The sequence below is a fragment of the Borostomias antarcticus genome, assembly GCF_949987555.1.
Source record: "Borostomias antarcticus genome assembly, chromosome: 7".
Taxonomy (NCBI): Eukaryota; Metazoa; Chordata; class Actinopteri; order Stomiiformes; family Stomiidae; genus Borostomias; species Borostomias antarcticus.
In genome coordinates, this window is record NC_140240.1 from 7,081,102 (window position 1) to 7,224,647 (window position 143,546).

At 43.8% G+C, this 143,546-nt stretch overlaps 11 protein-coding genes across 14 annotated transcripts; 5 read left to right on the forward strand and 6 right to left on the reverse strand.

Annotated features, from left to right (window-relative positions):
* Nucleotides 1-31,205: 31,205 nt before the first annotated feature.
* bpifcl (BPI fold containing family C, like) lies at nt 31,206-34,759 on the forward strand (the record flags this gene model as incomplete). Its single annotated transcript, XM_084440775.1, has 15 exons — nt 31,206-31,308; nt 31,397-31,511; nt 31,628-31,759; nt 31,886-32,041; nt 32,239-32,302; nt 32,392-32,452; nt 32,816-32,907; nt 33,126-33,302; nt 33,410-33,469; nt 33,581-33,748; nt 33,843-33,910; nt 34,004-34,046; nt 34,141-34,204; nt 34,302-34,378; nt 34,511-34,759. 15 exons carry the CDS (start codon nt 31,206-31,208, stop codon nt 34,550-34,552), a joined length of 1,422 nt encoding a protein of 473 aa, XP_084296901.1. The 3' UTR covers nt 34,553-34,759.
* Nucleotides 34,760-34,936: 177 nt separating this feature from the next.
* On the reverse strand, nt 34,937-38,777 carry cdk5rap1 (CDK5 regulatory subunit associated protein 1). Its single transcript, XM_084441276.1, has 13 exons — nt 38,458-38,777; nt 38,243-38,346; nt 38,097-38,131; nt 37,890-37,990; nt 37,560-37,770; nt 37,338-37,458; nt 37,031-37,261; nt 36,798-36,895; nt 36,628-36,683; nt 36,306-36,436; nt 36,062-36,211; nt 35,364-35,504; nt 34,937-35,210 (listed from the first exon to the last, which is right to left on the reverse strand). Exons 1-13 carry the CDS (start codon nt 38,753-38,755, stop codon nt 35,094-35,096), a joined length of 1,794 nt encoding a protein of 597 aa, XP_084297402.1. The 5' UTR covers nt 38,756-38,777; the 3' UTR covers nt 34,937-35,093.
* A 3,026-nt stretch (nt 38,778-41,803) lies between these two features.
* Nucleotides 41,804-44,643, forward strand: ghrh (growth hormone releasing hormone; the record flags this gene model as incomplete). Its single annotated transcript, XM_084441005.1, has 5 exons — nt 41,804-41,883; nt 43,023-43,118; nt 43,273-43,377; nt 44,375-44,498; nt 44,608-44,643. 5 exons carry the CDS (start codon nt 41,804-41,806, stop codon nt 44,641-44,643), a joined length of 441 nt encoding a protein of 146 aa, XP_084297131.1.
* Nucleotides 44,644-44,932: 289 nt separating this feature from the next.
* On the reverse strand, nt 44,933-52,928 carry rpn2 (ribophorin II). Its single transcript, XM_084441212.1, has 17 exons — nt 52,887-52,928; nt 52,101-52,288; nt 51,216-51,311; nt 50,919-51,094; nt 50,686-50,761; nt 50,319-50,453; nt 49,988-50,164; nt 49,754-49,872; nt 49,455-49,560; nt 48,347-48,438; nt 48,133-48,247; nt 47,806-48,000; nt 47,614-47,700; nt 47,405-47,500; nt 47,051-47,126; nt 46,817-46,946; nt 44,933-45,543 (listed from the first exon to the last, which is right to left on the reverse strand). The coding sequence occupies exons 1-17, from the start codon at nt 52,897-52,899 to the stop codon at nt 45,528-45,530; spliced, it is 1,893 nt and encodes a 630-aa protein (XP_084297338.1). The 5' UTR covers nt 52,900-52,928; the 3' UTR covers nt 44,933-45,527.
* Nucleotides 52,929-53,584: 656 nt separating this feature from the next.
* On the forward strand, nt 53,585-54,588 carry LOC311311326 (transcriptional regulator Kaiso-like; the record flags this gene model as incomplete). Its single annotated transcript, XM_084441006.1, has 1 exon — nt 53,585-54,588. The coding sequence occupies one exon, from the start codon at nt 53,585-53,587 to the stop codon at nt 54,329-54,331; it is 747 nt and encodes a 248-aa protein (XP_084297132.1). The 3' UTR covers nt 54,332-54,588.
* A 1,396-nt stretch (nt 54,589-55,984) lies between these two features.
* On the reverse strand, nt 55,985-62,516 carry mybl2b (v-myb avian myeloblastosis viral oncogene homolog-like 2b; the record flags this gene model as incomplete). Its single annotated transcript, XM_084440777.1, has 15 exons — nt 55,985-56,663; nt 56,751-56,876; nt 56,992-57,108; nt 58,686-58,796; nt 58,901-59,000; nt 59,086-59,228; nt 59,371-59,640; nt 59,786-59,995; nt 60,357-60,416; nt 60,508-60,640; nt 60,803-61,023; nt 61,127-61,219; nt 61,356-61,427; nt 61,535-61,631; nt 62,497-62,516. 15 exons carry the CDS (start codon nt 62,514-62,516, stop codon nt 56,535-56,537), a joined length of 1,902 nt encoding a protein of 633 aa, XP_084296903.1. The 3' UTR covers nt 55,985-56,534.
* A 1,733-nt stretch (nt 62,517-64,249) lies between these two features.
* Nucleotides 64,250-67,527, reverse strand: ift52 (intraflagellar transport 52 homolog (Chlamydomonas)). Its single transcript, XM_084440689.1, has 14 exons — nt 67,465-67,527; nt 66,985-67,138; nt 66,794-66,881; nt 66,583-66,712; nt 66,369-66,444; nt 66,189-66,260; nt 65,949-66,075; nt 65,670-65,753; nt 65,414-65,482; nt 65,180-65,334; nt 64,993-65,080; nt 64,794-64,902; nt 64,489-64,634; nt 64,250-64,387 (listed from the first exon to the last, which is right to left on the reverse strand). The coding sequence occupies exons 2-14, from the start codon at nt 67,101-67,103 to the stop codon at nt 64,343-64,345; spliced, it is 1,308 nt and encodes a 435-aa protein (XP_084296815.1). The 5' UTR covers nt 67,104-67,138; nt 67,465-67,527; the 3' UTR covers nt 64,250-64,342.
* A 249-nt stretch (nt 67,528-67,776) lies between these two features.
* On the reverse strand, nt 67,777-73,222 carry acot8 (acyl-CoA thioesterase 8). Its single transcript, XM_084440596.1, has 6 exons — nt 72,976-73,222; nt 70,185-70,321; nt 69,859-70,084; nt 69,575-69,732; nt 69,222-69,413; nt 67,777-68,851 (listed from the first exon to the last, which is right to left on the reverse strand). Exons 1-6 carry the CDS (start codon nt 73,143-73,145, stop codon nt 68,736-68,738), a joined length of 999 nt encoding a protein of 332 aa, XP_084296722.1. The 5' UTR covers nt 73,146-73,222; the 3' UTR covers nt 67,777-68,735.
* Nucleotides 73,223-73,775: 553 nt separating this feature from the next.
* On the forward strand, nt 73,776-106,292 carry phactr3b (phosphatase and actin regulator 3b). Of its 4 annotated transcripts, XM_084440555.1 has the most exons (14): nt 81,778-82,808; nt 85,601-85,704; nt 87,394-87,555; nt 87,764-87,838; nt 88,553-88,693; nt 88,907-89,137; nt 89,232-89,439; nt 89,530-89,720; nt 90,283-90,436; nt 102,650-102,705; nt 104,288-104,349; nt 104,579-104,719; nt 105,191-105,267; nt 105,718-106,292. In XM_084440555.1, exons 3-14 carry the CDS (start codon nt 87,399-87,401, stop codon nt 105,731-105,733), a joined length of 1,509 nt encoding a protein of 502 aa, XP_084296681.1. In that variant the 5' UTR covers nt 81,778-82,808; nt 85,601-85,704; nt 87,394-87,398; the 3' UTR covers nt 105,734-106,292. The 4 variants fall into 4 exon arrangements, with proteins under 4 accessions (XP_084296678.1, XP_084296679.1, XP_084296681.1 ...); XM_084440552.1 differs by lacking the exons at nt 81,778-82,808; nt 85,601-85,704 and adding an exon at nt 73,776-73,907; XM_084440553.1 differs by lacking the exons at nt 81,778-82,808; nt 85,601-85,704 and adding an exon at nt 81,339-81,748.
* Nucleotides 106,293-109,194: 2,902 nt separating this feature from the next.
* ppp1r3db (protein phosphatase 1, regulatory subunit 3Db) lies at nt 109,195-110,007 on the reverse strand (the record flags this gene model as incomplete). Its single annotated transcript, XM_084441007.1, has 1 exon — nt 109,195-110,007. The coding sequence occupies one exon, from the start codon at nt 110,005-110,007 to the stop codon at nt 109,195-109,197; it is 813 nt and encodes a 270-aa protein (XP_084297133.1).
* A 6,741-nt stretch (nt 110,008-116,748) lies between these two features.
* On the forward strand, nt 116,749-118,269 carry pdrg1 (p53 and DNA-damage regulated 1). Its single transcript, XM_084441151.1, has 6 exons — nt 116,749-116,860; nt 117,093-117,168; nt 117,273-117,347; nt 117,465-117,545; nt 117,692-117,804; nt 117,948-118,269. Exons 1-5 carry the CDS (start codon nt 116,771-116,773, stop codon nt 117,772-117,774), a joined length of 405 nt encoding a protein of 134 aa, XP_084297277.1. The 5' UTR covers nt 116,749-116,770; the 3' UTR covers nt 117,775-117,804; nt 117,948-118,269.
* The last annotated feature ends 25,277 nt before the right edge of the window (nt 118,270-143,546 follow it).

Below are 143,546 nucleotides of genomic sequence, written 5' to 3' on the forward strand. Positions count from 1 at the left end.
CCACTACTCAACCCACCAAGACTGCTGCTAGCATTAGCCAAGCAACCAGGATGTTAGCAAGGACAAGGAGGACGCGACAGCTAGCAACGTAGAGGTAGGTTGCTTAAATGAGAATTCAAGTCTATGATATTTTTGCCTCTAAACACACATGTAATATGTGTCTTGTTTACAATGAACTTAAACCAAACCAGAAAATTATTTATTTTTATTTTTATTAATAAGTTCAATAAACTGAATGCGGTGGTTACAGACTTATTTTGAAACTCAATTGACCAGCATGCATTGCGCGAAACTGAGCTATAGGGAGGAGGCAAATGGTGTCGGAATTCAACAGAATAACAGCGGTAGCCATCATTATCTCTCGAGTGAACATTTGTCACTCAGAACATTTGTCAGACCCTGTATCTAGCTATATTTGCTATTGAAGAAAAACACAGACAATGCCAAAATACTGTGCAATTTGTGGAAGGATTTACCTGCACCAGCCGGAGTGAGTTTCCATCGGTTGCCGGAACACCGCAAAAAGTCCAAAGAACTCGGGTAGGCTAAATAAAACATCTATGCATCGGTTGTCATCTTTTGTGTGAGTGTGTGTGATCGCATATTTTTCATTTTGTTGAACTTTATAGGGTAGGCTAGAGATAGAGGGTTAGCATGGTGCACCTCATCATTGAGTCCACCTCATCCTAGACATTCTTTTGTTGTTGTAGTCTTTGTTATTTTGCTTCCAGGGATTTGTCGACGTGTTTCGACGTGGCAAATCCCCAGAAGTGCAGATTTCGTGAACATGCTTTGTTTACATGGAGCAACTATAGTCAAGGAAAGCACCTTTTTCTTTATTGTTTTGTGGGTGTCTAGTTGATGAGCGTAATGTTGTTATAGGGTGGAATTCTCCTTTAAATATCAGCAGACCACCATTTATTGATAAATCCATGACACTGTCCATGGTGCTGAAATAGAACATCTAATTGTAATCTGCATTTCTTTCCGTTCCATCTACGTAAGTTTCTAATTGGATCAGTCTTGCATCTCCATACAGCCTATAGGGGCCCACTATGAGATCCCCGCCTCCTTTGCAACGAAGCAATAGCTCCGCCCCTGCCTGTGATCCTGGACATGTCCCCAGATCTGAGATGGAGACCCTTACCGTCTGACACACTGGTAGGGAGATCGCACCTCTGCGTTTTGTAGAGACAGCATGTCTTCAGTGTAGTTCGTGGGTGTGATTGACCCTGACTGCAGATGAAGACTCCTGCCCTCCAGGAGGGGTGGTCCTGGTGGTTAAGCTCTCTCACTCTCTCTCTTTCTCTCTCTCTCTCTCTCTCTTCCTCCCTTCATTGTAGAGGGAGGGAGATAGATAAACCTGATCAATGTGGAATAAGGAGCAGTCAGCTATCTGTTAGACCTGTCACAACCAGCACATATAGACAGCAGGCAAATTTGAGAAGCTGCAGTACACCACAATAGGTGTATTTGAAAGAGATTTGAAAGTTGGAAAGATGGAGCGGACCGCGGCAGCCATGGCGTTGGAGTATGCCGTGTTATGTGTTGTTTTGTCACAGTTTGTGTCCTGCAAAATCTCTTACACGAGAGGGGAACTTGTTAGTATTAGGGGAGCAACCCCTACAGACTTTATCCCCGGACTTACTCACCAACTCTGCGGATTTACTGGATATCCTGGTCAGAGGGACTGCTGTCTTCACCCAAGCTGTGAGATGGTGCCGGCGCAAGCGAGAGAGGAGAGCTGGGGCCCTCGTTAGGCTGCGTATACGCGGGTCAAGAACACCTCTATCTGGAATTTTCCTACTGTAGGTAACATTTGCTCGCTAGCCAACAAGATGGATGAACTCCAGCTTCTAGTAGCTGAAACAGAGACTTCTGCTCATCCGCGGTCCAATCGTTCACTGAGACATGGCTGTCCGACGCTATCGCTTCGCTAACGAAGACGTGACAGTGATTCAACAGCATTGTTCTCAGACACTAGAATTCCTCTTCATAAACTGGTGCCCATTCTATTCGCCTTGGGAGTTCACCTCCTTTATCCTAGCGTGTGTGTATATTCCACCTGACGCCCCCGCGCAGGAGGTGCAAAGCATTGAACGTAAACATCCGGACTGTTTTGTTGTCGTGCTGGGTGACTTCAACAGAGCTAATCTGAGCCAAATCCTCCCCAAATACCAGTAGCAGATTCAAAGTTGCTACATGGCAATCAACAACGCTTATCACGCTGTCTCTCGCACGGGGCTGGGTCATTCGGACCACAACATTGTTCACTTGATTCCCACCTACAGGCAGAAACTGAAATTCTCCAAGCCTGTTGTAAGGACATTTAAGACATGGTCCAGCGAGGCAAAGGAGAAAACCAGCGGGTGGCTGGAACAGGCTGGTTGTGATGGGGGCTACGTTGACTGGGCGGGCGCAGAGGCTGGAAACAGCCTAGACGCATACACAGACACTGTGACGTCATTTGTCAGCTACTGCAAGGGCGCTCCAGGATAATCTACAACAATGACAAGCCCTGGTTTACATCCAAACTCAGCAAACTAAGGCAGGAGAAAGAGGAAGTAAGGAAGAGTGGGGAAAAGGACCGGTTTAAAGTGGCCAAGTACAGATTCAGTAAGGCGGTATAGGAAGCCAAACAACGCTACTCTGAGAAACTCCAACATCAGTTCTCAGAGGGGAATATGTCCGCTGTCTGGAAAGGCCTCAGACAGATAACTAGCTATAAACCAAAATCCCCCCAGTCGACTGATGACTCACGCCTTGCCAATGACCTGAACGAGTTCTATTGTCATTTTGAAAAGCAATGGAATCCTTCCACCCCCCTTCTCAGCAAAGACCCTGTTCCCCCCCTGCCACCACCCCTCCCCCCTCCCCGCCCCCCCACACCTCTCTATCCTAGAGGGGAACGTGAACTGCCTGTTCAAGAGACAGAACCCCCGGAAGGCAGCCAGACCTGACTCTGTCTCACCCTCCATCTTGAAGTACTGCACTGACCAGTTGTCCCCGGTGTTCACTGACACGGACATCACAGACTTCCTGTCCAACAGGTCACAGCGCGTGAAGCTGGGGAAGAACATCTCTGACCCAAAGTCCACCAGTACCGACTCCCCACAAGGCTGTGTTCTTTCCCCCCTACTATTCTCACTGTACACGAACAGCTGCACCTCGCCACATCAGTCCGTGAATCTCTTTAAGTTTGCGGATGACACCACCCTCATAGAACTCATCTCTAAGGGGCACGAGTCCGCCTACAAGTGGAAGATTGAACAGCTGCTGTCCTGGTGCAGCCGGAACAACCTGGAGCTCAACGCTCTAAAGACAGTGGAAATGGTGGTTGACTTCAGAAAGAACTCAGCCCACACCCCCCCATCACCCTGCATGACTCCCTGGTTGCCACCATGGACTCCTTCCGCTTCCTGGATACTGTAATTTGCCAGGACCTCAAATGGGAATTCAACATCAACACCCTGGTGAAGAAGGCTCAGCAGAGGATGTACTTTCTGCTACAGTTGAATGGTCCTGCCATGGACCATGATGGTACAATTCTACACCTCCATCATCGAGTCCATCCTCACCTTCTCCATCACCACCTGGTTCCCCGCCGCTTCAATCAAGGACAAGACTAATTTGCGGCGGGTGATACGCTCTGCAGAGAGGGTGATCGGCTGCGCCCTGCCCTCCCTTCAGGCCCTGCAAGATTCCAGGGCGCTGAAGCGGGCCAAAAAGATCATGGCAGACCCGTCCCACCCGGGCTATGGCCTCTTCACACCGCTCTCCTCTGGCAGGAGGCTGTGGTCGTTAAGGACTCAAACTTACGACACAGGAACAGTTTTATCCCCACGGCCATCAGCCTTATAAACATGGCTCCCCTCTGACTCTCTCCCCCACCCCCTGCAACTTTTGCACTAAACTGACTCTGCACTGACTCTTTGCAGTCCAATTGCACTGCTACAGTACTTTTCGCACTATATTTGTATCACTGCACTTTACGAGCCCTGTTATGCATTGTCCTGTCCTGTCCTTGCACTCGTCCATTTTTGTTTTGTTGCAAGCACCAGTGTGATTCTGAATAACAGTGAAACTTGTTGGGGTGACAGTGTAATTATCAAATGTTGTTGTGCATGCTGCTGCAGAAGCCCAGGCGATAAACAAAGTTGCAGGAGCTAAAAAAAAAAAAAAAAAGCCTCCTCATGCTTAGCATTTAGATTACCTTTCTGTTTGAAATGTTTGCACAACTTTAGTTTGGTATGATATGGGAATATACTTTTAAACATTACGGCAATGAATCAGCATGCTGTGCTGCACCTGAGGCACACAGGGAATGGAAGAGATACGCCCAGGAGATGAGTTGGATCTAATCACACGCGTAAATAATAATAATAATAATAATAATAATAATAATAACATAAATAACAATTGAGAAATAGTAAAAGTAAAGTGCATTATACATAATACAAATATAAAACCATAAAATAAGTAAGATAAAATACAATGGTATAATAAAATAAAATAAAATGAGTAAAGAGGTAGATAAAATAAATCAATTAAAAGCAAGGTCATGAAAGTACATGTTGAGCTGCCTCTTAAAACTGTCGGCAGAGGTTGCTTGCATAATTTAAGGTGGGAGCATGTTCCAAATCCTCGGTGCATATCTACTGAAGGCAGCATCACCATGCCTCCTGCTGTTTGACGGAGGCCCCCTCAGCAGACCAGTACCAAGCAATCTGAGGGATCCATTTGGAACATACTCAGACAGGCAGTCTGACAGGTAGGAAGGTGCTAGATCATTCAAAGCTTTAAACACAAGTAAAATCATTTTAAAATCTATCCTCAGCGTTACTGGGAGCCAGTGCAAAGACACTAGTATAGGTGCAATATGATGTCTTTTCCTGGTTTTAGTAAGAATTTGTGCTGCTGAGTTTTGAATAAGTTGTAGCCGAGCAATTTTTTTTTTGGCAGACCTGTGTAAAGCGCATTACAATAATCTAATTGTGAGAGTACAAAGGCTTGAGTCAGTTTCTTGGCATCCTCTTGGTAGAGGAAGGGTCTGACTCTTGCGATGTGTCTCAGATGATAAAAGGCTATCTTAGTAACGTCGCAGATAGGACTTTCAAAATGAAGGTCAGGGTCAAGGATAACACCCAGGTTTTTCACTTTTGGTTTTACCTGTGTGGCCAGATTTCCAAGTCTACTCATTATGTCATTTCTTTGGCCATCTGTTCCAGCAATCTGGACTTCAGTTCTTTCTTGGTTTACTGTAGTTTAAGAAAATTGTCATTCATCCACTACACAATACTGGAAACACAGTTTAGCAGAGGATGTAAGGCATCTTTGTTGTCTGGTGCTACAGAAAGATACAACTAGGTGTCATCAGCATAACAGTGAAAATTAATACCATGGTCACAAATTATTTCTCCAAATGGTAGCATACTGTATATAGGGAGAACAACAGAAGACCAAGGATCGAGCCCTGAGGAACGCCAAAGAGGAAGCGTCGTTTCTCCGAAACATAGTCACCAAGACTCACTGTAATTTCTGTCTTTCTGGTATGGAACCAGCTCAGTGTAGTCCCTGAGAGACCAATCCAGGTTTCAAGTCTGTTCAGACGTCTCCCATGATCGATGTACGCAGGACACAGGTCGAGGAGAACAAGGACAGAAACTTTCTCTGCGCTCATTCTAAAATTGTTTATGACTTTAGTGAGTGCTGTCTCGGTGCTATGTCCACCTCTGTGAAGGTCCACCAGGAACAGGGAATGTATTAGGTTTGGTCCTGCTGTGGCCGGAACAACCTGGATCTTAACGCTCTAAAAACAGTGGAAATGGTGGTCGACTTCAGGAGGAACTCAGCACCCCCCATCACCCTGCATGACTCCTCGGTTGCCACCATGGATTCCTTCCGCGTGCTGGGTGCTGTCATTTCCCGGGACCTCAAGTGGGAATTGAACATCAGCACCCTGATTAAGAAGGCTCAGCAGAGGATGTACTTTTTGCAGCAGCTGAAGAAATTCAACCTGCCACGGACCATGATGGTCATGATGGTACAATTCTACACCTCCATCATCGAGTCCATCCTCACCTTCTCCATCACCACCTGGTTCCCCGCCGCAACAGTCAAGGACTAACTTACAGCGGGTAATACGCTCGGCGGAGAGGGTGATTGGCTGCGCCCTGCCCTCCCTCAAGGCCCTGCACGGCTCCAGGGCGCTGAAGCATGCCAGGAAGATCATGGCAGACCCGTCCCATCCGGGCTATGGCCTGTTCACACCGCCCCCTTCTGGCAGGAGGCTGCGGTCGTCAAAGACCAAAACTGTTCGACACAGGAACAGTTTTTTCCCCACGGCCATCAGCCTCATCAACATGGCTCCCCTCTGACTCTCTCCCCGCCCTTGTAATCTCTGCACTAAACTGACTGACTACTGCACTGACTCTTTTGTATTCCAACTGCACTGCTATTTTTTGCAGTTTATATCACTGCACTTAACGAGTCCTGTCATGCACTGTCCTTGCACCTGTCAATTGTTGTATTGCTGTAAGTACCACAGGTCTGAAAAAATTCATATGTATGTACGTACAATGGCAATAAATGAATTCTGATTCTGATTCTGGTCCTGGACCGGGATCCTTGATTGGAACACATCCAGAATCCAACTAAATGATTGTGGTTATAAAAAAAAAAGAAGAATGTTTTTGTTGTTGCTTTACTCCTCCTAGATGAAACTTGCCACTCCCCATCAATATTCCTTGACCAAGGACTCCACTCCACTCCACTCTTCTTCCTCCTCCTCACTTCACAGCAACATGGTTAGCAAATCTCTGCAGCCCGCAGCACTATGCAACATCTGTGGTGCAATCTGTTAGTGCAATTCGAGCATTAATGACACAAGGTCACTCTGCCAAGGAGAGGAGTCAGGGGGAAGGAGCCAGACACCTCATCCTTGACTGCTCACAGTTCTGTCATCCTTGACTGCTCACAGTTCTGTGGATTATTGGATGTTGCTGCAGGTAAAGAACAGGCTGAGGAATTGTCGGCAGCTAATAGGAGTTAGGAGAGGGAAAAACAGCGTCAGAATATCACAACTTGCATAGGCTACTATCAGTGAGGTAATACAATGACTACAGTATGTGTTGCTGGGGGTATATGATACTGTAGTAACTAACAGAACGAATACCATAATATTGCATGTCTTCATGTTATATCCACTGACAGACTGATGACAAAGGCACACTCTGTCAATGGACATCCAGTATCTCAAACTCTAATGATCCAGAAAAATACCCCTTACAGATGTGTCCTTCAGAATGACACGAGGGTATGAAAATGGTTTCATATCTTTCATAAGTTTCAGCCTCCTGCCACCAACCTACTGTGAGTTATATTTATAATTTATCGTATCATGACTCATGAGTTATGGTGATAAGGCATGGCATTTTCAGGGGAATTATATTGGATTATCTCATGTGTGTTTCACAGCTGACAACATTTCTACTGGGAGACGTTCCATCCTGGGACATATGCTCAACTAGGCAAGGCTGTACCACTGAGACAACATTTGCATATGAGAGGAAGCCTGAGTCAAGATAGAGAGGTTCCAAATCTTATAATCGCACTTCCTACTCGGACTGGTTGCTGTTCATCACAGGAAAACATTCTGTCCCGCATTCAGGCTGTGCTTACGTCCAGACAGTACTTCTGAGGTAAAAGCATGGTCTCACACAGCAGACTGGCCCGCTCTGCTGGTTCCAGGGATATAGAGTATCAAAGCAAAGGAGGGCTTCCCCTGCTAAGTGCGAGTGTGAGAGTGAGGTGTAGTTTTGAAGTTCAAGCACACTGACTATCCATTGCCAGGCCTCGGCTGTCCACACTACTGTACCATCACCCCGTTTGAGTGCAGGGTTAAGAAGGTTTCATACTGGGCAATACTGAGCTGGCACCCAGGGGTGGTATTCACTAGGGCAGTGTGAAATGTGTACTGGAGAGAAAAAGTGTGGCTTATTGCAGCTAATTGCATCTCAGGGACCAAATGGTCCCATGACGATGTTAATATGACACTGTGGATGTCTGCAGGATAACAAGCAGCTTCTATCCTTTGTGTCAAACTGCAGACTGTAAAAGCCAGAGATGCTATAACAATCTTCACAAGCTAGCTGTGGATGAACACCGTTACCTCAGCTAGCTCTCCTGAGTACAGTCACGAGCCACTCATAACAGAACCACTCAAAGACGTTACAGGAACCAGCTGCTGAAAACAAGGTCAACAGCACTTGACAATGTTTGACTGTCTGAGAGCTATGTTCATGTTCAGAATGAGCAAACTCGCTAATACTGTTCCTAGCAGGAACACAGGCAGAAAGTAGTGTCCCTCTTTATCCGCTATCTGATACTGCTTGGGTACTTTGAGGGGAATATCTACAGCACAGGGTCGATAAGCCTTCATCTCCATTCGTCATAATCTGCCTAGAGGTTTAAAGTTGCCGGGATCGAACTCCAATCTTGGATCAAAGATTTCCATGGGAATCAGCACAGTAGTTTTCTGAAAGGTCTTAAACATTCACTCATCGAAGCTCCAATGACCTCCCCATAAACCCAGTACATTAAACCCAGCATGGTGAAACTAAAATTATAGTATTGGTGGTGCATGGTGCTTTTAAACTACAAGGCCACACAAATAGGCACTATGTACACAACTGCTTCAGCCTAGAACCTCCAACACATAAATCCACCATTAAATTGCAGCATTCTACCAGAAGACAGGTTGTCCTTGGGCTAGCTGTGGGATGGGTACTATTAAGAAAAGTGAGCGCTTTTATAAACTGTCTTCTTCTCCACTATGACACCTAGTTCCCCCATAGGGTTTTTGGAGGCTGGGCTGTGTGTTAAGGTGGAACAAGTACAGTTCACTTAACTCAGACCCCCATGCAACCACAGGGAATCGCAGGTGCGCCTTAAGTCCCCTGCCTGCACTCACAGCTGTGACTGGCCATACTGTACACACAAACACATATTTCAGTGCCAGCCAGCTCTCACCTGCTTATCACGTGCAGCTTTTAGCAGCAGATTAGGAGTCGCCCTGTCGCACCACATTTGAACAACACAGTATGGCACTGTGTATTTCAGCCTTGGAGGTATAAGATTTCAGCAAAATGCGTCATCAGCTTATTCTGCACATTATCACATTGGCTGTATAGTGCTGAAGTGATCTAAACATAGAATCTTACATAACACAAGATCACGTTGGGTTTGACTCATAGTTCACACTGGGACACTCGACAAATTCCTCATAGCCTCTCAAGGAAGACACATACACACCTACTGTACAATACAATGGCTTCTCACGTGGGACAGAGGATGACGACACTCTCATAAACACACAAAGCTCCAGAGCAGAACATTTAATTTTATACCCACACTACGACTCAAGCTCCTACTGTACTGTACATACACTCACGCCACTGCGGTGTGCTTATATGAGAGAAAGCAGGGACTCATTTGATCTCATCGTCTGCACCTCACCTCCCGCTGAGGGCATGCGTCACTCACTGCGGCACAGGGAACATAACTGTGTGTGTGTGTGTGTGTGTGTGAGAGAGAGAGAGAGAGAGAGAGAGAGAGAGAGAGAGAGATTAAGAGAGAGACAGAATACTGAGTGCAACAGTAGAGAGAAGACAAGCGCTCCAAAGCCAACAAGCTGCTCCACTGAGAGCTACAGTACTTGAACGGTACTTGAATGGTATCTCAACCCCAAGGGCCTCAGTGACAACCTCACTAACCTTGTGACCAGACCACCAGACAGCGCACAGTCATCCTCAGTGAGCCAAAGCAATAAGACTGATACAACTTACGTAAGCCTACAGTACACAAAGACACACACTGCCGCTCTGTAGAAAACATCAGAATCAAAACACTTCAGATTCAAACCCAGCTCTAACTGTAGGCTGTTTGTCACATCGAAGCAGGGAGGACCGACTGCAGAGAACCCCTCAAACGTAAAGTACCTGGCTCTTTAGTATGCAAGCCCCAGCTGTGGACACTGTAGGTAATTGGAACCCTTAGTAAAATGCTGCCAGTTATAAATCAAATGATGAATGAGGAATGAACTGAACCCGGGATGGAGGACAGAAGGGGAAGAGAGGTAGAGAGAGAGAGCAATAGAGAGAAGAGGGAGGGGAGTGGCGAAGCCACGGAAAACATGCTACCCAGAATGCCCCTCACCAAGGCTCTGAATAAATGATCGAAGACGAAGACGAAGACTTGGGGGCTCCTCAAGGAACGCGGCTGATTGCGCCGCTGATGCCTTTCATTTAGATGAGCTGCTTCTGCGGTGGGTGTGATTCTGCTGTCCATGTTGCTCTGCGTCGTCATGAATAATCCATCCCTCTGGCTTATGTCTTGAGTTGCTTTCCTCTTTTGATCATCACAGACCCGTGCGGCCTCACAGTGGTGTAGTGGAGGGTATACGGAGGTATACGGAGGTATACCCACTTCTTTATCCATGGACCCACCAGTATACCCACTTCTTTAAACACCGCTAATGTAAAAACTGTTACATTTCTGCTACAGTACCCATTTCTTTAGTCAGAGTATACCCACTTCTTTAGTCACCACTACACCCCTGTGGCCTTGGTGGCAATTGACAACAGAGCGAAGGCCCTTCCGGCCGTCCCTTCTCTCGCCATGGCCATGCGTGTGCTTGGGCGACGGGCCCATATGCAAAAAACCCGGAGGAGATCTAGTCATGTGATTCTGTCAGCAAGCGCGTCTCATAAGCCGCCACTCCTCTCTAATGATGTGACCAGTACACCGCGTGCTTCCCACCTACCTATCAAGTGCATGGCTGTGTGTGTGAGTGTGCGTGTGGGGGAAGGGGGGGGGCGGCGGTCTGCGGCGCATCATCGGGTAAGGGAGGCATGCCAGTCCTCGGCGCAGGTGTGTCGATGCTTGCAGGCCGGCTGAAAGGGGGATTAACTATCAGTGTCGGCTGACTGCGTGACCTCGCTACTAGAAACGCATGTCCTTCGTGAACACTTGAGGCAGCTCAGGGAACACCTGAGTCTGTTATCCCTCCCTGTGATCCTCTGGTACACAAGCCACGCGAGAGGGGGCACAATCAACCAAAACAAACACCTTTCATTTCTTTCTTTCTACTTTTCTTTCACTCCCAGGTCGCCCCTTAGGATGAATATGGTAAAAAGGACAAACACACACAAGGCTCGCAGGCGATCCGATCAGCGTCCATTCCGGGGGTAAAAATTCGGAGGGAGCGTGGCGGCTCCATGTAGCGAGACCCGCCCTGTCGTGGCGTAGCTCTCCCCGCGGTGGGAGAGCAGGGGGGCTGAGAGGGATGTAACTGCTGACACTAGGCTCCCCCACCCCGGCCTCGGCCTACAAGGAGGATGATGTGTGGGAGGGCGGGGCCGGGAGCTCCCCATCAGCAGAACGGGGGAATCCATAAAACGTGCACGCTGTCTCTAATGGAGGATCTCACGGCTGATAGGGTCAGCGCTCCAGTAAACAAATGTTGTGCATTGGCGGCAGTTCGGGGATTGATTCTCTAACGGGCTAATGTCATTGCTTAGGACAGCGAATGAGGAGTAGATGGCAAAGGTAGCACTCTCATTGTATATGATCTCGTCCGTACAGACCGCAGAGTGGCCCTCTTTGTCCTGAGGAAGGGGTGACTATCCCGGGGTAAACCCGGTGTCACGGAGAGGTCAGCAACTCGCACATGTCGCCAAAAAGGTCAATACATGGCCGCTGGAGAAGGGCTCCGTTGCCTGGCAACCCCAGACGGTGTAGTGCACTGAGAGCGGGTATCCTGGATAGAGGGGGATTGCGGGAGGGGTTGGGCGTTTCTCTCATCTCCTGCACCCTAGTTCATCAACCTCTCTCATGATTGGCTGTCAAGCCCGTGGAGAGGAAAGCTGGATAGCATCAACTCTGATGCCTAGAGCCCATAATAACAGGACTGCAGATGATAAATCAAATATTGTCTACATGTTTTTCTTCTACTCGTAATAACCTCTACCAGGGCAGAAAGGAATGATGCAACCATTCTGTATGAGACACGACTCGGTTAACGACAGACATCAGTGACTGGGCAATTTTCACTTGGTCCACTCAGCACCCTGAATCAGACACTGTCCTGGCCTACTTCTGTACACATCTCTTGAGGTGTGTACAAAAGGACAGCTAGCAGCCCATCACCAGCTCAATCAATGTTTTCCTCTTGTTTGGCCACAGCTATACCAGACACAGAGGGTCATCAGACTGTCACTGCCAGCACCGGGGACGGTGATGCTGCATAGGGAGGAAACATGATGCTGTAACAGGGAGAGGTAGAGAGGAGTACTACAGGGGGAGGGAGGGAGGGAGAGAGAGAGAGAGAGAGAGAGAGAGAGAGAGAAGGCGGGTGATCATCAAGAGTCCGGATCTCTATGGTCTCGTCTGGCAGTTTGATGGACACATGCCAGACAAAAGAGGAAGATGAACATGAGTCTGGCCTGCAGAGCCCATCACTATCGGAAATTAAAAGAAAGATCATGGCTGTGCGGAATCAGTTGTGCTATATTGATCGTTCCAGTAAAATGCCCAAATTGCTCAGCCCCTCTAAATAGTTTTGTTTGTTTCCTAGTTTGATCGATTTGAATGGCCGTCTACGCCAGTGTCTTTGGCTGAACTCAGGGGAGGGGAGAAGGGAAGGTAGAGATACATCTGTCCATAGGCTGTGAGAGTGTCAGCTGTTAGTGCCTGCCTCTGTCTTCAGTGCAAGGCTAGGATGTGAACTGCATACTGACCATGAGCTCAAATCATGTTGGTTGCTGTGGAAACAGGGACATCGTTATAAAAATACAGAATTCCTCTCAAAGGGATAAGGCTCATTCAATGAAAGGTTGATGGTGGGAATAGTACAGTACATCCCCCAAGCCAGTCAGACTCTAACAATTGAATTGTAGACAGTGAAATGACTGCAGTAATGACAAGCATCATCATTAAAATGTCAGTCATGGATGTCAGTCTTCCATGTCTGTATATTCCCCACAACCGTTTAATACAGAAACGCACTTGAAAGGTTTACTGTATATTACAGAATATTACAGAGACATCTTTGAAGAGCCCAGTAAACATGTTGTCCTCAAACAATGATGTATCACCCCTTCGTGTCATTTTAAGCAGTGGAAGCAAACATGTAGGAGTCACTTGCAGGTTTATTCTTCTGGCAATACATTGATGTAGCCTACACTTCAACGGGAAGTATAAATCCCACAATGGTCTGCGAATGTGAAGTGTCGTCAAAATGGTGGTAACAATTTTGAAAACAATGGCAGAAAACACATTTTTGATGCAAAACACGAACACTATGGGGCGAATTCACTAAAGCAAATTGCGCCCGCTAATTGCACCATTATATTGCGCGTCAGTTGCGCCCGCTATGTGCTCCGTTTTAAAAACCTATTCACTAAAGACATTGCGCTAATAATATCCCAGCGCAAACACGCCCATTCGGTGTTTGCGGCTGAGTGCAATTTGCTGCTGATATAGGAAATGACTATAAATACTGCGCATACAGCGCATACAACTCGTATGCATATCATTGGACGATGGCAGACAGAAAGAGAAAAATACGATTCTCAGACCGCGAACTTGAAGGCCTCACGGACGAGGTTCAAAAGCATGCCTCACAGCTTTCCACCAAAAATATGACGGCTACAGCCAAAAATCATATTTGGGGTTTAATTTCCCAATCAGTCAGTGCCATTTGTGTGTGTAAACGCGGAAGACTGCAAACGGAGGTGGAATTATTTGAAAAGACGAACAAAGGAAAAATTGTCATTTTATGTTATGCAAGTTGCAGCACGATGATCTGGCATACTTTTGGGGGAGTGTATAACATTGCCCCACCGGTACGATCTAAACGGCTTTTCAGGATTCCAAATGTGCACTCAATCACACCGCGCGTCCTGATGTGAGCCCGGTTGTATGCCGCCTCTCCAACGTTGGAAGGATTACGCACGGGAGTCATCATCCATGGCTGAAGATGATACCTGCCGTCAGCTATGATACAAAAGCAAAATATTTTCAAGACCATTCAAATAAACAAAATATTGTGTAGGCTATGTTTTTATTTATTTATACCTATATCGGCCCCCAGCCGTTCAATGAACAGCTATAGGGAATGCGCAGTTTCGCGTATAGACTATTATACGCACAGTTTCGTGCTATGTAGGCTATTATAAATGAGTATTATTCATTGGGGGAGCTTGGACTCGCTGGGGACGGGTGGAGAGACGCATAGTCAACTGAGCCTCCCCAGACGCGACTTCATCCTCCAGTTGGCTGAAGAGCTGCGCGCTCTGGTGTCCAAACAGGTACCGCTGTGGTTCTAGTGTTAAATCAAAAAGTGACCTTCTTCTAAATATTCTCTCACGAACAACATGCCTGGCATTGCGATGCCGAATTCGCCTCGCAACAATCACTGCTGCCATGATCAGCGGACAGGCTGGCCTCGACACACCCCTTGCGCTTAAATACCACCACGTTTCTGAAAACGGTATTAATTTCACTTTAACTGCGTGAGGCAATTAGCGCCGATCTTTGTGAATTGGGCGGGTTTTGCAATAATGTTCATTTGCATAGAAAGGGGAACATTCTCCGCCCATATTACCTAATTTAAATATGAGCTAATAACACCGGCGCAGAGAAACGCAATGACGAACGCAACGCAGTTAACACCGTATTTCACCCTTTGCGAGGGCTTTGTGAATAGCAAACATAATTTTTGACTTATTTGCACAGGCTTTGCGTCAGGAAAAGCTGCGCAATCCTTTAGTGAATTCGCCCCTATATCTTTGACATTTGTCGCCTCTAATTATTGGCACCCTAATGTCATTGACCCCAAATAATTTAGGAAGTTAAGTCAAGTACAATGACTATTCACGGTACATCATTGTTGGCCTAATTTTTGTCCCAGTCCAGCCCTGATGAGCGCTGATTTTAATAGCCCCACTTGGATTTAATCGGTGGGGGGACAAAAAAAGACAACTGCTTATTTCATAATACAAGCAGCATTGGTTGAAGCAGTCATTCCATTGTTGTCAGATCCCAGCATATGTGTGTTTGTTTAGGCTGCCTGAGGTAATTACCACAGGTGTTGATTCAACCATCTGTATACAGTACCTAAGAGTTGGGGCCTTGCCTAAATGAGTCTTACAAACAAGCATTATACAAACTGTGAGTTCCACTAGGGATAATGAAAAAAAAGCAATAAACATAAGAGCTTCTTGTTCGTGCCGCAAAAACCTTCAAATACAAACACACACACATACACAAACAAAAACACACAAGTGATCTATCACCAAAAGTGAATGTTCTTCAAAAAGCAAGCATGAAGTTTAACAAAAGAAAAGCCTGTCGCTGTGTGTGAGAGAAAGGCAGAGTTGCCATGGTAGCAGGGCTATATAAATTAGAGCATGCCTCTGGACTTCCCTGATTGGCACGCGCTCAGCTGCCGAGTGAAGATTCCGTCACAGTACCCCGTTTTTGCAAAAACACAAATACAATGACTTCTGACATGGAGGGCTGCCGCTGTCTGACAGCCGCTAAGGAGACGTTTCAGCGTGGAGTCTCAGTTTGCCCTGTCAGCTGTTGACCACGGAATGTGCCCTGGACTCACTGACTGGGAGGTAGCAAGTCAAAGGGAGGTTAGCTGTGGGCAGCAACATTGGTTCAACCGCTCTCCTCCTGGCTCCTTCCTGCCCTCCACTGTGCCACCGTTGGCCCCTCGAATGGCCATGGTGCCCGGGTCCTCCCATGGGAGACCTGCTCATTTCACCCAGGGAGCGGAGGGCACAGAGTTCCTGGGACAGACAGGGGCTTCAGAGAGAGAGGCAGTGGGCATGGGTCCAGTCCAGCTCCACTCACCCTCCTGTTTGTATAGAGCCATTCATCTCCTTATTAGGATCAACGCTGGGCTGAAAGGAAGCTAAAGGGACTCTGTGTTGTCGGTGTCAATGACAGAGAGCTGTAAAAAGGGCCCAAATTGAGAGCTCAGTGTTACTGGTGTAGTACCTAGACAAGGTCAGACACAGGGAGGCTAGCTTATTAGGATTCCCATATACTGTAAAGCGCCTTCACAGCAAAGTGTTCTTTCAGTTAACTTTTCAAGTCTGGCAGACTGTCGCACTCCAAAACGGTTGCCTATGACTGCTGGGTACTACAGACTGTGTGCACCATTGAGCGCCTGCTAGAAACCAACACCGGGCATCTTTATCAGAGCATTGTAGAGGACCTGACAGAGCTGTGAGGTCGAGTTAGTGTTGAACTGAGTTAGTGTTCAAAAGGAATGCACCAAAGGGGTTGGGCTTACACATCAAATCATGCCATGAATTACAGAAGGGCTTCTGAATCTTCGTGGCTTAAATGTGCCACAGAGATTTAAGAAGGGAACTGCTCTGTGCAGAACAAATGGCTAACTCTGACAGCTGGCTAAGCTCTATAAACTGCAGGAAAAAAGTATATAGGAGCCTAGTATTGAGAAAGCTGTGATGAAAATGGCTAATGCAGATAGGGAGTGGTGTAGAGCTATGTTACAGAGGAGAGATCGTAGAGCCTTGTGGGCAGGGGGAGCTGGAGAGAACTGAGAGCACTGTGAATGCATCAGTGAACAAAGACATAGATCAGATGACCTGAACGTCACTGCTGACCTGACCTTCTAACAGCATCAGGATGGCAATCTATTACAACCTTAATACAGAGAGACTGCAGCTTCATGGAGATAGGATCCAGCGGCGTGGTCATCAGTAATGTTGGCTATTATGACTGTGTTTTGTTTTTATACCCGTTTTTATTTGTATGTGTGACTGGATTGACTGCTACTGTTAAAATGAAGGTTAAATAACGAAAAAGGTATGCAATGTTTCTGTTCTGATATCCCTGTAGCTTGGCCTCCCTCACATGGAAACCTCACCTTGGTTCTATAATCACTGCAGTAAAATCTGCTTTATGAGGAGCAGTGTAATGTGACTATGAAACCCTGCCTGGATATGAGTGTCTGGTCTGGGAATAAACGAGAGCAGACGCCTGTGTTGTGATGGGATGAGAGAGGACAGCTACTGTATAGTAACTCAGATACATGGAGATGAGCAGAATGTGAGAGTAGGATGCTGATCCGGAAGACACGCGGCGGTTTGAGCATGCTCGTGGATGCGATCATGCCAGAGCATGGGGAACGGGTCAGCCTCACTATAAGTCAGGGTGAAACATTAGGCCGGTAGAGCGGGCAGTCTCACGTTCCGTATAGCCAACTGTACATCATAGAGAATATATGTGGAGAAAAAAACACAGACCGACAACAATTCCAACATGTTGTCAGCATCTACTGTATACTGTTACGAAAGGCTCATAAGACAACGTGGAAAGGAGCCTGGACCTCTGCTGAAAACGAGTCGGACCAGTTTGGAAGCCACAGGGTAGGCCTGAAGGGACAGGGAGTAGTCTCCTCTGCTCAGACACTAGCTCACTGACGCACAGCTTGCAACTGCTGCCGCCGCTCCCATCATCAACAACGCCCCAACTCGCAGGGAATTCAGAGGACAACAAATCTATATCGTGGCACCCTGCAATATCCGTTACGGCGGTTGGTGGTGACATGTTATGCACTGCCGCTGGATCTTTCACAGGGCCACGGCAGGACCGTCCACGCCCAGGCCTCACGGGAAATCTGTCATCTTAAATAAAGACAAATGTGGCTGTAATCAAATCCCCGTTTCCATGAGCACGATTACACTTGCCCATCTCTTTTTATCTTTCGACAGGGCAATTAAATCTTGGCTGTTTTGCACGGTGTGGCCCAATCAGTGCCCGAGGACTGAGGTCATGTTGTAGTAGAACAGCTCTCTAAACGCCTCTGGTGTGTTGAAGTGTACATCGGAGATGACAACAGATAATGCTGTGCAGTGAACATGTGGTGAACCCTATGCAGCGCAACAGCAGCAAAAAGCTGTGGACCAGTCAACATCTCTGAGAGACGCTGCATTTTGGTTCCATTCCATGCACTGGTGAGCACACAGGAATGTAATAGAACGCTGCTGCAAGAAGGGAAAACAAAGAGGTGTGAAACATGCACATATAATCGTAATACCAGATCAAACATGACAAGTTTCATCCCTAAGAGGTATGGGGTGATCAAAGGAGGAGAGCGAAGGGGGTGGGGTATAAAGGACAAAAAAAGCCAGCATGCCTCCCAACCTGCTGACTCACTATATAATCAGGTAGAGCAGAGCTGCAGCCGAATCTGGCCAAATCCCCCTGGGTCCTCTTCAGAAGGACAAAGTGACACTTCCCATCACACACAAGGACCTATGGCGAGAAGATGGGAATGAAACGGAGTATAAACCATCTTATGGGATGAAACGGCAGTGCTCTCTGACTTAGAACACCCTACCTCAGGGAGAATACAGCTAGTGCAGCTAATGTTTATATTAATTGATGCTAAAAATAAAACCCTGAGCACACAGACCACTGTAGGCGAGAAACTTGCGAAGGGAGACCACCCTGCTGGGGGGGGGGACATGAACCCAGAGCAGAGAGCACACACACAGGACCACAAAGGGAACATGGGGACCAAGGATTGTGGTCAAGAACAGACGCACCTGCAACTGCAAGATTTCAAAAAGTGGACTAATCTCACATTGATAGTGTTTGTAAACAGTCTGGATTTTGAGGGAACACAGTCCCCAGGCACAACAAACCAAGTGAGTCAGGCTGTAACTCTGTAACCAGATTTTGAGGAGACTGTGGTGGATCCAATACCTCTCTCTTGTGGGGACTGATTCAATCCCAGAGGGTAAGCTTTCAGAAACGGAGACATTCAACTCCTGTGGTCATAGCTGTGGTATTGTGCTGGGCGTAAAGGGTTTTTCTTTTAAAAAGTTCGCAAAGCAGAGACATGGCCTGTTGTTACATCACTACATGCATATCCCCATCTGCCTCTTGGTCTGTTGAGAGGTTGAGAGGCAGTGCATCTCTGGCTTTCCCGGCCTGGTCTTTGGGACTGGTCCCTGTAGAAGACTTGCAGATCCCCCCCCCCCCCCCCCCCCATGCACCCACCCACCCACCCAACTACAACAACACTGAAAGCCAGGGAACATTCCAATGACAGCCTGGCAGAGACACCAGCTAAAGCTAACACACACACACACACACTTCTTCTCGACACGGCCTGAACTAGCTTTTGTACCGTACAAGGCCCGGGCTCCATGTTTACTTCACTCCCAACTACATTATTAATGTATGATAAATTAACAATGGCGAACAGAAGAACGACGTACTAATGATTCCTAAAGGTACACAACACCTGCTGGAGAAACCTCTGGGCATGAGATTTTTAGTAATGAAGATTTTTAGATATGACGGTGATGTATGAGCAATGGATAGGTTAACCACGGTCTCTGGTAGGGGAGACAGCAGCAGAGGACGGCCGCTCGGCCTTGTCGAGCGCCTCACACTTGCTCATTTGCATTGCAAATCAGGGTAAGCGGCTTGCTCTGCTATGAAATCCCATCAGCATCCTCAGGCGTCCACACAAACACACACACATGTGAGCAACACGACGTAACCCATGTAGCCTATATCTTGAGAAATTACCCTTGAGTGAGACGCAGATGTGGCACGGAAGACCGGGGATGAGCGGGATGTTACTCAGGAGACAGGAAGACTCTTCACAAGAACTGATGCACTGACATCCCGGTACCTCCTCCCTGTCAGCCCCCTCAGCAGAAGAGAGCGAGGTGGGGGGGGGGGCAGCTGGCACGGCTCTACCAGCTGCGTCAGCTCTACCAGGTCCTATTGCCAGTCTGCGGTCTGAAGGAAAAGCTCTACAGTATGGGGTGAGCACTAATAGCCGACCAAACGCAAGTTTCCAATTCAAACTCAAACGTGGATATGACTAGGGGAGAGCTGTAGACATTTGCGTTTGTCAAGCTGCTTTAAGGCCTGATTCATACTCTATGCAAGCTACGCTGACGTGGCTGTGAACGCGGGCTATGGAGTTTCAAAGCTACGAACAATGAGCCCTATTTCCGGTAGAGCGTAGAAGAAGAAGCAGAAAACCCTGAAACGAAGGAACAGTGAGTGAAAAATAGGCTATAACAGTGGTTATTTCACCTATAAACGAACCGACAAGGCCCCGACATGACAAAAGACATCTACAGGAATGCATGGTGAGCATCAGATTTGAAATTTGCCGTTTGGAATAGTCCAGTCACCCCTTTCTTTATCCTTATATACGTGACCCCAGATTAGAGGAGCGACAGCGTATCTCTGGGGTCACATCGGGGCTAGCTCCTGACCAGCCCAGCTAGCCATGAACGGAATGTAGCCTACCTTTGCTGCGCAACTGCGACGATGGTGACGATAAACCAGAGTGGTAGGCTACAGGACGGATAGAACAACAAAAAATTGGCATTGATTGTTTAAATTTTTCTTGAGGAGAAACCATAATGTAATCAAGACAGACCGTTGTGCAATGGGACTAACGTTTTTACAGCAAGTAATTGGCGCAGTAATATTTCACATAGAACGATAAAGAGGCTTTGCCCGTGGTATATCGTGGCCTGATCGTGGCATACACAACGGCTCTTAACCAATCAGATTGCGAGGTCAGAACTACCCGTTGTATAATGCTTCATCATATTTGTAAGTAGATGGTCATTCATTTGATAAAAATGCACAAGCTGTATTCATTTTGACTGCTTGTTACTAAATCAGGATGGCAATTTCTGCTGAAGTGATCTAATTATACATGTCCCAATCAAAGGACGGCCCTGAAGATAATCGCCTCTTTGTGATCTGATTCATGCTGCACCATTAACCAGATGTCATAACTAGCCTACTAAAATGTCTTAACAGACAAGGACAGAAGATGTAAAGACTGCCAGCTATTGAATATTATCTTAGTCTGGCTAATCATCATTGATCAAGCTTATAGAGTTTTCAATGGAACTCAAGCACAATGCTAGCCAAAAAAGACACTTACAAAGTATGTATTGAAGTACTGTATACAAGCATGATTTTCACCGGTGTGTCAATGTGCTTGTGAATGTCTCTGTTATTCACCAGGATGTACGACAAACACTACCAACCGTAACCATGGAGAATGGAGCCCCATGAAAAGGTCACCACTCACTGTATGACAAAATCACAAAGAGACACGTGGCCTCATCAAAAATGCATATGAAATGACATGCAGTGTCACAATCACAAAATAATATTACACCAAAGAGATTATCACCTTAACTGTCATTAGTGACCATGGGCTCTCTGGAACAAGCCAGTAAGATTTGCTGTCAAACAACTACAGGGAAAACCAATGGCCATACATGGACCTGCTTGAGCATGCAGAAAGCAGAGCACACACACACGCACACACACACTACACTTCTGAATGTTTACTCTATTTCACTCCTGAGAGACGATGCTGACGATGCAGTAGCCTTTCTTCAGTGTGTAGCTTTTGGAAGAAGGCAACTCCTCCAAGGGATGTGTGTCAGTGAAATACTGTCACTCATTATAAGTATGTTCATACAAAGGCCAAAGCGCACAACAATGGCTGTTTCTTTTTCAGCAGAACAAACTATTTTGGAAATGCTTGACTGAGCATGCTGTGCGTGCAGTTCTGCATGAGAGTATTGTGGAGTGAGTCTCTCATAGCATATTTTGTGTGTGTGTGTGTGTGTGTGTGTGTGTGTGTGTGTGTGTGTGTGTGTGTGTGTGTGTGTGTGTGTGTGTGTGTGTGTGTGTGTGTGTGTGTGTGTGTGTGCACGTGTGCGTTTGTGTGTGTGTGCCTGTGTCTGTCAGTCTGAATGTATCCTGACAATCGGGTGTGTCTGAGAACAATCAAGCAAGTGGACTGTGCAAAGTCAAAGTTGGGTTCGATTTACCTTGACAGGTGGACTGAGACAAATTGCACCCATGGACAAAAATATATTGATCTATGGCTGACACGAGAGATAGTATAAAACAATGTTGTTTACCAACTGGATGAAGTGAGATTTCAGAGACTATCTGGAGGTATCTATGTAATCACTGCAAGCACACATAGTACCTTGCTTGTGTGAAGAGAATAATTGCACCATTCCCACAGGTTCAACACGGTGTGGGTGTCATAAGAATCTGTAAACATACAATGAAAGCAAGGCAAACATACAGTAGGTGACCCGGAACAGTATTGTAGGCTAGCCACATAATCCAAATAAATATGCCACTTCGGAGAGCACTCCCTTACTGCACCTCCCATTGGGATTGAAATGGAATATATTTCATGGCACTCAGTTAAGCACTTCATGGACCCCCGACTGGCCCTGCTTCTCTCTGCTCGGCTACAAAGCATATAGCCTAACTATAGCTTAGCTAGAATAGCAACTTTGTATTGTCTAGGCCTACTTGTTTTCCAAGACTTTTTCTTTTTGCTTTAGGCTTTCTATTTCGTGAACAACTGATCCAATATGTTAAATGTGTTGGGCCCACCATTGCTTTCGTCGCTTACACAGTGGGCCTGTCTGGCACTCGTTTGCACATAAGCTAGTAGGCAGTAGCCTGCTGTATATAATTGTGCGTAAGAGAATGTGTCATATGGACATCCGTGTCGTTGACGCTACAAGTTGCGCCTCGGTGTGCTTTGCGTGCCATGGCAGTTAGACCATCACATTTCTCATTAGTCGCACCGCCCCATCTAACGAACGCAAGCGGGGTCCTGGAAAATTGCTGACCATCCGCGCTGACGCGCTCAAATCGGGTTCGACACTATCATCTTGTCTGTCTTGTTGGAACGCATCTTCTGAGCAGGCAGTGCAGGCACGAGCATGTAGTCTACTTGGAACAAACAATCAGCCGAACAATCAGCACTGACATTCTTTCCCTCACAAAAATATGTGTTGAGGTCTCACTGTTTATTGGAAACGGTCCTATCGACAAATAGCATATGCGCAGGTCGCCTCGAAAACTCGGCATATAGAAAAGGATCCGCGTACGCACAACAATTTCTTAGGAATGATCATGCCATTCTCACAGCGCAGCGAACAATTAGAATCTAATACGCAACATTTTAACTGGTTGCAACGATTTGCCACCTACCTTTCTGTCAAACACTCATCCAGGTGAGGATGGCGTTGCGCGCCACGATCAAATCAATCCAACACCGCCACCGCCCCGTCGTTTTTTCCTTGTTCTGAGGGATCCCGTAGAAGTGTGTTGGCGAGAGCTTCAAATGAGTAGTCTGGAGTGGGGAGGGTGACGAGGAGGAGAGTGAAAGAGGGAGGAACAGCGGCGGAGAAGTCCAGGGATCCTGTGAATGTCTGACTAGCGCTTCTTCTCAAGCTGTGAGCCCGTCCATCCACTTGATGTTACCTAACCTTAGTGACTTTGGCGCAAATGTATTGGTCTAAGCTACTGCAAGCTATTGTAGGCTACGTGTATTTTAGAAGTTCCCTTCTCTAAATACAGAGGCCGGTGATAAGCTTACCTCACATACATAATAATGACTCATCAAGCATGCTAATCATCACCGAGATAAGAGGATCCTGCAGCTTATTAAAAGGTATATTCTGTTGAATGACAAGACTATGTAGGCCTACGCTACAGTCAACTCCCCAGTGTTTTGAGGGAAAATAACTTAAATCAACAATCAATCAATCAATCAAATCTTTATTTATATAGCGCATTTCATACCCAGAGGCAACACAATGCGCTTTACAGAGAACAAGGGAGGTGGGCAGACATCCCACCCCTACATATTCCAGAGGGAAGCAAAAAAAACAGTAATCACCCGGGGGCCAGATAAGTGAGCTGTAAAAATTGTTCCCTGACCCCTCTCAACAAGGCGATCGAGCAAGCTCCTGGAGTATGTTTGTCTACCGGCTAAGAACATTTATAGAGCAATACATAACATTAAATTACGTTTTCAGAGTAAGAGAGGCACAAATGTGCTTTGTGCCATATAGGCTACTGTACGACTATAATAAGTAGCCTAAACATAAGATATTTCAGCTCCTGACTAAGTCATTGATTTGATGAAGCGCAAATCCAAAGCATTGTTCCTACCCTGGGTAGTAGCTACTGTAAACCTTTTGGCTAAACACATCTCCTGTGTGTTGTGCTCCAGGGATAAAGTAATAATTTACCACTGGAGCTCTTAGGCCCAAAAGTCGATGCATTCTTCCATGCCTCACAAACATTAATATGCCTGCATCACCAAGTTTGCAGTCAATCAGCTGGTGTGGCAATGGAGAATCATGGGTAGGGTCTATAAAGTCACATTAGCGCTTTGCTGTGATATTGACCTACAGAGAGCATCGTGGGATTGAATATGGTTTGATGAAAGCTCTAGATTGTAGGCTCAAATGTTCGTTTAGTGCACTGTACCAGAGCTAGTATCCAGCAGTATCTAGTTATATTATTGCAATATTAGTACAATACTGCCGGTATAAAAACCTGTCCAATTTGTTGTTGGACTTAATAATATAATATATGTTTCAGGATGATTAACCACCTCCATGCTTCTCTCCCATTGTTTTTGCTTGTTTTACCAGCTGTCTCTGTATGCTGAAAACTTAAAAGCATATTTCATGCGTTTAATTCCTGGATTTCTCTGCTTTGAAGTGTCCCTCAATGCATTTTGATGTAGCCTAGTTACCTACAGGCAAATCAACCATAACCTCAAAGCAGTCCTAATAAATAGTGAACTATTACTGTTATGCCGCAAGAAAACAACAATCCTCTTCTTCCAATAAGAAGCTGTGATAGCAGGCCCACTGGAAGTAGGCTACACAACTGCAGCAATGCAGTACAGCATACTTTCTGTCACTTGTTGTAGGACAACTATTAGAGCTGACATTGGTGTTTTTCAGTGCTTTGTCCATTGTATTATCCAATACTCTAATGATGTCTATAAAGTGCAACACTGTGACATTATGCATATTAGTGGAAAAACAGAATGAACACAGCTTAATAACCTTAACTTGGATCAACCATCTAGGCAGCGAACTTTGTCCAATGTTTGAGTCGGCACTCTGTATGTCATAGACATAACTCTCTATCTCTCCTGCTACTCCCCAGTCGATCCATGGCCAGGGGCCCAGAGCCTCAGCCACGGCCAGGCCGGAGCACTGACACCTCCAGTCAGCCTGCAGTGAGATATGACCCCTCCTACCTGGGACTGGGGGCTGCAAGGCTGATCTGGCCTGAAGGCAAGGATAGCCCTGTTTGGCAGGCAGGTGGGTGCACTGCTGGCCACAGAAGTGCTGAAACCAGGTAAATTCTGATTGGACGCCATCCTCTGCATTATCACAACTTGAATGCATCTCCTCGCAACAGAGGCAATACACCATCAACTGATGGAGCAGATAATGAGATCTGATAGGTCAATCCATGGGAGATGGTGGCAGGTTACGCATCTAAAACAGGAGATGTTCTAAAAGTAGGCTAATTAAGGCCACTTATCATTGCTTGTCATGTAGGCCTTGCCAAACAAAGGTGTTTTCCAATGAGTTGAATTAGTGGTCAGCTTGTTTTTGTGGAGGAAAATATGAATTTGCTCACAGTTTCTAATTAAAATGTGCAAAATCAGCATTTTACTGCTCCAACTTCATCACCAACTTCAAAAGGCAGCTTTAAAAGTGCTGAGCCAAGTAAGCTAATCTCTAATGATTTTACTCTTGATTACCAAGCGTGTGATTAATAAAGGGTAGAGGCTAGTTCCCATCATCAATGCAGAGACTCTAAACTCTACCCTAAACGGCCTCTGCGTTGATGGGAACAAGCTTTTACCGTTAATAAAGGGCATATCTTATCAACATTTTACAGATGGAATTACACTGCGAGCTCTGACTAGTAGGCTAGTGTGCATTGTAGGACTACTGCACAATACACTGCCTGATACAGTAGTAGCCTACTGCAAGCGTTCCAGTAGGCTAATTCTCCAAACTGTTAGGCCACATTAGGCTACAAACCACTGTAGAATTCAACTCAACTGCTAAATGTAAAGCAGATCACGCCCAAAAGGCTGTTTCCTCCCTCTGTGACAGATTGTGGTGTAAAATCATAAGGATGGCTTTGCCAAATAATCTGCACTGTTTTGAAAAGATTCAAAGGGGACCTCCAGCATCCTGTCTCTTAGCTGTCGGATCCCTGCTCTCCGTTCTCCCAGCCCAGGACAGCCAGGACGTGGCTAGTTCCCTCTCTTTGTTCCTTCCACCTCCACATGGTAGCCCCCCTGTGACAGGGGAGATAGGAACTCTGAAGTCAAAACGAAGGAACTGGATTCTCCCCAACAATCATGCCTGTGACAGCTCGCTGTAATTAATCTGGGAGATGCTTATAGTGACAAGGTTTTTGAAGAGGGCATGACCCATAGTCCAGCCCCCCCAGGTGGCCGTTTCAGGAACTATAGGGTCAGAGGGGACACACCCGTCCACGCTCTACCGCGCATGTGTGTCCGGCCTTGCCGCTGTTTCACATGGCAGGGAGTGCAGCTTTCTCACAGCTGCACAGGAAGTGAGCCATGGCATCCTCCCGAACCCTAACGCCCCAGCATGCAGCATCTGGACCACGACCATTACAACACCCACTCTGGGTCATTAGGATTTGAACTAAACTGGCAGCTGCAGGCCGTGTTCACATCATTCTGAATGATTAACATTTGTAGGATGCTGCACATATCTTTCCCGGGGAAGATGACTGTATCGGTAGGCCTGATTAATTCGTCATGAGCTCGCTTGTTAAAGCATGCTGGCCATTTCACTGCACTATGTGAAATGGCCAGCATGTCAGGCTGCATTACCCATGTTATCACCAATTACAGGTACCACATGAGAACATATTCAACTTATCTTGTATACCTCATTAATATACAGGACTAGAATGTAACCTCTTTAATTAGATTACCCACAGCTTTCCTTCTCATCTTTTTTCTACCTGTATGTGAACGACTGCACTCCTCATTGAGAATCCCAGGGAGTGAAGACAGGATAGCACAGCCTTCAATATCAGCTCTGAGTGATAAGGTTGATAGCTGTGCAATCGAGTGTGTACCCTTTATTTTAAAACAGAATTTGAAGATCTTTCATGAGTGATACAGGATTGAGATACAGGAGTGATAGTGCAACAATATAAAAAAAAGTGTGAATGAAGGTTTTGACACGTTCCATCAAAGATCAAACGATCAGCTCAGGCTTTGTGGGATATAAGATCAAGGGCATCAAACAAGACTCTGTTCACCCGTGATATGCAGTACCTTTCACTCATAAATGTAAGTTAAACATATTGTATGACCATGCAAACACAAAATCAGTCATATATTCTTAACCTGTCCAACATTTTTCCTTTCATCTGAACAACAGTCAATTTACAGATTAGGGCAAACACACGCCCTACGCACACATATACACACCCCACTCAGAGGCACAAGAGAAACCCGTAGTCTGTATCTGCAGCGGTGCAGGAGAGTTCTGAATGAGCCTGGATGTACTGAGTAGCAGAGCTACTGTGGATGTAGCAGGGGGCGACAGTAGTAGATGCAGCAGGGACAAGACGCAGGGTGGTGGAGCCATGCCCAGGCCCCCCAGCTGCATGGAGCAGGGGCACAGACAGGCCTTCTCTCAGGGCACATTGCTCCTTTTATACCTTGACACACTGGAGCATTGATTTAGGGTGTCCGTCCTCACTGCTCTGACCCAGCTCAGGTCCGCGCAGACCTCCGTAGTGGCACTCTTGTCAGAGTGACAACATTTCCCCCCCGTACATATATCATTTAAATAACTTAAACAGGTGATATGAGCATCTAGCCTTGTTAGTAGGGTCTAGTATCTATTAGAAGCGGGTGTCTCAGCGCAAAGTGTCATGCATATTGGAGGGAAAATATAAACACAAAGTTCAAATTCCTCAACGTTTCCTTTGAGGTCCACAAACACTCGTCAGCTTGAGCGAGGCTGTTCCGTGCTTTGCTGTGGTCCTCGGACCCTGCGGAGTTTGGATCTAGTCCTGGTTTACCATCTCCATCAGTGGGCTACGTCCCCATGCAGTGAGACAATTACAATGGAGTCATTGTGCATCATGCAATGCTGTTGGCATACTGTATAATGACAGAGACGTTCAGAGATTGAGTGGAATGGAGCCACTTCCAGCTCTCTTGTCAGACATCACTCCACTATGGTGCCCCCTGCTTGTTATTCTCAGCAGATCTCCGATGCACTGCCCAGCTCGCCTCAGATGCAAGATGAAGTGCCTTCTTTTTCAGCGCAATGCAGAATACTTCAGTATTTTGTCAGTAACCTCTGCTCCATCTAGCTTGTCAATATTGTCTGCTCCGGATGGCACTGTACCAGTCATCTGGGGAAGGGCATCCATGATTGCTACTGTATAAATGAATTAATTCCCCCTGCCATTTGACCGGAGGGGGGGTTAGGCCATCTGTGCCACCCTATTACAGGACAGTCAAACCATTTACAAGTAGCGTGTTCCCTTGGTTCCCCTCAACAGTATTGGCCTTTGTGATGACTGATTTAGATATCCAGGTCAGACTATTCAAATCACTGTGAATATTATGCTCAAAGCCATGCATTATCAATATACTCAATATACAGTAGACATCACACTGTTTGCTTTGCCTTCTATGCTGTTTAAGCCATCCGAATTGTCTCATCCAAGTCTGATAATGTAAAATGCATTTTGTATGTCACATGGTCCACCAAAGCACATTTTTTAATTTGCTCTTTATGGGATCCAGTGTTAAAGGGGCTCAGTAAACAACAGCTGTTAATATGGAATTCAGTTTTCATCATCAAGCATATTGTATTCACAATGGCTGCTGCATAGATTATCTGTTGCCCTAGCAACCCACAAAAATCTTTCAATGTTCCCAAACTGAGAGCAACACAGATTGACACGTGCTCATGCTCCAACCTCACCCTTCTTGATGTTGTTTCCTGTTCAGTGGCAAGAATAAAGCCATTGTGCTTTCATCCTCTCACAAGAGAGCAGTTAAAAGTTTCCTCACAATAATTAATAAAAGTGCTTTAATGGCTATGTCAACCAGATGCACTCTGCAGGTTCAAGGAAGGTCAATAGTCACAAATAATAGTTTAACAAATAATACAATCTGTATCACATTATACAGTACATCATTAGAAGTTGTTATACTGGGAGTCATGATTGATAGGACATTATGTTTTTGGCTGATCTATAGTGGGACTACTGGATAGGGCTGACTTGGGGAGGTATAGGCTTTAGGGAGATATAGGCTACTGCAAGACTGCCATCTATTGGATATCTTTAGAACTTCAGTGTAACAAAAATACACCTTTGAAACATTAATACTTTCATTAATAGCAGAAAAATTGGAGTGTTCCATGTAGGGAATACATTTTCCACATTCCACATACGATCTTCATGGACAGACTCTTGGGAGAATTTGACTGCAAAATAAACAAGAAAAGAAAAAAGCATGATTCATCATTGCTGTAAAAACAACACCTCTGTTTTGCTGTAGTCAGGGGTTGAATTCTATCTATGCCTACATTTTTATTGACACTAGTTATCACTCTTTTTTGTGTACTTTACTCTCAGGTATGCTGAAGTAGAAGTATTGGACATAGATGTATAGAAGTACAATTTCAAGAAATGGTGTATGACTTGCCAATGGCTAATCATACACCATTTCTCAAACAGCTCTTCCTGGTTCAGCAGACTGAATTAAAGGCCATGTGTCTCACTTCCCCTTTCATTCGTCCTGAGGCTAGCAAGGAACAACACCAAGAGAGGAGAAGCCATTTGTCCCTGTTTCAAGTTTAAGGTAAGTACTTAAAAGACGCTTTATGTAGTACAAAGCATGTGTTACATGTGATATTGTTTGATACAAAATAGGCAGTTCCTAGTGGGCCCATGGACCTCCTTGTGTGACTGTGTAAACACAAGTGAGTGTTTATGTGGAATGTGCTTCATCATGTTGAGTGCGATATTTAGTAAGAGGCATTGTTATAATGATGATATAGGCTACAGAATCAAATCTGTGTAGCAGCAATCTAGATGGTGGGTTGATAAGCACATGCTATTGTGTGAGAACACAGAATAAGGGTGGTTGAAGCCATGGAATAGGCTAATATTTCGTCATTTAGTATTTTTCGGATTGTAAAACCACTAAAAAGAAATTAATATAGGCTTCAAGTAACAATAAACTTTCCAAAGGGAGTTCACATTCCTTCACAAACATTCTCAATCACATGTGTGTGATTTAGCTGGTGAACGAGCTCTGTCTACCATCTTGTTTGCTCTTTTATTTTCAGTCCAAACATAATTCAATAAAAATCCAGCAGCCACTAACTCATCACAAGTCATGTGGCTTTATATTCAGCTCTGACAGACACACAGCTCTTTCAGAGGCCTAAGTGAATTAAGGCTGAATGGGCATGGCTCCCATCCCCCTGGGCTTCAGCAGGAAGACGCTGCTGTCACTGTGGCTGGGGATGGTATTGTCTCAAGAGATGGAATAACCAGAAAACAGAAGAACATTATTATATAAATTATGTTGATCAGTGAGATGGAGAACAGTTATTCTAGTAAAAGTGTGTTTGTATAAACAAAGATGATTTTCAGCTTGTGGTGATTGTAATTCTTTCAATTCGTGACATTAGATATTATACTATTAGTATTGTTTATACTACAGAAGGGGATAGTCCTTGCAAAAAGGGAGGAAAAAAAGTATCTGTCGTGTCTCTGGGTAGAGGAATGAACAGCAGAAAGGGAAGTGTTCCATTCCAGAAACTTCTGCTTGTCCCTGATGCATAATTATTAACTGTACAAACTGACAAATGCAACCAAAAGGTAGTTGGTAGGTCAGATCTTTGTTCAGTGCAGTGGACTGTGACTACTTTGCTTTTCACAAGGAACTAGTAAACCTTTAATTACGTTTATTGACTGGGAAGGAAGCAGCTTGTCTGTGTGCATCAAAGCATCATACAATCTTCATAGGACATGTAACACACTTACATTCTCTGATGTACTACAATTGTCAAGTGAAACATTTTATACAGATCCCAATCTCTGCATGTAGAAAATATGCATTTATCCTAATGATTGTTTATGTGTACTGTATAAGCCTACTGCATACCTAAAGGTATAATATTGATTGTGTCCTTCCACAGGTGACTGCAGTCAAGATGTCCCCATGGTGTTGGCTGGCTATCTTGGCTCTTATTCCCCAGACCCTGGGTGCAAACCCTGGCGTCAAGGTCAAACTCACAGAGAAAGGCCTTGAATATGGTGGGTTGAATATGGGATGATAGGTGAGGAGTCGTTGAAAAGCTAACTTGACTCTGATCATTTTAATGCCCTTCCCTCGTCTTTGCAGGCAGACAGATTGGCATGGCATCTCTACAGCAGAAACTCAAAGCCATCAAGGTTCCAGACATCTCAGGCTCACAGAGAGTTGATCCCATTGGCAAGGTCAAGTACAGTTTGACAGGGTAAGGACACAAGAATGTTTGTTTCCCTATTGTGCATTTGCTTTCACTTAGCAGTGTGTGAACTACAACACATTTTATTCACTATGATCTGAAACTGTTGCTACTGTATCCTGCAGAATCCAGATAGTCAATCTGGAATTGCCCAAGTCTGCACTGGGACTGGTGCCAGGAACAGGGGTCAGCCTGTCCATAGGGAACGCCATCATCAACCTGCATGGCAACTGGAGGGTCCGATACCTACGATTCATGTTAGTGCAGAAGAGAGGGGCAGGGGGTTGTCAGTGTCCTGACCTATACAGTAAGATGCATGATAGCATGCAGTCCTTGTCCCAAGGGTCTGTGTTGACATCTTGTTTCTCCCTATAACAACACAGAAAAGACAGTGGCTCTTTCGACCTGGCGGTGAATGGACTGACCATCACTACAAGCATTGCCATTAAGAGCGACGAGACAGGTCGGCCTGTGGTCAGTAGTGTCAACTGTGTGGCCAACCTGGGCAGCGCCAGCGTCAAATTCCATGGAGGAGCCAGGTAAATCCAGTCTATGGGTAAATATTGTCTTGAACTAAAAAAAAAGCAAGCGATACAGTGGCACGCCAATGGATTTAGCAAGCATCAAAGCAGTTTTACATGACAGAAATGTGAATTTTGCAGGTTTGAGTTCCTTGTCGTTATCTACCACAGAGGTAGTCACAACCTCTTGAATTTATGCGTTTCCTGTTTTTTAGCTGGCTGTATAACCTCTTCAGTTCCTACATTGACAAGGCCCTGCAGAGTGCACTGCAGAAACAGGTGAGCAACAGCCTAGTGAACAATCTCAGTCTTTATAACTCAATGCGTCACTTTACCTGCTAACCATCATTGTAACGTGTCTGTTCCAGATCTGCCCCCTGGTGGCCGATGCTATATCCGACATGAACCCTCAGCTGAAAACACTCAATGGTACAAGATTATTGCTCACTAGATCAGGATGGTCTCACGAGGCTAACAACATTATTCTAGATTGGATTGGGGTCAATACCATTCCAATTTAGTCAATTCAAGATATGAGATTAAATAAAAATGCAACAATTGAAACACTTGATACAAAAACTTTCTCATCACTCTTGTCTAAAAGTTTTGAAATAATTTGCCTTAGGTGACACAATTGATTTATGTTTCAATTCTGAATTGTTAGAATTGAAACTGAACTGACCCCAGCCCTGATTCTAGCATGCATATACTTTTTCATTAATACAATTACTAGTATTACAATTTATGATTCTGATTGCATTACATGGGGCTTGTTATGGTTTTATCTTTCAGTTCTAGCCAAAGTGGACCAGTATGCTGAGATTGAATATTCAATGGTGTCGTCGCCAACCATTTCAAACTCCTCCATTGATTTCAGTTTGAAGGTGAGTCGCCTCCTGTCAGTCAGTGCATCATCGTTCTTAAATTGTGGATACAGCTTGGGGACAGTATAGAGAGACAGAGACCCAAGATCAATTCACAGTAACACAATCAGGCAAACAGCCACTCAGATGACTTGTCTGATGTTATCTGATCCCTGTCTCTTCCATCTTCCCCTCTGTCCGTTTCTCGCTCAATCCGTCTCTTTCACTTTCTTTTCAAGGGTGAGTTCTATAACATCGGAGCACATCAGGAGCCTCCGTTCGCAGCTGCGCCTTTCTCCCTGCCTCCTCAGGTCAACAACATGCTGTACATCGGGGTCTCCTCGTTCACCATCAACTCCGCCGGCTTTGTTTACAACAAAGTCGGCGCTCTCAGCCTGTACATCACTGATGACATGGTGAGCTTATAATTCTCATAAAGGAAATGTTAGGGAATATGGTACTTGTTCTAGAGCCACTCATCCAAATAGAGATCAAAGTTCCACTATCCCTTTGCCTCTGACAGATTCCTCCCAGTTCTCCCATCCGACTGAACACCAGAACATTCGGCACATTCATTCCGCAGGTGACGAGTACGACACTAACCCCTCTGCCTCGTTGGCCGTTTGTTTCTGAGCGAGAGCATCAGCTGTCTCCTCAGGATCTACATTGACGTTTGTTATGTATCTGTTTCAAGATAGCGAAGCGTTTCCCTGGTCTGATGATGAAACTGCTGGTGAAGACCACGAAGGAGCCCGCCGTCACCTTTGAACCCAACAACGTGACGCTGCAGGCCACCAGCACTGTGACCGCCTATGCCGTCCAGCCCAACACCACGCTGTCGCCCCTCTTTGTCCTTAATATGGTCAGCAACAGTCAAGGGAGAAAGGAGGTAGGATGCTGTCATTCAGGCATCGTCCGTTTTATTTACCTCTTCATGTTCTCTGTTGTCTCCATAGGAGGCCAGTGTAAGCGCTCGAGTGTACGTGGCATATGTGAAACTGGCTGGAGCTGTGACCCTGAACAAGTGAGTGTTACATACAGTCCCCACGAGTGCAAATGCAGATGAAAAGTCCTTCAGAGCTGATGGACTGAGATTGATAATGGCCGTTTTCCACAGGATGGCGATGACACTGGGTACTAGTTATGTTGGAGACTTTCAGGTAAAGATAGTCCCAGAAATCTTTTACTTGCAAAAACAAGTCTTGCATCCTTCTGGACATGTATCTAAAGAGTGATATGTAATATTGCAAACAGGTGAAATCTCTTGACAACATCTTACTGATGGTCCTCAAGGTGGCTGTGATACCCAAGGTTAATGGTAAGTGCTGCTTTCATATTCCGTTGGATATGTGATGCCACTGCTCTGCTGTTGTGGTTGACCACAGGATGACCAACCCAGCGTTTGTCCTCTATAGCTCGGCTGCAGAAGGGTTATCCACTTCCCTCGCTGGGGAAGATGAACCTTGTGAACACTCAGCTGCAGGTCCTCAAGGTACAGTGAGATTCTGTATGACTATGTCAGCCTCTCTGCTGGATTAGTGGTCAAGCAATCATTAAAAGTTAATGAGCGGCATACCTATCAATATATTATGTTTAACATGTACTTTTTTTTCCAACTTTCCAGGATTACATGCTGATTGGCACAGATGTTCAGTTCACAGGATGAACGGCACGTAAAGAGATTCTATTATTTTCAAATCAACACTCAAACGACAGATGTAATCAGGATTCGCATTGACATGGAGAACAGTTTTTGTTACAGTCCAAAAAAAGTGTTAACAAAGATGATTTTTTAGCTTGTGATGATTGTAATTCAGGTGGCATTAGATATTAATTGTTTATACTACAGAAGGGGATGGTCTTTGCAAAAAGGAATGTGTCTTTGGAAAGAGGAAAGAACTGCAGAAAATGAAGTGTTGGGCCATTCAAGTAATCAAAATTTGCTTCACTGTGATCTTTATAATGATGAACAAATTTGTATTAACACATTTTAAATAATACAGTTTTTTAAATATATATATCAATAGTTTATCTTTTATCTGTCTGTTGTCTGTGGTTTGAGGTGTTTTCAAATGATGGTGCTGTAGCAAGGGTCCATCATGGCATAACGTCTTGCGGTCTCACTTTCCATGAAACTCTCCATTATCCTCAGGTGCACACTCTCCAATAGTGCACTGGTTAAAGCTCTAACCGATGATGAGTCTGGTTCAGGCCGAACCCATCTGTCCGTCATGGCAGTGGTCAGACAGACGTCTCACTGAATCACTCATGGAAGTGTGGCTCAGCGCACGGCCTCGCAAACTCTGGGAGTTGGCTGATGTAATCTGCATGGGGGACAAACAAGCACAGCACTACATAAGCATCAAATCATTTTTTCTGTATTGTTTCAAACAGTGTTTCAGCCAAAAAGTGTAAGTCAAGACTCACCACCTACCCTCCCTACCGACATACTTACAAACCATGGAACTGTAGTTTACCTTGATGAGGACGTAGTCCCCGGGGTTGATGGGGGCGGTGGAAGTGTCTTCAGGCTGAATGGCTGCATCTTGTCTGGGGAAGATCACCTTCACGTTCCCATCATTCCTCCCACACAGGTCCTGAGCAGACCTCTTACTCTCCTGAGAAAAAAAGAAAGAAATCTAGGAGTCGAGAAACACTCTTCCACCAGTCTGTGACGGACTTCATTTCACTCTACGTTGTGTTTTATGTGTCGCTCGTTCCTCAGACCCTTGTTAAGGGCGGGACCTGCAACCTTGTGCTCCCAAGTTGGATGTGCTAACAGCTATGCATTACATTACAATCATTTAGCTGATGCTTTTATCCAAAGCGACTTACAATAATTGCATTTAACATAGGAAAAGTCATTGTACTACTACTTGCCAGAACTCACAAGTGTATCTCCTTTCTAAAACAAGTGACTAAGAACATAATCTAGTGATGAAGGCAAAGTGCAAAAATAGCAATTATGCCAAGACAGATATCCCGCTCAGCAGGGTCGTTAGCACATCCTTTATACTAGGGGAGTGAGTTTCACTACTTGACAACTACTCTACTTTAGCCTCCTCATTACAAGTGGACTGTGCTTCTAAGACATAAATACCCCATGATAAAATCAGATGAAAAATAGGTATCTCAAAAAATGAAGATGCAGTAGAAATCCAGTCGCAGTACTCACTCCTTCCACTAGGACGAGCTGTGTACTGCCGATGAGTGTGGCGTTGACTTTGGCACTCTTTTCTCTGAACACACTGATGAGCTCCTCCAACCTTCGTTGCTTCTCCTCGGCTGGGACATCGTCCTGGAGACGGTGGAACGCATGGGTTTTCTAGAGGAGAAGACAGGAAGTATGAGGGTACAGACAGGAAATCACATTACAAAGATTAAACATAACAGTGAGGGCTTTAGATGGTTGAGTTCACCTTCCTCATGCTGTAGGCGAACAGGAATCCCACATTGTAGCCCACCTCCCTGATCAGAGACAGGGTCTGTTGGTGGTCTTCCTCCGTCTCCCCACAGAAGCCTGCGATGAAGTCACTGCTGAGGCTCACCCCTGACACCCACCCACCCACACACCCACACACACACACACACACACACACACACAGACAGACTTAAGGTTGAAGGTTGAAAATATCTCTTCAACATACAGCACAAAAGATTCAGCCCTCTCGATGATAATTGGGTACAGCGTATAGTTCCACACAGCAGTTAGAGCTCATATCAAACACTCATATTGTCTACCCGGTATTATCCTCCGGATGTTCTCCACAAGCTCCAGGTACGCCTCTCTTGTGTAGCTGTAATTCAAAATTGACAAATACACAGTACATTAAAATGTATGACATTTTAAACCTCTTTCATACTAATAAACAGCTGAATCAATAGGCAGTTTCTAAAGGTCGGTCTTTTACCCCCGCCGCATGGCCTGTAGGACACTGCTGCTACCACTCTGAGCAGGGAGGTGGATCTGCTTACAGATGTTCCCCCTCTCTTCAATCAGCTGTAACACCTGCGCAGACAAACCAGGATAGAGCAGAGAGCCCACGTCAGGTAAACAATGCCAGATCACAAACTAGCCAAACTATGGACAAAACAGAATCAGAATAACGGCATGATCATCATAAACTCTTATCAGCCATCGTACCTCATCGGGGAAGTCCTTGGGGTGAGGAGAGGTGAACCTGATTCTCATGTCTGGTGCGATCAGGGACACCCTGTCCAGCAGGTCAGCGAAGCGCAGGCCTCCCTGTCGGGCTCGGTACACAGTCCGGAAACCCCGGCTCAGCTGGCTCGGATCTGGGCCACAGAACTGCTCCTCAGACGTGTCCCTGTAGCTGTTGACGTTCTGACCGAGCAGGGTCACCTCCTTCACTCCCTGGGAAGACACGGAGAGGGGAGATGCAGCACGTGCGGACGCCTACAGCTGCTGACTGAGGGAAGGCGGATCTCACCTGCTCAGCCAGGATACGGACCTCCTCAAGGATGGAGGCCACGGGGCGACTCCTCTCCCTGCCTCGGGTGAACGGGACGACGCAGTAACTGCACATGTTGTCACACCCTCGCATGATAGACCTACGACACAGATAAATAATACTGAATGCCTATGGGTGCACACAGCAGATCAGGAGTAAACTGCCTCGGTTGCAGCAGGCCTAACAGAGAAAGTCACTCACACAAAAGCACTGTACCCCTGAGGGGTGTGGTGAACAGGCATGACATCAGCGTAGGTCTCCTCTAGGGAGAGCAACACGTTGCTCGCCCGTTGGCCACCATGGGCCACAGACAGGAGCCACGGGAGGTCCCGGTACGCATCTGGACCAGCCAGGACATCCACCAGCTTCTCCCGCTCCAGCAGCTCGGTTTTCAGCCTCTCTGCCATGCAGCCTGGAGGTAGACACACACGCACACACACACACTGTGACATCCAGTGTAGCTCCTGTTAAATTAGCGTAATGTATCCACAGAATAATAATAAAAATAATAATTTTGGTCAAGTCATCTACCTAAAACACCAATTTTCATTGGTGTGCAAGTCTTTAGCCGTCTCTTCTTCAGGGCTGTGAGTTGCTTTAGTCTGTTCCAGATTGTTTGTTCAGCTTTCTCTCTGAAAGGTTAGTCCTCACATCAGATATGCTGAAACTTGCAGATCAAACATCAACAAATCATTGTTGAGATTCCCATACTGTATACACATGTGTACTTTAGCCTACCTTATAGAGCATGTAACAAGGAGGACAACATCAGCCTGGAAAACATAAGGATAGGATATTACCTATTATTATTATTAATATTATTATTATTATTATTAATATTATTATTATTATTATACCATTATTTGTTAAGTATTGTTTAGCACCTCTGTAAAATCACTTGTGCGTTGATAACCCTTCTTCTGCAATATGGACCAGGCAATTTCTGTGTCGTTAACGTTCATCTGACAGCCATATGTTTCAAAGCACACTATAAGACAAAGGCATGGGCAATGGTATTTTCAAAAACAATACATTTCAGTCATTTTTTCTACATTATCCGAATGACTGTAGCTAATGTAACACATTGTACATAGCCTACCTTTCCTTGAATTACCCCTTTCTGAATCCTCAGGAAGATACGCATGCTTGTCAGTGTATCCGTCAACCAAATAACCAACGGCAGGCTTTTGGCTGAGAAGGGAGGCGTCCTTGACGAACTCATGAAAACTCGGACCAGTGGATAACTGAGTCTTGAATTTATCTACCCTGTTCTCCTCTTTTGATGTGATGCTGATCAACTTCGAACAAAACCTGTGACTTACTATGTTCACTTTATGTGGCCATCGTTGTAGAAACGATACCAGAGGTCTTAAGCCCTTGGTGCGTTTCATATTCATAGAGACTAACCTCGACCTAACCTAGCACTCTAACAGTTACGAGCAACTTTCAAACAGCTATAGCCCTACAACTTCCACTTTTCATCATTAGCTGATATTGCGATGCTTATTTCTGCTAATGTAACGCTGCAATCGTTCCGCTGTCAAGCTAAACCGTTGTCATTCTTCACTTTTTTTAACAGAACACACAAAAAAAACGTCCGTCTGTCAAAAGTATCCTCCTCTAGTACGTTACGTTAATTGAGTCCGTCTTGAACTACCCCCAGCAAACACTTTTTGGTTCCTAGAGGTAATGGGAATGTTATATTTTGGTTACGGATACGTTAGCAAAACACACATTTTGATTCTCCTCGGGCTCTCGTGAGTCTCATGGGTCTCCCTAGCTGTCATGGGTTAATTTATACGAAAATGTTACATGATCAGCTACAAATAAATGATAATATGATTTTTTTTAAATGCTGCAAATTAACTATTCATTTAATTGTAAAATACAATTAAATAATCAGTGTGTCTCCCGGAACCTCAAGTGGGAGCTGTCCATCAGCTCCCTCACCAAAAAAGCACAGCAGAGGATGTACTTCCTGAGGCAGCTGAAGAAATTCAACATGCCAAAGGCAATGATGGTAGCCTACTCCTCTACACCTCCATCATCAAGTCCATCTTCACCTCCTCCATCACCATCTGGTTCTCAGCCACAACAGACAAAGACAAAGGCAGGCTGCTGTGCATCATCCACTCTGCTGAGAGGGTGATCGGCTGTAGACTGCCATTCCTACAGGACCTGCACGCCTCCAGGACCCTAAAACGGGCCAGAAAGATCGTGGCCAACCTCTCCCATCTCGGTCACAGTCTCTTTGACCCACTCCCCTCTGGCAGGAGACTGCGGTCCACCTGCTCCACATCCCACAAAAACAGCTTCTTTCCCACAGCCATCAGACTCATTAACAAGGCTCATGTCCCCCCCATGACGCTCCCCCCACTGACTCTATACCCCTTGCACCACTTGCACACAACCTCTGATTGTTTCACATACCTTAATGGCACTCACACACTGTATAAATATAACCGCTCATCTATCACACTGCACTCTGCACACACACTATAGCCTACATGCACTCACCACACTCCAGTCTGTATACAAGGCAAGGCAAGGCAAGGCAAGGCAAGGCAAGGCAAGGCAAGGCAAGGCAAGGCAAGGCAAGGCAAGGCAAGGCAAGGCAAGGCAAGGCAAGGCAAGGCAAGGCAAGGCAAGTTTATTTATATAGCACATTTCAGCCACAGGGCAATTCAAGGTGCTTTATATGAGACATTAAAAGCATTAAAACAAAAAGCAAGACATTATAGACATTTAAAACAAAAGGCAGGACAAATTAAAAGCATTAAAACAAAAAGCAAGTCATTATAGACATTTAAACAAAAAGCAGGACAAATAGAATATAGAAATAAAAGTTACAGTGCAGTATACTGGTAAACATAGCTCCTCTTAGAAAGCAGTGGCAAAAAGAAAAGTCTTCAGGCTTGTTTTTAAAAGAACCAAGAGTTGCAGCAGACCTGCAGTTTTCTGGAAGTTTGTTCCAGATATGTGGAGCATAAAAACTGAATGCTGCTTCTCCATGTTTTGTTTTAACTCTGGGGACAGAAAGCAGACCTGTGCCAGACGACCTGAGGGGTCTGGATGGTTCATAGCATATGAGCAGATCAGAGATATATTTTGGCCCTAGACCATTCAGTGCTTTATAAACCAACAGCAGTATTTTAAAGTCAATTCTTTGACAGACAGGAAGCCAGTGTAAAGACCTTAGTACTGGTGTGATATGCTCCACTTTCTTAGTCTTAGTGAGGACTCGAGCAGCAGCGTTCTGAATCAGCTGCAGCTGTCTGATCGATTTTTTAGAGAGACCTGTATACATGCCGTTACAGTAGTCGAGTCTACTGAAGATAAACGCATGGACAAGTTCAGTACATACATTTTATTTGCGCCTCTCTTTTTAAAACAGTATATCATATTTTATATTGCACTGTATTTTGTTTGCACTGTATTTTGTATTTGCACAGTTTTTTTCATTGTTTTTGCATTCTGCACTGCCCTGTCCTGCACCCTGTCCTATGTCTGCAACAGCATACTGTATGCCTTAACCCTAGTCAAATTCCTAGTACTGTATGTGTGAACACTTCCTAGTATGTGTGAACCATATACATGGCCAATAAAACTGATTTTGAATCGTGAATTATGTGCACACACAAACTGATACAAGGCTTAACTATGTACATAATGTTGGCAGCGAGAGAGAGATAAAGAGAGAGAGAGAGAAAGAGAGAGAGAGAGAGAGAGAGAGAGAGAGAGAAGTAGCCTACCACTACTGTAGGTGATGTCACTGGACCCTGTGATTGGCTTGGTTTAAAATATTTATTCAGAGGAGTGTGGTATGAATACACACAAAGAGGTGCCAGAATCTACTCGCTGTCCAGTGGCTATTATTGTACTTCACACACAGGAATAATGATTAGAGAAGCCTGCATAAGGAACTGATATTAAGGGCAGCAGGAGAATCCACACAGCACAGCAAAAGATAAATCAAGGTAACATACTTAGAATAATACATCAATTGATATACTATTGGCTCTTGAAAACTGCTAAATTATGTCATATTATTAGTTAGCTACAGTATGCTGTGTGTGTGTATTATATATGATGTAACATATTAATTGATTTCTTTGTACAGCCTCTGATAACATTTGATTATTAATCTTCAAATGCAACTAACACACACATTCTCATAATCATAATCACTTTCTCATCCTCATAAAACCTATGTAACAAAGGTTTCCCTTTTTAACCAAGATAAGCTATTTTGATTATTTGTTGTTTTCTGAAGTTCTGAGTGAAATATTGCGGGATACAAGTCTACTTTTACTAGAACTCCAGGGCTCTGGTATCAGATGAGGCCAAGTGAAGAAACTGTGGTTTCAGCGTTTTTTGTAATGCAATTTAAACACTGCTGTCATTTCTTCCAGCAATCCATTTTGCCCAGACCTACAGTAGCCGTGATGATGGAGAGAGCTGCACTGCTAGTGTTTTGCTGTTTGGTTATGTCTTTATCAGGCTCCCCAGTCTACCCCTCTATAAGGTAAGTTCAGAGACTTCTGACTGACTTTCAATCATAATTTCAATAGCATTACTGTACATATATCCCACAAAATGTATTTGAATCAATACATTAATTTGGTGAATGGCCATCAGTGATTGATGTTTTTTTAAGTAGCTTACAAGTTGTCTTGAAATATGACTAATATGTGATCTTGTGTTCTAAAATAATGATATATTTATACAGTAGACTTTAAATGATCCAACTTAAATGTGAAGCAATTCACATCAGTCTCACTGCCAGTTGAACCGTGAAAGGTCACTAATCATTTGTTCTGCTCCTGGAATCACTGTGAAATTGGTAGTAATTGCAGGAGTACCATGTGATTGACAATCTTGTATCTTTATTTGATATATCATAAGCCAGATATGACCAGCTGTGATATGTGATATGACCATCACATTTTAAAATGTCAGCACCATCATCTTTGCCTCTCTGCAAAACAGTCAACTCAATACAATAATCTGTTTTGCTTATAATTTTGATGCTGAATAGAGCGATACACTTGAACAGAGGTTATCAACCACATACTGTAATGTCTTATTTTCCTTGATCAGGGCACATGGTCTCTCTCAGCTGTTTGTATAATATATACAGTAAATATATATATACATATATTACATTAGTAAAATAGTTATATATATATTATTATTATTATTATTATTATTATTACAAATGTAATGTTCTACCTGTGCTGAGCATTGGCTGTGTGCATGCAAGATAAAAACTGGGTTCCCATAAATGACAAGAAAAGTCCCTACAGCCAGAAAACTGTCTATGAACATGATGTCCTGAATCCTACTCTGCCTGTCACAATGTGTCCTGTGCTCTTGTTATGCTAACAAGGGTCAACAGGTCTATATGTCACTAAAATGTGTAACAATTATGCAGACAAAAACAGTTATGCAGACAAAGAGAACAATGATGAATCAGAGCATTCATCTGACCTGAATAAATCTGAAAAGTGCATATGATTAGTTTGTTCAAAAGAGCATATTACCTCATATATACTTTAGATTTATTCTCATGATGGAACAAGCAGAATCTGAAAACCTCAACATTGTTGGTTTCTAATCCAACTTGACAATGTTAAAATATGACTGTTTTTTTTATGTTGCCAGGTTTGGGCAGGGGGACATGTCCATCCTGATGACCTCATATCCTGAACCAGTGCTAGAAGGGAGCAATACTCCTCTCACACAACAAGCTGAGCTACGGTTAGTGCCACAGCAAAGCCCCAGTGGCTTTCCTACAGTATGACTGTACTGGGTTTTTACTGGAAGCCGTGTACTCTTTGACCGTAAGGAGAAACCATATCCAGCGTTACAATGACATGATCCCTGATGTCCTCATATCCATCCCCCATCTTAGGTCGGTAAGACACGCTGATGCCATCTTCACCAACAGCTACAGGAAAGTCCTGGGTCAAATCTCTGCCCGAAGGTTCCTTCAGACCATCATGGGGAAACGGCTAGGGTGAGTAGTGCAGAAGTGATCCACACACACAACTCAATGTATTTGCACAATCAGTGACACGTTGGGAGCATTTTGTCACTCCTCCCCTTTTAGACTTGAAGTTATACTATTAGTATGGGCTTAAAGTACAGAATGTCTGTCTTTTTGAGGGTCTTTCTATCCATATCTGGTAAACTGTTTAGAAATCACATCCTCTACTGTACTGTGCATAGTCTACCCATTTCAGGGCATCTAAAGTATTTGGCTTTACAGCTGTTTTTACCACGTAGAGTGTGTTTCTTTCCATTGTTTGTGCATGCAGAGTACTGTTAATTTCCGGTTGATTTCAGACTTTGCATTTACCTTCTAAGGCTGGTGATGTCAACGTTAGAACCAAAGAAGTGTCATAAAATGCATGTACAGTTCTGGAACAAAGTGTGACATACAGTAGGCCTAGAAGATTAGTGGAAAGAAGAAGGTTAAGAGAAAATATGGAACTGCCATAACCCCTCATATATGAAACATGGCAGCGATTGTGTTATGGTTTGGTCATGTATGGCTTCCAACCAATTCCTACAAACTCTGGACAGAACTAGAGCAAGTCAGTGGCTTTAGTAAAGGCCTGGCGGAGCACCACCAGGAAAGACACCCAGCATTTGTTGATATTTATGTGTCACAGACCTCAGGCAGTCATTGAGTGGATGAGGGCCCAAGTACTAAACACAACTACTGTATTGTACGTAATGTTAATCTGTCCTCATAGTTTTTGTTGGGAGGACTATGTACAAAATGGTTTTGATTTCTAAGAGCTTCACCTGATATGGATGAAAACACCTTTAAATTATCATGTTCTATGGTCATTGCAAGTCGAGGTGTACAGAGGCAAAATAACTGTCACTGTCCAGTTATCTTTTGAGTTAACTGTATGAGTTATCACAATGATGTCAAACCATACGTTTCAGAAAGAATGTAAGACTGGACTTCAGAACTTGTTTTAATTTTATTCTATTTCACTCAGACAGAAAACGGAGAGCTATGTGAAACGTCAATCAGGTATCTACAAGGGGACCTACAAACAGGATCTAACATCCATACAGAGAGAACAGAGTTATATCCATCAACACAAGAATCGTAAAAGACAGGTAACATTGCTGTCAGGGCACATCTATAAATCTCACCTCCAGTTTTGATATACTGCCTGTGAGAGTGAACCCCTGTGACAAATTAAATAAATAAATTTGTTCTTTACAGGTTCCTATGTTGAGCGTCTCCCTGAAATTGGTTTAGACATGTTTCTCTGGTGATGAAAAATCCTGAACACCACTACCAGTCAACCGACACCGTTTTTTCCTTTCCAGAGAATACCTTTTTTTCCCATTAATGCCTAATGAAGATCTACACACACTTCTCCACATACTTATGAAAGACACTTATGCTAAAGTGCTGCATAACTTTGTTTTCACAATAAAGCAAGATTTGATACAATGTGTTTCAATTAATTTTATGTCCAGGAGAAAAAAATGCTTTGGCCATTATTTTCCAATTCTAAAAAATAAAAATACAACGCACAAAGTAATCCTTATCCTTATTTTCTTTATTTCCGTTCATTAGAAAACATGTGTTCCCGGAAATGCTCATCAACTCTTTTCTTTAGTTTGACACATTAATGCATTTAATTGAACAAGCACATCTTACAGGCATGGTTCCTGCCCTGATCATGTCGATGATACTTTCAATGCACTTTAAATATACTTTATGAAATTGTATGTCAACTTCTGGTACACTGACAGAAATGTTGATGCAACGTGACGAGATGAGCATTGACAAACGGGAATGTACAAAAAACAAAACAATCCATCCCAATTTCATAATGTAACCACAAAAAATAACAGCCCATTGTCTTAAACTGACATTCTTAAAACAAAAATCACAGGAAAATGAAGTGCAAGGATTGTTAGCTTCACAGCCCTCAGTAGGAGTATCTTGTGTCAGTGAGCATTAGCCACTTTAAGACACCATGATATCACATTTACTTTCAAGTGGAAAAAACTTTAATTGCATTGTCAATTGGATTCATGAAATATGATGCCATTTTGACTGTGATTTTTATGTGTCCTTAATCTTGGAGAACTAAAGATGGATCATCTTCAGTCTTCTCTTATGTTCTGTCTTCATTTGTTTGCAATTCTACAAGAGGAAAAACAAAAAGGTTTTTTTTTTTTTAGTCATCACCCAGCTGAGAAATGCAAGCAATCATCTAATGTGTCCAAACAAATCCCTGGATACATTTATCATCTCAGTGGAGAATCAAGTCATGTGAGAATTCATGTCTTTCAAGCATAAAGATGCTGTAAACAGACTTCCTCAGCAAACTCACATGGACTGCATGAAGAACAAGGATGATTATGATAAATGTCTGTGTGTGGGGTAATGTAAAAGCATAGCTAATGATGTCACCTCATGCACAATGGTACAGTGAAACAGTGTAACCAACAATATCAAGGACTCATCCATCTTAACAGGTTAGAGAGCTAACATGGAGGTACTGGGCTATGTGTCAGCATGGAAAAGACGGCCAGATAAGTTCATGGTGAGATGGTGAGTGAGTGAGAGGGGCTGGTGGGACATCATCATCACATGGGAAAGTACACAGAGTGAGCACCACCACACAGTCATGCACAAGGCAGGCCTATGGGGATGCACTGAGATGCAATCCATGGGGATGGCCTTACTTCAGCCAGGGAGACTGGTCATTTGTTACACAAGAAAAGAAGCCTTTACCGCAGGCTCCTATACTTTGCCAATCTACTACTTTGCTCTGCAGCAATCCTGAAAGAGGAGTAAAGAGAGAAATACAATAGGGAGAGGAAAGGAGGGTTAAGGAGACAGGCACTAGCTAGAGAAGACATTTGATAGTTAGCTAGAGAGAGAGAGAAATTTAGCCAAGCAGAAATAAGAGGATAATTACATCATTGCTGATAGTACATTCACAACAAAGTTCACATGAAAGTACAGAACAATGACTAAGTGGACTAAGCGAAAACGGACAGTGGGAGAAAGGTAACTGCACAGCAAAACTAAGCAATTACAGCGCGGCGTCTCCAGCCAGTGACACACTGAAAGCCACCTCTATGGCCTTTCGAGAGCTCTTCGTGTTGATGGCCTTGATGGAATGGCCCATTCAGTTCCTCCCCCACACTGGTGAGCCCCTCTAGAAGCCCCGGCTGGCCTGAGCCCTGGAGTCTCCGCTCCTCTGGCAGCCCAGGCCACAGGCCTCTGGGGACACACCAAGGGCCAGCCTGACAGAGTGGGCCCTTACACACCAGTCAAAAACAGGGATATGAAGTGGCAAGAGGCTCCCAAAGCACCACAGTGGTTCTCATCCTGAAAGGGCCAATCCTTCTCCCTGTGGTCAAGAGCTCTCTATAAACCACATGATGCTGCAAACCAGAGGGCATACCTCTTCACTGCTTTTTGGGCCAGCATGCGATTGCCAGCCAGGAAGGTGAAAGTGCCAATGATCGCCAGATACTTCAGAGTCTGGAACATGTTGAGGTGAGTCCAGTAGACGTACATCAGACCCAGCATGGCTGAAACACAATACATTGTGTTAACAAAGGGTAAAATATTAACTGAGAACAGGAACAAGTGTGATGGAAGTCCCTTCATGCAAGACTCCAACCTCAGTACCCACCTGCGTGACCAATGTGGAAGAGTACTGAGCTGGGAGATAGGCTGAAGTTGGAGATGTTGGCCCCCAGTTTGAGCCACTGGACAGACATGAGGGGAACAAGTGGATGTTATTCATAGATATGGCAATGATCGTGACAGTATAAAACAAAACAATAGGTCCGCAAATAAAATGGTTTTCCATGTAACACACAATGCAGTGATCAACACTTCAAACATAAATAGCAAAGAGTACCTAGCATTTGTTATTTCAAATCAAAACAGGCACAGTAATTAAAAATCCAGGGTCTCATTGTGAAAAGCCTTGCTAGAGAGATATTAACAGTAGCATATGAGAAGCAGCAAGACTGTCTCTCACCAAAATAAGCAGCAGGAGGAAGGGTGAAAGGATCAGGGCTGTGAAGGTGTTGGACACCACAGTGGGAGGCTTCTTCTCTGGTTCCCGGAACAAGTGCTGCAGCATGGGAGGACATTATTCAACTTATGTAGGGATGAGAGATTTAAGTATGGGATTCACTTTAAAAAAAAAAAAAAGTTAATCTATGTGCCTCTGCTTGACTTGTTTACCTGGATATCTGGTTTGGGCACATATAGAGTCTTAGCCTGGATTGTGGCTGGGGCCTCCTCATCAAGGAACTTCAGAACAACATCCGCCTAATAAAAACAAAATCCTCCATGAACATTGCAGTTCCCAGTACATATAAATATTAAGTCGCCAGTTAACTCAACTTTGCTTTTCTTTAAAATAATTTAACTTACCACGCTCCACAAGATTGGGTTGTCGAGGGTAGCATCCCCAACAATCAGGTGGAGTGCATAGGTTCCAGACATGGAGTCAAACTCAGATTTCCTCTCTGCTGTGTCCAGCTCAAACTTGTAGAGGTTCTTACTGTCTGGCTCAGCCACAAACACAACCTCTTGACCTGTTTTAGGATTGTGCAGCCTGACAAAGGTCTGGGAAGTGAGAAGAAAAAGTCAACAAAATACTATTGGGTAAATCTCTGGTAAAATATGTGAAGTTAAATGAGGTAAACAATTAGAATTATAGCATTCCTTATGGAAATATGAATTGGGATAACTAGAAACCTGGTGTGGTGTGAGCTCGACTCCAGTGTTCACATCAACCAACTGGAAGGACATGGCAAAGTTCTGGTGGCTGTCAGCTGTGAAAGAGGTCTTGGCTTTGAAGGGGTATTCAACCCTGGAAAAGAGAAGCAGTCTGAATACTATGCCATCTAATGCCGTGCGTGACCAACAAGGGTGGTCCTCAGGAGCTTCATACAAGAGTCTGGGCTCTGACCTGGTTGTTTTGGTGCCGATGCTCTGGTCTTTATCAACGACAGACAGATCCATGTTAGTGATGGCTACTTCTGTGGACACCTTCACTTTCAGCTGGAGAGATGACAGAGGAGTGAAAAAACATTAATGAAGTGGATTTCACATGCTAATTCCAACTAAGTGGCGTGATTACTGTCACAGCTGATTACTGTCACAGCTATGCAGAAAATAATAGCTGCTGTTAGTAGCTAAACAAATGATAAGGGCCACACAATGGTCCTCGCCAGGGACAATTACATTAGTCAGTCATTTAGCAGACACTTTTATCCAAAGGGACTACAATAATTGCATTTAACGTAGGTAGTCATTGTAGCACTACTCGCCAGAACTCACAAGTGCATCTCCTTTCTAAACGAGCGTAATCTACAGTAGTGCTTAAGACAGCACTAGGAGGAGCAAGACCAGCAAGACACAAATAGGTGCTTAAGAGGAAGGGTATGGGTAATACTTCTTGAAGAGGTGAGTTTTGAGCCTGCAGCAAAAGATGGGCAGCGACTGTGCTGTCCTGACGTCAGTTGGGCATTTCATTCCACCACCACGGCGAGGACAGAAAACAGTTGTGCCCGGGTTGAAAGCCCACTAGGGCCTTGGTAACGGGGAAACCAATCGCCTCGAGGCAGCAGAGCGTAGTGTTTGGGCAGGGGTGTAGGGCTTGACCATGGTCTGGAGGAAGGAGGGAGCTGTTCCTTTCATTGCACCGTAGGCTAGTACCAGAGTTTTAAACTGGATGTGAGCTGCTACAGGGAGCCAGTGTAGAGAACGGAGAAACTAAGTTGTATGGAAGCACCCAGAATTTGGATGAACAACAGGCGAGCTGCAGCTTTCTGGACAAGCTCCAGGGGTTTAATGGCTGATGACGAGGCCCCAGCAAGGCCAAAGAGGCACCTGACTTGCCAAGCTTAAGTTAGAACAGTTCTTTATCATCAGGACCTACTAGCAGCAGAGCCTGCTACATACATACGCAACTACAAGTCACTATTGATGGGTGAGTGTACAATAAGCCCAATCATAAGGACCATTTCCATCAAATGCACAGGGTTACAAAACTCTTGAATGTCAAGCCAGCTTACCTCAACTTGATTCGCAACCAATCTGCTGTCCCCTGTCACCGCAACAGTGAACAGGTAATATCCACTGGCTGGCTGGCTAGACAAGAAGTTCATCTCGAAAACGCCACTGTAAAACAGGTAGAGAGACTTACAATACTGCACTTACTGAAACACTTCACTGTAAAATAAATAAATAACACAAAGGAATAATTGATCACATATATCGTTATTGATCTACTAGAGATCGCTCGACTTTTAAGCTGACGAAAATCTATTCTATTAAAGAATTCAAATAGACATTCTTCGAACGACATGCTTACTCTCGCAAGCTGAAAGGAGCCTGGCTGAGGATGACGCTCTTGGAGGCCGACGCGTAAACAGACTCCGCCACCACACTGGCCGAGGAGAGGGGCTGTGAGAGCACGTCTGTGACCAGAAGCTGTGGAAACAAGACGCGGAGAGACATGGCCGGTGACACACAGACAGATCAGTGTCCAGAGAAAGGAACATGTGGACGACACCATTGCTCATTAGTGGATCGGTCTGGGGTGTACCTGGAGAGTGGGCTGGCTGTGGGACACAGTGGCAGGCCCCTGGGCGCTGACGATGACCGGTACATGGAAGCGGTTGTTGGAGAGTGCGGCAGCAGCACAAGCAACACTGAAGGCCTCGGAGAGAGAGTCCCACGACTTCTTGCTGAAGACTGAGTTCACCAGCTGGATGACCTGGTCCTGTGTGGAGATTATGTTTCTGTTACGTCAGAATCATAATAAATTGCTAGCGATAATATGTGGGACTTATTACTCTGGAATGCCAGTACAAATAATCAAAGAGAGAAATATCATTACAGACTGTGATAATTCCCACACCAACATGATAGTTTACCTCCTTCAAAGGGGGCTCCATATCTACGTGGTCTGACAGAGAATAAGCAGCAGTCACAAACAGGGCAGTTGCCTCTAGGCCTTCCTCAAACTGCAGGTAAACTCCACCCAAATCATCCAGGCGTGCAGCCAGATCCTGAGAGGGAGAGCAAGGTCAAAACACAATGCACAATCTATGTCTGATCAAAAAACGGTTTACATGTAAGCCTGATCACACAAACTCCAAAACAACACATCAATCAGAAAACATCCACATTAAATGTAGTCCAAGCCAGTAGTGTTTACTCCAACCATGGGAATAGGGTTTCTTTCAATTCTGATGTGTTGAATTGTGACACAGCACCACCTGCTGGAGTTGTGAAACTTACCTCGATCTCCTCCAGGATTCCTCCGAGCTCTGCCTGCTGTGAGAGTCGAGCAGCGGTCTGCAGAGCCAGGGTGATCCTGTCCAGGGAGAGAGATGGAAAGAAAACAGCCACTAAATCAACCAATCAAGCTGTTTTTATATTGAACATGCAAAGACTTCCTTTGGAGATTGGTATGATGAATGGACATGACAATACAGAGAGAACATGTACGACATAATATTGATAATACTCACGCCAAAACATTATCCTCCTTGGTGATGCGGGCTGCCAGGGCACTCACCACTTCCTGTGATGCAAGAGGCAGCCCAAGAGAGCTGAGAGCACTTACAGCCCGATGGATCTGAGTCACAGTGGAATCCTCACTAACTGCTGCCAGAAGAATGTCGCGCGTCTCATTAGACACTGGGATCTTAACAAGTGGAGTGGGAGAGAGCGCGAGAGCATATTAGGGACTTGGCCTAGGCTTATGATACACCATGCTACACGCATACCATTTAAAGTGTGAATGAACAGGTACATCTGGTAGCTACCTCACATGCTGAAATGGCCTGACTGGCCTCGGCAGCAAAGAAGAGTGAATCAACACTGGTGGGGTCAAGTTGGGACTTCAGGAACTGGCATGCATCCTGAAAAAGACAAGGATTACAGTCAAACTGCCCATGCAAACCAAGGCTGGTCATGCTATACAAATAACACATTGTACAATTCCAAGACAAGTATAAATAATTACCTCTGCCCCAGCGAAAGCTTTCGGTGGCATGTGTTTGTTTGTCTGTTAGCAGGATTATGCAAAAACTACCAGACTGTTTTTTATGGAACTCTGTGAAAGGGTGTAGTAGCATGGGCCAACTTAGAACTTATTAAATTTCAGAGAGGATCCAAATCATGGCACAGGTTCACAAGCTGTTTCCTGGTTTGTTCATTCCCCTCCATTCAGTCTGGTAGTTTGGATTTTGGACTAGGATTACGCAAAACTTGGAGCAACTTAGAACTCATTACATTTTGGAGCAGATCCGAATCACAGGGACGGGTCAACGAGCCGCCCAAACACAGCCAGCCATTCTACCTCCATTCATTTTTTAGACCAGGTTTACGCTTAAACTACCAGGCTGATTTTTATGAAACTTGGTGGAGGAGTGTAGCACAGGTAAACTAACAATCCATTAAATTCTGGAGAGGATCCGAATCACGGGGCGGGTCCATGAGCCGCTCCAAACACAGCCAGGCTGGCCATTCACTTTTTTGGATTAGGATTAGGCAAAAACTACCTGACCTCTTTTCATGAAACTCGGTGGAGGGCGGTAGCCTTGGCCAGTTTAGAACCCATTCAATTTTAGCACGCAGAGCCACGAAATGCATTCATGGGCGGAGGTCTGTGCTCTCTGAGCACCATTTCTAGTTGTTCATTTACTCACACTTTCATCAGCAATGGAGGCTCTGAGTTTACTCAGACCGACAATGGAGTAGTATGCTGATTCAAGATCAGTGAAGGGCTGCCTCAGGAGGTCTTGAAGTCTCTCCACATCAGACAGAGAGAGGTAATGTGATGGGGTCAGGCCCTGGGCTCCAAGAGCCAGGGTAAAAAACACCAAGCTGAGTAACCCTGTGGACACAGAGAGAGAGTGTCATGTAAGATAATAAGATAAGATAATAGATAGATAGATAGAGACACTTCACATATTTGAGCTTTCAACACAGCCCATGTTATACTATATATATTTATAAGTCCGGTAGGAAAAGAACCATGTATAGCTACCAATTGCAATTGGTCCGGTTACAATTGCTAAGATATTTAGCTATCCAACGTTACACATGCACCCACTACTACATGCACTTCGATGGTGCTTTGCAATCTAGCTAGCTAGCTAGCTACACCTTACCAAGCAGCACATTTCAACCTGACGTGCATAATCGTTCTGTATTGGGCTACTAATACAGTTACTAGTTTGCATGTCTTGTCAGATATTATCTACACTACCGTTAACGTTAGATAGCTAACTAATGACAGCTGAGGCGATCTTGCTAACAAGCTAGCTAACGTTAGCTAACAAGTTGGCTTGCTACCTGCAAGCCTATTTAACGTTAGCTTCTTGTGATCCTGCCACATTAAATATGGAAATTCCATTGCATCCTCTATTTTAACATGTAAAGATTCCAGGTATCCTTTCAATATCGTAGACCATAAGACAAATAATACTCACGGAGCTGTGCCATGTCTTGCCGTCTAATGCAGCGTCACCAAAGACCGACAATTGTTTCCGGGTCCGGGATGTAAAAGCAATACTATTGTTTCAGTCGTCGGGGAGGGACTCAGTACGATATCTAATATTTTACCGATAGATATCAGAATATATGGTATTAAACCGCATCAAACTTCCCTTAAATACTATAGTACATTAAGATGGATGTTTTTCAAATGGTCTTCACAGTGCCAAATCTCATTCCGGTATTTAATATCGCTAGTTACCCCTCGACTTCAATTGGTTTCAACCAACGTCAGATCGATGAATTACTATTTCGGTGCACTGTTGCAGCTTAAATAACAATTTGTGTGCATTAATTGTAAATTATCTGTGATCGGTTTATACATATAATATCTGCACTGTGGTGTGCACACTTTGAATGACTGTTTTCAAACATTGCCGGGTTCATCTCTTCCCGGGTCTCTCCGGGAGCCACAAAAGGGGGCAGGCTCTCGTCGACTTTGTGTCCGTTTCTCATTGGTCCTCATCAAGCGGGCTGTCCTCCATTGACAATTTTGTACTCGTAGCCAGAAAGAGCAGGCCACAACATCTCGACAACGGTCTTTCAAAATAAGGCGTTAGAAATCTCCCTGCAGTACTATGCATTAGGCATTAACGTCCCCAAATCAGTCATGGCTGCAAAAAAAACACTAGATATGGCCTCAGAGATCGACTCTCCCTGTCATGACATCGTGCCCATGCAAGAAGACCAAGGGGCGGGGGACTCTAAAGGAAGGAAACGGAAGAAATGTCTCATGTGCACCCCTCTCAGACCCTTTGGAGCGGCTCCTGACTCACCACAAGGCGGCACAAGCAAGAAAGTAAAAAAAGAGCAGGAGGATCACTATGAGCCCAGGAAGACCTTCACGTGCAATGTTTGCGAGCGTTCGTACGTACATACGGCGAGCCTCAAGCGTCACCTCAACACCCACTCCTGGGAGAAGATGTACCCCTGTCAGTACTGCGACCAAGTGTTCGCCCTGGCTGAGTATAGAACGAAACACGAGCTCGCCCACACAGGAGAGAAGAGGTACCAGTGCCTGCTGTGCAACAATACGTTGGTAAACTACAGCCTGTTGATCACTCACTGCAGACAGGTCCACAACACGCACCCCTCGGGGAGGAAGGAGAGAAGGAGGAGGAGGGTGGATGATGGGAACGACACCGTGTACCGTGTGCTTCCGTGTAAAACCCTGAAGCTGCAGTCCAGAGACTGTTTTACTGACATCAATGAGGAGGGCATAGTGAATATTACCCCCAGCAGGGGACACCTGGCTGACCACGGTCTCCAGACCCCTGGTGCTTCCACTCGTCCCCGCGTCCATGCCCAACCAGGGTCCCACGCTGACCCTCCCTCTCCCTGTGGCGCCGAGTTTGAATTTATCATACCAGAGACATACTGAGCAGGATGGCACCCTCATTCACCACTCTGTACCTAGTCTGGGGCCTTTCTCGTTCGGTGTTATTTCGCTGGTCTAGAGCGGAAGCATATTCATCCGGTCTGGACCGGAAGAAGAACAGTTGTTGTAATGTTTTTACTGTAGGCTGCACATGGTGAAGTTTCGAGTAGATAACATTCGCGATGGCATCACCAGGCATAACACCAACGAAAGATGCGAGGAGAACTACCGGTTAAGGAAAAATAAAGCAAGCGGATGTTGGAGGCGGGCTCTACAGGCTCGAGCCGGATGACGGGGCGGGCTTAAGGCAGTGAAGTAAATAGACACCAGGCTCTCCTCCCCGAGGAGAGACTGGTGACGCGAGGCTACTCTGTATCTGTGATCTGCACGTTTTCAGAGGGCCCCTCCCCCTTTGAGTCATGGCACTTTTATATAAAAACTTTGAATTGTGTTTTTGGGTCCATATCATGTTGTCCTTTAAAGTTGATATATATTAGGATGCAACTACCTTATGATGGTGTTATAATTGTATTTTCAGTCTCTTGTCCTTATGTATTTTCTCCCACATGTGTTAAATATAATAGGCTCTAAGTGAAGGTGTGCCAATTGTGGTGATGTAGGCTACTTTGAATGTACATAGGAAGTGACTAGATAGGTGATCACAGAGATTTATGTTGGTAGTTGAGAAGACTGATGGGCTGGTGGGAAAAACTGTGAGTGTGCCCAGACGATCCAGTAACATCTACTAGACGGAAGCCGTGAGAACAGCCCATGGCATGGGTGGCTGTAGTCTAATGACTTTCCTCAGGCATCATGGCTTTGCACAGAGGGGAGGTGTCAGCTGATAATGCAGTTCACTGTCTCCACCACCCTCTGGGGAGCTTATTACGATAAAGATATTATCACTATGCAGTATCCTGTGTGTGTGTTAGGTAGTGTGATGGACACTGGAGGATCAGATGCAGACATTTTGCAGGGATCAACAAAACTAGGGTGGTGTTAAACATCCTCAGGAAGATCTGGAGCTCCAAAACCATCTCAACCTACACCGAACTACACATCTTCAACTCCACAACGTGAAGCAGGTGATGCTGTACAGATCTGAAACATAGAGAACCAAACAACCAGACAACAAACATTCATCAACTGCCTTTGAATACATTGTTAATGGCCGATGCTCCTTGGAGAAGCCATGTGTGTGTATTGGGAATCGGAATACATTTCTGTGCATAATATGCACTATGCAGTGATGAGATCATTCACTCAAAATGCATATTTCCCCCTTACTATTTGATCCATTTACTTTAATATCCATCTTTACTTGGATATTATCATGGCCTATTTTTTGTATTTAAATGATTTATACAGACAGCTGTATCAAACCATGACACAATCAAATAAGACAAAAGGGCAATGATGGTATTATACATTTAGTATTTATTGGATCATATTACAAATATCTTGTCTTAATTAGTTCACATAAGTTAACAGACAGAGAGCTACTTACATTTGTCAATCATGAATTTACTTTAACCAGCATGTCATTATCTGCAAACTGATCATTATAAGGTTTCAGGTGACAGACCCTGTACTTCAAATCACTCCCAATATTATATCAAAACTATACAAGTTTGAGCAAATGCAAACTGAGTCCTTGATTCTGTAAATATACTATTCTTTGTAGGACTGGAATTATTATAAAGTCAAACTTTTGTTTTTTAGGGGTGGGGGGTAATATTTGAACAACTAGTCTTGACAGTCAATTTGTTATCACTCATTGGTTTCACTGGTACACATGGTATTTCACAACAAAATTGATATCAAAAGATAAGTGCAAATATTACCAGAGAACTCAATCTATGACTGAAAAAATTGACTACGCTGTAATAACTGTGATCAATTATTGAATTAAACTACTGATGGCCTGTTGTAGGATTTCCTTATGAGAAAGTTTGATGATTAAGTCTTAATGTTTAGACTACGACAGATTTGCGTTCATTAGCCATCGATGGAAGACTTCCTTATTTTGGGCACCAAGAACCTTTAGTTGGGTTCAGTTTAGTTTGCTCAATGAAGCACTACATCAACATTCCTGACAATTTCCAGCATAGAAACATAAAACCTCAATGTTTCTGAAGACTTAAACTGGAGTTTGAGCACAATCTGAACATTTATGAGCAAATGTTTAGAGGACATTGAATCTGGCTCAGGACAAGATGAGAGCACGGTTGGGAGCATGGGATTTTAATGAGCGAAGGTAACGTCTAGCTTTCTCTGTCATTATAAGCTGGTCTTTAGTCCGTCCACATACAACAGCCTCCCATGCCTGAGACATCTGGAGAGAGATAAATCACAATTAAATCCCACATACTGAATTCAAGACTCCAATTCTGGAAATGTTTCATTGACTCACGATACTTACTGGGGTTGGGGGAACTTGGTTTGGATGTACACTCTCACTGGGTGCAGCAATGAAGCCCTGATCTAAGACATTCTCTATCTTACAGCAGAACGATGAGTTGAGAGAGTCAGACAGTGACGCCTCTGCCTGTAACAGAAAGACAATATACAAAATCAACACATACATTACTGAAAATAATGACAATATAGTGCAATGAAGAATATTTATCTTATCAATACTCTACACTACTATACTTATGTACCGTATTGCAGGGTTCAGCCTCATACTTCATGGATTTGTGTCTGGCAGTGACTGTCTCATTGCAGTCGATGACATCCAGGGCCAGGGATTTGCGTACTTTCTTCATTGGAGGTCGATGCTGAACATAAGAAACTATGTTAAAACAATCTAATTGAGAAAAGGACTCAATTAGTTATTTCTTTGCCAGTTACAGTTGGCTCCAAAAATAACTGTCACTGACTGGGAATTCACAAACAATGCTTATAATATATATAAAATATAATTATAAATACATGGATTATACCAACATGTGTGAAATACTGTACTTTATTAATGTTTCAATGGAACCATTCAATCAAATCAATTATTAAATACAAAATAAATTTCCACAAAATCAAGGTTTAAAAATTATTGGCACCCCTCATTTAGTACTTAGTGCAACCACCTCTGGCAAGGATAACAGCATGGAGTCTTTTACTGTAATGTTTGACAAGGTTAAGGAACACATTTGGAGGGATTTTGGACCACTCCTCTAGGCAGATCCTTCCAAGTTCCTTCATATTCTTGAGTTTGTGCTTATCAACCACCCTCTTCAACTCAGCACACAGGTGCACACAGGTTTTCTATTTGATTGAGGTCTGGCGACTGAGATGCCCATTGCAGAACATTGATTTTGTTGTCAGGGAACCATTTCTGTGTGGATCATGAAGTATACTTTGGGTCATTGTCCTGTTGGAAAGTCCACCTCCGGCCAAGTCTCAGCCTTCTGGCGGAGGCAACCAGATTGCCAGCCAAAATTGCCTGATACTTGGTGTAATTCATCATGCTATCTATCTTCACCAGTGCCCCTGGACCTCTGGAATTAAAACAGCCCCAAAACATCACTGACCCACTGCCATATTTCATTGTGGGTATAAGGTGCCTCTCCTTGTATGCATCTCTGTTACTTAAGTGGAATTTAATACCTGGTTTAATTTTGGTAAATGTTATTTACAATAATCTTTAAGCGTGCCATCAATTGTGAAACCTTGATTTGGAGGTAATTGATTTTTAATTAAATCAGTAAATGGTTTTTAATTAAATCAGTAAATGGTTTTGGTTGGTTCCATTGGAACATGCTGGTATCAGAGGTGCAAACCGATCACAGGTGAAAAAGGTGACAAACATGCAAACCCATACATACACAGATAAAACAAATGACCTATTTGGAATTAAAAACGGCTATTTTCACCTAAAGGTGAGAAGTCTGCACCCCTGTGGTATTTGGACCTTTCTATATAATTATATTGTTCATAACTTTTTAAAATATTGTTTGTGCATTACCTGTCAGGGGTGCCAGTTACTTTGGAGCCCACTGTATATGGCCAAATACAATTTAGGTAATAATAGGCAGGTGGGGGTCGTCAATAACTTGAAAGCTAACCCCAACCCAAAATTCCAATTAATAACCAATTATCACAGAAAACGTTAGCTGGCACAGAATAAACATGTGAGCAGTGATTCCGAATGTTGCTCATTACAGCCTATTCCTGCATGTACATACCAACCAGATTCAGACAAGGTTGCTGTTGACCAGTGCAAACTGATCTCCACGCTACATTGCGTTGCATTATTAATTATAGTGGCCTGTAAAATGGGACCAGCACTCTCTGAAACTTTCAGATGGCTTGGTATGCAACATATTGATGCCAATACCTCCTGCTGTGTCATACTCACCACCTGTTTGCGCCTCTGTTCGGGGGGTGTTCCATCCACCACAACCAGATGAATCCCAGCTTCTCTGCGAAGCACCTCTTTCAAATCCTCTTCCAGGTTAGGCGTCTGAGGCTAAGGAACAGAAACATATCATTATGAAGAGGGCATTTACATAACCCAGCCAAATATTCTGCCCATTCAGCTAAAGTCATTGGTGATGGCAGTGAGGGACTCACCAAAGGCTGCAAAGGACCATACTTCTCCATTGCATGTTTGAATGGCGTTGGAGTCCGAGGAGTAGTGTAGGGGTTAGACTTGTGGTTTGGTGTGATGAACCTAATAAAATTAAAATAAAAAAGTAATTTTACACTGTCAAAAGAGAGGAATACATACAAAAAATGGGGCACATGAGCAGACATACGCAGAGTTCTCCTTCAGGGTCAGTGGAGTCTTGTCACGGTGCAGGGGTGTTGTAACGGTGGCCTTCTGACTGCAGACTGGGGTGGATGTCAGTGATGGATTCTCCAGATCAAGTGTGTCTTGTTTGGTCCACATGTTGAGGAACTATAAATACACACCGGATTTAGAAATCCACTAAACAATGTGACACCTAATATCTATTCTCATTCCGCAACAGTACAATACAAATAAAATACCTCAAACATTTTAGGGACGCAGCACATTGTACAGTTTTCTACAGCAGTACCTGTGAGGGGGAGAATGGCAGGATTTTGACAGGTGTGTTCTTGGGGGTCATGGAGCTAGAGTCAGGAGACAGGGCAATGCGACGACGGCTTCGACGGTTCAGTATGGAAGGTGGTGTGATCCCGCCGGGCGAGATGGGGATCAGTTCTCCCCGGTTGCCCTTACTCAGCTCCTGAAGAGCACTGCCCTCCAGGCGGAACTGATGCCGTTCTGGGCTCTGACTCTCCTCGGACAGATCAAAGGCTGCTAGGTTACACCATCCATCCAGGTCCTAATGAGAGGGGAGACATCATGCAAAGTTCATCACACGATGCCTACAACAAGTGTTAGTGATACTTGCCAAACCAGTCGATATACTGTACGTTTTACTTTTTCTAAGGGCTGAGAAGGTATGACCTGACGTCCAGAGTTCTTACCCCATCCACCATGTCCATGACCTCCTTTAAGCCTGGTCCTGTGGGAGAGAGGAAGCCTGAGCTGTCCACCACCCAGGTGGTATTGGAGTCTCCTGTGGCATCTGGCTCACTTCTGGGGCCACCTGCATCTTTGGAGCGCTGAGGAGAGACAGCCTTGAGGGAATCCGCTTCCCCTGGTGTCCCTCTTACAGTAGCTGAACAAGAGGTTTCCTGGGGGTGTGCATACATTTTAGGGTTAGGGTTAGTAATAACAATTCTAACGAGGCTCGCTCCCGAAATGCAATGCATACCAACATTGTAATACTATTGGGGCTCAAGCCTTGTTAGAGGTGGGAATCAAACCTCAAACAGAGATAATGACAACATTCGTTTTGGACCTGTCTTTTTTTAATGATAAAATAATATTCAATCATTTGGGGAGGAAGCAATACTTTTCATATGCACCTTTCCAAAAGCTCTGTGGAATGTATTATTTGATTGCATTACCATTAATACCACAAAGTAGACATTATATTACAGATACTACAATTATTTAATTCCCATAGTGAAAACGTACTGTCTGCCATCTCACCGGCAGTGTAGTTTCATTCCCCGAGTCCCTGTCTGTGCACGTTTCATAGCCATGCTCCATCTGTAAGGTCACATAAGAAACCATTATCTGTTGTACATGTAACACACGCCGACTGTATAGTGAAGATGCCATGCATTTAAGGCTACCTTACCTGCACATCTTTACTACTACAGGCAATCAACTCTTCATGTTCCTTCGCATGAACCACAACCCCAGAGTAGAAGCCCATCTCCACCTTGCGTTTGATAGTAGAGTTCCAGTGGTTCTTCACAGCATTATCTGTTCTGTAGGGAATATCGGAACATATTGGAACTCGTCCATCAAAGTATTTCTCCGATAGATTGAAAGATGCACAGCCCAATTCAGCAATAACAGATGGAGAGCACATGAGCTGTTTTACGTGACACAAGACTTCATCAACAATAAGAGGGCTCTCTCTTAGCTACCTTCCAGGAAGCAGCTTGGCAATCTCAGCCCAGCGGTTTCCGAGTGTACAGTGGGCCTTGTAGATGACAAGGTCTTCCTCCGCTGTCCAGGAAGACTTCTTCACGTCCGGGTTGAGGTGGTTGTGCCAGCGCTCTCTGCACTGCTTCCCCAGCCGTCCCTTAAGATGCTTGGCCACCAGGGCCCACTGCTTGTTCCCATACCTCTTAACTAGTTCTATGACCTGTGTGGACAGATACAGGTCAATCTACGCATCTGGGAATGTGGGTTAACTGAGAGAATGCTGGCACCAAAGATCGTTAAAAAAAAACTTTAAAAAAACATACCTTCTCATCTTCCTCTTTGGTCCAAGGCCCTTTGACCAGATCTGGATCCAGAACTTTAAGCCAGCGGTGTTGACACTGATGTTCTGTGCGATTCTGTGCCAAACAAATGTTCAGTAAATGTAGCACATAGCAAAGGGGTATTTTAACAGTAGGAGCTTTTTATTTCTGTGCAATTCATTGAAATGCAGTATGGTAGCGGCAGAATGGCGTGCGGGGGGTCGGCACTCACTGGTATGAAGCTGGCTATGTATTTCCAGTCATTTGGACCCAGGTTTTGAACCAATGCTTTCAGATGATCATCCTGAGTATGACACAAGAGAGACGTTTATGATAAAACTGAAGGTGAATTCAATTGCTAACATGGGCTAAAAGCCACCCGTGATACAAAAAGACATTAATGAAGCTCACCTCCTCCTGTGTCCACTTAACCTTCACCTTTCCATAGTCTCGCTGCTCTGCCACATCCGAGTCTGTGTCCTGATACAAGGCCTCCTCCCCTTCCTCACTGTAAAGGGAAGCAACATGAGGACATGCCCTGATAAGGTGGTAGAGATGGATTGGGACAACCAGAATTGGGAGACAACTATAGTTAGCTGGGTCTCCATCTAGGCCTAGTAATAATCACATGTATTGTAGCTATACATTACAATGATCTTTTTTGTCCATGGAATCCAAACAGCAGAAGAAAAATACATTAAATTAATCCCTACCTACCTACCGACCGACCAACTAGGCTACACAAAAACCCTAGCTAGCTTGATACGTGATTCTGTACAACAGCAGTCATCGGCGGGTTAACGTTAGTCCACGTGGAACGAAAACAAAACTTAAAATCAATTGATATGGTCATCATGTAATGCATTGTTCTTTCTGGTACACTTGGGCCAGCTGGCCAGTCGCCATGTCATTGTCACCAACAATGCACGACAGCTGGGCTATCTAGCTTTAGCAACGAGCTAACTAGCAAACACTAGGGGAATTCAACAGGCAAGCAAAAATAAGTTCACTATAACGTTTAGTTTATAGAGTGTTATTAGGGGGTGGCAAAGGGTTACATTTATTGCACAGAAAGTTGCACCTGACCGTAAGATATGTGTATCTAAAATAATGATATCAAGCTTACCAATACGAAAATGTGATACTTTTCATAAAGGTTTGCTTGCCAGCAGCCTGGCTAAAAGGGCGGCAGCCATAAGAAATGTAGCTAGCACTAGCTAACTAGGTAGCCAATACTCGAGACATCAAAGTAGCCAGTAAAAATGACACATTTTTATCCGTAATGCATTACTTCAATGAAGAGAAAATGATCAGCGGCTGATGAATTAATAGTATAAAACACCATTAGCTAGCCAGTTAGCTAAATTACTTACCCGCGCGACCACCAAGACATTTCCCTATGTGCGAGTTGTAGATTATCTCCAAAACTTGAAGATAAATTAGGTTTGTTAGCAAGCTACTTATGTTTTGCAAGATTAATCTAGTTTTACTTCGCTCTTTTTGCATGTAACTTCGAAATTACAGTATAATCGGTACATTAGCTAGTGAGCTAACTAGTAACCCCATGCACTCTGGCTTGCGGGTATCAGGTTTGTAAACCAGCTGTACTGGAGGGGCTTGTTGTTGAATCCGCGCTCAGTTTCTATCTCGCGCGCTTCTTTTCTCGCACTCTCGGAGGTCGGCTCTGTGATGACGTATGTGATGACTGCGTAGGGAACACACAGCTGGGCCGCGTTCCATTCCAGTAGTGTTGCTCGATTTCTTGTCTTATTGGGAAAAAATCGTACGCTGCCTTTTCACCACAGGTGTGCCAATCAGCCAGACCCATAAAACAAGCTGTTTCAATTTACAATAATTTTTTTACCAAAGCAAACATGGACAAGGAGTGGAACAGTGCTGGTAAGATTAAAATGAAAACCACATTATATTCTCTCTGCGCAACAATCATATTACTTGGTACATATAATTTGTAATTTTATGAATATTTTATATGACTTGGAATTCTTTGCTTCACAGACATGTCTGGTAGCTTTCAGTACCCCTCTCCGACACAGCTCGACCAAGGCTTCTTGGACCAGAGCTTATCTACTCTGTCACTGGAGGGATCATCTACATCATTTATGCCTCCAAATGAAATAGTGTCTCTGTACTCTGACACCAAGCTATCCATTTTAGCCTCCCTTTGTCATCCGGCCAATTCCATGTCTCCGTCTCAGGGATCTAACCTGTTCTCACAGGAAGAAACTCGAACTCCTACGCTCACCATGCCTGTAGAAGGGAAGTCCTCCACTCCTTGCACGCTCCTCCAAAAACCAATACAACTAGCTTCACTTGACCTGTCCTATGCTGACCTCACAGCTTCACAGATATCCTGGGAGTTTTCCTTTATCAAACCAGAGGCAAACAACCCCAAACCCATTCTGGAATCAAGTATGTTGGAGTCCACCTGGAGTCCAAAGTACCAGTCTGAGTCTGCAACTCCTTCCCTGGCTGAAATGTCCTCCTTGATATGGTCTGGCACACCCCCACTTATCAATAACGCTGATGCTAATCTGAAGTCTTGGAGGGAGGCCACTCTTGGTTCCAGCCAGACATCCTCTGGTTCTGCACCAGTGGCTGAGGTCGAGGATGGATGGCAGAGACGCACATCTATCCCTGCTTGTGTCGAGAACAAGTCAAACGGACGTGTGACGGTACAGTACTAAAGCTAAGGTTAGGTTCTGTCAGTTATTTCATTGACGCTAGATTGACATTTCTTTACTATGATAGAAATGTGATTTTGTGACAGACTTTGCATATTTCCACATAATTGCATAATAATTTGGGGTTTGAGATTTTGAGATAATTGCCTTGCAAACTTGACATGCTCTTCTAACTTTTACAGCAACGGGGCAAGCAACGGGAGAGCTGCTCTTGAATTTTAATTTAAAGAAATCTTATGAGTAAATAAAGTTTTGTATTAATAAAAACCATGTCTCATGTATTGAGAATAAGCTTTATTGCATGAATGTATCGAATAATTACAAGCATTTTTGTATTGGCGAAAACAGCTTCATAGAATGTGAAAGGCCTCTTAATTATAACTTTTTTTTTTTTCAAGTGCTATAGAAATTGAGATTGTAAAATGACCAATTTGACTAGAAAAAGCTATGTGAAATAGACTATATACTGTACATATATACCTCTAAAAATACACAATTGTACACTTGTCGGTGGCAATCAGAATGGGGAAAATCTGGGTTCTGTTGTGTCGATATCATGCTCCTGTAGACGGGATAACAGATCTCAATTCACTGATCCTGGAACAAAGGTCCCCAAAACATGGGTCACCTTTAGCATGTGTTGAATGATGTATCTCAACTCACCTGATTGAGTTTCTTGAACTCCACAACCTGGAAAAAGATGTGCTCTAATATATGTTTGGCATCTCTCTGGTCTTTGTCCAGCTTTCCAGTCACCCCCAAGATGTCCCCACATTTCCGTACGTAGAACTCCAAGTCATCATCTGTGCCTAAGAAAAAATGTCATAACATTATCTTCCCCCGATAGTGTGGAACAATGCACTTCTCATTAATTCCAAACAGACTATGTTTGAATTGTTTAACATGCAACAAGTAGTAAGAGACTAATAATAGTCAAAGAGAAAGTGCTATGACAGTTGGACACGTACATTTGTTTGAGAGCTGTGCCAAGCGCACTTTCTCAGAGGAGAATGTTTCATCAAGATCAAACAAGTCGAGCATGGGGGGTGGAAGGACTCTGAAGGCAGGTGGGAAGACCTGCTCAAAGAAACCCAGATGAAAACCTGTATGATACATCTCGAAGGTTGTACACAGTAAGACTAGGGAGAGTGCAGAGGTTGAACTTACAGCAGGCTGCAGCTGGGGAAGAGGAGTCTCAAATTGAGGTTGAATCAGCTGGAGAGGCTCATGTTTCACATTCAACTGCTTGTAACAACTGCAGGGAGGGTGTACGGATGAAACGTTGAAAAAAATCAACAGTGAAGATGACCTATTCAATTAAACATTACGTATACTGTTGAATAATAATACTCACCCAATTACTTCAGGCAAAGTGTTTGTAGATAACTTGAGCAATGACATGTCAAAAAGTGAGTTGAAGTCCCTAGGGTTTTCATCTCCCTCTTGCAAGCACACTCGAAGTCGTTCTGACAGGCAGCCTGTGTCTGGTAGCATTGTATAATCTGTGATCTAGAGACAGCACAGAAGGGTCAGTGCAATTGTAAGAATTAAAGGGTGAAACGGCAGCTCTGGAGGTGTGCCAGCTCACCTCAGGGTCCTCTGCGTCTATCTGGTTCAGTTGAATGTTGTCAGTCATGAGCCACTGGAACACCACATCCTGCATGATACAAAATACCATTGTGAATTTGGATGAATAACAAATCATGGTCTAGCAGATATAAAATCAGAGAAGATAACCTACAGGTTTCATCAACATCAAAGGGCTCTAAGCTTCGATGCCAAGCTTTCTAAGTGTGGGCAGGATAGAGTTAGGATGCAGGCTGTGCCAACTGAGAGGTACTCACCAGTATCTTACTGTTCTCCTCCTTATCCAGATACTGGTCACTAAACATGTGACAGGAGCCCAGCACTGCCAGCTTGCCTGCTTCCTGCACAACAAAACATTAGAGATACAACACTGAAAAAACACATATAGAAGACTATATTTTCCCTCATCGCCTCAGTATTGAGTTGTTCTGCAGGCACACACTTGGCTACAACGGAAGTCAACAAGGCCGGTAAACATACCGGCAGTCATACCAGGATTCTGTCAGAGGTAAAAGGAAATGGGTTATAATCCTCACCTTGACCTGATAGAAGGCCAGAACAGGCCTGTTGAGAGGATAGCAGACAGAACCGGTGGAGAGAACAGCCATGGCAGGCTTCATCACGCTCAGGGTAGCACCATATGGGTACACAAAGGTCAGAGCCCTATACAAGGACAGGTCAAATACATCTTATTTACCAAGGATGAAACAGTATAAAGCTGAACTAAAACATGATAACACACACTACCTGAAATATGTAGGCAGAGAGGAACTTACTGTGCATTGTTGCCCGCACTTTCATCTTCGATGATCCCCGTTACTACTTTGCCGGCAGCCCGACTGATCTCTCTAAAGGGAACAAGTCAGAAAGTAACTGAGCAGCTGATCACATGTATTTATTATTATCAAAATATGTACTATTTCATCCAGATTAACAAAAGCTATGTTGCCACTAACCTGTTCAGAACACCATTGGACACTAATGCTTCTTTCGGGTGGAAGTACTTGTAATATACATTCCTCACTACTGCATCTGCGGTATTCATAGAGAATGAGGGCAAAGTACATCTATGTAGTCATGACAACTGATAATGGCAAAAGTACTGTATAATAGTATTATAATCTGGAAGTGAATAGTGTGATAATCTTCTATTTCACAAAGGATACGCACCATTGTTGACCATTATTCCAAACTCCTCTAGCAGGAAATTGATATTAGTGTCATACTTCATCCTCCCTCCTTCACCAAGCATCACAAGGACATTTCCTCCTCCATCTAAGTACTGCTTGAGGACCTCCAACTGAGACAACAGAGTATATCAATACAGGATCATGAGTGTCTTATAGATAATAATATACTTTTGGTTTAAATTGACATGTACTTCTGCAGCAGTGAACTGTTCTCTTGGTCCAGCCGTGATCCACAATTTCACACCATTCATTCTCTCCAAGGATAGCTCCTCCTTTATGCTGAAGATGACACACAAAGGTGAATTTGGTTATGTACTATATCTAACGACAGGGGGTAGTATTTAATACACAAGAGCACATCAATGTAGCAGATGGTGCCTACCTCTGAATCTTCCACTGTGCCCTCAGTCGCTTCTGCATTGACTTGTATCCGCTGTTAGCGGTGAACAACTCTTTCTTGGACGCATTGAACACAACGCTGTTGCGCTGCTCCTTATCCATTGCAGCTTCTTCACTGCTTTCTTCCACATCTATACCTGTGAAAACATTACTGCATTTAACATTGTTATCTTTGCGACCTTATTTCATACACGAGGGAGTATGTTGCTTGATATCTACATTAATTCTACATTAGCCAGACTAGTCAAATTAATGTAGCTAACGTTCATTAGCCAGCTTGATAGCTAGCTAATTTAGCCAGCTTAAGCTAGTGCTAGCTAGCTGCTAACGCTCTGTGCCTCTACCAGGACGAGCTATAGCAGCAGCTAACAGCTATGTATGAAAAAATGCAATTCCAAGAATCAGCTAATTAGCTTTCATATACATTTTAAGTTGGATACGCTACCTAGCCTACTAACGTTACCTCAAGACAGACTTTTTTGTGGCTCGAGACCATGGATGAGAGAAGCGAACGCTCGAGCTTCTAGTGATAGGGGTGCATTGTGGGTATACACAGTAACCAAGGGCGCTCTCCCATAGCAACTGACAAAAATGCCGCGTACGAATTCTGCCCCTACGTCCTAAACCATAATATATCCATGTACCTCCATGCCTACACCCAATCCCTTTTGGGGATACATGGGAACAGCAGACTGGTTCTAAGTAAATTTGAACAATCCTAGCACTAGTAATAATAAATAGACTGTCTGAAAAGTGAGTGAAAATGTATTTTATTTCAGTAATTCAAGCAATCAAGTGCAATTAATTCCATATTAACAGTGTTCTCCAAAGCAATGAAAAATACACAATATATGGACAAAAGTATTGGGACACCAACACATTGCACCTACAGGAGCTTTTATGACATCCCATTCTAAATTCATAGGCATTAATTTGGAGTTGGTCCCCCCTTTGCAGCTACAGCTCCCAGTCCCGTTGTCGCACTCTGCTCGCTCATGCCAGACAACAGTCCTTTGCCGGTCCATTCACTTTGCCGTCAAAATAAATCGGTGTCGGCCTATTTAGGAGAGGCGCTCATATTTACAAGTGTCAGATAAACATGAAATTCACTTACCTAAGCAAAGGGGTCTATTTTAACAAATGCTGGGTTTTGAAGCCTTGGCGAAGCTTCAAGCACCGCCACCACAATAGAATTTTTCCCTCGGAAAAATAATTTCACTCGGACAGAACGCGTCTAAATAAGTTATTTATTGGAAGCGCCGATGCTTCAAAACCCAGCATTTGTTAAAATAGACCACTTTGCTTAGGTAAGTGAAGTTTCATGTTTATCTGACACTTGTAAATATGAGCGCCTCTCCTAACTAGGCCGACACCGATTTTTTTTGACGGCAAAGTGAATGGACCGGCAAAGGACTGTTGTCTGGCATGAGCGAGCGGAATGCGACAACGGGACTGGAAAGGGCTAGGATGCCTATGAATTTAGAATGGGATGTCATAAAAGCTCCTGTAGGTGTAATGTGTAGGTGTCCCAATACTTTTGTCCATACTACAGCTAGAACAATTAGTAGGCTACACCTGCATGACGTCTAGTTAAAATAGTTCCCCAAATCAATATATTACTCAATCATATCTTGAAAGGTTACAAAAAAGTAATAGGTAAAACATTTAAAGTGATCCAAAGACCATGTTCGGTGTGCATTTGGAGAATCCAGGAAGCATCCTACAAAAGCCATCCTAGAGTTTACTCTGAGACACTGCTTTCACTCTTAGAACCCCCTCCTGTGCGCAGCTGGCAGCCAACACCCCATCTCTTCTCCACAGACGTCCCTGGACTAGCCCTCTGCTGCCCCCTGTAGGATGAAGCAAAGAATGCACTGTGGATATGAAACATTCAAGTGCAACTATCTACCCCAATTTCAGTCTTTACCCCCCCATCCCCTTAAAATGTTCCAAAATGTATTTAGGTAGAGCTGTACCACCTTCACCTAGAAGGCAGCCTGCATACTCCACACAGAGCTGCTCCCATGAGATGACATGTGAGCACCTAGTACAAATATCACTTTTGAAAAAAAAAAAGAAGCCAAATGAAAACCAGGATTCATATGTTTCACTATGAGTAGGCCTGGAACATTGGTATTTTGCTAGAAAAAAGGTTATGCTGTACAATTAATCTTTAAGCAAATTGATAGATTGGCAGTGAGACATAAAGTAGGCCTATACCTGCCCATGGACTTTCACACTCATACAACATCCACTCATCGGCCCGGAAGGTGCTGTGGAACCACATAGCGTGGTCCAGAGAGGCAGAGAACTGGACCCTGTGTTGTGGGTAAGGCAACAGCGCTGTGCCAAGAAAGGAGTAGTCAGATACGTAGGCAGCAACACAGCAGTGCAGCTTCATGTTCCCTTTTCCTGGGGAAAAACATAAGTGAGCAATGTGAGCTTTTTGTCCAGTAATACGCTTCTTCTGCATTTTTATATTCTTGGTGTATTGGGTGAAATACAGTACCTCAAGCATGCATGCGCACAAGGATTATTAGGTAAATTATATTGGTAAAGTAACAGAAATTTACCAATATGTCCTCGTGCTCGCACCCAGAATAGCTTCTTTGGTTCCATGGCAACACGCCGGTAAAAGTCTGGCGGGTTGACAGGTTTTATTTCAATGGGTAACTCATCAGCCAATATTTTGTTGAGCCCTTGTTTTGCGTTCTCAGCCAGGTCCGGTTTACTGTAAAATACCATGCACATATCTTGTAATATACCATGCAGCCTGAGCCATACTTTTAATTACTCCCAGGACAAGTACTTTTCAGAACTGCAGTCATATGCACAGTCTTTGCTGGCAGCATTATACCTGAGGTAATGCTGAATGAGTTCCTCCACTGTGAGCAGATCCTCAGGCTGAGAGACAGTGGGCATGGTAAACTGGTGCTGCAAGGGGCTAGGCTGCTGCATGTGAAAGGATGCCTGACAGATCAAAATAGGCTGCCCACGCTGAATTGCCTTCACAGATCGCACAGAGAAACTTCGACCGTCTCGTGTGCGATCTACCTGGTACAACACCGGAACCTTGGGGTCTCCTGCAAAATCACATTACAAATGATTACCATCAGCATTAATTTTTTTCTCTGGATGGTTGTTCGGAACTCAAGCTTGCTGTTTTTCAGGTTTACATCTCACCTGCTCGTACAAAGTAGCAGTGAAGGGAATGGGCAAAAACATTCTCACTGACAGATTCAGCTGCGGCCACGAGGGCCTGACCAATAATCTGGCCCCCGAATAGACGCTGACTGCGGGGTACCCAATGGTGCTTTCCTCTGCAGATCACACACAAATGTAGGCTACATTACTACAATGAGCATTACACTAAGGAAACTGAAAAATTAAAATAGTGGTATCTTATATGACCTCTAAGTGTATCTAGCTATTACAGCTAGTAGTTCTTTTGAAAAGTCTGTTTTAGAAACACAAAGAAATTAAGGAAATTAAGTTTTCATATTTGCATTGATAGGTTGAGCTCTCATTATACAAGACTGGTTGGAACACATGAAACGTCAGCCTACAGATGTTAAAAATAGGCTACAATAACTATGCATGTGGGGTTCTATTTCATGGGGCTTTGCCCCACAAGTGCTCGCTCCTTAATGGCTTAGCCAATCGTAGCTAGCTATGTTCACTGAAAAATGGTAAATGGTAAATGGACTGCACTTATATAGCGCTTTTCGACCTTAGCAGCACTCAAAGCACTTTACAATGGCCTCTCATTCACCCATTCACACACCAATGGCGGTAGCTGCCATGCAAGGTGCTAACCTGCTCATTGGGAGCAATTTGGGGTTAGGTGTCTTGCTCAAGGACACATGGGGACAGTCGGAGCTGGGATTCAAACCAGTGACCCTTCGATCATTGAACAACCCGCTCTACCAACTGAGCTACAGCCGCCCCAAAACACACACGCGCACCTGCAGCCAGAGACAGGTGCCCTACAGTATACGAGGGCTGCCAGCCCAGCAATCTTCTCCTAGAAACATTCAGCTCGCAGAGACTGAAGTTGTAGAGAAGCTTCAGAAGATGAACAGCAAGCTCACCGCTGAGCCAGCGGCGTCCCGGCCACCGCTCTCTAGTCTTCCAGAGAGAATCTGCGACCTTGACCACGTAGAGGAGAATCTCTACTGTTTCGTGCGCTTGGGTCCACAGCACCCCCAAGACGGCATGGCGCCATCTCCCGACTGCCCGGCCTGCGCCTGTCTTGACCCTGCCAAGAGGATGCACCGGGCACTTCTTACTTCGTCACCCACCTCTCTCTGCAAAATGGGTGTTCTGGTGTACGGCCAGTTGAAGCTAGAATGGGGCCGGGTTCTGCGAAGACCGCCATTTCTAGCTTCCCATCTGTTTCGCCGACACCAGTCTTAACAGTCGCCTTGCCAATCCACTCTACGAGAGCGAGCGGGGCAGGGTTCCGTTTTCCGGCAGTGCATGACTTCAGAGCTCTACCCCCGTCTGTTGATAGCGCCACTCTGACTAGCACAGCAACTTCGCGGAAAGTTGTTTTTGATGCGTACTCGGCAGGCCTGTCTCTTTCAAGTTTGAATGGAGCGGCTCCCGGCTGGCAGGTCATACGCGCTAGCGAGCAGGCACACCGGAATATATCTACTGTCCGGTGGCAGTCGGGGCCAAATGGGAATATGGGCAATTCCTAGCTCGCATGCCACGGTCACCTGCGCAGCTGCTCACGGAACGCTATGCAGCTTGGCAGGACAAATGCTTGCTGTCCAAGTAGCTGAAGCGAGTTCTGATGGAGGGCTACTTGATTCAGTTTCACTATTCTCCACCGCCCTTCCAGGAAATTGTGGAGACGATGATATCGTCCCCCAACCAAGCTGCAGCTGTCAGCAGAGATCTCGGAGCTCATGTCGAAGGGGGACGAGGGTTTTTACTCCCGTTACTTCCTTGTGCCCAAAAAGACAGGAGCATGAGACCAATTTTGGACCTACACCTTTTCAACAAGGCTCTATCCAAAATAAAGTTTCACATGCTGACAGTGCATACCTGGACGACCTGCTGGTTCTAGCTCCATCACCGACTCTAGCATTGGAGCACACCTCCATGCTAGTGAGCCATCTCACCTACTTGGGTTTGCTATCAACTGGGAGAAGAGCGCTCTATGGCCGGCCCGTCAGGTGATTTACCTAGGTATCAGCCTAGACACGAGATGGAGACCATGAGGGGGTGCCTGTCCGCGCCGAGGAGAGACATTGGAGCAGTCCCTCCACGTTTTTCGCCCGTCGGCGGTCTCAGCCCTATCGGCGATGCGTCTCCTGGGCATCATGTGTGTGGAGCTCTATTCGGCCCTCAAGTGGACCGCTTTGCTCCTCACCTTGACGTCGGGCAAGCGGGTCAGTGACTTGCGCGTGCAGACAGTGTTTAAGGCTGTAGGCTACTGTGCACGGACCCTTATTTCATGCCGAAAGTGGTTCAGAACGCATTCAGCGCGCAGGATTTGGAGCTGCAGGCTCTATATCCTGGCTATGGTCTGGCTGGCCTGTTCTGAAATGGGTTCAGCACGAGTGGTGCGGTCGTGTCGCTCCGCTTATGCTAGCCCTGCAACAAAATAGAATGATGGTTCGGGCTACGTACTGTAACCCCAGTTCTATGAGTGGAGCGAAGCCCAGGACCAGATCCTTTGCTAAACCCCAGTCTGCTCGCTGAAAGTTTCAATTTAAGAGAAGTTTGATGGGATTGGCCGCTGTGCGTGTGTTTCTCTTTTTTTCAGTGAACGTAGCTAGCTACGATTGGCTAAGGAGCGACCGCCCGACTCACAGAAGATGGGGGTTAGCCTATACCTCGTGACACTTAACGTTACTGCTCTTCGCAAAGCAATCAAGTTAACTTAAGCGGTAGCTTTGGCTAACGTTATCTGGCTATGCTACATAAGCTAATCACATAGTGCTAACTGTTAGCCAACTGTTACCTGTAAAGGTCTATGTCAAGCTTTTCCAGGTTTAAAACGCTCGTGACCAATACACTTCGGAGGTCTTGTGATACTTCTGCACCGCCAGGAATTGGAATCGAATCTCTTTCAGACGCATTTGCCGCAAATGTATCTCTTCTTGAATCCTCGCTTTCTACATCCTCAGTCATGTTTACAGTGAGTGAGCCCGCTTAATGGCCCAATTCGAATACTTCAAATCGCGCCCTTCCTTTCTTCCTTTCTTGTGTTGAAGCAATCATTCGATCAGTATACTTATGACTGGAGTGGAGTTAAGCACCACTCCACTTGATAGTTGGCAGAAATCAAGTTGACATCAGCAGGGAAAGTCTGCAACCGCGGGATTTGATATGAACGGGAACTGACTGAGGTTTTCTGCCAGCTGTAGGCTACTTGTACTAGGCTAGCCTGGAGGCTACCAAGAACCGGGCATGACTGAAATGGGTTGGGTGTCTGAAATGTTGTCTAGAATTAGAAAACATGTTTATTTTTATTTATTTTTTTAAAGCCAAGCAAAATGTAACATCCCATTGTAATCTAACAATTCAACACGATATCGGCTACCGAACTCAGAGGTGGTTCTGTGCGCAATGTCAGAATTCACCACAATTCGGGAGCGCGCTTCTGTGGGCACACAGCGAATGCAGAGAGGCGCGCGCTCTTCCAATGGGTTGCCCGAGCGTTTCCTCTCGGGTACCACAAGCTGCAGTTGTCCAACCTAATTAAATCTACAACACTACTGTACGCTAGTGACCTTGACTGACGCTGGTAATATTCTCAATATTTAATTTTGCAATCTTCTGTTTCTATCTACATGGCTACATCGGATGAGGATTGTGTGCTGCAGCGAGGTAGATCTCTAAGTGACCCAAGCATCATCACCGAGGCTCGCATCAGTGAAGCGCACAGAACAGGTAATTGCCACATTGGATGCTTATCTTATTCAGTGGCTAATTTTGTGTTTTCTACATTTGTTTTACAACGCTATTTTTCGTAATGGGATGTGGGTGTACTGCCCGTCACGCACTCTGCTAACGGATTTACATGCAACAAACGTAGGCTATCACTTGACTATCGAATAGGCCACTATGTATCCGGAAAAAGATAGGCTAAGTGAAATGCAATTGAATCCTTCATTTACAGACGCAAATTAAGCTTACTCACAAGCTTGGCAAACGTTTGGCTTCGCATATTACCGCGTATTTAATTGCAGGTCTATATACTAGGCTATTCCTCAGGTGAACATTATGCTAGAGGAAACATGCTTCTTAAGGCCAAAATTGAGACCTTGTTATTTATTTAGGAAGTATATCAAATAAGGCTTATTTTCAGTTTCCAAAAGACCCATTTAGGCTATTCATAGCCTACTATCTTGCAAGATATCTGCTTATGAACAAGTTCAGGAAAGCAGTCAGATCATCTTTATTTCCACAAGTCTTGTGGCAGGTAAGCTGCGTTTTGGCAACAATATCACCATTTCAGTCTGCTAAAAACATTTCAGTTTTCAATTAGCGCAAATTATCATCATTTTTAGGCAAGGCATGCTCACTTTGCTGCAATTGTGTGGGGGGCGGGGAACTGCAACAGGATCATTGCCAAATTATTTCCTAATATAGTCACCCATCTCTCAGTGCCCGGTATCATCTATTAGGCTTCACCCTTGAGAACATACTGTACTCTGATGGACAAATGAGTGCCTGAACCTTGTCATCACACAATAATTGAGTGTATTGTAGCTGATGACAGTGCTCGTTGTGTATTTAGGTGTTTCCATGGTGACTGAAAGGGCTGAGGCCAGCACTTGGCACCCCCACTGTCAGCTGAGATGGTGTTTGTCTGGCTACTTAGGTGGTGAATCTTTCCCCCTTTACACTCTGATTTCGCAGTGTACTCAAGTGCTTTGTCAACCAAGAGTTAAAATTCAAGTTCAACAGCTTTTCATATGGTCGTGTTCCACACATGACTCATGAGCACTGTGGTCAATGTAAATGTCATTATGCATTAACATTTACAGTTGAAATGGTGTTTTGCCTTAGAAATAGTATCAACTTCAGAATTAAATCATAATTTGAGTGCTGGCCAACAGCCATTTTAAGATCTGTCTACGAGAGACTACCTAAGCAGGTGCTGTTCAGATTTTTCCTTTCATTTGTTGAAAATATGTCTACTGCAAATATATCAATTATAAAGCCCATACTGCATCTCTAATACTGCTTCTCGAATCGATACTGTGGAGTAGTGGAAAAGGATCCATGTACATAGTTGTAAATCTGATACCTCACAGCCGCTGTCTGTGTACAAACAAAGAGCTTTTAACACAGTTCAATTACTGAACCCCATAGCAGCATTTGAGGTTTGTCAGGGGGATGATTACACCAAGATGAAATAGTGTCATTGGATTTGAACCTCAGTCTCTATTGACTGACATTCATCCCGGTAATGCTGTACAGTACAGAAAAGTCTGAATTCTCTTGCCAGCATAGGCACTGTTTGTATTACCGCTACTATGACATCAGTACCGAATTCACTGTTTGTTTCGTTGCTGTTGTAGTTACATAACAGTCACACCAGAACATCTCCTAACCTATTCCGAGACGACATGGGCTGGAAGGTCTTGTCACATGTTATTAGTTAGCATTCTGCATGTTAATCTTTAAGCAGACTTCAGCAAGGAGCATGGCTGCCCTTCAGTGGCAGAACAGATTTGTCGTGTTAGCCGGCTGCTTTCCATGCAACGTGAGGAGATAGGGCAATGCAGCAGTGAGACCCAGCCCTCCCCCATCTCTCCATCCCCCTCTGCTTGGTACTAGCCCTTTCATCCCCCCTGGCACCCCCACTGCGGCTTTGATCCTGGCTCCTGAACATGCACTTGAGGAATAAAGCTAAACCCTCAGTAAAGGCTTGAATGAGGGAGAGAGAGAGTGTGTGTGTGTGTGTGTGTGTGTGTGTGTGTGTGTGTGTGTGTGTGTGTGTGTGTGTGTGTGTGTGTGTGTGTGTGTGTGTGTGTGTGTGTGTGAGAGAGAGAGAGTGTGTGTGCGTGTGTGTGTGTGTGTGTGTGTGCGTGTGTGAGAGAGAGAGAGAGAGAGAGAGTGTGTGTGTGTGTGTGTGTGTGTGCGTGTGAGAGAGAGAGAGAGAGAGAGAGAGAGATCTCAGAGAACACAGCAACCAACTGGGAAATGTCACAGAATAAACGCCACAAGATTTATGCAATATAAATGCAATATGTCTGACATGACAAACAATCCCCTGTTCTTCACACTGCTGGAGATGAGGTGTGTTTTTATGATAAATCTGTACACCTTCCCTGAGAATATTGTTATACTGCATTTCTACAAACAGCTCCAAATGCATACGTCAGCTCCATAGGCAGACTGCAATGTCAGACTTCCATGTTGTCCAATTTCATCCCTCATGTGCTCTAACTGAAGGTCTGTGGTCTCCTTTAGCCTGACCTGCCCACAGCAAAAGAATCTCTAATCTATCAGACTGATCGACATCTCACTCAGCCAACCACATGCAGACTGAACCCACATTATATATGTCTCCACTACTGTCTAGAGGGCGTCTATCTAGTTATTCAGATTTAGTTGGGGGTGGGGGCGTGTGGTAGTGTTCTAGTGTGTGTGTGTGTTCCATCATTTGCAGGCTAGACAACATTCTGACTTAAGCAGTAAATACGCTTGTGTCTGCACCTTACTGATTTCAGTCATAGCCATAATTCAGTAAATTGGAATGTAGGTATAGCCGTGTATGTGTGTGTGTACTCTCAATTAAGATGGAAGTATGATGTTACAGATCTCCAGCATTGCCTCTAGCCTGCGAGTGCTTTCTCACTCACCCTGTCCCTCATTTGAGCTGATCCTGTAGTTATCAGTCACATCAAAGACTCCATCTCTCTGGACTCTGTCCACCCTCGTCCTCCGTTCATCGATCCTCAAGACACTGATTGCTCCCTACCTCCCTGATTACTCGCTCTCTCCCTGCTCATGTCCAATGCAGACGATAGAGGCCTGATTAGGAGGATTAGGACTCCTTGTATTTGAATCTTCACCGTTCATGTTTTATTAATCACATGGCCTATATATAGCTAGGGTGTCTTCCCTGCAGCGAATATTCAGTGGTATGATTATGTCTCGGTGTTCAGAGGGGAGGGGAGCACAAAGAGACACAGCAACTAGTGCCTGGCGGCATCCTCCCACACACCTCCCAGATGAGGAGAGTCAATGTTCAGCTGTTCTCTGAAAAACGTTTAGCCAACAGATCAGAGGAATATGGCTAAAACATGCACATAGATGCGGTTACTCAAAATGATATTCCATTTGTTGTCACGATGGGATTTACCATCCATACTTGTATGCAGGGCCGAGATGCTCAGTGTTTCAGGGAACTTGCGCTGTCAGGGTTAATGCCGCCCTCTTCCTGACAAACTGGTATCTCCGCTTCAGATCTGCCGCCATCATCAACTGTTTGGGCCTGGTGGAGCTCTGGCTGGGCTGACAGAGCTGGGGTGTTGTAATAGCGGTCACAGGGCAGACCCATACATATCTCTAATCTCCAGAGTGAGGAAGGTGGTGTATTATCAAATATATGTTGTCGACTTGTATGAAAGGACAGTGTATGGCTAGCACAGCCTATCACTATAAGATGTAAAAATTAAAAAAAACAAGTGAGGAAACCTGTTGCTTTTTAAGTAAAGGGACCTATATTTATGAGATTTTTTTTTCAGGAACACAGATAACTAAGTTCAGTAAACTCATTTGAAATGCATTTACTGTAAGAACAAAAAGTAGAAGAAACTCAGTCAAAATAGATAATGCCAACAGTGCACCCAAAATTAAGTCTAATGAACATATGTTTCTAAGTTACAGGGCATCATATTTTACAATGTATTCATAACAGTCATTCATTAAACCTATACATACTATGTGTTCTATACTCACACACCCAATAAGATGGTACAGTACACTTGCTTTATGTTTAGGTGCTGTCAGAGAGACAGTCTTCCTGTAAAAACGCTCGCATCCATCACAGGAGCCAACTGCTGCATTGTAGTCCCACTGGAACAGACCGGCGAGAGTTACGCGTGGTGTGAGCTCAAAAGAGAGACGCTTCAGGGAAAGAATCTGTGACGAAAGCCAAATATAGTCACAAGCGGTTGGCAGACAGAGAGGTAGAGCATAGATAAAGCTGCAGTGAAAACAGGTAAGCCACTTACTGCATCTCTGTGTCACTGTCAGGTCTAGCAGTCCCCCTGCCACCTGGCCAACAGTAGCGGGTTAGAAGAGCACTGTGTCCACCCCACCCTAGTTGTTCTATAAATCTGCTGATTCAAAAATATACATACAACAACATGAATGATCAATTTTGGTGATGTAGAAAGTTGTGTCAATCAAATTAGCTTTGTGGCATGGCATCTTAACGTCTTGTGAGTGATTATGATTGACTACAGCTATTGACTTCTCTGAGCCCATTTAAATAGGGGATCCCATTTAAATAGGGCTCATTTGATACAATCATTAGATTCAGCCACAAACACTACAATGGGAAAGTTAAAGGAGCTCAGCACGGATCTGAAAAAGCGGATCATTGACTTGAACAAGTCAGGAAAGTCACTTGGAGCCATTTCAAAGCAGCTACAGGTCCCAAGATCAATCAAACTCATTCATTGTTTGTAAGTATAAAGGGCAAGGCACAGTTGTGTCACCACCATGATAAGGAAGAAAACTTGTACTATCACCTGCTGCTGAGAGAAAATTTGTCAGGATGGTCAAGAGTCAACCGAGAACTACCAAAGAGCAGATCTGCAATGAATTAGAAGCTCAAGTTTCCAGTTTATTGTCATATACTCAATAACAATGCAACATCAGTAATGAAAATCTTTGGCTCAGAGCCGACTCAACTTTGCGAGATAAAATAAGGCAAAAGGGCATAGAATATAATAAAATAGAGGCATACAGTGCAACATCAATGTAGATAAATAAGTAAAGTGGCAGAAGTGACCATTTAAGGTGCTGTGCGCGTGTGCACCCGCATGTGCATGCACGGTGGGCATGTAAGTCTTAAAGTCAGTGGTTTAAGAGTCTGGTGGCTTGCAGGTAAAAGCTGTCCCTGAACCTGCTGGTTCGGGATCGGATGCTCCTGTACCGCTTGCCAGACGATAGGAGTGTGAACAGTTTGTGACTGGGATGGCTGGGGTCGGAGAGGATCCGCTGGGCCTTCCTCCTGCAGCGCTGGCTGTAGAGGTCCTGGATGGCTGGCAGCTCAGTCCCAGTGATGCGCTGTGCTGATTTGACCACCCTCCGCAGAGCTTTGCAGTCGAGGGTGGTGCAGCTGCTGTACCAGGCCGAGATACCACCAGTCAGGATACTCTCGATGGTACACCTGTAGAAGTTGGTGAGTATCCTGGAGTCCATGCCGAACCTCCTCAGCCGCCGGAGGAAGAAAAGCCGTTGTCTCGCTGCCTTTACGACCACGCCTGTGTGGTGTGACCAGCTCAGATCCTTACTGATGTTGATTGATTCCCAGGACTCCGAAGCAGCTGACCCTCTCCACTTCTGTTCCCTCGATGTGGATGGGGGTGTGTCCCCCTCCTTGCAGCCTCCTGTAATCCACAATCAGCTCCTTGGTCTTGTTGACGTTGAGCAGGAGGTTGTTGTCCTGACACCACGATGTCAGTGCTCTCACCTCTGCTCTGGAACATAGTGTCGGTGTCCAGTGTCCACAGTCAAGCATGTTTTACATCGCCATGGGCTGAGAGGCTGCTGTGCAAGAAGGAAGCTCGACTGAATTTTCCTGCAATCACATGTACAACGAAAAGGGCTTCTGGAGGAAAGTTTTGTGGTCAAAGGAAACAATAATTGAGCTGCTTGGCCACAATGACCAGAAATATGTTTGGAGGAGACAAGGTGAGGTCTTTAACCCTAAGAACACCATGCCTACCGTCAAGCATGGTGGTATGCTCTGGGCCTGTTTTGCTGCCAATGGAACTGGTGCTTAACAGAAAGTAAATTGAATCATGAAGAAGGAGGATCACCTCCAAATTCTTCAGGATAACCTAAAATCATCAGCCAGAAGGTTGGGTCTTGGGTGCAGTTGGGTGTTCCAACAGGACAATGACCACAAACACACATAGAAAGTGGTAAAGGAATGGCGATATCAAGCTGCAATTTATGTTTTAGAATTGCCTTCCCAAAGTCCTGAGTTAAACCCCATTGGGAACATGTGGACAGTGCTGAAGAAACAAGTCTATGTCAGAAAGCCAACAAATTTGGCTGAACTGCACCGATTCTGTCAAGAGGAGTGGTCAAAGATTCAACCAGAAGCTTGTGGATGGCTACCAAAAGCGCCAAATTGAGGTGAAAATGGCTAAGGGACATGTAACCAAATATTAGCATTGCTGTATGTATATTTTTGATCCAGCAGATTTGGTCACATTTTCAGAAGACCCAACTCAAGACTGGCATGACATACATGTTCTTTACAAGTGTATGTAAACTTTTGACCACAACTGTGTGTATATATATATTACTTATTTTATTTTTTTGGAAAATGGGAAACATCTCAAACGCTGTGTTAAATAGCTTTTTTTGAGTAAAATGAAAGTGATTAATTTCATATACACACACACACACACAAACCTTTATTTATGCGCGAGAGGCACTGAGGTTGCCCTCATTTACAGTGACGACGAGCGAACAAAACATAAACAACGACCACAACAACAAAAGGACAGAGACACAGGAATGTATATAAAAACAGTAACTAAATGAATAAACTCAATATAAAAATAGTAAAAAAAATGTTTAGATATACTAAAACAATTACAGACATATGTACAATGGTGCATAATCATGGACTTGAACTTTAAAAATGATGGCATTGAGTCAAGTTTTAAAAATATGGTACATTGCAGAAATAATGTTGGCATCTGAAGGCTATTTAGCATAGGTTATTTGGAGGAATTTTTATTGAGTATCTGACTTTGCCACCAAATGAAAATGTGTATTTGTCAGTGAGTTTTTCCCCAATGTTTTGTTATAGATGTTTTAGGGAATCAGTGGCCCAGCAGTTTGTGGTAGCAGAAAAGCGAACCAGGTAGTAGAAAAGCAAAAGCAAACCAACCATTGCTGACAGAGATTTCCCTTGACCCAACTGATTTCAGGACAACAGATATCAACACAACAAAACAAAACAGGGGGAGACATGATGCCACTCTCCTCCAATCAACTCAAAGGACACAGAAATGACTGTTTCTCTGCATCTCCCATTGGCCAAGCTGGTTTGGCTGACGGGGAGGTAGACAAGACCATGCTTCAGTGCTGATTGAGGACTGGACTGGACTGGGAGAGTCAGGCTGTCTCTGTGTCAGGGCGAGGAGATTGGCCAGCTTGCAAAGGCAGGCTTGAGAGAGCACAGAAAGAACAAATTTAGATAGTATGGTCTAGTCTCTGTGCACTTCGTTAAGCAGCCCGGGTTTCTCGGTACCTGGCAGCAGAATTAGAGCAAAGCCATTTTAATCTCCTCCAAAAGAGAAAGCAGCAGAGAAAGACAATTCAAACACTAGACTGACAGAGAAGAGCAATAATCGGGTGGTCAGGAACCTCTGGCTTATACCTCCTCCACCGGTGTGTCAAAGTCCCCCAGAAAAAAAGAGGAAGACAAAGTGAGCAGCTCTTACGGATAATAATAACAACTCACAACTCAGATGGATGGGACAAGGCTTGTGTTCACTGCCCTACATACTGTACTGTACACAGTTAAGTAGCTTACTGTCTCCCCAAATGTGCTTTGTTTTTATGCTGCATTGTGTCATTCGTCTCCATGATGTTTGCCTACGCAGTATTGTGTTATGTTTACGTAAAGCGTTTACAGTTCAATGGATACATACTGTATCTGTCCTACATTCTGAGGTTTCTGTATTATATAAGAAGGAGATTAAGTGCTTGATGCAAATTTCATGTTTACAACAAGGAAAGTGTCTGGGCTCATACCGGTGCATACCGTAAACATATTCAGGAGTATGAGTGGGTGCGTGCGTGTGTGTGTGTGTGTGTGCGCGCGCCAGTCTTTGGCTAGACGCAGAGGGAGGATTCTACCCAGATACTGGGAAGTGGACTTGTCTGCTTCTCAAGGAGGCCATTTGAACAGAGCCGTCAGCCATTTACTCATAATGTATATTTTATGAATGTTTCATGCATTGACCTAAATCCTTTCAGAGCTGAATAGAAGCAATATGTTGCACACAAGGAGACGTCAGAGCATCCAGCTGATCCTTCTCACATCTACAATGTGCTTTGCCAGAAAATGGAGCACTTTGGAGCAAAACACCCAAACCATGATATTGATCATCTCCATGCAGATAATGCAGAAAACCAAGTGTTGACCACTATTGAGCTAAATGTAGTATGTTGATTTGAATTATGTGTATTCAAGAAACCTACGGTGAATCACACAGAGAAATGAATTGAAAACCACAGTCAGGGTTTTATCATGGAGGGAACATTTTCCTATCTGTAGCACTGGCAGATGTAATTAAAGCAACACGCAAAGCCTGGAGTGGGAGTGGAAAGACTGATCAGTCACACGCACAGCGGAGTGTGAGGGAGGACAGCTATACATCAATCTGTTGGGACTGGCTGCTGGATTCACAAATTAGATACTCCTGGAATTACGTCTTTACAAATGTGCCAATATAAATGGAGACTATTAATCTGAGGTTTAAGCAACAAGGAGTCAGACTTTGCACTGGTGTGTTTCCTCACAGCTAATGAAGTCATTAAGATTGAAGAGGCCCAACTAGGTTCTTGAAACTCCAGGTAGGACTGCACGATTATGACAAAAGATAATAATTGCGATTATTTGCTTCAAAATGGTAATTGCGATTAATAATTGCGATTAATATTTAATATATAATATTAATATATAATAACCAAAATCCCAAATCACGGACGTTGATCCCTTTCTTGCTACTAACTCACTGACCTCATTTTCGCTAATTTTTTCACTACTCACGGCTGCAGGTACTCTTGTGACACTTGTCTTGACCTACTGCTATCTATCTTCTCAGTGAAATTGCTACGCACAGCGCACTCAGCGGGAACGCATGTGATTGGTCAGACAGCATAAGCGCCTGTGATTCGTCCGTGTAGTCCTAGCACACTCAATTAGATTGAGTGTTGTCTGTGTATGTGTGTGGTGTGTATTTGCTGTTGTGGAATATAATTGACACAGAGAGATTAATTAGAACCTTGCACTTGCTCCTAAAATTCATTTAATCTTTCATCAGAAGCCAGCTTATTCACACTGTAAGTGTGACAGGACATGTGGGATTTGCCATCTGCAATGGCAAAAACTATACTTTGGAAAGGCGACCTTAACAGTCCTGCTCAGAATTGTCGGGTATCTAAGTGGTAATCCCTCCTAATGGCCTCTGTCTGAGCCCAGAGTGCAAGCTAAAGTCTCTGATCCCTACCGCTCTGAGTGTGCCATGTGGACATCGGCATCCTGTGTTGGCTGCCCAGTCTGTGAGTGTACCCTTTAGGCAGACCCAGACGGTGCCACGTTCAACCTGAGCAATCTGGACTCCTTCCCAACCTTGAAATAGCCCCATGCAGTGGAATAACAGAGAAACCTCCACTTTTACCTCACAGACGCTGAGAGTGCCATGTGGTACCCCTTCCTTACTGCAATCTATATGATACAATTTAGGCTGATTTCATGCCAGCTTCAGTAAAGCATGCAATATACCGCGTGGAGGCCGGAATGCTGTTCTGTGGTAATGGAATCGGTCACAATCTGGTGATCTAACTAAATCAAAAATGGAAGAAATCTCAAAAATGTTGAAACTAGCTTTATACTGTAAGAGCAAGTATCGAACAAATGCATGACCACTACAGTACATGTTGGATTATCATCACAGTCTTTGTGTACACCAAGACTACTGTATCAATAGCTTATCTCTGATTCAGTTACAGTAGCCTACTTTGTGGTTACAGTGTGGCAAAAAATAAATTTTAAAGACCCTTTGTAGCAAATTACTATTCTACAGACTTAGATACTACAGACTTCTTAAACAACTGCTGATACAGAGGCTGGTTCTATGTTCTCTCCTCTGGGACAGAGCATCACTCAAGGTACCTCAGCCGTGAGATGAGATCTCATGAGAGCTCATTTCATGTTCACGGAATAGCAGGTGCTTTTGTTTATTAACTTACTGTATTTACTGTTCCTTCATATCCCAAGGGACATATATCCCTTCCCATCCCACTTTCTAGGCTACTTTCCATCCCTCTCTGTGGTTAATGTGGACGTCAGACCTACCGAGACTGATGTGAAATCACAGAGGGTTCTGTTTCTCCAGCAATTGATTGCAACGACAACAAACATGTCGATGAGGGTACATCCCTGAGGATGACAAAGAGACATGCTCATTTTACATGGCATTTATTTACAAATCAGTAGATTTCATAATAACACCTTCTCTGTTTGGCAGTATAGGCTCGTCCAATAAGTCTACTTTGACGTGCTGATTAATAGTGCCATACTGTATGTGTGATTTATACAAGAAACATCTATTTCAAGTAAGACTTAGAGTATGTGGCTCCATTATTGGCAGTAAAAGGGGCGGGGTCATGGGGTGGTCTACACACCCTCAGGAGAGAGTAGCGATTTTTGGATGTCGCATGATAAAAAACCCAGCAGGATGTTCAGTGATCCTTTACTTGATAGCTAATATTTGATCATATCTGTGTCTTCACCTCCTGACCGTACCTCCATCCAGCTCCTCCTCCGATCACATCCCACTACACGCCCTCAATCACTTCCTCACTGGCATCACGGGACTTCGGGGTCCACAGAGCTTTTCGGGACTGACAGACATTCGAAGACTCAATTAGTGTATATGTAAGTTAAATTTTCCTCATGGGGAGTTTCATTTTTGTTGTTTTCTAAAAAATGCCAAACGTTAGCCTATGTAGGCTAAAGGCAGCGAAAGACATTCATATTCACGTTCAACGCTGAAGGAGTCTCATGAGACAAATTTCAGTATTGCGGTTTCACATGTCATTATAAATAGCCTTGTTTGACAATAGCAGTGGAGGAGGCTTTCGAGACTTGTATTGGCTAGCCTATTGCTCTCTTAATTGAAATAATGAGAGGACCCTTCATCACAACTGTGCATGGATATGGCTTACTAGGCTACTATTATTTCATTTACTAGTCTGACGTAGTAAAGTCATCATGGCTGGGGCAAACCACATGTACAGTGCCAGCGTATTGCACATGCCCTTTGAAACACAAGACTGTTGTTGTTCTTGTTGACTTTGACTTTCAAGGCCATTTTATAGTTACAAAACACACAATTAAAGCCATTTATTTTGTCCTGAAAAATATATTTCCTTTTTTCAAACCACAGTAGACCTATTTCATTTTTAAAGCAACTTGCAAATTAAAAATAAAGGAATTCCTTCCTTGCATTGTGCATTGGTTCAGCTTGGCTGTGATTGGTTCTTTTTGTAGTTTTTTTTTTTATCTCTCTTTGAGGCAGCAACCTTCCCATCCACCCAGCAACCCCCTTTTCCTCATGCTCTTGTGATTCTGTGATTCTCAGGGCCTTTTCTGCAGCATCCAGAGTGGTATCCATGGCAACGACAGCCTGACCCTGGGGTTGCTTGCTGCAGTAACTACAGGCTTGACCTAAATTCTATACATCTGGTTAGTCGGGCAGACATGACTCGGGCAGCTGACCTGCTTCTCATTGTTGGGGGTCAAAGAGTGTGATGGTGTCAGTGAAACCAGAGTCACTCACAGATGTTGCTTCCAGTCTGAATGCAGGATGGACATACAGTAGGGGATGTACAATGTCCATTGTATCTGCCGATCAGCGTTTTCTGTTTAAATGAATAAATAGCTGTACGAGCTCTGAAAGTAGTCTGGATCTAAGCACAATCAAGTGATGAAAGCTCACATTGTCAACGACTGAGAGGGTTTGGTCATCCAAAGTTTTGAATTCAATGTTATTGAATCTGTTATTTCCTTTGCTATGATGCTGTCATGAGATTGTGTCATGGTATCGGATCAGCAAGTAGCATTATTCCCTATCTCTGATACCAGTAGAGTGCTTGTACCAATACTTATACGATAAACTGACGCGCCAGATGGTTTACTTCACATAATCATCTGGGAACTCTCTGTTGGAAACTGTTTGGAAAAGTGCAGGCACTTTCAAAACTACTTGGCAGGTGATTGGATGAACGATCTGTCTAGCACGTCTATCATGCGCTAATTTCAACCGCTCCTCGCTGTCATCACACCTAAACCCGCCCAGTGTAGCTGTTTGTATTCCAAATTCTTCAGAGCCAACGCTGATTGCCGAGACTGTTTTTTGATTATCCAGACTGAGTATCCAGACTGATTTGCGAGAGAAACAGAATGTCATCTCGCGAAATCAGGATGGTCTCACAAGGCTACTTATACGATATCCCGAAGTCGAATGAACAGATGTGAGCTTGTACTGAGGTTGATGTTAAAAAAAAAAAGGGTCTGCACAGAAGCAATATCTCCCAGCGCTGCCCACGGCTCAGCTGTGCGCTCCCTGAGGTGTTCAGCTCTCTGCCTGAGCCAGACTGTGTGGGAGTGCCTATTTCTGTCCTCCCACTCTCAGTCTCTGTCACCCAGCGCAGCATAGCGACAGAGGCATCTCAGTCAAAACACTAGTCTCTTTTCTCAGGCCATTTTCCTCAGCCCAGCCTGCATTACTGCACAAGCACACGTATAGACGTATTAAAAGTGATGTGCATCGACTGGTGCCTGTCAATAGAGATACACGACTGTTGGAATCCTGTCAATAAAACAAACATTTGAGCCTAAATCAGTATCATTGATGTGATTTGTGTTTATTTAGAAAATCTGAGGACATACAGTAAGAGGCAGGGGTAAGGCAGCAACAAGCTCCTGTTTGTCACAAGAAATTAAGGAGCTAAGCTGGAGCTGGCTTTATCTCTGTACGTGTTTCAATGGCGTCGTGTGTTTAAAAGCAGCCCATTGTTTGTGTGTGTGTGAGACTAGGGGGTTTGAGTCAGAGACAAACAATAGCATTCTCTGTCCTTTCCAGCACTCCTCTCACTCAGTAAGCAGACTGGAATAAGTGGGTCTTTACAGGCAATAGCTGTCATTTTCCACTCTGTACTCAGCTTCCTTCTAGTCTTGAATCCGCCACTTGTTTCAGACATTTTTGTCGTAAAACATTTTCAAATTACGTTCATTAGTTGAGGACCCTGTCCTGGATATTGGTGAATGTTGTTGTTTTTATAGAGCTCTCTCGCTCTCTCTCTCTCTCTCTCTCTCTCTCTCTCTCTCTCTCTCTCTCTTTTTCTCTCTCTCTCTCTCTCTCACATGTTGCAGATGTGATGGACCAACAAAGGGCGCTCCACTCAGGCTGCCTAGTTTCAGGAGTACGAACCCCCCCTGTCAGACGCAACAGTAAACTGGCCAGCCTGGGGAGAATCTTCAAGCCCTGGAAGTGGAGGAAAAAGAAAAACGAGAAGCTGAAGCAGAGTTCCACAAGTGAGTGACACTTAGCAGGAGTTAGCATGCTTTGTGGTAAGGAACAGTGGTTTGTTTATGTTGGAATTGTGTGCATGGGATATGTGAATCAGTGAATCCACTGAATACAAAAACAGATTTGTTTTAGAGTTATTAGTTTGAATATATGCATAGTGGCCTTTTCTCCATTCCGAGGGGTAAACAGAGGGGAAATGCTTGTGTCTTGCAGCTCTGGAGAGGAAGGCAGCTGCACGACAGGGCCGAGATGACCTAGCCAGGCGGGGCCTGGAGGAGGCCGAGCCAGGTGAGAGAGAAGAGCGCACAACTGAACACACACATACACACACACACACACACATTTCAATTTCTTTATTGGATTTTCAATCAAAGATACAAATCAATATCAAAATCCAACAGTAGCAAGAGTCACACAACGCAGTGCAAGATCACATTCACATAATGTAGTCCCAGCAGGGAGATCAAGGCTATTTATGGATATAGGCAGCAGCGTCTTTTCCATATGAAATGACTGCCAATGATGGCAGATACGGAACAGTACTTAACTAAGTGTTTTGCAGATTTTTTTGCCAGTCCAGCAAGTTGGAGTCCTCGCACACACATTTTGTGTACGTGCCCTAAGCTGCCAAATATCAAAACTATAATTTTGCAATTATACCCACATGCAGAGATGGCATGAGCAAGTGGTTGATATTTTGATATTTTATAGCTAAAGCAAGTGTCCATGTACATGTCAAAAGAACATCCAATTTCTAAAATAAATACAGACTTGGTGGATTCATTAATCATGACAATATCCGGAGTATTAGGAGAGCTTTCGACAATATTGTTAAATGTATTGCTAAGTTGGGATGAGGCAAACCAGTCAATATGAACGGTTTCATTAATACTACTGCTTACATTTTACTCCTCCTTGTAATGTTAATCCTAATGAACCATATTGAGCCTTTTCATGCAGGCAGGTTTTACTGCGTGATGACGCTTGTCCGCTTCCCTTTAGAGTCTGGTCTGGCCTGTGGGGGTGACCTGGAGGACATTGACACACCTACACATTCAGATGGGGAGGAGAGAGATGAGGAGCCTATGGCGCCCCTGGCCAACACCACAGAGGACCTGGGAAGTGACTTGGATCCGTCAACACGTAATCCAGCTCCATCAAAGTCCTTCTAGGGAGAACACACACTTGTTTGTACTTGTCGTTTTGTGAAATATCAAGATTTAGACCGTCAGTGCACTGTTGAAAATATACAACTGTTCGCAACCACCACTGGGTGAAGACAGAGATCATGAAAGTAAATGGATTCAAAGTAGACCGGTCTTAACAGTGGAAATGACTGAACGTCCTTTGTTTCAGTTCAAGATTTGACAGAAGATTCGGAGACGATGGAAGATCACAGTCAGAATGAAGAAGTGGAGGAGGAAGACGCCTCCCTGACCAAGCCCGCCGATGACTCCTCCATGGTGACAGTGGACATCCCTGAGGGGCCCAAGGAGGTCGCCAAGGCCCCGCCCCAACGACGGGCCAGTACTCCTCCTCCTCCCAGTCTTCCTGTCAAACTACTCACCAGACTAGGCAGTCTCGATGGTGAGTGAGCCGTAAGGCTTTTCACTGCATTTTAAGCTTTTGGTTATAATAAACTTTTTTATTTACTGAAAGAAAATCATTATCTACCAAATAGGGCCTCACCCAGTGGGAGTGAAGAAGTCCCCTGCCACCCTGCCCAGGAACTTCACCCTTCCCAAAGACCCCCAGGGATCCCTGCTACGAGGACGGATCTCCACCCCAACTGGTTCCCCCCACCTGGGTTCCCTGCACCCACATCTGCCCCCTAGCTGCATCATTGAGGAACTGCACCGAGCTCTGGCCAGCAAACATCGACAGGACAGGTAAGGCGCTAGTCCCCTCTAGATGTACAGCTGCGTTACAAGCACGGCGGAGCCGGTCTGAGGCTCTGACCGCCGCTCCGTGACTCTTAGTTTCCAGGGGAAGGAGATGCGCTCGTCGCCTAAGCGCCGCTCCGACGGACGTCTGTCCCGTACGCCCAGCTCGGAGAAGGAGACGCCCGGAGAGTGCGAGAGCAAGAAGGAGTCCGACGAGAACAAGGAGAACCGCCGTCTAGACGAGTTCTACAGTGATCAGGACAGCTGGAACGAGTCTGTCATCTCCGGTAGGCCTTTACACACTGGAGCCCTCTGTTGCGTGCTTCACCATCTCCTAATGCCGCGGTCGCACAGACATCTCTGATGCCATTGTGGTCTTCCTTTCACACATTGTTGTAGGATAATAATTTGATATAATCCCTTAGGATAATGTTTACTTTAACTGTATAAATGGGAGATTTACAATGTAGACAAAAATAAGAGGGCTTACTCCTTCAACCTCATTGGTCACCAACATCTGTTGTGTTGCCCTACTTCCTGGGCTACTTCCTGGGCAGGCGGGTAGTGATGTCACAGCATGTAGGTCAGTGGGGAAACACAGGCTTCTAATGTTGCCATGTGAGGTACACTACTACGGATTAAAACGTGAACCCAATGTAAACAAGCTGTGTTGTAAATATATAAGTTTAGCGCAATTAAATTAATAACCATTTGTGGCTGATTTTGATGTAATTAATATTTTGAGTGGTTCTAAATGAAAATATAGGAGGAAAGCATGTGAATAAGAGCAAAACTATCTCAGGCAGGTCTTATTCGTTTAGTGACCTTTGTGCTTGTGTTTAATAACAGGGACCTTGCCGAGTAGGATGAGAAAGGAACTCCTGACTGTTAAACTGCGTAACCGGCCCAGCAAGCAGGAGCTGGAGGACCGCAACATCTTTCCAGTGCGAAGTGACCAGGAGCGTCAGGAGATCCGCCAGCAGATAGAAATGAAGCTGGCCAAGTGAGTCCCCCTCTGTGGCCAAGCTCGCCCTCCATCAGCCCTCCCTTTCTCCCGACTCTGTCTGTTTCTTTCATCCTCGGCGCTCTCTATCTCCCTGGCGCCCACTGTACCGCTGGCCCGGCCTGTTAATGTGTCTGTGACACTACATTCCTTCACCCACTTTGGTCCATCCTTTCAGTGTACAGTTTGTTTCCTGTCTGACCATCGTTGCATTCCATCTCTCTTTCTCTTTCTCTGTCCCTCAGTCGTTCTCGTTCCCCATCACTGTCAATTTGAAACAGTAGGTAGAATGTATCATCAGAATGTATGCTGAACTGTTATACCCTGCATTAGATTGTGCTCTTATTTAGCAATATTGGAGTTGCTATTCTGAAGTTGATACATTGACTAGTACCATAACAGTAATGTATATTGAGCATTACTGAAAGGACACCGGTACTGGACAAATCCTGAATAGCCAGTGGGGGGAGCTAGTTTCTCACTGTTAGGCCTCACCAACAGCCCTCATTGTTTCTTGCTGAATAGACTACATCATTTCATATATAGTGTTACAGATTTTTATATTATATTATTAGTTTTTTTGGAATATATGAAACTGTGAAGGAATGCACCAGAGAACATATTCTTATAGTAGCATTATGTATGGACTCAGGGAGTTTTCATGGTGAATTTAATAGGATTAACCATTGGTTTGTGTACTGATGCTGGAGGATATCCTGGTAAGATTATGCAATGCTTTGTGGGATTTTTGTGGAGGTGGAACACTTTCAGCCTTGTGTAGTTGTCTTTACAACAGAAGACTTAATTAGACAGATTTTGAATAAAACACATGCATGAATTGTTGTGATAAACCTATTTATCATCTCTCAATGTCATCATTTAGATCCAGTACACTAGAAATAAATAGATATGAGACTTGCAGGCAGAGCTGGTTGATGCTGCTAGGGAAAGTGATGTCTGGGGCCCCCTGCTGGAACTGCTGCCTCCGTGACCCGACCCCGGATAAGCGGATGAAGATAGATGGATGGATGGATGGATGGATGGATGGATGGATGGATGGATGGATGGATGGATGGATGGATGGATGGATGGATGGATGGATGGATGGATGGATGGATGGATGGATGGATGGATGGATGGATGGATGGATGGATGGATGGATGGATGGATGGATGGATGGATGGATGGATGGATGGATGGATGGATGGATGGATGGATGGATGGATGGATGGATGGATGGATGGATGGATGGATGGATGGATGGATGGATGGATGGATGGATGGATGGATGGATGGATGGATGGATGGATGGATGGATGGATGGATGGATGGATGGATGGATGGATGGATGGATGGATGGATGGATGGATGGATGGATGGATGGATGGATGGATGGATGGATGGATGGATGGATGGATGGATGGATGGATGGATGGATGGATGGATGGATGGATGGATGGATGGATGGATGGATGGATGGATGGATGGATGGATGGATGGATGGATGGATGGATGGATGGATGGATGGATGGATGGATGGATGGATGGATGGATGGATGGATGGATGGATGGATGGATGGATGGATGGATGGATGGATGGATGGATGGATGGATGGATGGATGGATGGATGGATGGATGGATGGATGGATGGATGGATGGATGGATGGATGGATGGATGGATGGATGGATGGATGGATGGATGGATGGATGGATGGATGGATGGATGGATGGATGGATGGATGGATGGATGGATGGATGGATGGATGGATGGATGGATGGATGGATGGATGGATGGATGGATGGATGGATGGATGGATGGATGGATGGATGGATGGATGGATGGATGGATGGATGGATGGATGGATGGATGGATGGATGGATGGATGGATGGATGGATGGATGGATGGATGGATGGATGGATGGAGACTTGGCAGTTTTGTACATTCACTCATACTTATAATCAATATCATCATGATAAGGGCAATGGTATGATCCAATTTGCTGGTATGATGGTATGATGCAATTTGTGATGGTATAATGGTATGATGCAACTTCTCTCCCCGCCTCTAGTGTGTAGGAAAGGTCATGTCAGCTGCTGCCGTGGTCCCCCTTCTCAGTCCAGCAGACTATAAGGGAGCATTAATAATTGATTCAGACAATAGTCTCAGTGCAGGAGAGCTCAGAATAACTCTGACACAGTATCACAGCAGTACAGCAGGAGTCAGCGGAGCGTGGGAGAGAGGGAGTAAGAGAGGTAGAGGGTGAAACTAAAAACCTGCTGTCTGGCGTAAAGCCCCGGAGGAGTCTGGGCCGCCCTCGGTGTGGTTAGCCCCTTTCCCTCTGGGCGTGTTCTCCGAGTGCAAGGGTCAGGCTGTACAGACTCAGGGCAGACTGGTTAATTAAGGAGGATTAAACACACGGAGGCGGTAGAGAGAAAGAGAGAGAGTGGGCTTGTTAAATCTATACCGCCGCTGCGATAAGGAAGTGTCTTACCGTCAGCGAGGGTCAGGTCCCTCTACTGTAGTGTTAGGGTGACTGTGGCTCCCGTTTGTGAGTTAGTTCAGTGTGTGACGGGGATTAGAAGGGCTCTGTCGTGTGTTTAGGCCGAAAGCAGGCTTAAGATGATTGCCTGTGAGATTCTCTAAGCCTGGCACTGTGCCTCCCCCACGTGTGTGTTTTTCGTGCAACCCCACCCAAGGTATTTCACAGTTGTGTGCCAATCTGAACAGCAGGAACAGTTAGCCAGCGTTGACAGCATGGTATCATAGAACAGGGCTATGCCTAGGGAAGGGCAAGATCACAAACAGGGGAATGAATGAGGAAAATGTCATGCCCTCGCTGGAATTATTTAGACTGTGATTATTATCCCACCCAACACTCCCATAACACACTTCCGTCCATGTGGAGCTCCACGTGTTTTGGGAGTGTGTGTGTGTGTGTGTGTGTGTGTGTGTTGTGGGGTGACAGGGTGCATCCCACCACAGTGTTTGCTTCTCAGATGAAAAGCCAACTGAAAAAATACTAATGATCCAATACAGCTTGGCAGCAACATTGTCACATGTACTTAGACCTCTAGGAAATGTTCCTAATAACTATTCACTGGATGTAATGACGACACACTGTCTGCTCCTCTTACTGTATGTATAAGCCAGTTCTCTACTGTAGGGTTGTTGTTGGAAATGAGACCACATCAATTATTAATTGCAACCCTGACTCAACATACAAACACCTTACGTAAGGTTCACCCATGCCCTGACTGGGTTTACATAACCGACAGTGGAAGGGATTGATCCTGTGATCATAATGGAGACAGCAGCACAGTGACAAGAGACAGGGTGTGAGCGTAGGGCTGTGTACGCTGGAGGAAGCGTGGATCCAGGGTCGGGGATCAGATGAACATGTACAGGACAGGACAGCCAAAGCTGGGGGTTAGAGAGCATGTGATGTGAGGGATTCACACTAGCCTAGCGGATCAATGAACAGACTGATACAAAGCTCCTGCCAACTTGTTGTCTCAGATCGACTCTGTGAATGTACTGTACTGTAACGCGAGACCATTATGTGCCATTGTTACATAATGGGAGATATGTATCTATCTGTAAAGAGGCAAATGGGTGGGTCGACGGGTCGAACGGCCGACGATGCACTTCACCACCCAGCCAGCAGAGCGGCCATATCTCGACAGAGACACGCGGTTTGGACTGGCAGAAAGGTCTCAACGTAACGAACGCAGCACGACCAAACATGTCGCACGTGCGTGTACACACAGCCAAAACAAAACTTTGAGCGAAGCCAGCTCCGGTGTGGGGGCGCTAGAGACCCAGGGTTTGGCCGAACCCCCCCCCCTCCCCCGCCAGCTCCAGCGCGAGGGGGGGCGCTACAGAGCCGCATGACCACGGACGCCCATTCACCTCCATTCATTTGGACTTGAGCTCAGGAACCAAAATGTCAGTTTTAGATAGATCGATCGACCATGACTACGGACACTGTGCACTAGTATAATAAATTACAAAAAATAAAACAATTAAGACGTGATCACAGTCTGTACCACACTACAAGAAGAAATCAATCTCCCCAGTGACAAAAAAACAGCAGATGGCTGGTGTTCAGATACTTTACTCACATTAGAATTTGTTGATTAAGAGGACACTTGCAGGGGCTGTGTGAAGACTAAAAAAGCCATGTCGGTCAGTCGGATCAGAGGGAAGCTAGTACGGCTTTAGGTCGTTTCTGCAGACACCGGCGCTTTGCTGCGGCAGGCTGCTGGGGCTGCACAGGTGCTGGGGGGGCTCGGCTCCGGGAGCAAGAAGGCGCCCCGCTGGGCTGGGCTGCTGGGAGCCAGACCATGCTGACAGAGAGACAGCTGAAACATGTCACGGTTCCGAGACGACAGCACCATGTGGTCGGTCAGACTCCTACCGCTCTCATGGTGGTCTCTGAGCTGCAGTCCTGGCACAGTGAAGAACAACAAGCTTCCTCTGACCTCCCTCCCTCGTCATCGTCCTCCTCCTCCTCCTTGTTCTCTCTGTGTCTTCGGAAAATACATCTTGTACCGGCTCTGATCGAGGACAGATCATAATGAATATATCTGCTGTGCTTATTGCGGTGCCGCTTATTGAGCGCACCTCACGTGCGCTGGCTGAGGGACGCTGTGTGTGTGTGTGTGTGTGTGTGTGTGTGTGTGTGTGTGTGTGGCCACGGGGTGAGCAGCTGTTGACCTCACTGAGTCTGTCTTCCATTGGAACGGAAAGAACGACCTTCAGAGCTGAATACTGTAGGAGTGGAACAAACAGTCGGTTCCTCCTACGCTGTTCAACAGCTCATGCCAGGGAATGTGATGGGAGGACAACCGTCAGAGTCAATGTTGTCATTTCTTGTGCCTTAAGTGTCTCCAAATAAGAGGGCTGTTCAAGCCTGAGCTTAAACTTTGGTATCGTCATCATGTTAGCAAGCCTTTATAGACAGTATGTGACTAATTCTATCCCATATGATACCAATGGCACTGAACTGCGTTGTTGTTAAAAAGTACAGCAGGATGATGGTGAGAAAAAACAGCCAACTCAGTTACCAAGCCATTACGATACATTTGCCATGACATTTTAAGTATGCATATTTATATGTATTGTATGTTTGGTTCATATATGTTTTTGCGACCAGCTCGCTCTCTCGGTTGGTTGATACAGAAAAATTGTGTCTGGCTGCACATCCGTGCTGCACACGCGTGCTCGTGGTCGCAGCTTTGGAGAATTCGCTCTTGTATCTATAATTGCAGTTTTATTACACAGGTGTAAGATCAACTAAATGTTTTAATAAAGAGTTTCTTTGCAGTTATATAGGACAATATCCTTTCCATTGTATACTGTATATTTTTTCTCATAGGGTTGATGATGCAACCCAGCACATGTCTGTGTGCATTGTATAATAGAGCCTCCAGCGTGTTCAGGAGGGCTGTGATGTACAGCCTGCACCAGAATGCAGAACATCGGCCCAGGATAGGAGAAGGGAACCCTCTGTTGCTAAATTTAGGACCGATCGTTGTCAGCGGAGCTGAAATACTGCAGCACACGATGCAATCAATGCCCAATGCACGTCACAGCCAGGGCTGTTTTTTCCTCCCTGCTCAAATGGAGAGATTGCTTGTCCCCCCACTCCCCATAGACCCCCGCCCCTTCCCCTGGAGAGCTCTCCAGTGTGGAGGCCTTGGCTTACCGCAGTCCTCTACATCTCTCCTCTGGCTATGAATGGCCCAAAAAGAGCACTGCCTCTCACGTCCTGCATGATCACTGGGAGTGGATTGGTGGTTGGGGGATGAGATCCTATTTAAGACTGGAGGGACGAAGGCTCACCTAGCGGAAGCTTCTTCCCTGTGCTGTGTGGGGATGACCTTACTATCAATAGAATTATCTGGAATCCTGAATTCCCTGAATCCCTATGGAGGCCCTATTTATAGACTGGTGGGGGTTATGAATAATTCATTACTCCGCTCACATACACACACACACACACACACACACAGCCATTTCCTCCATCTACCTCCCCAGCTTCTGAGAATCATTGCTGATCTCTGCAAAGCAGGGGGAGAGGCACACAGCGTGTGATGGGGGGAACTGGTAGAAGTGGTGTGGGAGGAGAATAAATAGGCATGTGTGTCTGTTCCTGCCAGCCCCCATTGTCAGTGTGACAACGCGACGAAAGAGAACAGGCACCCACACACAGCTGCTACTAGGTCCTAAATACATTCATATTTCCATTCACTGGATGATTATCATGCAGAAATTCAGACATTCATGTTAATGTACAGCATCTTGCCGTTATTAGCCAACACACAGGGGTAAAGAAGCTGTATTGCCTCATGTTTCAAAGCAGCCAGGCTCTTTTCGCCAGGCTGGCTCTTTCAAGGAGGAACACATTGTTCCTCTTTTACAAAATAAACAATATTGATTGAGGTAAACCAGGTCAACAATTGGAATTAAGCTAAACCATTTGGAGCAAGCTATTAGTTGCTTAGCTTTGTACATTCAGCTTTGTACTGAATGTACATCCTCAGTAGTATGACTGCAACAGGATCTTCATTCACCATTACATCAGGAAGACTGAACTTTTGTGTTGTCTTGGAGATGTTCAAGCAAGCCACATCAGTTGCCAGGCTACCACACTTGTTCAAAAAGCGCTATACTGTAGATTTCACTTCCTATGGCACCACGGGAGAGACTCTCCATTTCATAAGCTGAAATATTAATGTCAGCTCTTCCGGGATTCTCCTTCCTCTCGTCTGCAGGGAGGATAACATGGAGAGCATAGTGATCACATTCTGAAATTGCCCGTTTGACCTCTTTCAGGGAGTTCAGATGAGGGAAACACACTCTTGTAGGGATGTACTAGTTTTTTCCTTGAGTGAATATAAAACTAGTAATGTACTAGATGCTGAGCAGGTTTTCCTGAGCAGTACGGTGAAAGGGGCCTGTTGGCCAAAAGGCGCAGTTTGCTTGTTGGTGGAAGCGTGGACACACAAAGCTCATGTGCTATGTGAGCCTGAATGCTTCTGCTCTAGTTTGTTAAAGAAAAAGAAAAAGTTTTTTCAGAAAAAGAACTGGTTTCTTTGCCTTGAATTGTAATGCCGCTTGTTGAATGTTAGGCAGAAAGTTCAGCATATTTTTGCTATCCTCATTTTCTATATGCATCAATAAAGTTGAAATAAGAATTAAGACATATAGTTGTAGCATATTCCTTTTATGGCAGTGTTTCTCATTTCTCATTTTATAGTGGGTGTAAAGATAGATGCGAAACCACTAGGGATGCACCGATATGAGTATTTTGGCCGATACCGATAACCAATATTAACATTGCTGTCATGGCCGATAACTGATATTTATTGATGTTGATATGTTCTGTATAAAAACAAGTTTCTATGATAATCAAGTTTATACTGAAAAACACTGTCTCTATTTCCATAACATTCGGAAAAGACAATAAATCATAGATTTACCACATTGTTTCCTCTCAAAAACAACACACAACAGCAGCTAGGCAGAAATAATTTTCGGCTGTTCACACTGCCCCTGTTTTGCACATCGGACCGATACCGATATATTAAAAATTGACAAACATCCTCCGATACCGATATGATTGCCGATACATCGTGCATCCATAGAAACCACCCAGCTGATAAAAACCATTGGCTATTTTTATTTCTGGTCCCATCTGAAAAGCATGCTGGTCCTTATTCATGTCTCTATAGAAACCATGCAGCGTCACAGCCGGGCATTGTTCCAATTACAGGGCTACTTTTGGCAGATATTACAAAGCAGTGGGAGAAACACAAGTGCCGGATATCACAGCCGGTACATACTGTATATAGCAAATAGAAACTCAAATGATACGCTTTCACCATGCACGCCCACTGCTCCAGAGGTCCTAATTAACCATGTGCTCAGTGGGTTTTTGTTCTTTCTGATATTCAACCTTGCAACCTCCAATTACAACTTCAGATGTCAAGATGTTGCTGCTACCATTCAGTGAAAATGCAGAGGTTTTATTTTATTGTTGTACCAGTCAGTGTTGAAGGATCATAGATCGACAGAGATTAAATCTAGTGACTACATGTTTGACTTTTACATATTTCCAGCACTTTGAAATTGTCTGACAATGAAAAATGCTTTATAAGTAAAACAAATGATTTATCATTATTCATATGGTATATATAAAGTACTGTGCAAAAGTCTTAGCCCCCCTAAGAAAATTGTTTAAAGCTAAATTGTTTAAAGCTTATCTGTACAGTAAGTGTTTGCTCATAAACACACTATATAACATTACAGTCATTACAAATAAACATTAAATAATAATAAAATCTGTTATCCTGCAAGAAGCTTGGGAAGCATTTACCACAGGACTAGTAAAATGACACAGCAGTGTACCAAAGATAATTTTATGTTCTAAGGGAGGCCACACAAAATAACTCATATTTTGGTCCATGATTCAATAAAGGTTATTTTTGAATCCCTAGAGTGCCTCAGATTCTCTTCAGACTGCCAACCTACACCATGGACAGATACTGTTGTTTTTTATTCTTAAGATATTTGTATTACTTTTTAGTATTAATGTTTATTTGTGTTAATTGTAATGTTTTATAGGGTTAGGGTTAGGGTACAATACTACCGGTATAACACCTATAGTGTTTTTACAAGTAAATAAACACTTTCTGCCTAGATAAATAGCTTTAAACATACTTAGGTAGTGGCCTAAGACTATTGTGGTACTGTATATATATCTAATTTTAAAATTGTATTATTCATTCCCAAAATCGGATCTGGCCCACCAATTAGTAGTAAATGTTTGTTCTTCAATTAGAAATTGATTGATGGAAAGTTTTGTTTTGTAACAGGCATAATGTTTCAGTTTAGATAACTGTTACGAGCTTCTGTCGGCTTTAACTAGTTTGGGCAGTATATAAATGGTAGGCTATTTCTATCGGTCAAATTCTGTGTTTAAGTGTTCAAGGTATTAATGGTAAATGGACTGCACTTATATAGCACTTTTCCACCTTAGCGGCACTCAAAGCGCTTTACAATGGCCTCTCATTCACCCATTCACACACACACTCACACACCAATGGTGGTAGCTGCCATGCAAGGTGCTAACCTGCTCATTGGGAGCAATTTGTGGTTAAGTGTCTTGCCCAAGGACACTTCGACATGTGGACAGTTGGAGCTGGGATTCGAACCACTGACCCTTCGATCACTGAACAACCCGCTCTACCAACTGAGCTACAGCCGCCCCCAGTTCATAAGTTAACCATTTCCATTGCTTTATATAATTATATCTCAATTGTATTATAACACTATGATTGTTATGATTGTCATTTCTATCAATTACTTTAGACCCTCTGAGATACAGAGGTGACAGCTCATGTGCTGTCACATTGTTGGCACAGGTGACCACTAGTCAATGCATTTGAAGTTGGGTTCCTGGTGTGCCCTCAGTAGGTTGTCCCAGACCAGACACATGCCTGCCTCCCTGATCTGTGGACCTTTTGTAAAGACCAGTCACAGGGTCAAACAAGTAACTGGATTAAAGATTTATGCTTAACCTTACATGAAGCTGGTTTCATGTCTGGGCCTTTGAATATATCTGATTCATCTTTTATCCAATAGCACAACTGGCCTTTGAACAAGCTACAGTAGGCCTACATGTAAATAATATAGTGCTAAACATGATAGCGTGTACTGTATGACCCTCAAAAGCAATTAATAATGCACATAAAGTAATTAGTACCTTGGATTAGTACCACTAGAGAACAGTAGGGTCATGTGCGATAGAGGGAACAAGCGTGTAGGAGAGACTCTTGCTCTGTCATGATCTGCTAAGAGAGACATTAAGGTCAGGATTCACAAACCCCCAAGGGCTGACGTCAAACCCTCGCCTTTTTTAAATGTTACATAAACACGGAACTTCCGGTGCTCTTGGACGTAAGAGGACTTCTTTAATTGTTCCTGGCAACTGCCCGCCTCAGGGTTTCCGGGCCGGGTCCCCACTGTGGTTCTGGCTCTCAGACGGCAGCGAGCAATGGTGCTACGGCCTCAGACCACATCACCATGCTGCCCCGGGAGACGGGACAGGCCATTAAGGCACACCTCAGTGGGCAGCCCGTGGCTCCCGACTCATCCCATTAAACCTCCACTTCCACTGGCTGACACTCCCATCAGCCCTAGCTCCTGAAGCGAGCTCATTGCTTTGACATACTGGTAAGTCGCCCAACAAGTCAGGGACTTTCATGTTGGAGCGGAGAGTGAGGAACCCTCTGTAACTTCAGACGGTCCATCTGAATGGGCCGGGCTATTGACCATCTCCATGCCCTGATTTGTACCACTTTCACTCCAAGTGTGCACAGCATATTATCCCTATGATTTTTGCCACTACCTCATAAGATATCTCATCACAAATCTCAGAAAGACTCTAGGGAAAGACTCGGATCTTGGAGACATGTAACAGGTCAGAACTTTGCTCGTTGGTTGTCCCCAGAGTGGAGTGGCCTTGGTTTACCATATAGGCCATCCATTCATCTTGCTGTAATAGGCACATGAAAGCCACTTGGCTCCTGATATCTCCATTTCTCTGCAAGAGCTTCCGTTTTACAAGCCCTTGGGGATCCCAGTCAGAGCTGAGGGCATCAGAGGCTGGGTCTATTTAAGGCTCATATCCCAGATGGTGTGTGTACACCTATTAATTCCAGGACAGGGAACCAAACAGTCAGTGGTCTAAAAATAGCAGAGGTGTAATTTCTCAACATGGCAGGCTGAGGAAATTTAGTCATTCTGTCACCCCATCACCACTGTCCCTTCTGTTCATGGTTTGTCTCTCATCTACTAGAGCCTGGGTACATTGTGTCCACAAAATGGAACCTGATTGGATGATTATAGTGTGTGACTGAGGAGGGAGAGTGGTACGGAGTAGCCACTGGGGACTCACTGATAGGTCCTGTTCTTTAATGAAGATGTTTATTTAGGTGTCCTGACTCCTGAATTGTTTTTTGTGTGTGACATTTTAGTAACCAAATAGGCCTACTATATTCTCAGGCGACGTCCTTAAAGCCCTTTAAAAGCCCTAGAAAAGCCCTTATAGAGCTTTTAATCAGGGTTTAGTTATTAAGCTCCATTTAATGTATTGCAGAACTACAAAAATACAACAAAAACATTAGTGGTATCAAAACATTTATGAATCGTATCCCTAGCCTAGGTCACATGTTCACCATGCGTCACGACCTGGTGCTTCGTGTTTCTGGGTTTGCATCTATCAGTCAGGCAGGGGATTCCCTCGCCCCTCGGCAAGACCTTATTGGTCAGAAACACAATCGCTCCTATTTTTTCCATTAAGTCACAGCGCGACCCAGTGAGTATGACGAGCTGCAAATGACCACAATAGCTATATTAATTGAATGGTTGAGGTTTTAATTCGGAGTGAATGCGTCAAATGGGCATATTTAAATTGCCATATACTACATCCGATAGGACTGAAACTACATTAAACTCTCCGACATTTAAGTGGACAATCTGTTTGTTAATACCGCCTATAATACCGCCTATAATACTGCCTATAGGCTGTTGGAGCTGTTCGGTCTGGCATAGGCATCTGTATTTCTGCAGCAGTTTTCAGCGTGCTCTTGTGCGTGGGAATCTCCCCTCAGCTCCGCCCCTCCAGAAATTATGCGTGGAGTAAAAGGAGAGACGGGCTTTGGCTTTCCAGTACCACACCACTCTGAACAGCGTCAGGTTGCGAGGCAGACTAGAACACTGAGCGCTCCGTATCTGCAGTAGAGACGCACGGATAGGCTATAGGCTACTCTTTTATCAGTCAAATACTACTGATTGTGATACTTAATAAAGGCACATTTACGGTCGCAAATAAGATATTTTAGACATCACTCTGACTTTTGCTCAAAGCATTGGAGAAAAGTAATCTCGCAGAACGGATTTACGCGTTGTAAATCACGCACCTGGATTTTATCCCCGATGTTGGGGTCGTCTCGAGTTAGTAAACGAAGTCGGGCTTTAGACTCAAGATGGGACTCTGTATTTTCTTTTAGAATGTGTAGATCGTGGTGCCCAACACACACTCTTCGGCATATAACGTGCTAGTGCAAGATTGCAAGAGACTTTGCCTTGGAGGAGAAAGAGGATCACAATGGTCCAAAACGTGATTCTGGTGTTTTTCCGTAGGAGACTCAGCCAGAGGCCAGCTGTTGAAGAGCTGGAAAGTCGGAACATCCTTAAACGTAAGTATTTGTTTGGTGTGATGTGATGGAGGAGGAACTGATACTGCTTAAATCAAGTTTTGAAGTTATTTTCTGTAATAGCCTACTGGGTTTAAATGGGCAGAACACTGGTATGTTTTATTTAAATTTGATATAGTAGGCTACCTAGGATGTGGCATAATCATCATTTTATAAACCCTTTAATACATACATGGTCATGGTGAAAATATGTTTTATATTAAGTTCTCCTTTTTAAACACTAGCATATTTAGACATTAAAAAACGTTTTACAAAAAATTTAAAAAAATTAGCATGAAAAACATCAACTTATCACTTATATATAAATTACATCATTCAATTGTAATTTTAGAAAAAACAAACTTCGTCATCATCATAGGCTGGGCTAAATGGCAGTTTCTCTGTGTGCACACTAATCCCGTGGGCGTTGCACCACTAAACAATTTATCTAAAAGCATCAGTGAAACTACTACATAGCCCGGGTGACCCCTCACCCAGGCTCGGGGTGGTAAAAGGATAGCCCCTCGGCCCCGAGCCGGGGGGGAGAGAGGACAATAACAATTATCCCAAATGATGAAGAAGAAGAAGAAGAAGAAGAAGTAAAACTACCTAGATGAAGCCCATATTTCACTGTGGACTATCCTGTGTGACTGTTGGGGGGGATTTTGCTTACTAAGCTAAGACCTCCATGCCTCTATCTTCAGTGACACCTGTGAGACCTGCTCTGGCCATAAGCAGCTGTCCCATGTTGTTACTGCCACTCTCCCTCCTCAGGGCTACAAGCACATGCAAAACACAGACGCTCCGGACACAAGACAAGACTAGCTGTAAGATAAATAGATGAATACTTCACTAGGTCCATGAGGCATGCCATGGATAGTCATGTGCTGCCCCAAATAATAGTAAAGTGATATTTAGGCTCTGAATTCTGAAAGTCATTGGTGTCTCACGTGGGCTGTTTGTTCTAAACAGAGAGGATTGATTAATTCTGGGTAGGGTGACACGTGCCATCTGCACCCTCCCTTAATCCAGCTTGTTGTATTAGATTAAAAAGAGAAAAAAGGAAAGCAAAAAACAAAAACAAATGAACTCTGTATGCAAGCAGCATCAAGTAAGCCTGGGCTGCTGTCTAATAAAAGTGAATCCATTTAGTACCCAAATCCGTCAATGCAGTGGTCCCTTAACTGACAAGACAGACCGACATGCAGGCAGGCAGACAGACAGATGCACACACCATTCATATTTAAAAGCTTGAAGCCAGTCTCTGTTCCTTGTCGGGGAGGGGGGGGGGGGAGTGAAACAGACATACTGGCATCGTTTTCACACAGTCCTGATCTGTCCACAGGTCATGGTCATATTGTACCCTGCTGAAATTGGATTTATCCACATTATCATGACCATTGGCTGCATATAGCATTACTTCTGTATCACCTCGGCAAATGTATATAAATGTTCTATACACTAGCAGAATCTGCAGACAGAAAAAAGGGGTTTTCAAAAAATACATCTTTACTACTGACGCTGTACTTTCCTCACTCACCTTGCATGTGTGCTAACATGTCTCATCTCTCTTGGTGTCTTACAGAGAGAAATGACCAGACAGAACAAGAGGAGAGGAGGGAAATTAAACAGAGGCTGAACAGGAAGGTAAGCATCACATAGACCTTGAGGATTCTAATGAAGCCTCATCTCACAACCTGTACACATGTACCGCACGCTACACAGCCTGTTTCTCCTCTCTTCTCTTCACAGTGACATTCTCCTAAAGTTAACTGGGGATAAGATGTTACAAAATGACATTCACAGTAATATGATCTTGGTTGACTTATCCAATTCAAAATATCGCTCCCCCCCCCCCCCCCCCTTGTGCCACCAGCTGAACCAGCGGCCCACAGTCGATGAACTACGAGACAGAAAGATCCTCATTCGTTTCAGTGACTATGTGGAGGTGGCGAAAGCTCAGGATTATGACAGGCGTGCTGACAAACCCTGGACCAGACTGTCAGCTTCTGACAAGGTATGCCCGAGAATACCGCCTGCTGAATACTGCTCTCAATCACTCCACTGTTTAGACTTCTAGAGTTGAATTTTCATTGGAAACAGTGATTAAGTGCATGTCTAAGCCATGGGGAAATAGACAATGAGCTATTGGAACTGTACACTCTCTCTCTCTAACAAGCTCATCTTGAACTCTCATGCGGTCACCATCTTTGAGTCTGGTTTAAAAAGAACAATAATGCCATAATTGGTCAATTTAATTCTCTATGAAACACATATGCCTTTTCATCTTATGTTTTCTCACACAATATTAAAACGGGTCAGAACTACAGCAGTAGCTTCAGTCAGATGTTTTCTGGCTATAGAACAGGGTGTCATCTCATAGTTCTGTTTCCATTGAAATGGCATCAGTGTCACCACCTGATTACCTGCATTTACTCTACTGAGTCCCACCTGGGTGCTAAACATGTTGTTGTTTTGTGTTCCACAGGCAGCAATACGAAAGGAGCTGAACGAGTTTAAAAGCAACGAGATGGAGGTTCATTCTTCAAGCAAGCACCTGACAAGGTCAGTTCACGTTTTGTTTTGATGTGTGTTGGTCAGTTTGCCTCTGACAATAGGCTACAGTACGTGAATATGTACTGCACTCTACTGCACTCAACCGCACTAAGCAGTGTTGTGCTATGCTGAGCTGTGCAGGGTTCGGCCACATATAGCTGCATCCTCCCCTCTGGAGAAGAGAAATCTGCAAACTTTAGCATATCCTGACAAATATAATGAATGTCTGCACAGATTTAGCTCACGTTTTGCTTACCTCAAACCTAACTATAGCTCAAAGAAAGTGCCTGCCATGTCCTGAATTAGCCTGGGTTTTGCTTATGCAGGAGCCAACTAAAGAGGGCGGCTCGCTCCAGAGAGCACTGTCCATTGAGCTATTAATAGAGCTCTGATTGATGAAGTCCTGGGATGTGGTCAGCGGAGCCTGTATTCACAGTGTCCTTCCTCACTGTCCCATAGGTTCCATCGCCCTTAGCAAGGTTTCTTCTGTGAAGACTTGCTGATATCTGGTTCTGTCAGTGAAGACTGCAAGGAAGAGTCTTCCAGCGCCCCCGGCCCATGGTCTCTGAGTGTCCTGATATTTGGGCGCAGTAGTGAACCGTGGAGGCTATGTCTCTAGAGTCGACGCTGCCCGCCGTGGAGGCGCATGCTGCAAGCTCCACGTCTGCTCAGAGGAACATCTTCTTCTTCTACCTTCTTTTTACATCTCAGGAGGAGCAGGGGAGACAAGGTCATATTCGCCATGCAGAGACTTTTTTTATTTATTTAAACAAGACTCTTTCGAAAGACGGCCTTTTTGGATGCCAGAGGAGAGATGTGCATGTTGTGACGGTTTGACCAACTAAACCTTTCCCCCTCAAGTAACGTCGGTAGCCACACCTCAGGCGTTGTGGGCTCTCACTGAGGCTGAGTGAATTTCATATCAACTGTGTAAGTGTTGTTCTTAAGAGGAAACCTTGTCTGTACACAAGACAAAATCCCTTTGTAAGCACTATTTATTGTCTGCACAATACAAGTTTTGAATTTTTAAGAAACTTTTGTTTGTCTTTTTTAAAGTGTTTGTATTGGGGGATGGGGGGTGGGGGTGATCAAATCACTGTCTCTGACAATGCATTACCAAAAATGAATTTAAGTAAGACTTAGAAATAGCTCAGATATAAGATCTTGAAGGCTATGTTGATAGAGTACACATTTTGTCTAAAGCTCAGACAGTTGTACCAAAGTAGCTGTTACTGGAAACCAAGCCACGAATATTTTCACATCATATACTGTATAGTACGTGGTTTCTTGCACCATTTCTTTCGTATGGTTTAATAATCACTGAAAACGTTGCCCTCCTTCTCAAGTTCATAGTAATTGAGCGAAGCTAGCTTTACTGTACAGATGTGTCCCAGCAGGTGCACTTTTGTCTGAGTCTGCGTCTGGCACCCTGCGCCGTCCTGGCAGTGCATCAGAGAGCAGGTTGGTGGTTTACGGGAGCTTACGAGGATGCTGCGTCACATTGCTCTCCACTCAGGCCACTTACTAAACATGGGTTGTCAAAAATTGATAATTACAACTACCACCATGCAACACAGGAGTATAATTATTCACAAGATAAGTTAATATTTTTGTAAAAAAAACTTTGTGACTGCTTTTAAAATAAAAGACAGCAGAGTAACATACACAAAACAGTATAAGAATTGTAAATATGGCAATGCTGTTTTAGTAACATTTCACAGGACAGAATATGTAATTTTAAGCCATTCAGCTTGGTACTGTACTTGAACAGATGGCACTTTCAGGATGATAGCTACTGTACCCCCAGACCCCTCGCTGACTGGACTAATGTACAGTACGGTCTCCAACCAGACCTCCCAGCGCAGGTTGTGGGCAATTCTCCAGAGGATCATCTGAGTTGTGGAGGTGAGTGGGAGGGAGGAAGCGAGAGAGGCTCTATGGTGTGGGAGGGATATCCTGACCTTAGGGTGTCCATCAGTATTCATGTCAGCAAAGGTGATGGCCAAGTAGAAGGACACACACACACACACACACCACATTATTCTCAGTGATATTTGGCCAATTGGAGAAAGAACCTGTGGCTAATTAAAGTGTTAAGTCATCATTAATCATTGTCAAAACAACGAAATAATTAAACTAATTAAAAGCAGCTATATTCAGCTTCATTTGGGGGGGGCTGGTTTATGTGTCCCTGGAACCGGTACAATATACATCCAATCAGTCATAAACATCCCAGTTCCAAGGATCCACGTCAGTCGAGTGTCATGTTTTAGGCCTTAATTGGGGTTCTTTTACAAAATCACCAGCAGTAAGCATTGGACGACAACCAAGAATGGGAATGTGATGGCCACGTAATGACGCGGAGGAAGCATGGCTTTTTTTTGTCTCTGCCAATGTCTCCTCAGCTTTCACTAGACGGGGAAGTCCCCTCCGCATACACACGCATACAGTACACACACACACACACATACAGACACACTAGACATAAGCACTGAAGAGCTATTTTAATGTTAAAAAATGAAAATTCAATGTCTATCACCATAGAGAAATCCCTGAGAATCATAGGCTAAGGTTTATAAAATTGTATGCAGATAGTAAATTAAGTTCATTTTGCAGATGTGGTCACACATTTGAATATAGGACTCATAATCAGAACCTGCCACATGGATAATGTTTGTTTCGTGAATTGAGTATATGATGATCTCAGACTACAGGTCAGGTTACTCCAGTCACAAAATCTTTTTAAACCACGGCTCTGCTCCTTGATCTTCTCCCTCCCAGTTATGACCCAGTGGACCTCATCTCTGCATAATCAAATGGTCTGTCTTCCCTCTGTCATAGGAAAACAGTGAAAGAGCTGCAATCTCACTTGATCTGCCTCAGCAATTCAGCTATGCTCTCATGGGATGAGGTAATTGAAAGGTATTGAAAAGTGCAAAAGACAAATGTACTGTCATAACTAAACATAGAGCATAAACACAGAGCTTGTAATTTATCTTTGCAACATAAGAAAAGGATGTTAGTGGAAATGAAGGCTTGGGGCACTGCTGCCATCTAGTGACTAGAAACAGTTATAGAACAGATACAGAAAGCTAGTACAGCGTAAACAAGAGATAAACTACATTAGTGAAATGACATTCGGGCCGTCACTTGTGATTTGATTTCTGTCACACAGCTAAAGTGTAATGATTATCTTCATCAATATAAAATCAGCATATCACCTCCACTTTATAACAACAACAAAGTAAAGGCTGGGTTAATTCTAATCTGAAGATCAGGATATAACACCTCATGTTTATATCACAGCATGTGCTCCACCTCCTACTACAGTTGCACTATAAAAAGACACATGACAGAAGATGCTATGTGCCACTAGTATAGCTGTCAGAGTCATGGAAACTGTGGAAGAAAGGTCAAGAATGTCTGTATTTTTTAAAAGTCAATTACATGAATAGAACCAATATCACTGCACCCCCCCCCACCACCACACACACACACACACACACACACACACACACACACACACACACACACACACACACAACTACTGTACCAAACTGTAACAAATAATTATTGTAGTGCTCTTAGAGAGGCTAGAGATTACTGTAAGTGAGATACACACACAGAAGGAGAAAAGAAAAACATGACTGTACAGGAGTAAAAATACAGCCGAGCACACTACAAACCGGTTTAACTAGATTCTATCTAACATGCCAGTCACTGTGATTTATTATAATTGTTACACACAATCCCAGTCTACTACATCTGCAACTAGTGTTAACAAATGCACAATTTGAAGTTGACATTTTCTAAATATCTACTAAGAAGGTTCCAAAAGTAAGAGGTGCATATCACAAAATACTATTTATACTAAGCACATAAGTGGAAATACATCAGGTTATGTGTGTGGATGTCATGGAACTCCAATGTGTCCATTTACGTAAAATGCACCATGCTGTCCTCACACTCCCTTGGGACAGTCAGCTTGTAGCTATGGCATGATAACTTGTAATTGCACCCTTCGTTATTATCCCAGTAGTCACACCCTTGTACTCTGTAGCAGATGGCAAACTCCAAGATGGCTCCAGGCTGTAAAATGAAGGGTGGGACTGGGAGGCGAAAGCGGAAGATGTCTGATTCTTGCCCATCAGTCCAATGTAAGGTCGACACCCAGCAGGCATTTGCATGTGCATGGCTTCGCCAGTTGGTGAAAGAGTAATGCACTCTGACCTCTTTCTCATAGGCCAAGTTAAGGACTTGTGCAATGCCAATTATTCCCAGCTCAGAGCACAGGACCTGCTCCAGACACACTTTTTGGCTGCATAGGCGCTTCAGGAAACAAGGCTGGGCTCCCATGTTGTCAGGGAAGCAAGGCTTGAAGTAGGGCAGGGATAACTCTAATGGCTTCCCCGATGCCACCTCTGAGCTCATCAGCAGCCTGGAGATGACATGAGGGGGTATCAAAGGGTCCTCGCCCACTTTGAACACCCTGACCTCCTCCAGCTCGAAGCCCAGTGAGTCTACGAAGCGCACCTGCAGGCTTCTGGGGCTCTTCCTCCTCTCCGTGGATGAGGGCAAGGATTGGGCCCGTCTCCTCATGGCGGGCTTTGTCGGTGGGTCGCAGGAGAGGCTGCGCCCAAAAACTGGCTCCCTGATTGGAGGAGGTCGGGGGCTAGGAGGACGTATCCTGACTGGTGCTTTCACAGGTTCAGGTTTGGGATCATATATGTCCCTCAAACGGATGGTCATTTTGGGCCTGGATACACTACTAAATCCGCTGGTGAATTGCATTCCTGCTCCAATCTGCCCTGGAGAAGCTTCCTCTGTCCACTGTGCACCAGCCTTGTCCTTGCTCATCACAGCACAGCAATAAACCTATAGAGGCAGAGAAATAAACATAAGGCACATTTGCAGAACATTTCAACTGCTCAACTTAGGCCATAGGTAGGCTATTAGGATGCTGTCAGATATTGTAAACATTTGGCGTGCACAATTTAGTGTAAACAAGACTCTCTCTTACCCTAGTTCCCGTCAAAACGTCTTTAACTGGCAACCAATCTGGATCCACTGCTGCTGGAGGTGGTTGTTTGTTTACCCCTATAGCCTACTGAAAACACTGACCTCATCTCAGGTGAAATGTGCCTCCACTGGTAGCTTAGGCTACCTATGAGTTTGAGAACCTAGTTTTGTGAACGAGAAGTATTTTTCGACACACAATAAATATGTATGTAACTGCACTCAGGCTATCCGACACCCAAAACATGACGCATTAAAATAGTCAACCCTTGACATTCAAGAGCTCCCACCAGAACTGTGTCTGTGGATATTTATAGCAGGTTATTCTATTGGTCTACATGCCTAGGCATCCTAAATCGACGCAATGCAAGAGCGTTTCTGCGTACCATTTGGAGTTGCCCCGTACTGCTACAATTAACAGTGATTAATCCAACCTCTAAGGATCGATAGGGGCCGTTTTTTGACACGCTGTGGCCGTCCTTACGATATTCAATAAGTTATTCAACGCTGTGGGCAGACACTAATGAAAAAAGCATCGCGCTGATATACTGTACATGTAGGCAAATCCCTACGAAAGACTACGTTTCCCATAACACAATGGTTCAAGCGCTCAACAAAATATCTGTAGGGGGGCAAAGGGATGTAATTAAATATAATTCATTTTTCGACATATCGAATTCGCTTCATGGCATATGATTGATTAGGCCTATTTCAAGAGAACATGTTTTTTTGTAAATTAAACGCTGCTCCGTCGGTCGCGGACACGCCCCGCGCTCAATTGTTGTAGCTATATGTCTGGATAAAATACCCACGATGAGCTGAAGAAAACATGTTCGGGAAAACAGCCATAACGTTCTTCGCTTATTTCAAAGGCTCGTTTGTGTAGTTCTTCGATGGGCACAATTCTACAGCAACGCACTAGTGGTTTCTGTAAGGTTTCCTCAAAGCAAAGGGAATTAGCAAACATATCATGGAATGATGAGACTGTGACAAGGTAGGCTATGGTGATTCTACTGTCCCCATTCTATAGATATGTCTATCACCCGCAGCCGATATTCGATCATTAACTTTTCTAATCTTCATCCTAGAATTAGGCTATAGGCTTATGGATCTACAAAATACAGCCCTAACAAATATTACTAGTCATAGTTCATTATTGCTCTCACTTTCCTGTGAATTTTGGTATGTCGTCTGCTGCATAAATGATCTGGGCATATAACATGCCTAACCTTCTCAAATATTCAGAATGTGGATGGTTTCCATAGCACCAAAATGGGGAGGAGAGGTCAGAATGACAAGACACAGAAGTCATTCCAAGCTGAGAGAGAGCTCACAAGTCAAGACCATGTCCAGCCAGTTGATAAAGTAAGTTATGTGGGAGATAGAGTTTTGTGAAATTTATCCGAATCTATAGAAATATGCTATTTAAATTAATAGGAGCATTAACAGTGGTATCTGTGATTGTAGCGGCTACAGGAGAGACAACGAAGGCACAAAGCTAAAAGCCCCTCAACCAAGCAGAACACCTCTCAATTCAGGTGACAATTATTGCAATTAAAGATTGTCTTTCTGATTCATAATTTTGCTCTATTAATGAGATATTTAAAAGATTTCTTTCCCTCCAGCACCCAGGAACAATCAGATGCAAAGCCCCACTTAGTGGCCGCTGCAGTGGATAGGAAGGAGTTGAGAGTCCAGCTAGGCCCTCACAAAGAGCAGAAGGACACAGGTCCCAGGAGAAGCGGACGTGCACCAGCCCCCCACATTAGTCCTCTGTCAGAGCCACGCCCAGACCTACCAAAAGGCCAGACACCAAACCCAGAGACGGTGAAGTTGAGTGAGCATGGAGAGGGCAGTATAGGCAGTGACAGTGACCTCTCAGAGTTAGAGAGACTTCCTGTCCCCTCCTCTCCCTGCGCCCCCCCTCAACTCAACCTGCGGGCTGAGGTCATCGACCCCAATGACTTCCCATCACACAAAGCTAGACAAAGAGGGCAGAGCCACAGCAGTTTCAGTTTTCCAGACTTCTTGCCTCCACCTTTTAATTCCTGGAGTCTGGGGCAGCTGGCCTTGTTCTACAACATGGACGGTAGGGCATCCTCTCGCCCCAGGTCAGTAGGACCGCTGGAGAGGTATCTGGAGCGGCTGCTGCAGCTAGAATGGCGCCAGTTCCAAACGGTTCAGGAGGAAGGTGGTAAATCCAGCGCCACAGTGCTAGCCAGCGGTCATAACAGGCCTCACACTCCGCTTTCAACCCGCCTCAGCTGTCCCAAGAGCATCCTCCAGTGTCAGTGTGCCTTCCCTCGTGTATTCCTCTCCTCCTTGGACAGTCACACTGCCCAACTCTCCGGTTGTTCCTGCACAGCCTGCCGCACCCTCTACACTTCCTGCTGCCGCTCCCACGGCCTCCATCACCAGTCTCGATTCAGTCTGCTGCAGGAGCCCAGGGGTCTGGACTCCGTCCCTCCTAAGAGGAGCTACAGTGAGAGTCGTGCCCACTCGTCGGATAAGAGCATGGCATCTAGGGCCCAAAGGCTTGGGAGTACTGTGAGGGGGAACAACCACCTGAAACACATGCAAGCTTTGGGAAACATTCGCAACCCTGTAACGAGGCACACTAACAGTAATTCTCAGTCTGTTGTCAAGGACTCAAGTGTTGGGACTGAGAGAGAATTGGGTTGTAAAGGTGGGCATGATACACCAAAAGACCACAGACAGGTTGGTCTGAGGATAACTTGTTCTGAGCAGAGAAGAGGTGGAAGTGAGAGGAGAAGAAGCGGGTCTGAACATTTGAGGGGTAGGTCTGAACAAAGGAGGAGTGGATCTGAACGTAGAAGAGCTGCTGTATCAGAGAGACAGGAGCTAAAACCATATGTTATAGGTGCAATAGTAGATCATTTACTTGGGTCCAAGAACGCAACCAGAGTCAAGCCAAATGGAAGGCTGAAACAGGTTGAATTTGTTACAAAGTAATAACTCATGCGTCTTTGATATCCTTATGTGATTATGCAATATGTGAATAGTCATTTCATTATGTCTTTGTCATGAAAAGCTTTGCCACTGTTACTGTCTCTACACTGCCACTGTGTATAACACATGGCAAATAAGAAATACGTTGAACCTGGAGAAGACAAGACATACTTTTTGGCCTGACACAAATTGCACAATATTTTGTAAACTATAAATTTTATATTGAGCAACATTTTTGCTAAATTGTGATGATAAATCCTCAACATTAAAGTTAGTCAGGTTTAGTGTCATGCTGGTCAGGTTGTGATTGCAGTTTTATGAATACTAGGTGCTTACTTATTGATGTTTACTGGCCCCACATGCAATTTTGGATGATGTGATTAGGAATGTAAAAAAATAACACAAAAAACAATACTGATTTTATATTTTGTATTTTTTGAGTTTTTGCCAGTAACACTCATGTGAATAAATTAATGTTTAAACTTGCAATATGTATTAGTCTATAAACTTTATGACACTAGGCCTATGAGGCCTACTATTGTATGTTGTAGTAGTGTGGGTTTTTCCCAAGCCCCCAGGAATCGAAATCTAAAGTGAAGGCCTATTGAACCGCGCCATCTTGGCTAGATTTGTAGTCACTTGGCTATTTCCGGTTACTTTTGACTTGCGCAGTTGAGCTTCTCTGGCCGACGCGCGTCCACGCACGTTCCCGGCTCTCCCCGCTTTGATTTAGCAATGAAAACCGGCTTGCATATTAACCTGTTTTTGTCAAATATATCAATTGGAGAAATTATTTTTTGATCCTGGCATCTTAGTTTTAACAGGTTAAATATAATTGAACATGTTTTGTTTGCTAGTAGATGGTATTCATTCCGTTCGCGATAACGTTATTGCAGCCAGGCTAAATTCCTCCAGGGAGCCAGTGACAGGCGAGTTGAAGAGCTTCACTCCCCGCCAGCAGGAGCTCTGGCCGCGGCTACCGCATCTCGGAAAACCCGCTGAGTTCATGGCTGCTATTTCACACTCGCCCTTGATCAATCCCAATACCGATCCATGGTAACAATGAATCAATCGTTCAGATCAGATCGGAAGTGCTGCATGCATGTTACAACATCATTGTTAGCTTTATTAACATAACCATAGCCTACATTTATCTAGAGAGATAAATGTAGGCTATGGTTATGTTAATAAAGCTAACAATGATGTTGTAACATGCATGCAGCACTTCCGATCTGATCTGAACGATTGATTCATTGTTACCATGGATCGGTATTGGGATTGATCAAGGGCGAATGTGAAATAGCAGCCATGAACTCAGCGGGTTATCCAAGATGCGGTAGCCGCGGCCAATGCTCCTGCTGGCGGGGAGTGAAGCTCTTCAACTCGCCTGTCACTGACTCCCTGGAGGAATTTAGCCTGGCTGCAATAACGTTATCGCGAACGGAATGAATACCATCTACTAGCAAACAAAACATGTTCAATTATATTTAACCTGTTAAAACTAAGATGCCAGGATCAAAAAATAATTTCTCCAATTGATATATTTGACAAAAACAGGTTAATATGCAAGCCGGTTTTCATTGCTAAATCAAAGCGGGGAGAGCAGAGAGAGCCGGGAACGCGCGTCTACATTTCAGATAAATGTGAACTTTTTCGTGGACGCGCGTCGGCCAGAGAAGCTCAACTGCGCAAGTCAAAAGTAACCGGAAGGCCAGAAAAGCACAACTGCGCAAGTCAAAAGTAACCGGAAATAGTCAAATGACTACAAATTTTGCCAAGATGGCGCGGTTCAATAGGGCTTCATTGTTGATAGCGGCCAGTGAATGGAGTGGCTGTATCCAGTTTATATAATACATCCATGGTTTTTCCAATGCAGATCAAACAGCTCACATGTGAGACATCAGTGCCTTAATTTATCCCAGCTTTATTGAAAGGAACCTATAGTATTCGAGGAGAGTGCATGCACTATAATGGTGGCTAAAAGATTGAATAGTCTACTCAACTCCAGATTTCAGGGTAAATTAAAACTAATGGGCCTACATTAAAAGTAAGTTAAATTTACAGCTCATTAGGCCTAGCCTACATTAAAAGTAGGCTACAATATTAGTCTATGACTAGACTTGTGCGCTCAGGTCTCGCACAAGTGTAGACATAATTAACAGCCTATAAGTTCCTAGCTAACCTATGCATCAGACCAAACACATAGATGGCATTATGACAGTGGCAGGCAGTGCATAGCCTATGTTACGTGCATCAACCCAGCCGGCACACGACCGACCTTCAACGTTGAAATATAGTTGGATTAATGTCAGTCGTCGTTTCAACCTTGAAACAATATTGAATGCTCAATGGTTGAAAAAGGTTGATAAAATACTTATAAATCAATGTTGAAATTATGTTGAAGATATGTACGTTGATGTAGGCCTACAACAACGTCAACATGAGGTCTTCAACCTGCCTTATAGCCCTTTAATGCACAATATAAGGTATAAGGTAAAAAGTGGCCCAACAAAGGTTTTGCTTTATATATCTTTGCAATAAATTTATTGTATTGGTCACAAATCCTTATTTTGCGCTTACACGAAGAATGAGATTCGAATTTCCTTTCGTGGACATTTGAGGATGTCATATTATGGACACCGTAGTTTCTTTAGAAATTTTGGTGCGGTGCATCCATGGATGTATTTGGTGCATCGTGTGTTCTATTAATACATCCATGGTGAAGACCTAATGTTTGTCTCGCACTAGCTGGACGTAGCTAGTATCTACATATATACAAGCTGAGAAATGTGCCAGTCATTCCCTTGTTGTCCAACTTTTGCCGCTAGCCTACTTGTAGATTGTAAGGTTACTATATTGTTTAGCTTGCTAGCTGAGTTGGTTTTGCTTTTGTGTTTTAACAGGCTTCATCCTGGGTCGTATTGTGCTGCAGAGGTTGTATGTTTAGAAAGCTAAAAGCTGTTACCAGCTGGCAGATTGACTGTTAATGCCTGTCACAAAATGTGTGTTTGTGTGTGTGCATGCCAGTGCCACAAACACTTATTTTTCACATTATTGTTGGATTTATGTTGTTGCTATTTGTACAGTTGTCATTGTTGCAGCCCCATTCACTGCTGTTGTAGTCCTACATGTGCATCTTGATTCTAATGTAACATAAACTTGTGAAAAGTTCACGCCTTTGTTCTCCGTGGCTACATGATGGAAAATTAATAAGTTGAAACAAAGTTGCAGTTTCAACAGTGATGCAAAGTTGACTCAAATAACTCAATTTACCCGTTGTAAGCCGTTGAAACAAAGTTGGGATTTCAAAGTTGATTCACCTTCCAAATTCAACACATATTCAACAGTGATTGTAAGACCTTAATTCACCCATGTTGAAGAGTAAGATGTTGGAACAACGTCACGATATCATTTCGAAGTTAGAGCCCTACAGTTTGGAATACAGCCAGAATGTATTTCACACGGAACAAATTTTTATCAGTCATAGTATTAGGTGGGATATATTACGTAGTAACACAAATGCAATATGGACGCGGAATCGCACTCGCAGCGCGTTCTGGATTATCTGACTGAAGTTGAAGTGGCTGCAGAGGATGTTCTTGCAAACAAACAACAAGTGATTGCTTTTCGAAATATTTTACTAGTAGCTCAACCGAACGTGATGTATTCTCCAAACAGTTGCCAGTACTTGCAGTTTAATGAAACGGGCTAACGTTACGTTAGCTAGCTAAGCTCCTGCCCCACATTATTTGTGAAACGTTGCCTAGAATAGCCCACGGTGGGTTAGACTACCAAGATGGCTAGCTAGTTTTATTTTCATGTTTATTTATTGCTGCATTTATTTTCAGATCATTGATCTGGACAAAAAGAGAAATGGAAACAGAGAGGCGTTGAATGCATTGCGAAATGAAATGTCATCGCAGGGTGAGTGATCGCTCCTCGAACACCAGGCGTTCCACTAGAGGGGATGTTATTGTTCTTCTCTCAAAATGACTCACTGTGCATGTTCTCTTCTGGCTTTTTTTCAGAGAGAGTGAAGGTTTGCTTTGGAAATATGTTCATAAAGTTTCCCAAAGCGAAGACTAAAGAGATGATTCAAAAAGGTTAACCAGAGCTCCGCAATGGATTGTATTTATCCAATTTTATTCAGTTATTTTCATGCTTTCCATTGTCAAACACTGAAAGAAATACTGAAACAGACTTCTGGTTCTACTGCTTAGACCAATACGAACTAGACAGAGAGATCAATGACCTCCACAAATCCTTGAAAGCAAAGGTAAATCGTCTCAACGAGTTGCAAGGTAAGAACATAATTTAAGACATACAGTACAAGACTGTACAATTGAGTCTTCTTTAGTTGCATACAAAATATTCAAACATTTATTCAAATAATCTATGTATTCCATCTTTTAATGTTTATGTTTTTCTATCTCACTTACATTTTCAGGAAAGCCTGACCTAAGGGGTTACAATTTGTCTCCTCTCTCTAATGATGAGATGAAAGCCATCAACGACCTGTTGAAGAGATGAGACAAGCCCACACACTGGACTGCAAAACAAGTGGGTAGTGCTTGAGCCTCACACTCCGCTTTCCACCCACGTCAGCTGCCCCAAGAGCTTCCTCCTGTATTAGTGTGCCTTCCTTCTTTTATTCCTCTCCTCCCTGGAGTCAATCTGCCCAACTCTCTGGTTTTCCTGCACAGCCTGCTGCCCCCTCTACACTTCCTGCTGCTGCTCCCACGACCTCCACCGTCTCGACTCAGTCTTGTGTGAGGATGGAAGCCCCAGCAAGCACTACATTGTCTTACATACAGCCAATGGTATCTTACAGCTGTTTCAGCTATGCTGCCACATGGTGGCAGTATACACTGGAGAAGTGTACAGCCTGGCAAACTTACTAGACATATGAGGAGTATTAAAGGCATTTAATACAAATCTTTTTTTGGGGTCCTGTAACATTTCGGCATATGATATCCTTTTAACGATGTAGAGACATTTTCTAATATCTCTGATCTTCCTGATGATTTCCCCCGAGGATCAATAAAGGATCTATCTTATCTTGCAATGCAATGTTATTAACTCTTGACATTTACAAGTCTTTACACCAATATATCTCAGGAGGGGAGGCTCGAAGCCCTTCGCTTCTATTTAGGGAGCTGTGATAACACTGCCATGCAATCTAATTAATTAATAATTGACATGGCATCATATGTGTTCAAATATAACTATTTTAGTTTTGAGTTAGTTAGTTTTTAGTAGACAGTGATTTCTATTTGCAGGTTGCTGGCACAAGCATGGGTTTGATTTTTGCACCAAATATGCTCATTTATTCATGGACCATTTTGAGAACAGGTATGTATTCAATCCCTCTGTGAACATGCATCAACCAAAGAAACCAAGGTTGTTTCCTTATAACAGTGACAAGAGTAGCTGTGATGAAGTACAAAAGTGTGACCTTGCTTAATGGTTTTGACCAAAATTTAAAGTTGACATTGGAGTTTAGCCATGAAAAGTTAACCATGTTTTTGGATATGTAAATAATGAAGAATAAGGGTAGTCTATACCAAAAAGAAATACACTTTCACTGGCTACTAGTCTTCATCCTACATCTTTTTGAGAAGAGTGTGTTCCTCCACTGATTTATTTTATTTTATTGATAAATCTGTAGAGATTAAGTTTTGCTATATTTGCTCAAAGAGGGTCCTTGTCTGATGTATTGAGGGGGCTTTTACATTGGCTTGAAATAAGTCTTGTTCTGATTTACTGAAAAAGAGTAACAGAAAAGAGGAGACATTTTCATTAACATGTGTCACCACTCACCACATATTCTCCTACTTTACATAAAGTCAATTTTTAAGAAACATTGGCACATCATGATTTTGGATCCTGAGTTGGCACCAATATTCAAAGATCCTCCCCTTTTTCACTGCGGCAGAGTCAGATGCTTTTAAGTCCACTACTAAACTGCTGACAGACACGGCAAGAAAACTAGGAAGTTTGCCATGGATGGGTCAGGTGGTCTTTCCTCTCAAGCTGTCGAAGACTAGCTCCATTGTGCTGATGGCAAAGTTAAAGCTAGTTATCTTTAGCTACCTTAATGGCTAGCTAGTTATCTTTAGCTACCTTAATGGCTAGCTAGTTATCTTTAGCTACCTAATTCAGGTTATCTTAATAACTAGCTGGGCTACCCACACAAAAGAAAAGGGGCAAACAGGTAATGGGAAGTTGGTCAGCTTGGGCAAAGCTTACCAATGGCAAAATAATTATACACGTTAGCCTAAAGTGTGATAGTGTTCGGCTTAGTAGGCCAAGTAAGACCTCACTTGGCAGCATGTGTTTTCGGGAGAGGACATTGCTGCAGTTACTTTTCTCATTTAAAGTAAAAAATACAGAAGGAATTTACTACTTTAACGTAAATGGTAAATGGACTGCACTTATATAGCGCTTTTCCACCTTAGCGGCACTCAAAGCGCTTTACAATGGCCTCTCATTCACCCATTCACACACACATTCACACACCAATGGCGGTAGCTGCCATGCAAGGTGCTACCCTGCTCATTGGGAGCAATTTGGGGTTAGGTGTCTTGCTCAAGGACACTTCGACATGTGGACAGTTGGAGCTGGGATTCGAACCACTGACCCTTCGATCACTGAACGACCCGCTCTACCAACTGAGCTACAGCCGCCCCACCAATGCATCAAACTTAACATTGATCTGAGTATATTGAATAGAATTTCCTATTTATTTAAGCATAGGCTACTAACTCCTTGGCTTCACTGTGGCCATCAGTGTTGAAATTCTACTGTCAAAAATCAAGAAATGAACCTCGGCAATTCTCTAACGATGGATGCTGGCGTTGAACGCGACCCAACGGCTAATCATTGATGGTTGATGCTGACGCTAACAGGCCCAGTGGAGCCAAGCACGCAGGGGATAAGTCCCCCTCAATATTTAGAACAGGTGCATACATTTTCACTAGAATGCAGGAAATGGAAGTAGCTCCAAATGCCCAAAATTTCCTGGGGGAAATTATTAATGACTTGTTAAATGTTTGTGAATAGTTGGTTAATGTTTTAAAACGACATCTTATAAATAGTTAATAGATCATCAACAGGTGATTAGTAAACTACTTACTGATGAGTAAGTATTTGTTTAATAGTTGATCCACCTACAGCTGGCCTTGCATCAGGGGACTTATCTAAACACAGATTAATAAATGTTTAAAAGTAAGTAACAAATCATTTTTAAACATTAGTAAATATTTTTGTTAAGACCATGTCAATAGGCCTTATTGGGACGTTAGTCTTATATCACTAGTGCACATGCCCATGGAGCTGACATGGTCTTATCTATCTATCTATCTATCTCAAAGGCTCCATGGGTAATGTGCACTAGTGTTAGTAAATGAGGAATAATAGCAACTTAAAAATAACATACCAAAAAGTGAAATAACTCATGAACCCATTAACTATTCATAAGGCATAGTTCTAAATGATTAACCTACTATTAACAAACATTTAACAAATCATTATTAACTCATTAACTAACAGTTTGTGAATAATCTTTTAACTATTTATATGGGATAGTTATTCCAAAGTGTTACCTTCATATTGAACGTTAATGATCTTAACAGGCCAGTTTCAAGCTTTTTTCCACCACACTTCTTGCACCACAAGAAGAAAGAAATGTACATGTTCCATGACACTTACTTTGCTATCTGTTTGAATTATTTGTGAATCACTATATTTCAAGAATGAGTGATTTAGCTCTGCTAACGTGAGAGCTGTAAATGTGTGTGAATAGGCCTATTGGTTCCATTTAAAACAGTGTTAATTTTTGTTAAATATGATGGGCTTATACTATTTAAACACATTTCTGATACATTTAACAAAAATACAATTTATACACTTTCCCAAGGACCCCCTGTAATTATGCCAGGGACCACAGGGGGTCCATGGACCTCTGGTTAAGAAACACTGCCCTATAGGGAGACATGCACCATACATGTACATGTGCAATTTAAGACCAATCGGGCTTATGGTTTATTAGAAAAAACATTTTATATGTTTTGCCAAATTTGCAACCTGCAGAAAAATCTATCATGACGTACTTTATGGGTTCTTGAGGCAAATTTGTTCCCCATGAGGAAATACTCAAGTACAGAATACCTGGTTTGGTTTCATACATTTTCATTAAACTGTGTGGAAATGCCAGCATTTTGAAATGTATGCTTTGAATCGGTTACTGTAGCCCCACCTATGGACAAATCACGGTCATTCTTTCTGGCATAGTTACATGGTCTCTAGTTGTGACCTTTTGATTTATAGCATTTTTGGTTGTGGAGATATTTGCGATGCAGGAGATACAGGCAGACAGAAACCACACAGAAATCATGCAGTCATTATAGTAAAGATGATTGTGCATCCACCCATGTGGTATATTTGATATGTTGTCCCTGTGGAATGGTGTATGTACAGTAGGCAAAACATCTAGATGACTTAATCAGAGGATCAGTGAACATAAAAATACAATCCAATACAAGTTATCCCATTGGAGTTCATTTTAATGATTTTAACCATGACATTTCACTTCACTGGTATAGAAAAAGTTTGCCTGCCCAAGAGAGAAGGTAATCATGATCTTGAAGCCAATGGATAAATACATTACAATGAACTCTTACTCAATGTTATGATGTACAGGATCGCCCTTCCCTGATGTTGCAGCAATAAATTAGGCTATAGCCTATCTAATTCAAAGTGTGCGAGTGTTCCTGATTCCTCAAAGGCATATGATATCCACAGTGAATTTAGTTTAAGTAAAGAATTGGGATTAAGGCAAATAGGCTACTGACATGCTTACAACTGCCAGGTTGTAAATTTTTCTGAGCAGTTTGTTTTAACTTTGCTTGGTTCATGTTATGTCTTAAAGCTGTTAAAAATAATAAAAGTTTGATTTGTAGGCCTGTAAATGTTGTTTTTGTTGTCTCCCGAAAGCTCCAAAAGTGACACATAAGTGAAACATTACTTAATGCACAGATAGATACAGTGGATAGATCGATCGATCGATCATTTATGTATCCTCCAGGGGGAATTGTTGCTCCGTGGATAGGAAATAGGGCCTACTCTAGATTCTGAATCGTAATTTATGTTCTGTTTGACAGGTACCTCAGTGGTCCTTAAAAGAAGTAAATAAGTGCTTGCTGCAGGAAAAATGAATAGGCATGAGCAGTCCGGGCCACATTCTTTCTGAAAGGCATCCTACCGTCTTCAGAAAAGTTAACTGATTTGACATCTGAGTAGATGAGAAACAGCTGTGAAGAGAAGCACATGTTTCCACTTATCCAATCAAGTAAGATCGGCAATTACCTCAAAGAAAGGGGAAGGATGGTTGCATCTCTAGAGAATTCAAACAGGGCCCGGGGCAATACAAGAGAGGGAGGATACTGGGACGATCACATAATTGACATGGTGGCACATGCCCACTTCTTGGGCGGACGTTTCGTGCTATGGCAACAGGAACCAATCCCGAATAAGGAATTCTATGACTCGTGGTGGGAACCTGCTGCCATACAATGACACAAAACAACACATGCAATGCGAAAATAGCCACAGGGAGGATGTATGTGTTTGTGTTTAATTCAAAGCCGACATAGATGTTGATCTTATAGTCTGGAAGACTATATTTATTGGCAGGAACAAATAAGAATTTTTAGAACCCCCAGGACCCTTCAGATTATTACAGCATGGTCAGTGAAGGCCAAATAGGGATGGACACCTTTCTGTATTCCCTCGTTGAATAGTGCTATGTTTAAAGACCATGAGAATTCTGTCAGTAAAACAACATGCATTGATGTCCATTATCATTACATTACATTACATTACAGTCATTTAGCAGACGCTTTTATCCAAAGCGACTAACAATAATTGCATTTAACGTAGGAAGAGCCAATGTACTACTACTTGCCAGAACTCACAAGTGCATCTTCTTTCTAAAACAAACAAGTGACTAAGAGCATAATCTAGTGCTGAAGCAAAGTGCAAGAATCACAATCTAAAGTACAGTGCAATATAATATAATAAGTGCTTAGGTGGGAGGATTGTTGTAGTACTTCTTGAAGAGATGAGTTTTGAGCCTGCGACGAAAGATGGGCAGCGACTCTGCTGTCCTGACATCAGTGGGCAGCTCATTCCACCACTGCGGGGCCAGGACAGAGAAGAGCCGTGACCGTGTCGATCGACCGCAGGAGCCTCGGAGTGACGGGGCAACCAGTCGCCCTGAGGTAGCAGAGCGTAGTGGTCGGGAGGGGATGTAGGGTTTGACCATGGCCTGGAGGTAGGAGGGGGCTGTTCCTTTCATTGCCCTGTAGGTTAGCGCCAGAGTTTTAAACTGGATGCGAGCCGCTACAGGGAGCCAGTGTAGGGAACGGAGAAGGGAAGTTGTGTGGGAGAACTTGGGGTGGTTGAACACCAGGCGAGCAGCAGCTTTCTGGACAAGTTCCAGAGGTTTAATGGCTGACGCCGGTGCCCCCGCGAGGAGGGAGTTGCAGTAGTCCAGGCGGGAGATGACCAGGGCCTGGATGAGTACCTGCGCCGTTTCATTAGTGAGGAAAGGGCGAATCCTCCTGATGTTGTAGAGCATGAATCTGCAGGAACGTGTGACGGATGTGACATGTGAGGAAAATGACAGTTGGTCATCCAGGGTCACACCCAGATTCCTCGCAGTCCGAGTCGGGGTCACCACTGTGTCTTCAATGGTGATGGCCAGGTCCCGGTGCGGGCAGCCCTTCCCCGGGAGGAACAGCAGCTCAGTCTTGTCCAGATTGAGCTTGAGGTGATGTGTCGTCATCCACTCCGAAATGTCAGCCAAGCACCCAGCTATGCGTGTCTCCACTTCTGTATCAGAAGGGGGAAATGACAGAACCAGCTCAATGGGAAGGACTGCTAGTTGAACAGTGGGGAGAATCGCAGTGAGGCTGTGGCGGTGTAGGATAGCTAAACGGTGGTGAGTTGACACATTAACAGGCTAATGATTGTCCTTGTCTGAACAGTAGCCTAGGGTGAGTGATCCCATGCTAGGGGCACTCCGTCGTAAGTCATTCACGTGAATGTTCCATCACTGTAGGTCAACGTTTTGGCCTTTCCTATGCCTGAGGGGTTTTAACTGTGCTTTGCAAGAGAACCCCTAAAGACCTACACCAAAGGGACCGACATTCTGCTCTTTGTCTGTGGATTGTTGTATAAGAACCTTTCTTGGTGATCTGACACTAAACTAGCCTAGGTTATTGATGCAGTGCAAGTGAGTAGCCTACTGGCACTAATTGGCACAAATAGCCAAGAGTTTATAGTAGGCAGACAGGATACCCCAGGCATCCATCCTCAGTCTGAAGTCTCTGTTGTGACCTTCCAGAGGTCAGACACTTCTTTTGCCACGAGACGTGACGATTCGCGGACTTTTGGAAATACATGGGCCCTTTTCGAATCCAGCTCCTCTTCCCTCGCCCTATGCACTCCCCCTCGGTTTGCGCGTTCACGCGTAGGCCGCGCCATATTAAGTGCCATCCGAAACCAATTTGCGCCGAGTGGAAGTGACTTATAACATCCTCGGTAGCGAGTCTGCACCGATGCAGGCTCGATTCACATGTGCAGCTGTGTTTATTGTCCGAAATGGAAAACGAAATTGTCCGAAATGGAAAACGCGCCGTACACATGTAAGTTTCTCACAAATGATACGACATTTGCATTGTATTTCGCATCAAATTCCGTTCTCCAGTTCAGAAAACGATAGATTATGTTCATTTGATTGTAATGTAAAGGGTGGCTGGTGGATATTTACCAGGACTGTTGTTCAGATCAAACAGCTGATCAAACTGAGAATGCAAAATGAAAAGTTGTCCACAAAAAAACGAAACAGCACTAAAGAAGCTTGGTAGTAAGTTATTTTTATTATTATTATTATTTTTTTCTTTCTCTATAGGTTTAGTCCATGAATATGGCCTACCACTCACCACAAAACACAAACACTCCGCTATCGCGTCGGGCCTAACAACGCCCCGTAGCTGTGGTAAAATCCCCTGTAACCCATTGCCTCTCGTGGTCAATTGCTTAATTTTGTACTTATGCAACGTTTATAAAAGAGGCCCCTGGTCATCTCTTCACCCCCCCCCCCCCCCCTCACACACACACACGCACGCACGCACACACACACACACACACACACACACACACACACACACACACACACACACACACACACACACACACACACACACACACGTATATCATGGATGTATTATGGCCAACGAACGGCCCATAGAGCAGGGACAGCGGCCCATTGGTCCATTTTCTATACTGACACTGGGCTGGCCCAATCATATGTAGGCCGCACCCCTCCCTCTGTCTGTCAGTTTCACCTGTCAGATGCGTACGTGGGCCGTTAGAGAGCCAAAAGTCAGTGGAAGGAGAAGCGTAAACAAAAGCATAAGGGAGGCGCGGAGAAATAACGGGCAATAAATAAATCAATATTGAGGCGGATGCTGCCAAATGTGCAAAAATAGATATAGATAAGATATGTTTAATGCAAGGGCTGCTTGAACATCTACAGCCGCAGACAACTTTGTGCAGCAACAACAGGTGCAGGACGTTGAACACGAACTTGAAGGAGAGGTGGCTGGTGGCTGTCAGGCCAATGGCCAGCAGCAGGACAGGGAAGCCGAGGAGGAACAGAGTGGACATGCAGGAGGAGTGAGTATTTGAAACGGTAAGGAAACTAAAGCTAAAAAGCATTAAATATGAATATGGGTGATGGCTGTCTGCTGGCTTGCGCCAGCTAGCATTAGCTAGTACAGCTAGCTAGCATTATCAAGCTTAATTTATGCTTTGTCGCTCGACACTTTTGACGTCATGGCCGACACTTTTTGTGGGACAAAAGTGTCGCTGAGGGCTGTCGCGCACCAACGTTTTTTTCTAATGTCCTGACTGTCACAAATTGTTGCTCAAGTGTGATTGGATAGCTAGATAGAAGGCTCGTGCGTTGCCATGGATATGCTTGTTCCACAGCCTTGTTTTAGTTTTGACTGTCATTTGACGTTTGGCTGTCATGGAAGGAGTAGAGGAACGGTTCTCTGAGCTTGTGAGGAGATATCCCCATCTCTACAATTCATCCCTGCCCCTTCACAGAGATGCCCAAGTACTGCGGAAAACAATGAAAACAAAACACAATGAAAACCGCTCTCTGAATAACCTCTTTACCGCAGATTGAACTCTTTCCCTCAGAAAGCCGCTTCTCTCAGAATGACAACAAACGCGCAACAGAATGACCAGCGCGCGGCTGATTGTTTCCATAGAGACGACGCGAAGTGTCGCCAGAAGCATAAATGCAACATGTCGAGCGACACTTTTATTTTGTCGAGCGACATTTGTCGAGCGACACTTTTCAAGAAGCATAAATTAGGCTTTAGCTACCCACTTCCCCGCCAAACAAATCGGGCCATGCTGTTTATCTACGTTTGTGAGCTAGCTAGCGTTAACACTGTTTGTCAAGGCCAGCCAGATAACGTCAGTACTAGTCAAGAGTGAGTGAGAACTGAGTACACTCGTCCATTTGCAATGGTACACTTGTCCACGGAACTTACTCATCTTTGTAGTGGTTTGGGGAAATAGTACGGTGGTATTGCATATTTAAAGGGACCGCAAGGATTTTGTACTGGTGGGTGGTGTCCGACCGATTGTGGTGGGCCGGTCTGGGCCAAAAATGCCAGGGCCGATTTTTTGTCCCAGTCCATTTTTGCTACTATTGCCATCTAGGTGTCACATCAGACTAGCCAAGAGCCTGGCTATGCATCGTAACGTTAGGTCTGATCAGCTGTTTTGTGCAAACTACTTAGAGGCCACTAGCCTACTAAAGGTCACTAGCTATATATAAAAACGTCCAATATTTGATATGACAATTAGCTAGCTAGCTAGCTAACTCATCAGCAATCAATCAATCAACCTTTATTTATCCAGGCAAGTAGTTAAAGGACAATGCTCGTTTTTGACAACCAAATTTCTTCTACATGCCTCCGAACTACACCAAAGTGATCTCGGTGAGTCAAACGTCTTATAATATGTCGTAAATAAGGTCCAGGTTGTCAAAAACGAGCATTGTCCTTTAAGAATAACTTCTTATTTACAACAACAGCCTGGCAGGAGGCAAGATAACAGACTGGCAGGAGGCAAGATACCTCCTGCATGTGGGAGAAAAATAGTTCCATTCTTAACCCAGTCATGCCAGGCTCTTGACTAGTCTAATGTGACACCTAGATGGCAAGAATAGCGAAAATAATGAAGATACATGTTTTGAGTATATCTGTGGTGGTGATAGGATAGCATTCATATACAGAGAGAGGACGAGTAGTTGTTTTGTTTTGTTGTACTGTATATTGAAGCAATAACTCATGAGAGGGCCTATATACCACGACTTGTGCTGCGGTCATAGGCACGAGGTGCACCAGCACAAGCCGTGGTATATAGGCCATATACCACAACCCTCGAGTTGAGTTATTGCTTTTATACAACGGGTTACACCGCCGGGAAATATTTATAGTATCAAAACCTAGTATTTCAGTCTCTTAATACCGATTTTAGTGAACTGCGCCCAGAAAAATTGTTCCCAAAACTATCACGTTGCTATGGAGTGTCAAATGAGGATCAACATTCCTGGAGGAACAGTGATGACATCCCATAGTTAACATGGGTTTGGAACTGTAACTGAAATGGAAATTATCCATTACCCTTCCTTTCAGCAATGTGTCTGAGTCCTGGATATGACCTAGCAACCAAACACCTAGCTTGACAACCTAGACTAATGATGTAGCTAGGCAACCCTGATCTTGCTAGCTTGCCACGATCTAAGTGTGATCCATGCATATTTACTGTGCAACATATCAATTGCTCATTGTCCTCAAACAAGTAGATTTTTCCCCCACATCTGATATGACACGGTAATCTCAGTTTAGGTTAGACCAGGCTAGCTAGCGTTAGCTAGCCAAATACATTGTGAGTGAGATGCGCCGTGATTAGCTACTGAAAGGATAAATTATTTAAATCCTGGAGTTGCCTCTTCACATGGGTCTATCTTGAAAATCGCCTGCGTGCGTTGTTTGATGCAAATGCACAGATTACGGCACGGGAGATGTGCGCATTCGGCTGTAACGTTAGTGGACAGACTACACTGTAGCCAACAGACCCTACCGGGGAAGTCAGACAACCTGTCAACACATTTTCAAACAGGCTGTATTTTGGTAAACAGACCACATATTGGGAGTCTTTGTGGTTACTTTATCCGGTAAGGGAAAAAAATCAGGACGTTATAAACTGACTGTCAGTGCGAAAAATTAACATTAAAAAGCTGTTACATTGAAATGTTGAAACAGTGAAACAAGACGGCTCAAAGCTTGATGGTTCATGACGCGAGTATGTAGGCCTACCCGTTGTATAATGTATATTATATAACAGGTAGGTTTGAGCAAGCTCTCTGATTGGTCAACTGCCGTGTACTAATCATGATAGAACCACGGCTAGCTGATTAATACATGGCTAGGGCCTCATCACTTAACGTATCGCTACGCCGTTATTTTCTTGTATCGAGTTTGTGATTTCCATGGCAACCAGTGGCGGCTGGTCAATAAAGGGTGATGGGGCTCCACCCCTCGGTGGTGAAAAGTGAAAGTTTTTATTTTATAAAAAAAAATAATAATAATAATTACTCATTTAAAAAAAGTTGTGGTCATCAAAGTTATGTTCTAGTGGTTTCAAAAGTACAATACCGTGTAATATATCAAATATAAACCATTAGGTTTGTTTATATCTCTCTTCAGTGAATGAGACCTTAGCCCAGGGGCGATAGATTTTCAGCCCTTTCCAGTGCATTCAACAAAGCGAGAACATAACAACGGGATAGCCAATCAAATATATCTCATGGGGCTGAAGATATTATTGCCCCTAGCCAATCAATAAATACTATTTCCCCAAGCTGGACTGTGTTCTGTCTCATTGCGCCCTCAAACACGGTAAGTTGAGGCTGCTTGATGCCGTCTCACTATTTAGAAATGATGATGAAATAGTACTTGTCTTTGTAAAATAATGTGTTAGTTAGCTACATTTTCTAAGATTAGTGTTGTCATAAAAACTGTAAGGTTCTTTATTATGATCTCCATGTCTGATAAATGGATGAGCAAGTGATGCTTGCTCACGTTAGTTAACAAGTGCTAGCTAGTCACTAAATAGTCACAAAATCACTAGGGACAACAGAATGAATGAACGCGTCACGCTATGTTTCATCGGCCAATCAGGTAGCGCTTGGTTCATGAATATTAATGAGCTACAAAAAAATAAATAAACTGAGGCCTTTTCGTGCGAGGCTTTTTCGAGTTATGCCGTTTGGTCTGAGGCCATATCGTGCAAGGCTTTTTCGAGTGATGCCGTTTGGTCCGAGGCCGTATAGTGCGAGGCTTTTTCGAGTGATGCCGTTTGGTCTGAGGCCGTATCATCAGAGGAACGATGGCGTTAAGTGTGAGTCACGAGAACTGATACATTTTTGTTTGAGGAGTGATGCCGTTTAGGGTGAGACAATGTTTGAGGAGTGATGCCGTTTAGGGTGAGACATGAGAACTGACAACTTTTAATTTGAGGAGTGAGGGCATTTCATCCGAGGAGTGCTGCCTTTTAGTGTGAGACACCAGAACTGACAACCTTTTGTCTGAGGACTGATGCCTTTTCGTCTGAGGTGTGAGGATGTCCTAATATGGACACCGTACGAGTGAACGTTCTTCAAGCGATAGAGCATTGCTGTTGTCGTCGTGTTGTACGTGTAGGCGTTTTGAAGTGGTCCCACACAATGCTTTGCTTGTCCCAATGCTTTCTCTGCATTTCTCCCGAGATCTTCAACCTTCTCTAGATAAAGCTACTATAGATTTCCTCCCCTGGGAATGATTTAAAAGGTAATGTTTTGTCCTTATCGTTTAAATGTTGGACATTTTAGTCATGTAGACTTAATTATCAGTAGCCTATTTACATACTGTAGCTGATGAAAGATGTCATGCAGTATGTTGTATTTCCCAAATAAACAACCTGGTATTACATGCATATCTACAGTTTACCTTGATATACATTGATACACAGTATATCTACATCAATGCTAGATATCAATAGTAGTTGAAGTACAACATGTAGACATGTTGTACTTCAACTCACCAAAGGAATAACTTATGTTTGACCACATGATTTGTTTAAGTTGCAAAAGGGATTGGACATCTTCAAAGCAGAGTTGAACTATCCAGGCTTGATGATCAGGTGGTCAGAGTAATTTGATTATGTTTTAGCTGTTAGTACAGTGGCTAAAATGATCTTCTGAGAAGTGGTGTTTCAACTAAATGGGGATGGACAGGACATTGTAAATGCTGTTGGAAAAACAAACAATTAAAACTTGACTTAAGAGAACAAACTAATTTATTTATTTATTTTTATTATTAAATCTTTATTTTCCTAGGTGAAAGCTCGTTGAGATTAGAAATCTCTTTCCAAGAGAGACCTGGCCAAGAGGGCAGAATTAAAAAAAACATAGACATACATCTAGGTTACATACAGACAAACACAGATAACATTTAAAACATTACCGTACCTGGCATTATTCTTGTCTATCAGTTCCAAAACAAGAGAATTTTGCACATCTGTTTCAAAAGTCAGGTACGTAGGAGAGGGATGAATGAATCAAAAGTTGGAATATCCCGCTAACTTGCAATTAAGGTTTGATGTTTTAACGTTTCGGCACTAGAACTTCACTGGTCACACTTTACAATAAGGGTCACAAAAAACATTAGTTAACTGTTAACCAATGCTTATTTAGAGTTAAGTTAGGTTACTAATGTTAATACCTTAGTTAAGGTTAGGGTTAGATGAGTTAACCTTAGTTAACATAAATAACATTAGTAAATGGTTAATAGAGACATTAGTTAACTGTTACTTAATGCTTAATAATGCATTAACTAATGCTTATTAATGTACCCTTATTGTAAAGTGTTACCACTTCACTTCATTGTTTGTCTGATGAAGGTCTAGTACCAAAATGTTACAACATTAAACCTTAATTGCAAGTTAGTGTGCAGGATATTCTTTTGCAACTTTTGCGTCTATCAATTCCGAAAGTAGCATGTTCAGACACCTCTCCTAAGCTGCTCTTTTGTGTAGGCCACATGCAATAAAATGTTCCAGTTTGTACAATACACCTAGCCAAGCATTTGTGTTCTGTGTGAGTTGAAGATTCATTGAGGTTGACAAGTTCCATCTATGTTTTAGAAGACTATTTGCTTCTATGCCAAAACAAATGGATTGAGTGCCTACGAATGGATTGTTGCCTAATGTTTGTTATTTTCCGGTTAAGCTATCTACTTCCTATGATAGCCATCAGTGTTTATCTTACATTTGTTCTTACATGTCTCTTAGCTAGATCTATGTGCCAGAGAGCATCACTGTGGGTGTGGCACTCACTGTTTGTGAACTCAGGCAACATTCACTCTCACTTTCTGCACCTGGTTGCGAATACAAGTGCCTGTCAAATATAATGACCAATAATTCTCTTCATGAGAATATCACTTGCAACATTCTCACTCACATGCAGTAGTTACATAAGAGTAGATTAAGGAGTTCCCCTTGAGCTCCAAATCAACCAGTGGGTGGAAACCACTCACTTCAGTCTGTGCACTCGCCAGACCTGCAAATTGACTACCTGAATTAGAATGTGTTTCTAATTTTAAGTCGCTTCAATATGAAGAAGAGGGTTGTGTACCATTTCATGATATTGATATTCAGATATATAGTTAGATATTTGTGATAGGATATTCCACTATTTCCCCTTATTGATTTATCATTGAAAATATGCAGACGTGGACAAAGTTGTTGGTACCCTTCAGTTAAAGAAAGAAAAACCCACAATGGTCACTGAAATAACTTGAAACTGACAAAAGTAATAATAAATATTTTTTTTACTGATAATTAACTAAATTGTTTTTTAAAACACCCAAGAATGGCTAAGAGCATAACATTGGACTATTCTGAAGTGGCCTTCTCCAAAAGCAATGGCTGAATTTAATTAGTTAATTTTGAGTAAATTTGTAATTTATTATTACTTTTGTCAATTTCAGTGACCATTGTGGGGGTTTCTTTCTTTAACGGAAGGGTACCAACAGTTTTGTCCACATCTGTATGAGTTTCAGTATGTCCCTGAGCTCCAGAGATGCACTGCTGTGCAGAATCTTTCACTATTTACCTCAGTAACACTGTGGGTGTATAAACAGTAACTCTAGAGGTCCGCTGATGTAGAGGTTAGCTTCCTTTGAACTGTCTGGTGGCTGAAGATCCTGATCCCTCTGAGAACACCTCTGGGAACAAAGAATAACACAGTTGTGTCAGTCTCCTCCTGCATTAGGGCTGAGTAGGAGACAGGAAACTCCCTCCTGTATTAGGGCACTAATTTAAAGTGAGCGTTTGTTTTCCTCAACCTTGAGGCTTAATGGAAGTAACTTATATCAGTTTCGTAGTGTACAGGTATGTTGAGAGATTTAGAGGTAAAGGTCTATATCTATCTATCTATCTATATATCTATCTATCTATTGTATCTATCTACAGTATCTATTGAGGTGAGCAAGTGTGAACAGCTGCTGTGCAGAATCCAGTGTCCCACTGTGCTCCCCTGAGCTTCAGACATTGGAGCCAGAATTGGCCTCCCACTGTCATCAGTCAGGCTTGCAGTTCAGAAGTATACTTCTCTCATGTGACTGATACCTAACACTAACATTGTGTCCCCTGAGATGAATAAACCAGGCAGACAAATTGCAAGGTAAGAGCAAATATTTTGCTCACATGGAATTATATTAGGCCCAGAGCACCCTGGGAAACGATCTGTGTTTCTTGAATTACATTCTCTGACCGAAGAAATACAGTACGTGTGTGGCCACAGCCTCAGCCAGTCGTTAACCAGTAACTTTCATTCATCATCTCTAACATTTGCGTCGGGAAAAAAAGAAAAATCTTTACAGTTATAAATCTTATGAATCAGTGGTACTGTATTGTTTATGACAGAAATCATACAGTTGTACTAACATAAATAAATAAAGGATGTTACATCATACAACATTTACGATTCTTTAATTTGTCACATGTAATGTACAGTGTACAGTCATGCTCTCTCCTCTCTTTCTCTCTCTCTCTTTTCAGATTATTCATAGCCATCACATTTTCTACATCATAGTTTTACAAAGTCAGTCATTTATTCTGATCAAACAGCTTGTGACACACACAACACACATGTAATGTGTTATACTTAAAAAAAATAAAATAATCAAAACATAAATAAATCTCTAAAGCTTGAGGAGACCCTGAACAGCTTGGTGGTCATATTTCATCTTGACGCCAATGGCAACACATACTCAGACATTTGTTTTGAAATCTGAAAAGATGTTCTACCTGTCAAGAAACGCAGTCATGCACCTAGACCTTTTTGTTTTGTTCCAGGATCTCCATAAGGTCAAATAAATATTAAAGGGAGGTTTCGCACGGTTCTTAATTACCTCCACCCCAGCGACAGCACAGGGCGAGAGGTAAAGTTTTCAGTGCCGTGTGTGTGTTTGTTTGTGTTTATTTGTCTGCTAGCAGGATTACGCAAAAAGTATTGGACCAATTTTACGTGATGGTCCAACTTGGAACCGAAGGAGATCCGAAGCAGGGGAGGGTCCACGGGCCACCCAAACACGGCCAGCCATTCACCTCCATTAATTTTTTTGAACCAGGATTACGCAAAACTACCAAACCGATTTTTATGAAACTCGGTAGAGGGGTGTATCATGAGCCAACTTAGGACCCATACAATTTTGGATTGGATCTGAATCACGGGCTGGATCCACAAATGGAAAAAAAAACCGAAGCCAGCTTCCTGTGTGAGGGCACTAGAGACACGGGGTTTGGACTGGTGTGTGCGGGGGGAGAGCCTGGAGTGCACCGCACTGATTCCCGCTGTCTGTGACCTGAGGGGGGCACCACAGAGCCGCCCAAACATGGCCGCCCTTTCACCTCCAGTCATTTTTAGGACTTGGGCTCAGGACCGCTTATTTCTCCAGGGTAAAAATAAGCAGAACTCCACCCGTTTATTTCACCGCAGGATTACGCAAAAACTACCTGACTGATTTCCATGAAACTCGGTGGAGAGGTGTAGCATGGGCCGACTTAGAATCAGTTAAATTTTGGAGTGGATCCGAATCACAGGCTGGATCCACAAATGAAAAAAAAACTTAGAATGAAGCCAGCTCCGTGTATGGGGGCGCTAGAGATGTGGGGTTTGGACTGGGATGTGCGGGTGGAGAGCCCAGAGTGCAACGCACCGTCCCCCGCTGGTTGTGATCGAAGGGGGCCACCACAGAGCCGCCCATTAACCTCAAGCTATTTTTTGGCTCAGGAGCGAAAAACTCCCCCCATTCATAAAAAACAAAGTCAGCAGCCCAGTGTTCTAAAGGTGAGGGTCAGATACAGTCCATATTAGGTTCACATTACTCCACAACAGGTGTGCCTTTTCACATGATGTAAGTGAGTGCTCTTCTGGCTCTTAGGCTCTCCGTTGCACCTGGCAAACACACTAAATTTATGTGAAACAGCCCTGAAGGACCAGGGATTTCTGTGTTGCTATTTTTTTTGTTTTTAAACAGTGGTGCTATACATATCAGAACTGAGGGAGATAAGAGAGACAGCAGTGGGGACAGATAGATATTTGGGTTGGCTGGCACAGGGTTTGTTTTGGAATGATACAACATGCAACAACAGTTTGACTAGGGTACTGTCATCTACATCCTGTAGATGACAGTATACTTAATTAATACAATAGGGTGTACATAGCCTGCACAGGCATATACTGCTGTGTGCCTCTCTGTGTTCACGTGATCATCATCTCAACATGGACCCTTGGCCCTTGTTTTCCTCTCAGCAGTATCTCTCACTGCATCAGGATACAGCCATCTGTCCTCACCCATGTCAGTGATGAGCAGAAAAACACAAGTGCATGTCAGGTGCAGTTCAATATAACCATTCTGTTCTATTGCTGTTATTTGGTAGCGTGTCCTTGGCTTGCTCCTCTATGAGGTTAGATTACCAGAACTGTGAAGAATGGCATGACAATAGTCTTACAAAGCTTTCCTAAACATTCCTAATTTGTGACGGAATGGGGCTTTCCTTTGCTTAGTGTTGTGACTCCTCAACTGTCATGTCAACTGTCTTTGGAGATGATTGGCTGGCTAGTTTAAGATGAGGGCTAATGTTGCATACTTTGGAGAATGGGCAGAGGACCAATAAGAGGCTGGCTTCTTGACAGTACCAGAGACAACTCCACCAACACCAAAAAGTGGCTTGTTTTCTATAGACTTCAGCTAGGTTGCATTTCTAATCCAAGCATTGAAGGATGTCTGGGGCAGGGTATGAGCCTATAGCTATACAGGCACAATGCTGAGAAACTGCAAGTCTTGGTTTATAAAAATGAACGACTGTATGATTTGGATTGACCTGTCTTGTGGAAAGGCATCAGGCGGTTTATTACTTTAGCTGCTTTTATATTCTATGTTTGCCCTGAGATCAGTGGCTGTAACCGACCTCTTTTCAAAAACTATAATTATTTTGACTTAAAAAGTATTGCCAAGTAAAGTATCTATTATTTACTTATTATTTAAGGAACCATTAGATAAGAAATCTGTTGAAATTTGTATTTCATTAAGTATTGAGTTTGGTTAGGTCAAATATGCAATGCCAATATAAACTATTTTCCTTCCAAAGCAGTGTAAACGGCTCCAATCAAAACAATGAATTGAGTATGCAGTTATTGGTAAAATTACATGCTAATCCCATACTAGTTTCAAGTAAAACAAGCAAAGAATCCAAATGTTTGTTAAATATCCTGAACAGGTTGAATAGAAATACACACAGGTATCAAATTAAATATGAGTTGGACGGTTGGTGGCTAATTCAACATGATGACCTTAAAGCAAAAACATGCAGAAACGAGAACAGAACACTCTCTTGCCCTGTCCCTGACCAGGACTTGGACTGGATAATTTGGACACAAGCAAAGAATCCAAATGTTTGTTAAATATCCTGAACAGGTTGAATAGAAATACACACAGGTATCAAATTAAATATGAGTTGGACGGTTGGTGGCTAATTCAACATGATGACCTTAAAGCAAAAACATGCAGAAACGAGAACAGAACACTCTCTTGCCCTGTCCCTGACCAGGACTTGGACTGGATCATTTGGACTTAGCACCCGGGCGCTGTCATGCCAAATACTGTCCGTTTGCCAAAATGTGTCCGGTGATAATGTGTAACTGGACTCTCGTTGCCAGGGCCGTCACCAGGGCTGTGCGAGTCGTGCGGTCGCACAGGGCCTCGCGCAAACTGGGCATCGCATGAGGCCTAATAGACAATAGTCAATCTGTGAGAAAAGGGTACAAACCTGGAAAAAAAAATAACAAATGTTTTTGCGTTGTATTTAGCTTATGAAACCTTCCCACTTAACATACCTAAAAGGTATTGTTTTCAGTTTTTATTTTCTAAAAAAACTATTATTTTTTATTTGACATTTAACCTCAATACTGACATACAGATGTGTTCAGGACGCAACCTTCATCAAGAGTGAGCAATTTGGGGTAAATTGGATAATGTATGTAGGAGTTATGAGGACTTCCTGTCTCACCAGGAGGTGGCGCTGTAGGTATGATGCAATACTGACTTACAGATGTGTTCAAGATGCGACCTTCATCAAGCATGAGCAATTTGGAGTAAATCAGATAACCTATGTTGGAGTTATGAGTACTTCCTGTTTCACCAGTAGTTGGCGCTGTAAGTGTGACTCAATACCGAGCATAGATGTGTTCAGAATGCGACCTTCATGAAGCGTCACTAATTTGGTGCAAAGTGGATAATGTATGTAGGAGTGTTGAGGACTTCCTGTTTCACCAATAGGTGGCGCTATAAGTATACTGACACATAGATGTGTTCAGGACAGAACCTTCATGAAGCGTGAGAAATATCGGACCAATCGGATAATATATGTAGGAGTTATGAGGACTTCCTGTTTTATGGCGAAATGTCAAAATTTGGCGGGGCACCACGGCAAGGCTGTTTGGTGAAAACTATTTTTTTTGATAACTTTTGATCACAAAGGTCTTAAGATGAAGCTGACCGAATATGAAGTTGATGCACACGTTGAATGATTTCCTGTCCTGAATCCATTGATCTAACGTTATGTTAACATAGCTAACGTTCAACGACAATGATAGACAAGTACGCCAAGCACGAGGGTCGTGATTGTTAACTTTTATCGACCAAGAGAGGAAGGGGGTTAATGTTAGCTGATACAGAATGACTGATGGACATGACTAACTATTAGAAGTTAAGGTTAAGCATGAGGGTCGTTATTTTAACATTAATCGACCAAGAGAGGAAGGGTAACTAACTTATTGTAGCTCTATGGCCGCAGACCCAGTAAAGAATATTTACATATTGACTACTGCATAACGTTATGATGAACAACACCAAAGCGCAACGCGGGAATACCTTATAGTGATTTAGCCTACCGATAGCAGATATTTGTAAAAGTGTGAATATCGGCCCGATATATCGGTTAACCGATTAATCGGTCGGACTCTAAATAGGAGTAGGACACTTCAAATCCTATAGTAATTAATTTTTGTATGGGATGTGATGCACCAGTCGCTCTATGCCTACATGTGGTTTATTTTCGGTGATTAGACTGACTGTTGACTGGCACAGCTTTAGGTGGTGATGGAGGAATGAGCTTAATGTATTGATGCTTTTTTGTGAGTGGCTGTAAGCCAGCGCACCTAGTATAGCGTTCGTCCGGTTATCACTCCCTCCCTCCCTCCCTCCGTTACTGCGGACAATGTTAGCCTGCATTTCTCTGTTGGCACCACAAGAGACAGTAATCCCAGCACACCAAAATCAAGGACACCAAAATCTACCAGACAATCTCCACTGCACAAGTAGAGTAGTGGTGAGAGCTTTGGACTCCCACCCTGGAGACCGGGTTCCCGGTGGGGATGACTGTATGCTATCATCTGTGTAACTGCTTTAGCCACTGACCGCTACCATTAATGTTATAGAAGCTGCTGGGTTAAAAAAAAAAAAAGATTAATCGATTCTGAATCGATTCATGAATCCCAAAATCAATCTTTTATTTAATGAATAAATGAAGGAATGAATAGTTCATTAATTCATTCAATGATTCATTCATTCATTCATTTTTGGAAATCTGTATCGATACCCAGCCGTAGTATTGATGTGTTGCATAACTTGCCAGTCATGTAATTAAGGTTAGAGCTAAAAAAAAAAACTAAAAAAAAACAGGTTTTAGTAACACTAACCGAATCGATATTGAATCGAATCGAATTTAATAGTGATAATCGATTCTGAACCTTGTGAATCGGAATCGAATCGATTCTTGAAATTCGAATCAATACCCAGCCCTAGAAGCTGCTGCTAGTTGTTGTGAGCTCATGAGCTAACTGGCTATCCCACTCTTATTGTGCTGGATTAGCATTGGAAGCATTGGAACTGATGTGTCCACGCACATAAGCCAGGCTCGACCCGGCCTGGTTATTGTGTGATGACACTGGTTTAAATGAGAGGGTTGGTAGAAAATGACAGAAAGGTTGTGGATATGTTGGGATGTGTTCCCGATTTAGGGCCGATGACAATTATTTTAGATTGTTTGAGAATTTAGCTTCAGGAAGTTTGTTTGCAAACTGATGAGGGCTGCCCACTGCTCCTGGCTGCCCCTGGAGGACAACAGCTTGAATAAACGCAGAGGACAAAAACCATCGGTGCCCGCTTAATGCATGTGTGATCTGGTGTGTGTTGGTGTGTCAAATTACTGTATGACAGATAACCAGACTTTCCTGGCTTTACTTTCCGTGAGTAGGCCTTTTCCTCTTCTTCTTTTTCACTGCATTTTTGAAAAGTCTACTAGAATGTGATCGGTTGCTTGTTGCTATTATGACTACACCAATGGTACTCTACCATTAGTGTCAGGGCAAAACATTTGCAGGTCAACAAGGCGGGGTTGTTGACTGACTTTATTGCATTGGCAGATGGACGTCTCTTTTTTGACCAACTTAGGCGACAGAAGGGCCCCTGAGGGCCATCAAGGTGTCGTGTCCTGTGGCGAGTGTCCTTCTGCTCACCTTCGCGTGCTACAGCGCTTCCAGGGCTCTGTCAGAAAACGTCTATCAAGAAAGCTGAGCCACAACCACAACTATGTGAGAAAGAATGATCCCGCTAGGCTCTCTCCCCTGAGGGAGCTCATACTAGGATGCATCCAAATGGGCATTCACCATACCAATGTAACCAAATTACCATCTCCACTAAAACAAAGCTGCAGCGCATTTTATTTAAATATATCACACTTATTTGCCTTGTAGAGGCTTGTCGAGGCTTGAATGCTTGTCAGACAGAAATTCTGGGCTGTAGTCTGTTGGACATTCTCAAGGTATAGTACTGTATGTCTTTGTGCTCTTTTTCAGTTTGCAGCATCTGGAACTTGCTGTAAAATATTTAGCAAGGTGTGTTACAGCTAATCTTCTCTGTTATTTTCTTGCATTCTTTCTGAGGCCGGTAAATGGTAAATGGACTGCACTTATATAGCGCTTTTATCCAAAGCGCTTTACAATGGCCTCTCATTCACCCATTCACACACACACCAATGGCGGCAGCTGCCGTGCAAGGTGCTAACCTGCTCATTGGGAGCAATTTGGGGTTCAGTGTCTTGCCCAAGGACACTTCGACATGTGGACAGGAGGAGGCGAGATTCGAACCGCCGACCCTACAATCATTGGACGACCCGCTCTACCACTGAGCCACAGCAGCCCCATCTCTGCCTGTGTAGCAGAGATGGTTTGGAATCATGCTTTTGGTAAGAGGGAGCCCTGTGTCAGCTCAGATCCCTCAGTCCACAAGGAAAACCATGTTATCCTATGCTAGATGCTTGGCGAGAAGAGAGCAATGTTAAATCCTAGTTGGGAACATACTGTATATGTTTGTACAGTATAAATAGACATATTTGCTATTCATTTAATCATTGACAGATGATATTTTAGGGTAATATTTTATGTCCTGTCTATATGTTTAGCTGTTCTCCGTCACTGAGGTGTTATTTTGAGTGGCCATGTTGGACGTTTGACGTTACAGTATGTCTGAACTGTGGTCTGGACTGTTACATCCACCCATAAGACACAGCTGACACCCGGCCAATGGCCATGCCACATTTTTGGAGAAAATTTTGGAAATTGCATCTTTTGGCTGGAGAATAGCAGGAGGCCTACTTCTCTGACATTTATCTTTGGATTTAAGGCTTGTCTGCCAAATCTGCCAAAAACAAGGAACCACTCTGGTCTCTTGTTTGTGTGTGGCTCTTCAAATGAGCCAGGGAGCTTCATGGCCTTGATATAGCTTTCAATATCTCAGCACTGTGTTTTTGTGTCCTCAAACTTCTACTAAGCTTAAATTAACTCAGCTAATGCTTGTAATGATAACCTGATGCTTTCTTTAAGCAAAGCTTGCATTTTTTGGCCAGTGGGTTCATGAAATGTTAAAGATTAAAGAAAGGTTTAACAGTAAGAAGTTAGGGTCGTCATGGACATGATGTCTCTAGGTATGACATCAAATATCAGTGAGGCAATCAATTGGTAGTCAATGGCAGAGTTGGCGAAAGAGAGGGTGTTTTGGAGGAGAGGTTTGTTATACTGTACATAGACGAGTACTGTATCCGTGACTATCTCCACTCAAACAATGTTGGTGATAAAATCTACAATAAGTCAATTGGTGTGCTTCCTAAGCTGAGGTACAATATAGGGCTAATAGCTCACTATGTCCTGAGAATGGAGGTTGGCATCTTCCAATGAGTTTCACACATCAAGATAATAACAACGACATGGCCACACTATAACATAACGCTAAAGATGTGCCATAGGCCCATGTCAGATGTCTTGGCTTTGTTCTTGGTTGGCTTTGTCTTTATGTTTATGGTCCTATCAATAAGTGTCTGTGAGCATTTGAATTACAAACCCTAGGTGGTAACAGATTCATTTTTGTTATACTATAGCAATAAATAAAATAATTAAAGAAGATGTGCTGAAAGTTCTACTGACCTTGACTGAGCTACTCTGGTCAAGGAGAGCTGAGGCCACACTGTTACGGCCATCCACCCAGTCGTCCGCCTACTCCTGCACTACTATGTCATACATTCCTCAGGATTCCTCCATCAGGTGGAACATGAGAGATAGTGCTCCTCAGTGTGTGTCTGTGCGAGAATAACACATGGACCCATGACATATTCCATTTTCCACCAGCTCTTTAGAGTAGCTATGAGCTACGACTTCATCTGCAGATGTATACAATGCAAACGATGGAGGTCCCACAGTGAGTGATCTGACTGATCTGGCAAGTAGTCACTGCTGTATAGCTGAGGATCGCAGAACTAGTCTGACTACACAGCAACAATAGACAATAGATCGTCTGTTACAGTGCTAACCTTATGCAAGGGACAGAATTGTGGGAGTAATTTAAAAGATTAATCTTTTGCAAAGAAGCATTAGCATACAATAGTGGAATGTGTTTTTGGACGTGATTGTCTAGCATGGGGGATAACTAAGATGTCACCTCTCCTTAAAGTTATTTTTCTTTCTTGCAGCAAAATCCCTTGAATTTCTTACAAGAATCTCAAAGTAATTACCCAAAGAAACCTCTTTCATAAGTATTGCGCAAAAACATTCATTTGGAGATCATTGGAAATGACAGTTGAAAGCAAAAGGTTTAATTAAATGAAGTAAGCCTCAGGGCATCTCAGTATGGCAATATGATGAATGGAAGGTACACTTGACACTACTAGGCTACACACAATGAAACATGTCGAACTCCATTTTCAAGAGATGGTTTTGATTATTGCACATCAAAGGTAGTCATTGAAAAATGACAGCATGGCCAACGGAGTGCCTTTTCATATTTTTGGCTGTTTCAAACTAACCTACGTGTATATCAGATCAGCCAGAAGAGGTTACCGATCATGTTTTTTAATCAAAATATCACGAGGCGTTCTGATTAAATCATTTAGCAGCTTTTGCACGGCTTAATATTTTGAATACTGACTGCATCTCATCTGCCAAAAGCAATAGTGGTACAGTAAGACACGTAGGGCTTCATTTAACAGAAATCATGCTTGTACAGTACCTCCCAGAGGCACAGGCAGAGTTTAGTCAGGAGAGAAGAACTCTGATGTTCTGCTGTTGATCCTGGCTACATAATCAGGGCACATGGACATAGCACACATTTTAATGAAGTATTATTTTATTTCTCAGCAGTGTACTGTATGCACACACATTATTATGTATTGTATTTCATGAAGAGGGTTTGCCACATGCTGTAAATTGTTTTATTTCATCTTGAGCCATCTAGATCACGTGGATGGACGTGTTAATGCTACAATACCTAACAGTAAACAATATGAAGATTCATCCTGCTGTTACTGTACCACAATTAAGGTAGCCTTTACCCTATGTATCATTTTATTCTATCCTGGACAAACTTGGCCTTGGAAAATCAGTCTGAGGCTACAGCATAAACCTATACTGGGTTACAGTATGCAAAAACATGAATCAGTAGAACTTTAATTATTATTCACATTTAATCATTTAATTTCAATGTTTCCACATTTCACATACAGGTATGTAAACAAATATCTATCTGTGAAGGTGCCTTTGATGTATAATCAGACAATCTTTAAGTGGGTAATTGGTGGATGATTGACCCTCAGTAGGGTTATATTGGCCATCAGTTGGTGACAATGTACTGTTTACTTTTTACAATCTCTTCTGTCTCTTCTGTTACACTCCACATAGCATTAGCTTGACAAAGATATCCATATACATATAAATAGTGGTTGGGGTACACTATATAGCACAGCCAGGCAACTCAAGATTTAAAAGTATTAATAGGTTTTTATATTTTCCAATCCCTTGTATTTATATCATCCTTATTTGTGAGATGAGCCACTGCACAATACAGGTTTGATTGAATCCTAGCCTCATGTTAGTACCTAAATCATATGCAAATGATATTGACAAGGCTGATAAAATTCCTAAACGATATCAGTAAACAGTATGTACACTGGAGAGGACAGTATACTGTAGGTAGTTTGTTAGTGAGATTGATATAACTTGT

Coding starts and splice junctions, on each gene's coding strand:
- cdk5rap1 (XM_084441276.1), bottom strand. CDS start 38,755: ATGAATATGAAACGCACCAAGGGCTTAAGACCTCTGGTATCGTTTCTA. Junction 36,684..36,797: donor CTACAGGCCATGCGGCGGGG/GTAAAAGACCGA, acceptor TTTGAATTACAG/CTACACAAGAGAGGCGTACC. Junction 35,505..36,061: donor AGCTCGTCCTAGTGGAAGGA/GTGAGTACTGCG, acceptor TTTTTTTCTCAG/GAGAGTAAGAGGTCTGCTCA.
- rpn2 (XM_084441212.1), bottom strand. Junction 51,095..51,215: donor AGGCCATTTCAGCATGTGAG/GTAGCTACCAGA, acceptor CCACTTGTTAAG/ATCCCAGTGTCTAATGAGAC. Junction 49,561..49,753: donor GCTCCTTTCAGCTTGCGAGA/GTAAGCATGTCG, acceptor CCTGTTTTACAG/TGGCGTTTTCGAGATGAACT.
- ift52 (XM_084440689.1), bottom strand. CDS start 67,103: ATGGATAAGGAGCAGCGCAACAGCGTTGTGTTCAATGCGTCCAAGAAA. Junction 66,261..66,368: donor TCCAATGGTGTTCTGAACAG/GTTAGTGGCAAC, acceptor TGTTCCCTTTAG/AGAGATCAGTCGGGCTGCCG. Junction 64,635..64,793: donor GGCACAGCTCTCAAACAAAT/GTACGTGTCCAA, acceptor ATTTTTTCTTAG/GCACAGATGATGACTTGGAG.
- acot8 (XM_084440596.1), bottom strand. CDS start 73,145: ATGACTGAGGATGTAGAAAGCGAGGATTCAAGAAGAGATACATTTGCG. Junction 70,322..72,975: donor CTTGACATAGACCTTTACAG/GTAACAGTTGGC, acceptor TGTGATCTGCAG/AGGAAAGCACCATTGGGTAC. Junction 68,852..69,221: donor GTGTGAAAGTCCATGGGCAG/GTATAGGCCTAC, acceptor TTCATCCTACAG/GGGGCAGCAGAGGGCTAGTC.
- phactr3b (XM_084440552.1), top strand. CDS start 73,808: ATGGCTACATCGGATGAGGATTGTGTGCTGCAGCGAGGTAGATCTCTA. Junction 89,440..89,529: donor AGCAAACATCGACAGGACAG/GTAAGGCGCTAG, acceptor CGTGACTCTTAG/TTTCCAGGGGAAGGAGATGC. Junction 89,721..90,282: donor GAACGAGTCTGTCATCTCCG/GTAGGCCTTTAC, acceptor GTTTAATAACAG/GGACCTTGCCGAGTAGGATG.
- pdrg1 (XM_084441151.1), top strand. CDS start 116,771: ATGGACGCGGAATCGCACTCGCAGCGCGTTCTGGATTATCTGACTGAA. Junction 117,169..117,272: donor AAATGAAATGTCATCGCAGG/GTGAGTGATCGC, acceptor GCTTTTTTTCAG/AGAGAGTGAAGGTTTGCTTT. Junction 117,348..117,464: donor TAAAGAGATGATTCAAAAAG/GTTAACCAGAGC, acceptor TCTACTGCTTAG/ACCAATACGAACTAGACAGA.